Source organism: Schistocerca americana, chromosome 9 (genome assembly GCF_021461395.2).
Source record: "Schistocerca americana isolate TAMUIC-IGC-003095 chromosome 9, iqSchAmer2.1, whole genome shotgun sequence".
NCBI lineage: Eukaryota > Metazoa > Arthropoda > Insecta > Orthoptera > Acrididae > Schistocerca > Schistocerca americana.
In genome coordinates this window covers 70133149-70277327 of record NC_060127.1, presented here as the reverse complement: position 1 = coordinate 70277327, position 144179 = coordinate 70133149, and the positions used below count along the sequence as shown (strand labels likewise).

Here is a 144179-nt window from a genome sequence, read left to right as displayed (position 1 = left end):
GCCGTGCTAGGAGGTTCAGTTCCTCCACATGTGCCTGGAATCCATTCATGTTCCACTGTATAATGGGAGCCATTTATCAGGGTGGGAGTACCTTCATCCTCACTTTCTGTCGGGGAGGAGAGCCCACAACAGGTGGAGGCTCAGTTTTGGGGCGAGATGATTGCCCCATTCTGACATCAACCTCCATCGCCTGTGAAGAGGAGGCGAGGGAGACGTCAGAGAGAATGACATCAACATCAGCAGACTGTATAACTTCAGTCTCCTTCAGCGGGCGAGTCTTTACCTTTGGCTTTGGTTTAGATTTGTTGGCCTGAGGCGGCATTGGAGCCAAAACCTCAGAAGCAGTAGGGGGTGTAGCAGTGCTGGGCAGTGCACAAGACTGGATCCGGGAAGGTGCAGGAAGGTCCGTGATGTTAGCTACCATGGCCTGGTCACAAGGCCGGGGGGGGGGGCAGCAGGCTTCACAGGAACAGCAGCAGCACACGTACATCGACAAACGCAGGTGCTAGTGCTGACAGTAGCAACCTCCGTTTGTGTAGCGGCATCAGTTTTCAAGACTGGCTGTTTCAGAGCGGAAGAAAATGAGGCAGCGAACGTGGGTGGCTGCATGGACTTGTATATTCACCATACGGGATGCGTTTTGTGGTTTTAAGTTCCTGGATCTTCCGTTCCTCAAGGAAAACTCTGCATTTCCTACTCCACACAGGGTGATCCCCAGAGCAGTTGACACACTTGGGAGGAGAGGAGCAACCAACTCCCTCATGGGCGGCTTTACCACATTTCCCGCAAGTGGCTTCCCCTCTACAGCCGAGAGTAGTGTGTCCAAAGTGTTGGCATTTAAAACACCGCATGAGGTTGGGGTAATAACCCCATACACTGAGACGTAGGAAACCTGCCTTCACATGCTCTGGCAATTTGGTGCTGTTAAACGTAAGGATAAATGAGTCAGACTTCATGAGAGCACCATCGACCCATTTCATAATGAGTTGCACGTCCACAATTCCTTCCCGGGACCATTCAGCCTTCAGTTCGTCTTGGGGAATGTCAACGAGATCTCTGCAAATTACAACACCCTTGGTGTAGTTCAAGGTCCCCTCAGTGTGTTACCAGTTTTGATTTTTGGTACTGACATATGGTCTTTTAACACGAAAACTTTTCAAAAACCGAGGGTTTTTGTGCGAGTAACTGATAGATGTACTCTGTAAATTATTGGGACAGCCAGGAAAGCACACGAATTTACCACCTGAGACCACATTGGAGTGGGAGATGTATTCATAGAAGTAACGGAAATACGACATGTACGGGTGATCGGGACACGACTATAACTGGGTGAACGGATGGCATCTGAGCCGAGCAAACTGTCAGATGTAATCCATCCACGATGAGGTCATTACAGATGGAGCTCGAGGTCTGATTGAGGAAGGATTAGGAACTACATCGGTTGTGCCTTTTCAAAGGAACCGTTCTGTGGTTTACAGAACCATGTGTTACAACTCTGACAGAAACTCTAGAATTGACTGCTCCCGTTTGTGTCTGTCAAGCTACTGGGGCAGTGAGTGCTCTCCTATGAATCGTTCATAATTTTCTGCGCCACACACCACTGCATACAGTTGGCACTGTACTCAGGATTCGCCCTGAAGTCGCATAGGAAATTGCCAGAGATATAAAAAGAGATCGTGTCTCTAGAAAACTGGAAAGGTCTAGCCAAGCGACGAGCGTTGACCTCTACAGCTTCTGTGTCGTGTAACGTTATTGGATAATGTTTCCTATCTCAATTTGTTCCTCATCAAATGTTTCTCTGCAGCCTTGCAAAATTAGTCGGTACCTTTTTGTTACACCTTGTACATTTTTCTGGTCTGTCCCTTGCAGCTGTTGGTGCGGATGGTCATGTATAGAAATACTCAAAAATCCTTGTGAAAATCCCAGCACCATTTTTCTTCTGGGTATTACTACTCTAACACTATCATATATACAATCTGACCAAAAATATCAGGACACCATATGTAATATGCAGTTGGCCGTTAGGTGTGACAAGAGGTGGGACTAGTTGGTATAAAAGAACGCCAGGAGTATTCTGTTCAAATGGCTCTGAGCACTATTAGACGCAACTGCTGAGGTCATTAGTCCCCTAGAACTTAGAACTAGTTAAACCTAACTAACCTAAGGACATCACACACATCCATGCCCGAGGCAGAATTCGAACCTGCGACCGTAGCGGTCGCAAGTATTCTGTTATCATCAAAGAAATAACAGTAGCAGGATGGGTTTGTCACTGACCTCACTGACTCATCATGGATATTTCAACCTTTCTAAAGCTGCTCATGTCAAGCTGTTGGTGATATGATTTTGACTGTGGAATGCAGAGGAACAGCCACAGCTAAACCGAGACCAAGCTGAGCTCATGTACTGATGCACAGGGACTGTCAAGCATTGGGGTGTGTGTGTGTATTGGGTATTAAACTGGGGACCTAGAAATGACAGAGAGGCTTCTTTCTGCCTTAGCCTTCAGTGGTTGACAACCCCACAACAGGCCACAGCAGTCCACCCACCCCACCGCCGCCCCACACCGAACCCAGGGTTACTGGGCTGTTCTGCCCGCAGTGGACCCTCCCTGGGAATGTCTCATACCAGATGAGCGTAAACCCAATTGTTTGCATTCTAGAGTAATTATGGTATATGCATATGTAGAGATAGTGTTTGTGCAGCAATCGCCGTGACAGTGTAACTGAGGCGGAATAAGGGGAACCATCCCGCATTCGCCGAGGTAGATGAAAACCGCTTTAAAAAACATCCACAGGCTGGCTGACACACCGGACGTCGACACTAATCTGCCTGGTGGATTCGTGCCGGTGACCAGTACGCCTTCCCACTCGGGACGCAGCGGCGCGTTACAACGTGTTGCGGGCCAGGCAGGCTATTGGGGGGGGGGGGGCTGCTGTAAAAAATTGCGTGAAAGAAGCCCAAGGGACCAGTCATGAATAGAAAAGCGTCATCAGCAGTCCAGCTGGAACAATGTTTGTGTGCAGTCAGCTAAAAGAAATGGGGTACAGATAAGGTGGTGTTATGCTAAGGGGCTATTTTCACGATTAGGGTATGATCCTCTTATTGTACTTACATAAATGTTAGATGCAGAAAAATTTGAACCCATTTTATAGCATATTGTATTGCATACAGTAGAGGAACGGTTTGGAGACGATAACTGATTGTATCAGCATGACTATGCACCTTTGGTAAAGTAGCATCTACAAGGAAATGATTTGTGGACAACAACATTTCTACAATGGACTGGCCTGAACCGAATGGAACACGTTTGGGATGAGTTAGAAGGTCTACTTCGCTATAGACCCCAGCATCTGGTATCAGTACTTACTCTGATTTTGGCATCCTCCACAGACATTCTGACACATCATTGAATAGGTCCCTAGCACCCATCATAAAGGTGATAGGTGGGGCACACCCCATATTAATGTTCACTGATAGGTGTGTGGATACTTTTGATCAGATAGTGTAGATTGAACAGTTATGGCAGATGTATGTACCTCAGAAACTTTTGATGTGTCTTGATGCAGCTACACAGCTCCTCATGAATGTCTGCAGACGTTTTGATCACTGGTTGTCGCTCACCAAAGGGAACCTCCCTGTTCTCGCTGCTGTGATGGATGCTGGTCAGGCGGGTACTTAGTATCTCAAACTGGGCAGAGATGTGGCTCATCACCCCTAAGAAGTACAGCTCGACGTTGATTGTGATGAGGCCAGCAGCTTCCGTCGTGTAGGTCTGGAGGAAGAACACAAACCAATAGTGAACGGCGTCTGGAGCCTTCATCCAAGGAAGCTGGACAAAGGGCAGTCGCCTGGTCTTAGAGTCCTCCAGTAGCGGCACCATCGGCCAGTAAACGCTCACCAACCCAAAGTAGAGGTTCACCAGTACTGTCATCACCAGTGTCCTCCTGTGGGCCTCCTTGAAGGCAGCCACGGACTTTATCTGAGCCCAAGACCCTCCCTGTTCCAGGATCAAAGCGTCGAGGCGACGCATGAGCCGGTTGAAGTCTGGCTGGTAGCACAGGAGGAGCAGCGCCTTCGTCAAGCCGGTGACCATCGGTAGGAATGCCGTCAGGGCCGAGGTGACTTCTTCCAAGCCCTCCAGGAGGCATGTGCCCACGACGCTCATGGTCAACGAGATCGCTATGGACATCAAGCTGAGAACGGTGTAGGCTCGGTACAGCCAGAAGCCGCTCAAGGGCCACTGTCCAAAGAAGCTCAGGATGCGGATGTTCAGCTTGAGAGGAGACTGACCACTGTCTCGCCACGACAGGTGATGAGATTGTGTCCACGTCTTCGGTTCCTCCACTTCACCACCACATCCTTCATCTTTCTTCATTCCGAAGCAAAGGGTTCCCCCCAATGTAGCCTCAACAAAGGCGACTTTCACGCCTGACCTTTTCCACAGTCCAGACTTCAGAGCCGGTTCTTATTCGATGTAAACTCGTCGATGGCGGTAAAGTATCGAATTATGCTTGTGATTCTCCGGTAGCTCTTACGAAACTTGCGCGGAATTAAACTTGGAGCTTTGATCTGTTGTTTCAAGTACTGCGAGGGGGCGTCTGCCTGATTGATTCGAGAACAACAAAGTAAATACTGGTGGAAGGAGTTTTAAACGCCTCTGCACAGTACCGTCACTGTCTTATTCTACGCGTTGTCTATTCTTCTTCAGAATCTACACGCCATCGTGGCAATCTAAGGAGCAGAAAACATTTGAGGTGTGTAACAGTGGAATGAAAATTTCAGAATCTCCCTAATGATAAAGTATCTGTCGAAACGAAAGAGCAATCTTCCTTTCTACCGCCGTAAATATTTTATTGTTTTTCTCTCTGACCTGGCGCAGAAAGAGCAGTCGTTAAGATGGCGTGACATTAAAGCGGCGCAGGAGCCTCTTACTTTTCTCAGCGGAAACACAAAAATCAGTAAAGTTTAATATCGATTTTGCGTCAGTCTGGTGGCTGATACAAATCAAATGGCATATACTATACACAAGGTCCGTACAAAATTTATTGTCTACGGTTGAATAAAGCAGATAAATATGGTTACGAACATTACATACTCGCTTCACGAAGCGTTACGAGAACTTTACTTCCCGCTCTCAGGAGTCTTTCTAAGCACACAATAAAGCTTTCACAGCTGAAATCCTCCAACCAAATATTTCTTTAAAACAGTTACGTCCCATATACACTTGAGCAGTTTTTTAAAATGCGCGGACTCTTCTGTAGAGAGATTGTAGTTCCCTGTATTTTCTCCGTCGTTGAAGTTCAAACTGCAACCAAGCGCTTCTACATTTACGGCGGGGACTGTGGCACTTTTGGAAGCTCTTAAGTTTGTCCCTTCCTCTTCCTTCCCCAAGATATTAACCGTCTCTGATTCTCAAACCGCCGAGCGGTTCTAGGCGCTTCAGTCTGGAACCACGCGACCGCTACGGTCGCAGGTTCGAATCCTGCCTCGGGCATGGATGTGTGTGACGTCCATAGGTTAGTTAGGTTTAAGTAGTTCTAAGTTCTAGGGGACTGATGACCTCGGAAGTTAAGTCCCATAGTTCTCAGAGCCATTCTCAAAGCATCTTTCAAAATATTCAACACCGGGGATGAAACGGAACATCTAACCGCTATTTCTTGTATGCAGTTTCGGAATATATTTACAGTACATGGATGAGGGTGGACAATCCATATGCTGTGGGTGGCTTCCCGCGCAAGTATCCTATATAATGAGCAAGCTGATGCATTGGCCAAGCAAGCGACATCTTTAGGCACTGTCCTGGAACTAGAATTACCTTACACAGCTTACCTACGTGAGGTCAAGCGTCACGCCAACCAACAATGGCAACAGCTGTGAAACGTTTCCCAGCAAACGAAAGGCGGTTATTACGCAGTGCTCCAACCTCGGAATCCTTCACAGACGTGATTCATGAGGACACATTTGCACAGATCCATGATCTCTAGTATCATACGACCTCGCTTCAAACGCGCATCTTTTCCTCAACGTCTACATCGGATCAACGTTTACGCTTCGCCGGCATGTGAGTGTGATTCTGAGTCGGAAGCTGATGTCAACCACATATTCTTTATGTGTCCCAAATTTGACTGCGAATGGTTGGACTATCTGAGGACATTTTTGAGTATGGTACCACCTTACGTAGTCAGCTGCTTCTCTTTTATCTACCAAAGCTATTTGCCTGTGTCAAGTGACTCTTAAGTTCCTTAAGAGAACTGGATCAACCGAAGATTGGAATACAACTCTTCGGCTTTGACCAATGACGTCATATTTTGGATCAATTATAGTGTCCGATACCACCCGTCGACTTTGATCAATGACGTAATGTGTGTTGTTATTTTGTTTGTGCCACAGATTGCTGTCGATTAACGTTAAATGATTTCTCTGGATTTCCTTGTTACGAGCGTACATAAAAAATTCGATGTAGATTGTTTTGATTTCATCTCGTAATTTGTTTTCGGCATCTTTTGTTGATGAAAGTAGTCGTGATTTATAAGGTCTTGATTTCTCACGCTGTTCATCTACATCTACATCTGCATTTATACTCCGCAAGCCACCCAACGGTGTGTGGCGGAGGGCACTTTACGTGCCACGGTCATTACCTCCCTTTTCTGTTCCAGTCGCGTATGGTTCGCGGGAAGAACGACTGTCTGAAAGCCTCCGTACGCGCTCTAATCTCTCTAATTTTGCATTCGTGATCTCCTCGGGAGGTATAAGTAGGGGGAAGCAATATATTCGATACCTCATCCAGAAACGCACTCTCTCGAAACCTGGCGAGCAAGCTACACCGCGATGCAGAGCGCCTCTCTTGCAGAGTCTGCCACTTGAGTTTGCTAAACATCTCCGTAACGCTATCACGGTTACCAAATAACCCTGTGACGAAACGCGCCGCTCTCCTTTGGATCTTCTCTGTCTCCTCCGTCAACCCGATCTGGTACGGATCCCACACTGATGAGCAATAGTCAAGTATAGGTCGAACGAGTGTTTTGTAAGCCACCTCCTTTGTTGATGGACTACATTTTCTAAGGACTCTCCCAATGAATCTCAACCTGGCACCCGCCTTACAAACAATTAATTTTATATGATCATTCCACTTCAAATCGTTCCGCACGCATACTCCCAGATATTTTACAGAAGTAACTGCTACCAGTGTTTGTTCCGCTATCATATAATCATACAATAAAGGATCCTCCTTTCTATGTATTCGCAATACATTACATTTGTCTATGTTAAGGGTTAGTTGCCACTCCCTGCACCAAGTGGCTATCCGCTGCAGATCTTCCTGCATTTCGCTACAATTTTCTAATGCTGCAACTTCTCTGTATACTACAGCATCATCCGCGAAAAGCTGCATGGAACTTCCGACACTATCTACTAGGTCATTTATATATATTGTGAAAAGTGATGGTCCCATAACACTCCCCTGTGACACACCAGAGGTTACTTTAACGTCTGTAGACGTCTCCCCATTGACAACAACATGCTGTGTTCTGTTTGCTAAAAACTCTTCAATCCAGCCACACAGCTGGTCTGATATTCCGTAGGCTCTTACTTTGTTTATCAGGCGACAGTGCGGAACTGTATCGAACGCCTTCCAGAAGTCAAGGAAAATAGCATCTACCTGGGAGCCTGTATCTAATATTTTCTGGGTCTCATGAACAAATAAAGCGAGTTGGGTCTCACACGATCGCTGTTTCCGGAGTCCATGTTGATTCTGTGTTTCCAAAAAAGACATGATACACGAGCAAAAAACATGTTCTAAAATTCTACAACAGATCGACGTCAGAGATATAGGTCTATAGTTTTGCGCATCTGCTCGACGACCCTTCTTGAAGACTGGGACTACCTGTGCTCTTTTCCAATCATTTGGAACCTTCCGTTCCTCTAGAGACTTGCGGTACATGGCTGTTAGAAGGGGGGCAAGTTCTTTCGCGTACTCTGTGTAGAATCAAGTTGGTATCCCGTCAGGTCCAGTGGACTTTCCTCTGTTGAGTGATTCCAGTTGCTTTTCTATTCCTTGGATACTTATTTCGATGTCAGCCATTTTTTCATATGTGCGAGGATTTAGATAAGGAACTGCAGTGCGGTCTTCCTCTCTGAAACAGCTTTGTAAAAAGGTGTTTAGTATTTCAGCTTTACGCGTGTCATCCTCTGTTTCAATGCCATCATCATCCCGGAGTGTCTGGATATGCTGTTTCGAGCCACTTACTGATTTAACGTAAGACCAGAACTTCCTAGGATTTTCTGCCAAGTCGGTACATAGAATTTTACTTTTGAATTCACTGAACGCTTCACGCATAGCCCTCCTTACGCTAACTTTGACATCGTTTAGCTTCTGTGTGTCTGAGAGGTTTTGGCTGCGTTTACACTTGGAGTGAAGCTCTCTTGGCTTTCGCAGTAGTTTCCTAACTTTGTTGTTGAACCACGGTGGGTTTTTCCCGTCCCTCACAGTTTTACTCGGCACGTACCTGTCTAAAACGCATTTTACGATTGCCTTGAACTTTTTCCATAAAAACTCAACATTGTCAGAGTCGGAACAGAAATTTTCGTTTTGATCTGTTAGGTAGTCTGAAATCTGCCTTCTATTACTCTTGCTAAACAGATAAACCTTCCTCCCTTTTTTATATTCCTATTAACTTCCATATTCAGGGATGCTGCAACGGCCTTGTGATCACTGATTCCCTGTTCTGCACTTACAGAGTCGAAAAGTTCGGGTCTGTTTGTTATCAGTAGGTCCAAGATGTTATCTCCACGAGTCAGTTCTCTGTTTACTTGCTCGAGGTAATTTTCGGATAGTACACTCAGTATAATGTCACTCGATGCTCTGTCCCTACCACCCGTCCTAAACATCTGAGTGTCCCAGTCTATATCTGGTAAATTGAAATCTCCACCTAAGACTATAACATGCTGAGAAAATTTATGTAAAATGTATTCCAAATTTTCTCTCAGTTGTTCTGCCACTAAAGCTGCTGAGTCGGGAGGTCGGTAAAAGGAGCCAACTATTAACCTAGCTCGGTTGTTGAGTGTGATCTCCACCCATAATAATTCACAGGAACTATCCACTTCTACTTCACTACAGGATAAACTATTACTAACAGCGACAAACACGCCACCACCGGTTGCATGCAATCTATCCTTTCTAAACACCGTCTGTGCCTTTGTAAAAATTTCGGCAGAATTTATCTCTGGCTTCAGCCAGCTTTCTGTACCGATAACGATTTCAGCTTCGGTGCTTTCTATCAGCGCTTGAAGTTCCGGTACTTTACCAACGCAGCTTCGACAGTTTACAATTACAATACCGATTGCTGCTTGGTCCCCGCATGTCCTGACTTTGCCCCGCACCCTTTGAGGCTGCTGCCCTTTCTGTACTTGCCCAAGGCCATCTAACCTAGAAAACCGCCCAGTCCACGCCACACAACCCCTGCTACCCGTGTAGCCGCTTGCTGCGTGTAGTGGACTCCTGACCTATCCAGCGGAACCCGAAACCCCACCACCCTATGGCGCAAGTCGAATAATCTGCAGCCCACACCGTCGCAGAACCGTCTCAGCCTCTGATTCAGACCTGTCATTTACGAATCAGGAGTTCCGTGTGGCACTGTAGTCAACTGGTTCTCGTTTTATAGCGAAGTCTGCGGGGAATTTATGAAGCATATGGGGTCATTTGTCGGGGGGGGGGGGGGGGTTATAGTTGAAGTAGATGAGTCACATTTTGGAAAGAGAAAGTACGAAAGGGGGCACAAGGTTGTTGGGCTTTGGGTTTTTGGAGTAGTAGTTTTTGGAGGAGATTGTGCTGATATTTCGGGTTGTACCAAATCGGACAAAGGTAGTCTTGATATCTTTGATAGAAGAATATGTGGAAGACGGTTCTGTAGTCATGTCGGATGGGTTTGCTTCGTACGAGGGGTTGGGTGAAAGGGGTTATAATAATTTGGTAGCGAATCACAATATTCAGTTCAAAGATTATAAGAAGGGGGGGGGGGGGGCAGCATTCCAGAAGGATTCCAGTGTTGCAAGACCATTTAGATGAATACCGTTGAAGGAAGAGTATTCCTAAAAGATATTGTTTATTTCTAGCCTTTATGAAAGTAGTCAGCAAAATGTACAACCTTTGTTTTCTTAGTTAGGTGTTGGTGGGTCTGATACTTTTTTCTTGTTTTACGTTGCGCTTTTTTATGGTACTGTATTGTGCGAGCGCTACTTGTTTGGTTTCTCTGGAGGAAGGTTTTTCTGTCGTTTTCATATTTTCTGGTCACAATGGTCGGCCGAAGGAGTATTGCTGTGTCTCTACCGGAGGGTTTATATGATAGACTCGTGGTTTCATTTCTTTTATTGTTTTAAAATTTTGCGTCTGATTGATGGCTGGTGGTTGGGAAGAACTGATTTGGGTGGTACCTCATTCGTGCCTGGCAGTATGTATTTCTTGTTATTTTTTCATTAGTTATTCTGGATTTTGCTTCTTTCGTTAGTTTGACCTTCGAACATTATTATTTCTTGTTATGTCCTTATTTCGTTCTTGTTAGCGTCGATCTTTGACTCCTTTGGAAGTTCATATGCGGTAAGTTTATTTTTATGTGGCCACTTTCATGTTTACCTTTTCGATGTTTTTGCTATACTGCTCTTAATTTACTTTCATTCGTGATATATCAGTTTTACTGAGTGTTGTTCTGGAGTCACTGTACCTGGTGTGACTTTCGTGTAATATAGTTATCGGTTCTAGGGTTTGGTCATTTATACGTTTCATTTCTTTGCGTGTGCAGTAATGTGTGTAAAGATTTTAATTTTTTGAAACTCTAGTCGTATTCTGTAGTTTACTAAGAGGATCATTTTTTAAGCACGTTTCTGATATGTTATAAGATTTTTGCCTGACAAACAGTAATATTAGAATCGGTAACTAGAAATGATCTCCAGCATAGGTTGCTTCTAGTTAACGATTCCATCTATTCGACGGTTCATTATTTAAATCGTTTTTGGAGTACATGTGGAAAATATAATATAATATATGCACTCGTAGTTGCTCTCGTGTTCTTATTTATTTCAGTCATTTTCAACTCGTTTAAATGAAATTCGCGAGTAAATAATAGTCGCATTAAATGTATTATTTTATGGCATGCTACTTTCATTTGTTTACGAGTATGATCACTTCCATTCATAGATTGTCTATTGCAGCATCTTTGCCTTACGTATGACGTCATTGGTCAAAGGCGACGGGTGGTATCGGACAATAGAATTTATCCGGAAGTTGATGTCAACCACATCTTGTTTATGTGTCCCAAATTTGACTGCGGATGGTTGGACTTCCTGAAGACATTGTTGAGTATCGTATACCACCTTACGTAATCAGCTGCTTCTCTTGTATTTACCAAAGGTATTTGCCTGTGTCAAGTGACTGTTAAGTTCCTTAAGAGTATTGGGTCAACCGAAGAATGGAATACAACTCTCGGCTTTGACCCATGACGTCATATTTTGGTCACAGATATTTATTTGTTTATTTTCGAATCATAGATAACATATCAGTCATCTTCTATGGCGAAGTATGATTATCGCAAATGGAAATAAATGAATGAGCTATTAAGAGACAGATATTGAGTATGTTTTCTGTTGCTTGTGGTAATTTTAAATAATTTGTGCACATGTTCTGAATTATACCTTTGTCTGACAGTGACTTGTTCCAGTTGTTGTTTGCTCTGCCTTTAATTGGTATTCTGTTCTATGTAGGTCAACTAAACAATCAGGTCGTGGTACTAGCAAAAGCAGAAGAAGCGACGTACATAACACTGGCATCCTGACCCCAGCTGAACTACGAACGATGTATCCTATACTTCAGTTGGCTTATATTGGTCATCTTAAGTACATGATACAAATTTTATATTTGTCGCTTTTTTACCTTCGCTAATACTAGTATCCAATTCTTCAGATGATCTATATAGGCCATCTGAAGAACAGGATACAAATTTTATGTCAACTGAAGTACAAGATACAAATTTTACGTATGTCGCTTTTTTCGACTTCATCAGTACTAGCATTCTATTCTTTACTTGATCTGTATAGGTCAACTGGAGTACTGGATATAAATTTTACATTTGTCACTTTTTTTGCTTTCGCTTTTACTAGTATCCTATCCTTCAGTTGACCTATATAGGTAAACTGAAGGATAGGATACTAGGCTTTCTACTGTGAAAAAAGTGAGACACCTACCATTACATTCGAAATACGGCTGTGCGTGATGTATATCCACTATCTGTTTTCTCTGTGCTACAACCGTTTGTTTCTCAACACTCGTCTATGCTTTTAAATCTTTGCAATGCATCATCTGTGGTAAATTGTGACATCATTGGTCGGGAGGGGTTGTATCGCCTTCTTCAGTAGTCCCAGAGTACTAGGCACAATCTGTAGGTTTTGATGGTGTACATGTTCTATTTTTCTGTCTTGTTTCTGAAGATATTTCAGGGATGGTGTGAACTGGCGCTCAACACAATTTAAACTACCTTTTCATCTGATTGTTGCAAAAATATAGGGGACACAGCTGTGACGGTTTGAGCTTTCGATACTTGCAGATATGCATTTCTGTAAATTGTTTGTATATTGTAAATATGTGTTGCTGATGGCTAAATCAAGTTGCTACTCGGAAGGCCAAATAAATAGAAAAAAAAACCCTCAGCACACTCAACGACTATCTGTCGCAAGCAGTGCGACTGCACAACGAATTATGACGTCTCTTGCGCGTCGGTTACCTCGTTGTAGGCGCCAACGAGAATGACACTAGGATTTCCCGGAAAATCCCGTATTTTAATTTTTTTTTTTGTCAGAGCAAGTTTCCCGTGTTGTTGCGAATTTACCCTGTAGTTTTCTAACTTTTGAAATGACAGTGAAAATAATTTATTTCGAATGAATCTTTAAGGCTTTACCTACATTCTCTTTTCCTATGGTGAAGAAGGAAACCGGCAACAGCGCTTGCATTACGAGTGTGACTGTCGACCCAGAAATTGGAGGAAGGATCACATAACGCTACGACAGAGGACGAGAGCATTGTTCTGATCAGATTCAGAGTTTTTGACTACTTAATTTAATACGAGTAGCCATGAAGATAGGGTGAAATTACCCCCCAAGGAAAAAAAACTAAAAACCTGTGTTTACCGTTCATGTTGGGAGGAAACATACTTCTAGATTCGTCTTGTGAAAGATAATTGTTTCAACATCTTCTGTTCTATCTGCAAACGAGAATTTAATGTGGCAGAAAATACCGACTGTAGTCAGCATTCAATTTTGAAGATCAGTCGCCAGTGCCCATTAGAGGCCTGGATGCCTCTTTGTTCAGAGCTAAAACTGAAGTATCTTCAAAAAACAATTGATTCAGTTCAGATAGATGACGTAGATGAAGACTGTTGACACCAACCACTACTAGCGAGAGGGGAAGGTGCAGCTCATCTAAAGAAACACCGAAAGTAGCCTGCAGACGAACTTTATAAAGAAAACACTGTTTTTAACCTAAAACAATTAAAAAATGTACGAACGTGTGTATCAAATATACAGAATATCCACAGAAGATGCTTTACGTATAAATAAATCCGAAACGCGTCTGGTGTAATTATTTTTAATCAGGTTGCAGTCAGCTCAAAACAGATAACCTATAGTAACAGATTGATTAAGACTGTTTCTATGATGAATTTTGCGACGCAAAGGATATTTTGAAGCAAGGCATATCCACAGAGGCAATGCAAACAGGATGTAGGTTAATGTTTTCTGTACCTTGAGAGCCAAAAATGCTCAAATTACCAATTTGCTGAAAGTGGCTGTTGTTGTACTAAGAATTGCTGGTTCACACGTTCAGGCAGTAAGAATTTTTTCGCTAATGAACCATAAATGGACAAAGGTGCGCAAAAAAATGTGCCACCGAATTTATACAGGCAGAGATGCAAGTAACAGTGAATTTTAATTTTAATTGTAAAATGTGTAAAACAGAATCGATCTGTGCAAAAAGAAGCAAAGTCTGTAAATAAATACGATCAATAATGTAAAATAATAATAATATCCTTGCTGTTCTTTCTGGCAAATAGTATTTGAAATGTTAATTTTACAGGCTTCCTCCTCTATCGGTTCTTTTCTTTTCAAAATGTTGGCAATCCTAAATGACAAAGTCAGGTACTCTAAAGCAAGCTTTTTGCCAATCACCGCACTAAATTAGTAATCTTCCAAGTTATTATGCACCATACATGCTACGTCGGATTTTCGTTTCTTTTCAGCTGAGGCAGTTAACTAAACTTGTTCTAGCTTACACTTACCACAACACTCCTTCTGTTCATCACGTCTGTTTAATTTCTGCAAGCTTCGAGTAAGTATTTTCTCCTTGTTTTTGGTAATTTTCAACTACAATGAAGAGCTAAAGAGACTGAGACATTCCTAATATCACGTAGGATCCCCACAAGCACGCAGAAGTGCCGCAACACAATGGGGCATGGACTCGTCTAATGTCTGAGGTAGTGCTTGAGGCAACTGACACCATGAATCCTGCAGGGCTGTCCACAGATCCGTATGAAAGGGCGTGGTGGAATCTCTTCTGAACAGCACGTTGCAAGGCATCGCAGATATGCTCAATAATGTTCATGTCTGGCGGGTTTGGCAGCCAGCGGAAGTGTTTAAAGTCAGGAGAGTGTTCCTGGAGCCACTCTGTAGCAATTCCGGACTCGTGGGGTGTCGCACTGTCCTGCTGGAGTTTCCCAGGTCCGTCGGAATTCACAATGGACATGAATGGCTGCAGGTGGTCAGACAGGATGTTTACGTGAGTGTCACCTATCAGAGTCCTAACTAGACGTAACAGGGGTCCCATATCATTCCAACTGCACACGCCCCACACCATTACAGAGCCTCCACCAGTTTGAACAGTCCCCTGCCGACAAAAGCAGGTTCCATGGATTCACGAGGTTGTCTCCATACCCGTACTCGTCCATCCGCTCGATACAATTTGAAACGAGACTCGTATGACCAGGCAACATGTTTCCAGTCGTCAACAGTCCAATGTCGGTGTTGACGGGCCCTGGCGAGGCGTAAAGCTTTGTGTCGTGCAGTCATCAAGGCTATACGAGTGGGCCTTCGGCTCCCAAAGCCCATATCGACGATGTTTCGTTGAATGGTTCGCACGCAGACACTTGTTGATGGCTCAACAGTGAAATCTGCAGCAATTTGCGGAAGGGTTGCCCTTCTGTCACGTTGAACGATTGTCTTCAGTCGTCGATGGTCCCATTCTTGCAGGGATCTTTCTCCGGCCGCAGCGATGTCTAAGACTTCATGTTTTAACACATTGCTGATATGCGCCATACATTCGTGGAAGCAGGCCTCGGACAACGATTCTCCTTTACTACGTTTCATTGAGACGTGTAATATTATTCGGATTTCCGTCATATGAGAGCTGTGAGTACCCTTGGAAAGGCATTCACCTAACTGTATATTAAATGATTAAGTTATGAGATGAGACCTATTCTTTGAAAGACATTTGTTTTATATAATTTACGTAACTGTAAAGATGCGCATCTAGCGCGGACGCTAATACATCGATTGCGCAGTGGCCGGCCGCAGTGGCCGAGCGGTTCTAGGCGCTACAGTCTGGAACCGCGCGATCGCTACGGTCGCAGGTTCGAATCCTGCCTCTGGCATGGATGTGTGTGATGTCCTTAGGTTAGTTAGGTTTAAGTAGTTCTAAGTTCTAGCGGACTGATGACCTCCGAAGTTAAGTCCCATAGTGCTCAGAGCCATTTGAACCATTTGAACCACTCGTGAAAGTGTCACACGGGAAAATCCCCATTTCATCGCTATCTCGGAGATGCTGCGTCCCATAACTCGTGCGCCGACTATAACACCATGTTCAAATTCACTTAAATTTTGACAATCTGCCTTTGTATCAGCAGCAACAAATCCAACAACCGCGCCAGACACTTGTTGTCTTATATAGGTGCTGCCGGCCGCAGCGTCGTATTCTGCCTGTTTACATGCCTCTGTATTTGAATACGCATGCCTGTACCAGTCTCCTTGGCGCTTCATTGTAGAATATGTTTACAATATGTTGTAATATGCTATATTGTTATTTTAAATGTTTAGTCTTCACAACAGTAAGCTGATACATTTTTTTCCACTGTCTACAATCGACGGTGGCCTATACTTTCACATTCAGAAGAGGGAATGCAAGAGGAAGAAGAGAACGGGAAAGAAGAGGAACGCGATGACAGAAATGACTGAGGAACGGCAAAGTATGCGCTACGACCAACAACAATCATGTACCATGCCATGCATGTACCTGAGATGACGGATAAAACCTAGAAAAGTCGTTTCACAGGTGGGTTGCCTGTATGTAACTGTTTTAGATTTGTGCATTCCTCTGAATGCAAAATGTTTGTCACTTTCACAGAAGAAAGCAACCTATTTTTTTGCTATTTAATAAGAAATAGCAGAATTATGGAACATTTTCTGAGTTTACTTTAAGATATAATAAAAGAACAGCATATTGTAGTACTTACATACAGAGTGGTTCAAAAGTCATGTTACACTCTTCTAGAGGTTGCAGAGGCGACTTAGTAGATCAAGCTTTACACAGAAACCGATCTCTGGAAAAGTCATTCAGAGCGTTAAAGTTACAGCCGGCGTATACAGGGTGTTACAAAAAGGTACGGCCAAACTTTCAGGAAACATTCCTCACACACAAAGGAAGAAAATATGTTATGTCGACATGTGTCCGGAAACGCTTACTTTCCATGTTAGAGGAGGAGGAGATTAGTGTTTAACGTCCCGTCGACAACGAGGTCATTAGAGACGGTGCGCAAGCTCGGGTGAGGGAAGGATGGGGAAGGAAATCGGCCGTGCCCTTTCAAAGGAACCATCCCGGCATTTGCCTGAAGCGATTTAGGGAAATCACGGAAAACCTAAATCAGGATGGCCGGAGACGGGATTGAACCGTCGTCCTCCCGAATGCGATTTCCATGTTAGAGCTCATTTTATTACTTCTCTTCAAATCACATTAATCATGGAATGGAAACGCACAGCAACCGAACGTACCAGCGTAGACTTCAAACACTTTGTTACAGGAAATGTTCAAAATGTCCTCCGTTAGCGAGGATACATGCGTCCACCCTCCGTCGCATGGAATCCCTGATGCGTTGATGCAGCCCTGGAGAATGGCGTATTGTATCACAGCCGTCCACAATACGAGCACGAAGAGTCTCTACATTTGGTACTGGGGTTGCGTAGACAAGAGCTTTCAAATGCCCCACTAAATGAAAGTCAAGAGGGTTGAGGTCAGGAGAGCGTGGAGGCCATGGAATTGATCCGCCTTTACCAATCCATCGGTCACCGAATCTGTTGTTGAGAAGCGTAGGAACACTTCGACTGAAATGTGCAGGGGCTCCATCATGCATGATCCACATGTTGTGTAGTACTTGTAAAGGCACATGTTCTAGCAGCACAGGTAGAGTATCCCGTATGAAATCATGATAACGTGCTCCATTGAGCGTAGGTGGAAGAACATGGGGCCCAATCAAGACATCACCAACAATGGCTGCCCAAGCGTTCACAGAAAATCTGTGTTGATGACGTGATTGCACAATTGCGTGCGGATTCTCGTCAGCCCACACATGTTTATTGTGAAAGTTTACAATTTGATCACGTTGGAATGAAGCCTCATCCGTAAAGAGAACATTTGCACTGAAATGAGGATTGACACATTGTTGGATGAACCATTCGCAGATGTGTACCCGTGGAGGCCAATCAGCTGCTGATAGTGCCGGCACACGCTGTACATGGTACGGAAACAACTGGTTCTCCCGTAGCACTCTCCATACAGTGACGTGGTCAACGTTACCTTGTACAGTAGCAACTTCTCTGACGCTGACATTAGGGTTATCGTCAACTGCACGAAGAATTGCCTCGTCCATTGCAGGTTTCCTCGTCGTTCTAGGTCTTCCCCAGTCGCGAGTCATAGGCTGGAATGTTCCGTGCTCCCTAAGACGCCGATCAATTGCTTCGAACGTCTTCCTGTCGGGACACCTTCGTTCTGGAAATCTGTCTCGATACAAACGTACCGCGCCACGGCTATTGCCCCGTACTAATCCATACATCAAATGGGCATCTGCCAACTCCGAATTTGTAAACATTGCACTGACTGCAAAACCACGTTCGTGATGAACACTAACCTGTTGATGCTACGTACTGATGTGCTTGATGCTAGTACTGTAGAGCAATGAGTCGCATGTCAACACAAGCACCGAAGTCAACATTACCTTCCTTCAATTGGGCCAACTGGCGGTGAATCGAGGAAGTGCAGTACATACTGACGAAACTAAAATGAGCTCTAACATGAAAATTATGCGTTTCCGGACACATGTCCACATAACATCTTTTCTTTATTTGTGTGTGAGGAATGTTTCCTGAAAGTTTGGCCGTACCTTTTTGTAACACCCTGTCTGCAGGGTGATATCGTAATGATATTACAAGCTTTCTAGGTTGATGTAGAAGGATAAATGCCTCCGTCTGAGGTAAGGGTTCCTGTACCGGAAACGAACGGGTCGAAAGCCGTTCTGATACTTCTGACAGTGGGATACATGTAGGGTGTGCGACTTTCAGAGGTGATAGCATGGACTAAGATAAGAAAAAATGTCCAGTAAACATGGACTTTAAAATGCTTATCTTAAGAGCTATGAGCACTGGTTCAATAGGGGAGATGTGTTTCACAGTAGCGAAGATGGACAAGTGCCCATAGCTATTAAGGTAAGTATTTTAGAGTCCATGTTTACTGGACATTTTTTCTTGTCTTAGTCCATACTATCACCTCTGAAAGTCGCACACCCTGCAATCTTACCAACAACAGCACCAATAGTAATCCTTCGTCCCTTCTTTGTGTTGTTTACCATTGGACGTTTCTATTTGTTGGTCTTGTAACTTTGGTTCGTTGTACGGTAGATGTTTAAATACTTGAAAGTCTGCATATTTTTCGTAAGGTATTGGCAGAAGCTCTGATAATATAACGCCAGAACCAGCAACAGTGATTCACCTTTCAAAAAGTTTCGTATTTGAGAACATCATCACAGGCTCGATAAGAATTTGCCAGGTCCTTGCGGTTCATGCTCAGGCTCAACGTCTACTTGAAGACCAAAAGAATGTTCCAAACGTACTCGTGTTCAGGCTCAATTGTGAGTAAAGCCGCATTTTATCAGCTTATCTTCCTTCACAAACAAAGTTGCCCTGAGCAGTTGTCTCTTCAAAAAAAAAATTGTTTTTTACGGTACTTCAGTCTCGTCTACTTTCCTCTCGAACAGGAATGCCTGTGTAAGGCCTTGTGTTCATTCTTGTGGTTTCAAAATCGTTTTGGTAAGTCTGCAGTAACTTCCTTTTTTATCATACCAAAATTTCTATCACATTCCATGTTCGATTGTCCTTTTATTCGAACTGCTGTTTTGACAGTATGTAATCTCTTAATTGTCTGAACGAGATACTGACGGTATGTGAACACTGCACAATTTTTATTCTATCCTGAACACAGGTCACAGAATATTACAAGAACTCTTACTTTTGAATCAACGATTTCTCTCACATAATAGTGCAAAAAATAATAACTTCATTCGCTGCTTCATTCCTTAAATCTTCGTTGTAAGTATAAAATATTGCACCACTGTTGGACATTTGATGAAACATGAAACATCAAGACGATAGTTCCATGCAAAGTAATGAAGACCCCTTGACAAACAGGAATTTCACTCATGCTATCAGTTCCTCTGGCTCTTGCAATGTATCATAAAGAACAATTTCTGGCACTGGGATCGTCATGCCTCATCCTTCTACGAGCTGGTTAACTAGGAAGATTTGTCATTCCAGTCACCTAATAAATTGGAACCTGTCCTCTTTCGTGGGGTTTATTTCTTTCAGACATGCAAACATTGAGAATTTGCAGTCAGTGCCTAACTCACGAGACATTGCCCTAAGGTCCCTACAAAGATTACTCAGTCTGTCGTACCATCTACTCTTTTTAACTGATTAACAGATGGCATCTCGCCTTCAGCTTGTGATGATCCGAACAAGGTCATGTGTTTACGAGCTGTACATGTTCTTGTGTTTGCTAAGTAATATTTTTGGTAGTAAAAAACACCTTTCTCTTTCCTGCCTTTCCTAATGAGATAACTGTGTTGTGTGTGTGTTTTTGTCATGGTGTGACTGGTTACTGGTTTTTATCGTCGCACAGACTGAATACTCACTTAACGAATTTACTTACGGCATTTTTTTTAGAATATTGTGAGCAATAGTATCGGCATATACAAAGCTTTTATGGAGCCTTCTGATCAGAAAACTATTCTTATTTACGAAGCCTTCGGTAGGTCTGTCATTTGTAGTAATTGCATTAACTGGCAATTAATAGTTTCATTTCTAATGTTTCCAGTGAATAACACGATCCTTTACTTTTGTCCCTCGTAAACAGGTATCGACATTGCAAAGGAAATCTTGATTGGGAACTGAAGTCACTTAACATAAAACGAGAAATCCGGTTTGGATCTCTGGTATATGGGGTATGAGAGAGATCACTCCATCAGATGGATCTTTGAGGATAGTATCTTCGATGACAGTATTTGACATAGTTTTAATCTGGAAACAGGGAGGATTGCAGAGTTTCGGAAGATTAAGACTCCATAGCAGTACGTTAATCATAAGTTGATAAGCCATAGATACAACTTCCCTTTTTTCTGTTAAAAACCGACGGAGCTGAATAAACATAAGCAGTATATTGTGCTGTATACACATTTTGTTTGAAATTGTATATAATGAGGAAAAATATATGTAGAAGAAACAATTTGTCTAACGGTTCAATTGTCCTAATGTTGTAATATTTTGAGGAAAAATGATGGCTCACGCGTCAAGGGATAAGTGCATTATAGCTCTCGAATAATACTAGTCAAACCTGAAACTAAACCAAAGGACACTGTGATAACACAAGTATACATGCCAACATCCAAAGACGAAGATCCAGTCTTTGACGAAATATACGAAGAAATAAGTAATGGGATGAGAAATGAGAGACGAAAACCTGATTGTCATGGGGACTGGAATGTGATTGTGGATGAATACGCGAAGGAAGAAATTATTGACAAATATGGATTTGGAAGAAGAAATGAGAAATGAAAGAGGAGATCGACTAAACGAGTTCCGCTCGAGGCATCAGTCAGTTGTTGCAAACACACTTTTCCAACATCACAAACGAAGAAGATACACATGGAAGGCCCCTGGAGATCTGAGGAGACAGCAGATTGATTACATTCTGGTGAAAGATTGCAGGAGCTATCCGTCTGCACAAATAGGCAGTGACCATAACCTGGTTCTGATGAACACTCAGATTCAAGTGTCTGATGAAGAAGACAGTAAAACGTAAAAAAATTGGAACTAGAAAAACTGAAAACCAAGGGACTGGCAAAGCGCTGTGCTTGCGAAACAAGCAACATAGCTAAAAATTTTCAGTGTGACTGAGTAAGTGATGACTGGGATCAAATTAAATATGGTATATACAAATCAGTAGAAAAGATAGTTGGAAAAACTAAACCCAAAAACATGAGGAAATGGATTACAGCAGATGTTATTGAGCTTATAGAAAACAGGAGATTATATAAAAACGCGACTGATGAAGAAGGAAAAGCTGAATACAGATGACTGAGGAATTTAGTCAATAGAGAAGCTAGGAAAGCAAAAGAAAATTTTCTCGAGGAAATGCGCGGGGAAGTGGAAGAAAATATCCCAAACGGAAGAACTGCTGTAGAGTACAGAACAGCAAATAAATTTTTTAACAAACGTAAAACAACAGTCTCAGGTACAATAGAAAATAAAGAGAGGAAAATGCTGTTTGGTGAAGACATGGTGAAGAGATGGAAAGAATACATTGAGGAGTTGTATGCCGGAATACCTCTTTCAGGGGAAATAACGGGATGAGAACAGCAACTAGACGAAGATGATGAGGGAGATTATATTCTGCAAGAAGAATTTGACAAAACTCTAAAAGAACCGCAGGACAACAAAGCAACGGGTATTGATGACGTCCAGGCAGAACTAATAAAGAATGCTGGTGACAGCATGAAAATGATACTGCTTGAAGTTATTAGGTCCTTCTACAACACAAGAGAGATATCAACAAACTTCCAGAAATGCATTATTGTTCCTATACCAAAGAAGGCAGCACCTACAAAATGTGAGCAGTACCGAACTTTAAGCCTAATGTCACATGTGTCAAAAATTCTCATAAAAATAATTCTGATGAGGATTGAAGAGAAGGTGGAGGATATGCTGAGTTAAGATCAGTTTGGTTTCAGAAAGGGATTGGGAATAAGAGAAGCGATTCTGTCACTGAGACTCTTTATCGAAAAGAAATTACAGAAAAATAAATCAACTTATATGGCCTTTGTAGACCTGGAAAAGGCATATGATAACGTTACCTGGCAAGAGATGTTCAGAGTGCTGAGAAAAAGTGGAATAAAGTACAAAGACATCCGTGTGATACTCAGTTTCTATAAGAATGAGGTGGCAGTGACTAGGAACTGCCACCAGCAACAAGACGCAAATATCAGGAAAGGGGTAAGACAAGGATGTGCTCTCTCTCCTATTCAGTGCTTACATCCAGGAAGCTATGGACCAAGTTCGAGAAACTACTGAGGTGGAGATAAAAATTAATGGGCAAAAGATAGACATGCTACGTTATGCAGATGATATTGCTATAGTCACAGAGACAAAAGGAGATCTAGAGAAAGTCCTCAGAACGACGGAAAGGATTCTAAGCAATCAGTATGGAATGAGAATACACAAGAAAAAGACTAAAGTGATGGTATGCAGTACAGAAGCAGAAAAGGAACTTCCGACAATGAGAATTGGAAGAGAGGTGCTGGAAGTGATAGACGAATTTATCTATCTGGGAAGGAAAATCACAAGGAATGGTAGATGCCGGAAAGAAATTGTGATCAGAGTACAACAGGCCAAAATTGCATTTAATCTGAGAAGGAATTTACTCACCAGCAACAACATCAGTCTGAAAATAAGGAAACGTATGAAAGCTTTCGGAATTTACCTACCTGGGAAGCAAAATCACAAGGCATGGTAGATGCCGGGAAGAAATTCTGAGTAGAGTACAACAGGCCAAAACTGCGTTTCATCTGAGGAGGCACCTACTCACCAGCAACAACGTCAGTCTTAAAATAAGGAAACGTATCCTGAAAGCTTTCGTTTGGAGTGTGACGCTATACGGATGTGAAACTTGGACAATGAGAAGAGAAGAGAGAAGACGGCTAGAGGCCCTGCAGATATGGTGCGATTGAAGGGTGATAAACATCAGCTGGAGAGACAAGGTAACAAATAGGGAGGTGCTTAGAAGAGTAAAGGAAACCAGATCTCTGTGGAGGCACATCCACACAAGGAATCTTCAAAGGCACATCCTAAGACACAGCAGCATCACTGTGGCAATTGGGGGGGGGGGGGGGGGGGCCGGCAATGGATATCACACATGCAGCGGATCATGAATGATGTACGTAGAAACGTAGAGGAAGGCGGACTGAATGGAGGAATGGCGATCTGCTGCAATCACATTTGAGATTTTTTTTTTTTTTTTGTTTTTTTTTTTGAGTTGAACACTAAATCAAGAAGATGTTGTAGTTAAAACTGACTGCGAGAAGGAAACTAAACCACACCTTTTCACAGCATGCCAGAGCACTACATTTTTTTACTGTCAGCTTTACGGAAGAAACCTGTTCAATGGTGTTTAAAAATTGTATAGCCATGTCTGCCTGAATGTTCATTAGAATGTTGCGCAAAAATTTGAAGTAAATCAATAATGGACTTTTTGACTTTTTGTTAATGACATTTACCCTCTTACATAGCTGTACATAATCTATGGCTGTCCAAATATTATTAGAGTATGGTCTGAAAATTTGAAATAATTCGGTAAAGAACTTTTCGAAAATTTTTCTAACACTGTTGTGTATGTGTGTGTGTGTGTGTGTGTGTGTGTGTGTGTGTGTGTGTGTGTGTGAATATTCGTCTGAGCGTTTACTAGAGTATCGTGGAAAAATTTTAAGTAAACGGGTCAAGAACGTTTCGAGAATTTTTCTAACAGCGTGTCTCTGTTATATGATACATGCACTTATTTAGGACATATATTGACAAGGACAAGTGTTATAAGAATTGGAAGTTTTGTCAGAGTATTGTGGAAAAATTAGAAGCAAATGCGTGAAGAACTTTTCCAGATTTTTGCTAACAACCTTTCCCATGTGTGTAGTATAAATATACTTATTTACCATATGTATGAAAAATGTGTAGCCTATGTCTGTCTCGACCTTTACTAGAGAATTATGTGAAAATCTGAAGTAAATCGGTCAACAACTGTTCGAGATTTTTGCCAAAAGCCTTTCCCTTTCATATATTATATATATATTTATATACCAAGTATTACTTTAAACATATATAACTGACGTCCATGCAAACGTTTATTAGAATATTTAGCAAAAATTTGAATTAAATCAGTCAAGAACTGTGACTTATCTGTAATAAGTAATCTATGGTTTAGTGAGGAAACTGTAGCACAAGTTACTTTTACAGTAAGTCACTAACTCTCCACTTCCAAAATTTTAAATGACCATTATATAATAGTAAAAATCAGATACAACGGAGACAATGAAACGTATACGAAATTTTTGATAACCCACAGCAAATGAATGAATTTACAGTTGGAAAAAGCTACGTTCGTTTATCAGAACAGCAATTATTACGTAAGTTATCTCAAAGAAAGGTGCAATATAATCACTTTACTAATTAAAAAAGACAAATACTATCTGTGGTTTTAAATTACCAAAGTAAATGCATTACTATAATTTAAAAAAATTATCAAATACTCGTCAGTTCGTTATGAAAATGCCTAAATAGTGAGCTCTCTCTATTACAGTAGAATTGTGTTATCTCGCAATAATGCTTACCTACACAGGCAATACCTATCAGCTTCGCAAATAAACATTATCGAATTTCACAAATTTTAATAATTTATAAATAGTGGTATACGTATGAAAGTCAGTGCAGCTGCAACTCCGAAATGCGATACACCAAGCAGACAACAGAGACACTTGCAGAAAATCAGTCATGAAATGAAAAGTTTGAAACAATATGGTTTTCCTGGGCCAGTGTTACAGCATTTAAATTACCTTTCTGTTACTGTGACAATTTCCTCCTTCCATTCTCCTTGTCTGTCTCGTCTTCTTCCTCTCCTATCCATTTCCCTCTCCCCCCTCTCTCTTCGTCTCCTACCCCCCTCCTATCTGTGTGCATCTCATCCTTCCCCTCTTCATTTGCTCCTTCCCCGTTCCCTCTCTACGTTATCACCACTAACTCAATAGGAGGTTGCTGGTTCTCACCCACACAGTATTTCTTTCCATATGCAGCATGTATGCCGAATTTGCTAAATCGATCCAACGGTTTAAGAGAAGCTTTTTACCTATAGCTTTGCCCGTGTGCACACATGTCGCATGTTGTTGTGGTCTTCAGCCTGTAACCTAGTTTGATGCAGGCCTTCATGCTTCTCTAACGTGTGAGTTCGTCTTCGAATAACTTCTGCAACCTACAACTTCCTGGGTCCGCTTACTACAATCATCTCTTCGCCTCCCACTACAATTCTACCGGCCAAACTTCCCTCCAGTATAAAAATGGTGAGCTATTGATGTCTCAGTATGTGTCCTGCCGAACAATGCCTTCTTTTAGTCAACGTGTGCCACTCTTTTTTTCTCCATTTCTATTCAGTACCTAATCACTACTTACATGAAATACCCATCTAATCTACAGCATTCTTCTGTAGCAGAAAATTCCAAAAGTTTCTATTGTCTAAACTGTTTAGCGTCCATGTTTCACTTCCGTGCATAGCTACACTCAAACAAATACCTTCAGAAAAGACTTCCGAACACTTAAATCTATATATGACGTTAATAGATATCTCTTCTTCAGAAACGCTTTTCTTGCCATTGCCAGCCTACATTTTATATCCTCTCTACTTCAGTCATCAATAGTTAATTTGATACCCAAATAGGAAAACTCACCTACTACTTTAAGCATCTCGTTTCCTAACCTAATTTCCTGACCATCATCTGATTTAATTCGACTAAACTCTGGTATCCTTGTTTTGTTTTTTTAGATGTTTATCTTATATCCACCTTTCAAGATACTGTCAGTTCCGTTCATCTCCTCGTTCAAGTCCTTTGCTATCTTTGACAGAACTACAATGTCGTCGGCAAACCTCAAAGATTTTATTTCTTCTCCCTGGACTTCAATTCCTGCTCCAAATTTTTCTTTGGTTTCCCTTACTGCTTGCTCAATGTACAGAATGAATAACAACTTGTCTCACTATCTTCTCTACCACTGCTTCCCTTCCATGCCCTTCAACTCTTGTGACTGCCATCTGGTGGTTATACAACTTGTAAACAGCCTTTCGATTCCTGTATTTTATCCCCGCAACTCCCAGAATTTCAAGGGGAGCCACATGTATTCCACATATGTTTAAAATATTTCACACATATCTGCAAAGATAATTCACATGTATCTCTAGCGAATTTTGCCCTGCGTTTTTGTTTTCAAACATCTAAATGTTTGTAATGCTACATCCCCTGAACTATGTGTCGTACAATGATATAATTTTGTGGGTAGATTCATTAGTGTCTGCAAGACGTGTCACGAATACAGTTAGTAGTGGAGAACTAATAAATTAAAACGTTATGCCTGTTGCGGCAGTTTTACGACACGAACGGCGAAAATTTTGGAAGCCATAAGCTTTTTTGCTGTCATCATCTTGTGTGGGGGCTGGCAGTGAGAAAAAGTTTCATAAACGTTTGAAATTCTGCGTGAAGTTTGTTGCAAGACACTAAGTGCTCTGATTCTCCAATACTGCAAGAATTTATCAAGTAGGCGGTTCCCACTCCCAGAGCGATTCTTTCCAGAACGTAAGTGATATCTGTATGAAGTTTCGCTGAAATCCGTTTAGGAGGAGATGTGGAACATTACATACATATATTTTTATAACGCGTATGGACTACACGTCACATAGATTACATTCAGGCGTGAATAGCTGATCGTGGCTTTCTTTTCTTTGTTTTTTTTTGTGCCATTTATCACTTGGCTCAGCTTTGGCAAAGTGTGCTAATGTGAACAATTTCAAATAATTCGAAGTCCACGTCAAACTGCAGGGCCGCCGACAAAGCCCTCCTCTCATGAGAGCCTCAGTGGCTCGCTCAGAGAAAATCAGTTCTTACTCGTATAGTGGCTGTTTGCATTGTTTATTTGTTAATAAAATGCCTGTATACTGACTATGTTCATTTAAAAAAAAACAAGTGTTTCAAATGCCAAAGGTTCTTACAACTGGAAACAATGGAAAAAATTAAGGTTTTTGGAACTCTTTCGCAAAGATGGATACCAAAAAAGCTCTAGAAACACCCTGTCAAGTAGGACGGCCTACATCACATCATGGTTTTAAGGAGATGTCCAAGATCTGCGATTTTGACGCAGGTTTAAGGAAGATTTAGCAGAAATAAATTTGAACTATGCTACTACATCCCACGTTCTTGGAGTGGGTGATAATGGAGATAGAAAAACAAAACAAACTGGCATACCTTGTCTGTTTACGTCATACAGTGTCACATCTCGGAAAACGTCCACAAAGGCAGAGCAGGCTTTTAGCATACATTTCATGAGACTCATTTGTGGTATTGTGTTGTATTGTATGTTAATCGGGGACCTAGAAACGACGGAGAGGCTCTGTCCCCGCCGCAGCCGCAGTGGTCCGCAACCGATGACGACTACCGCAGTCCACTTCACCCGTCCGCCACCCCACACTAAATCACTCTTTTAGGATTATTGTGCGGTTCGGCCCCCGGTAGACCCCCTCCCCCCCCCCCTCTCCCCTCCAGGGAACGTCTCACACCAGACGAGTGTGACCCCCAATGTTTGCGTGGTAGAGTAATGGTGGTATACGCGTACGTAGACCTTGGTTGTGCAGTGTAGCAGTGTAGCTGAGGCGGAATAAGGGGAACCAGCCCGCATTCGCCAAGGTAGATGGAAAACTGCCTAAAAACCATCCACAGACTGGCCGGCTCACCACACTTCGACACAAGTCCGCCGGGCGGATTCGTGCCGGGGACCAGGCGCTCCTTCCCAATCCGGAAAGCCGTGCGTTAGACCGCACGGGTAACTGGGCGGGCCATTTGTGGTATAAATTAAGGAAGATCATGCTTCTTGCTTCGTGGAGTTTTTATATCTTCATTTTCATTGCGAGAGGAAATTATGAAGATAGATTCACTTTAGAAACAAAAGAAGACACACGCGAATCCTGAACAGTATAGTAGGTACGACTACGACACGAAGATTATACAGATCGGAACATTTCGTGTTGACTGTACTCTATTTTCGAGTGCTGCCAACTTAAGCGATGAGTTAGTACTGGCCCTTTCAAAGCGTTGCGAAATGTTACGTCATGTGAGTGGACTGAGAAATAAACAATATAACGTGTGTCTTTAAATATGGACGTGTCTGTAACCAGCTTTCGCCAGACCTTGATATTTCCGTGTGTTTTTTATACCATAGCTCCTAATCGTTGCGAGGCGAGCGCACCCGCGGCTTACCGGTACTGATCGAGATGCAAGTAAACATTCCCCCTCCAGGAATGGGATAAACTGACTTGTTGAAACCGATATCGGTATTTTAGTTCTGAATAACAGGTATTTTTCGGTATTTATTTGGTCTCGGTTATAACAGGTGTTTTTTCACTAATAGCTGGTTATAAACACCGAAATATCGATTATGCATTGCAACACTGCTAATTTTTTTCATCTTTAAATAAGCCATTTTCATTCATAAAAATTACATTCCTTTGAAATATTGCTTTTTTATAGAAATAACAATACCGACAGAGACTAACAACAAACTCATGGGCTGAGAGTTGGCACACCATTGCTGAGACAATGATGCACGTGTTAAAAAGTGGCGTAGACTATTACATGGTACGCAGGTACCTGCACTGTGGAGGACTTACCCGTTCTAGTCTAGACAGTAATTTCCCACTTTCATCACACGACATCCGTTGTATATCAGTTTGGCACGACGTGTAATAATATTTTACGAAGGAAGTGAAGCACTATGCTTCATTTCCTTTAAAGGATTAAATGCTTATCTGCCATTTCTATGATATAATAAAAGAATGGCTCTGAGCACGATGGGACTTAACAGCTGTGGTCATCAGTCCCCTAGAACTTAGAACTACTTAAACCTAACTAACCTAAGGACATCACACACATCCATGCCCGAGGCAGGATCCGAACCTGCGACCGTAGCAGTCGCACGGTTCCGGACTGCGCGCCTAGAACCGCGAGACCATCGCGGCCGGCGCATATAATAAAAGAGGAAGCAATTTATGGTAACAGTAACAAATCGAAAGCTTAAAAACAGTTTACACAATAAAAGTAGGTGATCTGTTGCCTGTGTCTACATAATGTGTCTTTTTATCTCCTTGTTGCCATTGGAAACGGAAAAATGAACACGAAAAATTGAGTTCTCCAAAGTCAATTTTCACACTCCAGCAACCTAACTCTCAAGCAGTTGTATGATGCTCTATCACAGCATGATTCTTGAGTAGAGTTTCAAAAACTTAGAATCAATAGGTAAATATAGGTGATTTTTTTGTAGTATTTAAACACTTATTACCTTTCGGGAAAAGCAGTGAACGGTGGAGGGACAAATTTTTCTTTTATTTGGGTATTTACTATAACATTTTCCTTCTGTTTATGTTGAAACTGTGGGATTTGAAGCTTTTCCATTTTTTGTTTCGATTTCTACGTTTATTGCAGGAAGTAATAGGGATAAAAAGACCTAAAAACGATTATTACAGAAACTGGTTATTTTTAACTATTTAAACAGTCAGAATAAAATGTCGTGGGAAAAATAGATATAACCGGAAATCTGTTTTTTCTGCGATAACCGCCATTAGTATCCCTCCATCATGATCACCGCTATACGCCTCCACCCCTCGTATTCCTTTGAGAAAATTGGTTTTCTTTGCGTAGAAGCACTAACTATATACACTGAAGCACTAAAGAAACTGGTGTGGGCTTGCGTATTGAAATACAGAGATATGTAAACAGAAGAGAATACGGTGCTGCGGTCGGCAACGCCTATACAAGACAAGTGTCTGGCGCAGTTGTCACATTGGTTATGCTGCTAATGGGAGGTTATCAAGATTTAAGTGAGTTTGAACTTAGTGTTAGTCGGCGCACGAGCAATGGTACAGAACATCGCCGAGGTAGCGATGAAGTGAGGAATTTTCCGTATGGCCAGGAAACCGGTAAAGCATCAAATCTCCGATACCGCTCCTACCGGAAAAAGATCCTGCAAGAATGGGACCAACGACAACTGAAGAGAATCGTCCAACGTGACAAAAGTGCAACTCTTCCGCAAGTTGCTGCAGATGTAAATGCCAGGCCATCAACAAGTGTCAGCTTGCGAACCATTCAACGAAACATCATTGATATGCGCTTTCGGAGCCGAAGGCCCACTCGTTTACGCTTGATGACTGCACGACACACAAAGCTTTACGCCTCGCCAGGCCCCGGCAACGCCGACATTCGATTAGAAACATGTTGCCGTGTCGGACGAGTCTCGTTTGAAATTGTATGGAGCGGATGGACATTTACAGGTATGGAGACAACCTGTTGAATCCATGGACTCTGCATGTCAGCAGGGGACTGTTCAAGCTGGTGGAGGCTCTGTAATGGTGTGAGGCGTGTGCAGGTGGAGTGATATGGAATTCCCGATACGTCGAGATACGACTCTGACAGGTGACACGTACGTAAGCGTCTTATCACCTGCATCGATTCATGTCCATTATGCATTCCGACGGACGTGGACGATTCCAGCATGACAATGCGACACCCCACACGTCCAGAATGGCTGCAGGAACACTCTTCTACCGATGGCCACCAAATTCCCCAGACATGAACATTACTGAGCATATCTGGGATGCTGTGCAACGTGCTGTTCAGAGAGATCTCCACACGCAGGTACTCTTACATATTTATGGACAGCGCTGCATGATTCATGGTGTCAATTCGATCCAGTAGCATTCCAGACATTAGTCGAGTCCAAGCCACATCGTGTTGCGGCACTTCTGCGTGCTCGCGGGGGCCCTACACGATATTAGGCAGGTGTACCACTTTCTTTGGCTCTTCAGTGTTAACAATTTGGCTCTTATGTATTAACAATAGTATCGATTTTTATACGAAAACTCTTCGAGCTCTGTCGGTCAGCTAATGTGAACTATCGAGAGCACCTCGCGGAATTAATATTCGTGACATGATCAGCGACGAAATATACGAGACGAACAGGCGGTCAGTAATGCAGCGGCGTGGATTTTTCTTTTTTTTTCTTTCTTTCTTTTTATTTTTTTTAAACTGCTGTAGTGCTGAATACCTAGGACAATACGCGAGTGTCCGCCACGTTATAACGCGTTCTGCACCTAGCTGAGCGTCCTTCTACGCGAGACGGTGGCGTGCGTGTCATGAGGTCTGCGCCAGTGCTTGTTACGAGCTGCGCCCACCGACTGCACAGTGCGTAATATGAATAAAACAAAGCGGGGGAGCGGCTTCTAATTACCTCCTAGGGGGTCAGCTTCCGCGTACCGTGACGTGACGCGCTGACTTTGAAGCGAAGGTCCGCAAAGAAAATGATTAATGGCGGCGCGTCTTACTTCGTCTGCGACACAGCTGTTTGCACCTCCCCTTCCTCTTACACTTTGCCAGCGTCATTACATTACGCAACGTTGAGTAGACAGAGGTGGCAAGGACTTAAGTGCTCTACAGAAAGCGAAAACTTCCGAACAAACGTTTCTCTGCATTATGACTCGGCAAGAGTTCTCTTTGTGTGCACGAAGAACTGCTGTTTAGTCGCCGATGAAAAGGATCAACTCTTTAGTAGTTTACGGAACAGAGAGAACGGACAAGTATACCCACATTATATAGATATTATTTCACAAAAGAGAAAAGAGCAGGCCGTGCCGTTGCTAGTTGTTTCGACGCCCTAGGAGAGAAACAAATGGCAAAATGACCCCACCTCTTTTTTACTACCATCGGTTTTTCCGTCCCCCCCCCCCCTCCCCCAACAATGTCGGACGGCACAACGGTGCAAATCTCCTGTTACACTTTTAATCTTCGTACTTAAATGACCAGGCGTCGTTATTTACTGGGGCAGTCCTAAATTTTCGTGCTTTTCCCTCAAGTAAAAAAAAAAAAAAAAAGGTTCAAATGGCTCTGAGCACTATGGGACTTAACTTCTGAGGTCATCAGTCCCCTAGAACTTAGAACTACTTAAGCCTAACTAACCTAAGGACATCACACACATCCATGCCCGAGGCAGGATTCGAGCCTGCGACCGCAGCGGTCGCGTGGTTCCAGGCTGTAGCGCCTACAACCGCTCGGCCACCCCGGCCGGCTCCTTAAGTCATTTAAAACTGATTGTTGTTGTTGTGATCTTCAGTCCTGAGACTTTTTTGATGCAGTTCTCCATGATACTCTATCCTGTGCAAGCTTCTTCATCTCCCGGTACTTACTGCAACCTACATCCTTCTGAATCTGCTTAGTGTATTCATCTCTTGGTCTCCCTCTACGATTTTTACCCTCCACGCTGCCCTCCAATACTAAGTTGGTGATCCCTTGATGCCTCAGAACATGTCCTACCAACCGATCCCTTCTTCTAGTCAAGTTGTGCCACAAACTCCTCTTCTCTCCGATTCTATTCAATAGCTCCTCATTAGATACGTGATCTACCCATCTAATCTTCAGCATTCTTCTGTAGCACCACAATTCGAAAGCTTTTATTCTCTTCTTGTCCAAACTATTTATCGTCCATGTTTCACTTCCATAAATGGCTACACTCCATACAAATAGTTTCAGAAACGACTTCCTAACACTTAAATCTATACTCGATGGTAACAAATTTCTCTTCATCAGAAACGCTTTCCTTGCCATTGGCAGTCTACATTTTGTATCCTGTCTACTTCGACCATCATCAGTTATTTTACACCCCAAATAGCAAAACTCCTGATTGAGGCCAACAAATGTCTTCAGTTTTTAAAATTTTCCACAACAATTGAAATAGGAAGAATGTGCTGGACATTTTAAACTAGGATTGAACTGAATATACTAGTGCAACCAAATTTGGCGTCAGTTACTTACTTTATTTAATTGCAAGAAAGCTGACTAACCAAGGTGTGGAACTATTTCCTGGTGCGAACGAATTTTTGCTTGAATTTAGAAATTATGCTGCAATGATAGCAAAGTACCGCACTTGGCCGCTCCAGCGCTTACGGAGATTCCGTTTCGTATTCATTATCGGCTGCTTTAGTTTTGAGGTAGCTGGAGGCTATGTGTTTACCTTCGGCAGAGTAAGGAAAGACCTATTACGGAACTGTTCCATACACTTCTGAAAACAATTCGGTATTATTTTAATTTTTCCTCTTTTTCATTTTTTCTACCAATTAGCTCAATTTTTTCGCTGTTTGATTTGAGATTAGTTTATTCCTCCCTTTGCCACCCCTAAAATCTTGCGGCCCTAAGCGGCTGCTTGGTCTCACCTAATCGTAGCAATGGCCCGGCCAAAGAGTAAACTGTCTGTAATCTCAATCCCGACCTGTTGCTCATGATCAGATATTTCTGTATCCACATATTTTTACCTACATGTTTTTAAATTTTATTGGGACTTTCTTGTACGTACGTTGGACATCTCCTTCTAAACCAATTGGTCAGTTTCAATTAAAGGTGGTTCACATTAGGACCGATGATGTTTTTAAAAACATCGACAATCCGCGATATCTTTATTTAAGGAAATATCAGTATCGGCCCTCGATACATCGCCAAATTTATAGGTGTATCGAAATATCGATCGAAAAAGTATGGATGTACCGGTTTATCAAAATATCAGCTGCACATTGCAAACATAATGACGGTTTTTACCTGTATGTTTAAGTATTGATTTATTATTAGACATTCTGTACATCAACAAGCTACTAGGCTGCCTATCCCCCTAAGAATAAGAATTGGAAGGAAAACGATACACGTTCACGCTTGGCGATTACCACATTGCTCACTTCCATGACTTTTCATTTCTGTAAACGCCAGCGAGCTAGCAGCTGTAGTGTTGGAACTGCTTGGTGAAGCTAAACTTTGCAGTTACTGTTGCTAGCGCCGAGCGCCGATTACGTCAGCATTTCCCCTCACAAGTCCCCGCCCGCCGTAAAGACCACTTTTATCATTTAGATTTTTGTCAATTATTTCCAGTAACTGTTATTGAAGAATGCCGATGTGAAGAAATAGAACACTTGTTGTTTTAAAAATTGTTTTTTTAACGCAACTAATGTGCAATTTCTTCACTTCAAAAAATGGTTCAAATAGCTCTGAGCACTATGAGACTTAACATCTGTGGCCATCAGTCCCCTAGAACTTAAAAATACTTGAATCTAACTAACCTAAGGACATCACACACATCCATGCCCGAGGCAGGATTCGAACCTGCGACCGTAGCAGTCGCGCGGTTCCGGACTGAGCGCCTAGAACCGCTAGACCACCGCGGCCGGCTTCTTCACTTCGGAAATCTTGTTATTCCACTCACACTGCGACGCCCCCACTGCGTTCGGACTTGTTCTTTTGTAACACCTGTACTTGCTTCACACTGTCAAAGAGAAAGACAGGACGTGATGGAAGCTCAAAAAGTGTTAAGACTCCTTCAGACAGTTGAAGTAAAATTATGTTCTATTACAATTGCAAAACAACAATTTCACATATTTATCGAAAATTGTGCAAAAAATATAATATAAAATAAAAATATTGGCCCTCGATATTGTCATTTGGATATCGATATATCGTGGAAGTAATGAACCCAATATATCGGAATTTGTTACAAATATATCGATATATTATTATTTTTTAATCAACAGCTCTAGTTCACATATTACTTACTATCTGGAAAGAAGTACTGCAGGGGAAGAACCACCTACCTCCCACAAGGGTGAGGGTGGGGAGAGGGTGGAAAGCAGTTACATAAAGGCACATATCAGTAACATTTGGAGGAGTTTCCGTCAATTTTGGCTGCACTTCACTCATTATTTCATAGAAACAATTGTTTTTTACAGAAAATGCTATGGTGTTAATATGCCCCTACCACATCTAATGGTGGATGTGTAGATAACCGGTACATTTAAAAATATTCGATAACAACCGATATTAGTATGGAATCCACAGTTTTCAGGATTGGTATACTCATTGTTGACAGTCTTGATGACGATTTGTCCGTATGGCTGTGCGTGAGGGTGAAAAGGGTTACATACGAGGGTGAGTCAGATGAAAACCTTAAATTTGTAATAACAAATCGAAATTTCGCGCCGTTATCGTGTAAGTTGGTAAGCATGCTACAAACAGTGTGCAGAATGGCCTATAGGTGGCAGCATACGGCAGATGCCACCCACCGTCGCAGTTTCAGTATAAAGATAGCCGCCCCACTTGCGATTTGCACCAGGGCAGAACAGCGTTCTGTTATTCGGTTTCAGGGTAGTGGAGGTGTGAAACCTATTGTAATTCATCGACGAATGAAGATTCAGTACGGTGATGCATGTTTGTCACAGCTGTAAGTCTACGAATGGAGTAGGAAGTTCGCAAATGGTGTGACTTCAGTGGAAGATGCTCCTCATCCAGGTCAGGTACAATGAGTTATGACTCCACAGTTGAAGCCATAGTGAAGGAAAACCGCCGAGTGACGCTGAATGACATTGCAGCATGTTTACAGATTAGTCATGGGTCAGCACACCACATTGTGCATGATGTGCTCCAGTTACACAAAGTGTCTGCGAGATGGGTACTACGGCAGCTGACTCCTGAAATGAGAGAACGACGTGTTGATGCTTGTGAAGAACTTCTTCGGCGCTTTGAACGAGAGGGTGATGGCTTCCTTGCAAGAATCGTTAGTGGGGACGAAACCTGGGTTGACTTGCACCAACCGGAAACGAAGAGAACGAGCATGGAATGGCGCCATTCCTCATCACCAAAACCAAAGAAGTTCCAAACAGAACCATCAGCAGGGAAGGTTAAGCTGACTCTCCTTTTGGGACGAAAAAGTCATTTCGGAGCATTAAATGCCTAGAGGGACCACAGTCACCAGTGCATCATACACAGACGTTCTAAAAAGTCATCTGCCGCCTGCGACGTGGATTGCTGTCAGCAGGTGTCCTTTTGCAACATGACAATGCAAGGCCCCACACTGCCCGTACAACAGTTGCAACAATCACAGACCTGCATTTTGAGTGTCTTCCTCATCCACCATACTCACCAGACCTTGCCCCAAGTCATTTCCATATGTTTGGACCACTCAAAGACGCAATGGGAGGAAAGAATTTCCGTTCTGATGAATAGGTACGCCACGCGGTGCATGAGTGGTTGCGCGGACTACCAAAAAAAATTTTTTTTTCTACAGGGATTATTGCACTTTGTAAGCGCTGGAGGACTTGCATTAAGCGTGGGGGAGTTTATGTTGAAAAGTGATACAGCTTTGTACCACTTCTGCACAATAAATAATATTTAAAAAATGTTTAAAGTTTTCATCTACTCACCCTCGTAAAAGCATAGCTCAGGAGTACCTAGAGCAATTTCAACAAAATTTGATATATATGTGCGTTGTTATTTACTTATAAATTCTGTGGAATAATGATAGTCCTATTGCCTAAAGGGGTGAGGGTGGGGGGAATGACAAGGGGTAACTCATAAAAATGTTCGAAGACGATCTGTTGGTATTTTTTTCCTGTATTTAATTGACCAGGTGTAGTTTGAAAGTATGAAGCGCAGTCTCTCTCCTATTCGTGTTGATCACCAGTGCATCATACACAGATGTTCTAAAAAGTCATCTGCCGCCTGCGACGTGGATTGCTGTCGCGAGATTGAACACAATTTTGCCAGCGTGTTGCGGAAACTGAGATCTTCTCGATACAGTGCTGAGCACCACAGATAGATTGAACTTCCTCTCTCTAGTCGCGCCGTGTACAACAGCCGAAAATTGGACTGTTGACAGCGACAGTCCTTTTTTTTTCGAAACTAAAATCAGTTACTTTCGCCAATATGCCTCAAACGAACCTGAAGTTTATCTTTCAGGTTCAACAGAAAGAAAAAGAAACCGTAACTACTGTGACGAAATCAAACAGATCAACAACGGCAGCACTGACTACTGGCTATGTGGAAACACGCAGTCTGCTGAATACAAAGAGTATTGTGAATGTAGCTCCACGGAACAAGCCACTACTTCACGGTCTGCTGAATCTGGGGCATATGTGAAACATTTGTCACATGCGCATCTGTAGGATCGATTTCATTGTAATTTCCATATTTTCCTGAAAAACAAATCACTCTATAAAACTCAAGATGAAAGTTAACACAGGATTAAGGACTTTGCGTAATCCGATGTGAATTAAACTGAGCAAAGTGTTTCACTGAACGCACGAAAAGTGTTAGACAAAAGGAGGGAACTCATCTTTTGCTTGGAAATGGACAGGAAAATTTTGATGGGAAGAGTAGACTAATCTACGACACTGCAGCTGTATTTAACGCTTTTTAGTTCTGTATCCAGGGAAGCTAACAGCCAAATCAAATGACAGTAGTGCATTCTGCAAAGAGTAGCAATTTCTCGAGTGTGCAAAACTGTTGATGTTAGCGATGCCACTTTTCAAGGGACCCTGGGATGGACAACTCATTCATATGGAATGAAGAAAATGCTCGCATTTTATTACCAGTATCATTAGTGATATAGTTGTACCTATAATTTTTAAACATATCAAAAGTAGTTTTAATTTTGTTTTACATTTCTTCTTCGGAACAGAAGAACTTGAGGAACTGTCTTCATTAGAGGAAGGACGAAACATCTTTTCCAAACGCAGATTGTATCTAATTCGTAAATGATCAAATTCGACGTGAAACGCTCTGGCTACTTAACTACCCGAACAGCCCCTAATTTGGCAGGAAAATGTGGATTTTGAATTATGTATAGTGACTGTAGGAAGATCTTCACACATCGTTCTTCGTTCGCATGATTCACAAATTCGGCACATGGAGGAATAAAAGTGTGTCCGAGTCCCTTTTCACGGGATCCTGGACAGTGCTTTAAATTCTGGGACAATCCCGCCGAAAACTGGACAGTTGCCAACGTTGACGTACAGAATGTCTGCGTAAAGCCAACTCCCACAAAGCGCAACAAGGCTGCAACTGTTTAATGCCACAAGAAAGGAGGAAGACATAAAAATACCATAGACCTGTCGGACTTATGTTCCCAGAGTGCAAGATGTTTGGTGAAATTTTCACAAGGAGAAACGTTAGCATGAAAAAGAGAAATGTGTTCTTTTTAAGTAGGAGAACTGCTACCGATAGTTTAACTAGTGAACTGATATTGGATATGGAAGTTTTCCAGACTGTTGCAACACGATTTTGAACACTTCGTTAAACCAATTTGTCAGATAATTCGTACTATCGGTAGCCGTATGTCATTAACACTGAATACCAGTTTACAACCACATAGGTGGTCAACCTTCGCTTTTTGACTGCAGGTGATTCATAAAAAAGCTTGATATAGCTCTTTAAAGTTCAATTCTCACGGCTATGCATGTCGATACCAGATGTTTGCAAACTCCTTGGTGCAAGGAATTCATTAAGGTAGCTTGAAGCAAAACTCAAATTTTTATGTTAATATCTTATTGTGGTTCACCAGTACAGAAAAAAGATCCATGAACTTTCAAAACAGAGTTATGGAACGTGGGAAGACCGTAACTGAAATGTCCTCGCTTAGGGCTCTTTCACAGTAAGGCAATTGGTTACATTCAAAAATCAATGTATTGACACAATCAGTTTGTGTTCACAAACAAAAGTTCTGCGCTGTGTTAGCAGTTCACAATAAATAAGAAAATACTCTGTTGAAAATAAAGGAATGACTTCCTTGGCAACTTAAAGTTATTTGAAAACAACACAAGTAAATCTCTGCGTGAGAATATCCTTTACAAAGTTCCCCTGCAAACGAAACAGACTGTCTTCTTAGACAACAACAGTAGGGAGAAAATTAAAGTCCCATCTCACAGACAGTACAAGGAGTTCCAGCATAAGCGTCCGCGGCTGGAGCAGCGGGCTGCGATGCGTGGTGGTCCCGGGTGGCAACAGCGACGCTCAGTGCAGGCGGCGGGGTGGTGCCGGGGTTCTTCTTTTACTGCTGGCGGAGGCGGAGCACCATTTATACCAGCATGGCCCATGACTACCAGATAGATATTGGTCTAGCGATGTCGACTCGGATTGGCTGAGTAAAATGCCGCTGCGGATGCAGAAAAAGGTCTGTATTTGTGCCGGCCTCTACTGCGCCTGTGCGCGCCCTCTGAACTAGCCTGTTGCCCGCAGGTCGGGTGACTTTCGGCTGACTTCAGCCGGTGCGCCTGCGGAGCGGGAACGACGACTCGCATAGCGCTGCTGCCTTGCGGGTTGCTTGCAATGCAGGCGACCCCGGAAAACCACCAGTAACAAAAAAAGGACAATCCAAGAGTTGCTGCTCGTGCACAAGGAAACGCTCTTGGTGAAGATTAAAAACCGCTTAGAAGTCTAAAGAACCTATGCAGACATAAAATTGTTGTCTCTGACTGGTGGAGACCTTTTAGTACGAAATTAGCTCCGATAAAGACCGAGCGAGGTGGCGCAGTGGTTAGCACACTGGACTCGCCTTCGGAAGGACGACGGTTCAATCCCGCGTCCGGCCATCCTGATTTAGGTTTTCCGTGATTTCCCTATATCACTTCAGGCAAGTTCCGGGATGGTTTCTTTGAAAGGGCACGGCCGATTTCCTTCCTCATCCTTCACTAACCCGAGCTTGTGCTCCGTCTCTAATGGCCTCGTTGTCGATGGGACGTTAAACACTAATCTCCTCCTCCTCCTCCGATAAAGTCCTTTTTCCGGATTTCGGTCTTTGTGTGATTACTGTTTGTGCTACGTGGCTCTGAACGTATACGTTGTAAGCTTTTTGTAAATATTTGTTTAGTACGTATGAATACAGAATATTTTGTTTTTCAAATTTTCTCCTTATGTAATATGTGCTTCACATATCGTGTCCAACTGCTGAGCAATACTGACTGTTGGTTGGCCCAGTGTCACGGAAGTGAACTGTGTCATGAAACGTAACTTTAAGCTTAATGAAATTCAGAATCTGAAATACTGGAAACGAATCTAATTAGCTGGCAAAAGGAACTGCTTGTGCGCTCAATGAAAACTATGTTACAGAACTCCAACACCGAATACATTATGAAAGTTGCGTGACATGAAGTACAGTCTTCGACTTTACAAAAATAAGATACTGCTCTACTTAGGAAAAATAACTGTATAAAATTACCAACACTGTTCACTGCAAATTAATCTGCTTTGTTAGCATAACACCTGATAACTCTGCTATGTACTGTTTCCCCATTAGAGTGCAAGGTGAAGTCTGCTCTGAAATAAAAGTCTCTTACCTCTTGTGCAGCATGCTGTTTTAGTGTCTGGACTACTGACGTTCTCGAAAGCAAATGCATATCAACAGATGCTGCAGCTAAAGAAAAATAATCTACTCTAATTTTTTTGTGCTTGTCACTATCAATTTGTTGCTGTGCGTGTCATGAGGTGCAATGAACACACGACAGATATATTCAAATCTGCACTAAGAATGATGGCTATAGGCTTTACTTCGAAGAAAATCGTTCTTGAAAAATTAAATCCTGATTATTGAAAAAAAAGGACTACACAACATAAGAAGGCTCTAAAAACTGCGAAATTCTCTCATTACAAAAACTGCAGACATCTCAATCAATTGTGTAATTTGTGACATAATTATAACAAAAAACATGAAATTAACACTAACGATAAATATTATGATGTAGCTGAGGGGCAAAGATTACTTTCAATTAATAGATCTGACAGGAAAACAACTTATTCTTGGGCATGCTTGGGGTACCTTTAAAAATTCCTCCAAAAATATTCTCCATTAATACGAAGAATGAAATAGCTATATAGACAAGTTTTCAGCTCCATAATAGAATATTCCAGACAGTTTCTCCCAGATTCACAAATAAGAGATCTTATTCTCTGAAAGACTCAACTGCTCGCTACCATACCTCAAATAAGAATGGCTCAGCCCTGCGCACCTGACTGACAAGCCAGTGAACCACAGATAGAACTAAACACAGAGTCAAGGATCTTATTCACTAGTCGTGCAGTGCGCTCATTCAACTTTGTGTCAGTACAGTAAAGGTTAATTACGAGGGCTTTTCGGAAAGTAAGGAACGATAGGTCGCGAAATGGAAACCCACAGGGACAATCAAAACTGTTTTATTTGCAACATTTAGCCACACCTTCCAGCTACTTCTCTACACAGTCGCCGTTCACACTTAGACATCCGTCGCAGCGTTGTACCAACATTTCAGCTCCCTCGTTATAGTGCTTATCGACAATTTTCTACTTTGGACTGCAGCTCGTTATCAGTGTCAAAATATTATCTTCATAGCCAGCGGTTCATTTGAGCAGAGATGAACCTCAGGGGTCGCCAATTACGGGCTGTATTGTGGGTGATCAAACACTTCCCATCGAAAACCCTGCAGGAGCATCTCCATTTCCCCTGCACAGTGCGGCCGAGAATTGTCGTGTAGAACGAACCGCATGACAGTTATGTGGATTGCATAGCTTCAGGCGACTAGCCACGCCCTCATACTTGGCGGGAGACTCTAATATCTAGACATCTTAATGTTCTCACTTTGAGCTCAGAACTGAAAAGAGCGGCATGATGCGATCGACGAGCGTGTTAGACACAGTGTCCAACGTATCTGTGGAGAGCTTCATCAGATGTTTACTGTATTTTCCAATTCGCTTCCAATCGTTCCTTACTTTCCTAATAACCATCGTATTTACAACAGCAGAGAACAAATGGAAACCTTACAATGTGTGTATTACATTTATGAAATTCATGGCTCTCTCGTTTGCCCACTTCGACTTTCTTGTAGACAAGGAAGAGAATAAAATCGATTGGTCCTATGTACGCTCATTACCTTTCGAGCGGAAGCGTAATAATATTGTTTCGGCCCTCAGATTACGTGGCTTGCCACTGCAGCCCTATAGGAGAGAGAAAAGGAAGCGAAGCTAAGAGGTATAGAGAAGCATCTCCTGACAGGGACAGAGGTAGGGGTGCCCCGACCACTCAAAGTACTCTCCACCTTTGATGAACGATACCAGCGACTGCCTGCAACATCCTGCTCTATCATCAGTCCAATAGGGCAGTGCCTCAATATTGCCGTGTATTGCATCCACATCGCAGAAATGTTGACGCAACAAAAAATGGTTCAAATGGCTCTGAACGCTATGGGACTTAACTTCTGAGGTCATCAGTTCCCTAGAACGTAAAACTACTTAAACCTAACTAACCTAAGGACATCACACACATCCATGCCCGAGCCAGGATTCGAACTTGCGACCGTAGCGGTCGCGCGGTTCCAGACTGTAGCGCCTAGAACCGCTCGGCCACTCCGGTCGGCTGTTGACGCAACACTATTACTGCTACACGTTGCCGTAATATATATTCCTTTGAACCTTCTCAATAAGATTTTACTTAAACTGCTGAATGCTTACTCAATGTTCTTAAACGGCTGAGTGAAACTGAACGTATTGTCTCTTTGCTTGTCTTATCATTTCATATCTGACCTACAGAATTATGTCTGACAAATACAACTCAAACGCAATCTGACTGCTCAAATAATTAACACAATAGAATGGCCCTGAATCAGAAGTCCTAACAATAAGCTGCACATTTCATACGACACTTACATCACAAAAAATCTTCATTACACGAACTACAGCGATACAGCAAGCACCAATACAGCCAGCTAAATAAAATATTCTAATTACTGTAGGCTCCAACTACTAATAGGCATGTGGTTAGCTAAGGAAAGATTTTGTTGCAGACCGCCGCGAGGAGTGGCCGCCCGCTTACAGGCGTCTTGTCGCTGATTGCGCAGTCCCTCCTGCCGGAGGTTCGAGTCCTTCCTCGGGCATGTGTGTGTGTGTTGTTCTTTACGTAATTTAATTTAAGTTAGTTTAAGTAGTGGCTAAGTCTAGGGACCGATGACCTAAGCTGTTTGGTCCCTTAGAAATTCACAGACATGTCCATTTGTTGCAGAGCAAACAATGTATTTAGCAAATTTTATCTTAATAATGTGACATCCAGTTCAAAAAATTATATAACCGTCCGTGACATCCAGTTCCAAAAAAATTATATAATCCAGTTATAGACCATTCTTTGATTTAAACTCTGAGGAAGACACTCCTAGCGGTGTTGAAACCCGGTTAATTCGTTAAAAATAGTGACCGAGGGCTGTTTTCTTTCAATTGTAATTATTCACGGTCTCTGAACGTCCAGCCATGTACAAAAAATTTTGTTTTAGAAGAGTGTTTAAGGCAGTGTAACATTCACAAGTGATGGACGAAATAAACCGCCCAGAGAAGCAGTAAGTGCAAATTCATAGATTATGAGAAAAACTTTTGAATCAGCTTCAACAGCTATTCAGAAAGAAAGGTGCGATATCAAGAATGTCTCTCGCTCCCTTGACGTTTCCAGCGCACGATAAATGACTGTCTATATCCGTATGTGCAACTTTGGTTCATACACTGAGGTGGCAAAAGTCATGGGAAAAGCGATATGCACATATACACATGGCGGTAGCATCGCTTAGACAAGGTATAAAAGGGCAGTGCATTGGCGGAACTGTCATTCGTACTTAGATGACTGATGTGAAAAGGTTTCGACGAGAATTAACAAATTTTGAACCCGGAATGGTACTTGGAGCTAGACGCTTGGGTTATTCCATTTCGTAAATCGTTATGGAATTCGATATTTGGAGGTCCACAGTGTGAAGAGCGTGCCGAGGATACCACATTTCAGGCATTACCTCTCACCACGGGGAGCGCAGCCGCCGACGAGCTTCACTTAACGACCGAGAGCAGCGGCGTTTGTGTAGATTTGTCAGGGCTAAAAGACTGCGAGAAATAACCACAGAAACTAATGTGTGACGTACGGTGAACATATCTGCTTGGACAGTGCGGCGATATTTAACGGTAACGGGCTATGGCAGCAGACGACCGTCGCAAGTGCCTTTGGTAACAGCACGATATCGTCTGCAGCGCCTCTCGCGGACTCGTGATGTTGACAGGTGGAACCTAGATGACTGGAAAATCGTTTTCTGGTCAGATGAGTCCCGATTTCAGTTGGTAAGAGCTGATAGTACGGTTTGAGTGGTTTGATTGTGGAGCAGACCCCACGAAGCCATGAAGCCGAGGCGGAAATGGTTCAAATGGCTCTGAGCACTATGGGACTTAACATCTGAGGTCATCAGTCCCCTAGAACTTAGAACTACTTAAACCTAATTAACCTTAGGACATCACACACATCCAAGCCCGAGGCAGGATTCGAACCTGCGACCGTAGCGGTCGCGCGGTTCCGGGCTAAAGCGCCTAGAACCGCTCGGCCACAGTGGCTGGACCCGAGACATCAACATGGCACTGTAGAAGCTGCTGGTGGCTCCAAGACAGCTGTGCTTACATGGAATGGGCTGCGTATTTTGGTCCAACTGGACCGATCATTTACTGCGTTCAGCTACTTTTAGACCATTTGAAGCCGTTCATGAACTCCACAAACAATGATGGAACTTTTATGGATGACGGTGTACCGTGTCACCGGGCTAAAGAACATTCCGGGCAATTCAAGTTCATGATGCGGCCACCCATATCACATAAGCGAGAGGTCAGGTCGCGCACAAAACCCTGTACCGGCAACACTTTCGCAGTTGTGGACGGGTATAGAGACAGCATGGTTCATTATTTCTACAGGAGACCTCCAACGATTTGTTGAGGCCGTGCCACGTCCAGTTTCTGCACAACGCTAGGCAAAAGTAAGTCCACCACAATATTAGGAGGTGTACCACGACTTATTTTGATCTCAGTGTATAGTTATCCATATTATGCCTTGTAAGAGGGTACACAGCCGCTGGCTTGTTTCGAGGTAGGGCAGCTGGTCTTCGTTAGGAGAGCAACCGCCTGCCGAAGAGTTAAAGGAATGAGACGGACGCAACTGAAGGAGGCTAGCCCATGTTTCCACCACGACGTGTTTTACACAGAACACACTCCTATCTCCTACCACTGTATGGGATCTAGTACTGCCAGCCGTAGTCGTTGCGCTGTGGCCGGCCGCTGTGACCGAGCAGTTATAGGCGCTTCAGTCCGGAACCGCGCTGCTGCTATCGTCGCAGGTTCGAATCCTGCCTCGGGCATGGATGTGTGTGATGTCCTTAGGTTAGTTAGATTTAAGTAGTTCTAAGTCTAGGGGACTGATGACCTCAATGTTAAGTCCCATAGCGCTTAGAGTCATTTGAACCTTGAGCAGCCGCATGGAGTACTAGGCAGTCGCGTGATGCCAAGTGCTCACTTATTCCCTCTCCTCGGCAGGAAGCAGTATCTTTGTCACGGCTGTTAAGGCTCGTCACACCTACCGTAGGCAGACACCCAGTGTTGTGAAATATTGTTAATGTATATGGTCCCATTTCTGGTCACCAATGTTAACGTATAACGGCAGGGAAATGGGGGGGGGGGGGAAGAGAAGGTTGTTACATATGCCTCATGACGACAGGGCGCAGGAGGTCGAGCGGTAAGGATTAGAGAGTGGGCATCCAGGGCTGCCGTTAAATGACAAAACAGGAAATTAGGTACAATAAAGAGGATATATTTCAATGTACGGTGTGCTAGGGGCGCGCCTAGGGTTGGAAGTTACCAGGTTAGGCCAGTGTAGGAGGTCGAACAATTAACTGAAATGAGCAACGGAAGGGGAAGCGGTTGATGTCAACTTACGTAGGTGAGCGGTCGTCAAAAGCAGAGCCATAGCGTTCCGAAAAGACGTCTGTTCTGTTCCAATGGTTCAAATGGTTCAAATGGCTCGCCTAGAACTTAGAACTAATTAAACCTAACTAACCTAAGGACATCACACACATTCATGCCTGAGGCAGTATTCGAACCTGCGACCGTAGTGGTCGCGCGGTTCCAGACTGAAGAGCCTAGAACCGCTCGGCCACACAGGTTGGCTGTTCTGCTCGATGTCTGGATTACAAGAGAGAGAGGCAACTGTGTTCCGGACCGCAGAATACTCCAGCGTCCACACACGTGACCTGTGTCCAACGCATGCTGTTGTTGTTGTTGTGGACTTCAGTCCTGAGACTGGTTTGATGCAGCTCTCCATGCTACTCTATCCTGTGCAAGCTTCTTCATCTCCCAGTACCTACTGCAACCTAGTGTATTCATCTCTTGGTCTCCCTCTACGATTTTTACCCTCCACGCTGCCCTCCAATGCTAAATTTGTGATCCCTTGATGCCTCAAAACATGTCCCACCAACCGATCCCTTCTTCTAGTCAAGTTGTGCCACAAACTTCTCTTCTCCCCAATTCTATTCAATACCTTCTCGTTAGTTACGTGATCTACCCACCTTATCTTCAGCATTCTTCTGTAGCACCACATTTCGAAAGCTTCTATTCTCTTCTTGTCCAAACTAGTTATCGTCCATGTTTCACTTCCATACATGGCTACAATCCATACAAATACTTTCAGAAACGACTTCCTGACACTTAAATCTATACTCGATGTTAACAAATTTCTCTTCTTCAGAAACGATTTCCTTGCCATTGCCAGTCTACATTTTATATCCTCTCTACTTCGACCATCATCAGTTATTTTACTCCCTAAATAGCAAAACTCCTTTACTGCTTTAAGTGTCTCATTTCCTACTCTAATTCCCTCAGCATCACCAGATTTAATTTGACTGCATTCCATTATCCTCGTTTTGCTTTTGTTGATGTTCATCTTATATCCTCCTTTCAAGACACTGTCCATTCCGTTCAACTGCTCTTCCAAGTCCTTTGCTGTCTCTGATAGAATTACAATGTCATCGGCAAACCTCAAAGTTTTTACTTCTTCTCCATGAATTTCAATACCTACTCCGAATTTTTCTTTTGTTTCCTTTACTGCTTGCTCAATATACAGATTGAATAACATCGGGGAGAGGCTACAACCCTGTCTCACTCCTTTCCCAACTACTGCTTCCCTTTCATGCCCCTCGACTCTTATAACTGCCATCTGGTTTCCGTACAAATTGTAAATAGCCTTCCGCTCCCTGTATTTTACCCCTGCCACCTTCAGAATTTGAAAGAGAGTATTCCAGTTAACATTGTCAAAAGCTTTCTCTAAGTCTACAAATGCTAGAAACGTAGGTTTGCCTTTTCGTAATCTTTCTTCTAAGATAAGTCGTAAGGTTAGTATTGCCTCACGTGTTCCAACATTTCTACGGAATCCAAACTGATCTTCCCCGAGGTACGCTTCTACCAGTTTTTCCATTCGTCTGTAAAGAATTCGCGTTAGTATTTTGCAGCTGTGACTTATTAAACTGATAGTTCGGTAATTTTCACATCTGTCAACACCTGCTTTCTTTGGGATTGGAATTATTATATTCTTTTTGAAGTCTGAGGGTATTTCGCCTGTCTCATACATCTTGCTCACCAGATGGTAGAGTTTTGTCATGACTGGCTCTCCCAAGGCCATCAGTAGTTCTAATGGAATGTTGTCTACTCCCGGGGCCTTGTTTCGACTCAGGTCTTTCAGTGCTCTGTCAAACTCTTCATGCAGTATCTTATCTCCCATTTCGTCTTCGTCTACATCCTCTTCCATTTCCATAATATTGTCCTCAAGTACATCGCCCTTGTATAGACCCTCTATATACTCCTTCCACCTTTCTGCTTTCCCTTCTTTGCTTAGAACTGGGTTTCCATCTGAGCTCTTGATGTTCATACAAGTGGTTCTCTTCTCTCCAAAGGTCTCTTTAATTTTCCTGTAGGCAGTAACTATCTTACCCCTAGTGAGACAGGCCTCTACATCCTTACATTTGTCCTCTAGCCATCCCTGCTTAGCCATTTTGCACTTCCTGTCGATCTCATTTTTGAGACGTTTGTATTCCTTTTTGCCTGCTTCATTTACTGCATTTTTATATTTTCTCCTTTCATCAATTAAATTCTATATTTCTTCTGTTACCCAAGGATTTCCATTAGCCCTCGTCTTTTTACCTACTTGATCCTCTGCTGCCTTCACTACTTCATTCCTGAGAGCTACCCTTTCTTCTTCTACTGTATTTCTTTCCCCCATTCCTGTCAATTGTTCCCTTATGCTCTCCCTGAAACTCTGTACAACCTCTGGTTCTTTCAGTTTATCCAGGTCCCATCTCCTTAAATTCCCGCCTTTTTGCAGTTTCTTCAGTTTCAATCTGCAGTACATAACCAATAGATTGTGGTCAGAATCCACATCTGCCCCTGGAAATGTCTTACAGTTTAAAACCTGGTTCCTAAATCTCTGTCTTACCATTATGTAATCTATCTGATACCTTTTAGTATCTCCAGGATTCTTCCAGGTATACAACCTTCTTTCATGATTCTTGAACCAAGTGTTAGCTATGATTAAGTTATGCTCTGTGCAAAATTCTACAAGGCGGCTTCCTCTTTCATTTCTTCCCCCCAATCCATATTCTCCTACTATGTTTCCTTCTCTCCCTTTTCCTACTGATGAATTCCAGTCACCCACGACTATTAAATTTTCGTCTTCCTTCACTACCTGAATAATTTCTTTTATCTCGTCATACATTTCATCAATTTCTTCATCATCTGCAGAGCTAGTTGGCATATAAACTTGTACTACTGTAGTAGGCATGGGCTTTGTGTCTATCATGGCCACAATAATGCGTTCACTATGCTGTTTGTAGTAGCTAACCCGCACTCCTATTTTTTTATTCATTATTAAACCTACTCCTGCATTACCCCTATTTGATTTGGTATTTATAACCCTGTAATCACCTGACCAAAAGTCTTGTTCCTCCTGCCACCGAACTCCACTAATTCCCACTATATCTAACTTTAACCTATCCATTTCCCTTTTTAAATTTTCTAACCTACCTGCCCGTTTAAGGGATCTGACATTCCACGCTCCGATCCGTAGAATGCCGGTTTTCTTTCTCCTGATAACGACGTGCTCTTGAGTAGTCCCCGCCCGGAGATCCGAATGGGGGACTATTTTACCTCCGGAATATTTTACCCAAGAGGACGCCATAATCATTTAATCATACAGTAAAGCTGCATGTCCTCGGGAGAAATTACGGCTGTAGTTTCCCCTTGCTTTCAGCCGTTCAACGCATGCTATTGGGTAAAAATTAAGGCGTGAATTTGCTAGCAGTTTCAGCTGAGGGCTCAGGGCGTCTCTTGTCAGCAGCTTTAACTGCACAGAACTGCCTCGGTTTAGCGAGACAGGCAACTTGTGTCACGTAGGCACAGAGTAAGTTACTCTGGGAGTAAACCTGTAAAGATTTCACTGGCCTTTTGAAATAAATTTTTTAAATCAATTCCCTAAAATATTCCTTGACTGGCTGCCACCATGTACAGTATGGTGTAGACTTCATGTCTGCTCACGTTTAATCTCTTGAGACCAAGGCCGCAAGTTCAGTCTTTAGTACGGTTCATTTGAAAATGTCGTGTTCACATCCATGGCAGTAAAAGCATCAGCTACTGATGACTCACCACGTGCATCAGGAGCCGTCCGGAATGTGCCAAGATTACTCTCCTATGGGATCAATGTGTTACACTTCACAAACTGACAGTGTCGATATTATATAAAAGTTCAAAATAAATCATTAACTTGCACCATGAACACCGAATAATAAATGGGGCGCCAAGTGATAAAGGTTTGACCACAAAGATCGAAGGCGAACTCTTGGGAGTCACAAAACGTGCAGGACGTTCAGTCTGATACTGTAATCGAACTGAGCAATAGAGCGTGTTTGCTTACATATAGCTGTAGTACACAAGTACTCGAATTAGTGTTCTTCGTGATACTCGGAGTATATAGGACTTCACGATACAGGCGACATTTTCCTGGAAATATACCACTTCCTTCTTTTGCAACCACAGTTAAACCCCGACGAACTATCTAGTAAGCGTACAAATATTGAAACACATTTAGTTAAAATCGTAACTAAAATTTTAGTTCACTTAAATCTTATTTTTAAATGTCAACTATATCAATGACCACTGTCAATAATGTTATTTATTTCACTTTTAAATTTTAAGAAGTGACATAAAAATAGAGTATAAAATATGATTCGGAAAGTGTTGTAAATGTTATCTTCGGGAATCGATGTATCGCATTATCATCTTTGGTCTTGCGTGTACCGCAGCACTTTGTGTATCGGGGCAGAGAGTCACATGCCCCATTCTGCTGCTTGATAGGATATGAGGTGGACGTATAGAGATCTTTTTCATAGGTGTTGTTGTTAATAAACGTGCATATACCGATTAGCTGACAGTAACAGAAGAAAAAAATTAAATTTAAAAAGGCAACTCACATCTGAAACTATTTTTTGTGGGGTTAGCATCGTACAAGAACGCAAGCCCACACCTTTTTGCAGTCAAACAAGCATTAACATATTCATCATTTTGATTTGCAGCTCCTTGTGTTGGCCGTGTTTGCAGTTAAAATTGTTGGATGTGAGGTCCGCCAGTTATGCAAATCACCGTTTTTCTCAGTACCCAAACATGTTTCAGCACCACTGTGCCATCATCAGTGGGTTTTCGTTTTTATTTATTCTGTAATGTGAGCATTTTTGATAAATGATTATAAAATTATGTACATCCTTAGTTCAAAAAATATATCGTTAACATGCTCTTAGACAAAACAAAGCCAGTATACCACATGGAGATGATTTACAAGATCTGACCATAAACAACTTAGGTAAACTGTTTCTTTACAGTGGTCAGCATTGGTGTACTACATGGTTTTGCATGAATGTATTTAATCAACAAACTCGCTATAATGGCGAATGCTGAAGTATCGTGAGTGTGACTATATTTTACCCATTAGTAACAAACGAAGTATTCACTAATAGAGAAGGACCCGGTAAGAATATCCACTTACAAAGAATCCATATAGAATCATATGGGTATAATGGGGTGATGAGATCTGATGTAACGTGATGGCACGCAACCGAATGCGAAACAGTGTGTCGTGGAGCTTACCGTAACTCTGACTGTCCATTAAGGCGTAGCTGCAGATAATACGTTTTACAGTCACGGAAGAAACAAACATCCAGAGGCTGAATTTGTTCTTTGGTTCCAGGTGGTACGAATTGCAATGTCACACACTTCTTAGGAGGGATACTTTGTTCTAAAGTAGTATGATTTTTATATGTAGACCAGGAATGAAGCAAAAGCTAGTTATTTTGACCAGCTATTGGGCAAAAATAGGGTTCATATTATAACTGTATTTCCCTTACGTCAATTTTCCGAATCTTGCTTGCTCTGCAGTAAATATTTCCTACTGTTCTTGCACACGAGAAGGAATCGTAGGGGACAGAGTGCTCCAACCTCTCGCAGCACAATAAGTGACTTTCCAGCCAATTTACCATCCAGATTAACAGTCACCGTAATTGTATACGAACGAGTTAAGCCATTGACGATAGTTGATGTTCATACAATTCTTTTCATACTTCTAATTTCCAGGTTTCCTTTCATAAGCATTTCTTCCCGATTGGTCGGAGTTGAAAACAAATGCCTTACTGAACGAGGGGATAAATTCATTTACCTCATCTAAAATTTTCGGGCCGGTTCTGTAGCGTGCTGCGTATCGTCAAGTTGACGCTTTGTTTGAAATTTCATTATCTTAGGTCTTCAAATTCTGTAGCACTGTTTGCAGTTATGCAACCATCCACTGCTTCCCTTGAAATCACTGTAATCTGTTTTGGCCGCAGTTTGGTGTGCCTACTGCAGCTCACTATCGTGCGCATTCTGCAACTTTTATTGAGCAACTGCGTCAAGGGCGAAAACCAGTCTTTGTAACAAGTGCGCCTTGTTCTCCCGTGAATGTCCATAGTTTTTCTTATGCTCTACACGGTCATATTGCTGCGGACATATTCGAACTCTGTTCAGAACAGGTTTTTTTTTTTTTTTTTTTTTTTTTTTTTTTTTAATATCCTGCGGATGTTCTTCCACGTACGTGATTACGTTCAGTATTCGCTCCTGGACAACGACTGTCCTTCACTAGGTTTCACTGGAGACGGGATTTGTGGCTCCCTGTCCGACAAGGATGATGAACTACATGACTCGACACCTGTTTCATTATCACTTTCACTTGTTAAGCACATGTTGTCATCATTGTACTCCTTATGCACATACCCGCACAATCGAGTATATACAAAACCACACATTCCGTGACTCATCTTGCGGAATCGCTAATATTTCATCTGCCACGTCTTCCTCACTCTGCAAAGTGGACGGTTTTCTTTTCAACTACTGTCGAGTGGACTCCTGGATGATTGCCTGAAAAATCTATGAACACTTTTTCACCCCTCCTTCTCCCCCCCCCCCCCTCCCACTATCTCTTCATTTATCTTCTGGCCTCTAACAAGTCGAGCGCTAAGACAGATAAAATATTAGTGCATGTTGAGCAACTCATAAAATCAGATATACGCACAGACACTAAAGTTACATATTTCTGCGATTGTTTTTGCATCGAATAATAAATAGCTGCAGTCCTCTAGTTCCGAACTAGATTGCTGACTGGTTTTCCTTGATTTTAGAGTAAATGCCCGCACTGGAAATCCCCTTCGCACGTTTCCATTAGGAATGTTCATACCTTTCTCTGTGTTATTCAGATAGCGCTAGAGGTTGCCACAAACAAATACATGTACTATTTCTGGGAACTCTACAAAATTTTCATCACTCGCAAAGTAACACGTCTCATGAAATACTGATTTCCTTTTGTCACCCTCCACAGCTTCAAAAAATTCAGAGAATAATCATTTCATAAAAATTGGACGTTTTGTTACCATGCCATGTTAAATGTGTACTGCGAGTGATTTTTTACGTTAATTTATTACCAGCAAGTCTAAGTATGCGCCTGTAAATTAATCATATATGTACTTTCTTATACTTTTTAATAACGCCATAAGCAGACCGCTGTGGCCGAGCGGTTCTAGGCGACTCAGTCCCGAACTGCCCTGCTGCTACGTTCGCAGGTTCGAATCCTGGCTTGGGCATGGATCAGTGTGATGTCCTTAGGATAGTTATGTTTACATAGTTGTAAGTCTAGGGGACTGGTGACCTCAGATGTTAAGTCCCATAGTGCTTAGAGCCATTTGAACCAATCATAGCGCCATATCCTGTTCGTTTGTGTACATTTTCTTGTTTTTGACTTAGCTTGTGTTTAACTTTAGTTATAATATTATACGTGTGCCTAAGGTTAAAACCAGTTGTAAGTGCTGGATAAAGTACTTACAATGATGTGATAAAAGTCGTGGGGTACATGTTAATACGAGGTACGTCCAGAAAATAAGTTCCGATCGGTCGCGAAATGGAAATCACAGTGAAAACCAGAAACGTTTTATTTGCAACAGTTAGGTACACCTTCCATCTACTTCTCTACATAGACGCCGCTCCAATTTGGAGTGTTGTCTCAGTGTTGTATCAACTTTCCAATATCCCCGTCATAGAAAGCAGCCGCCTGTGCTTTCGGCCAGTTATCTGCACTGGTCTGCAGCTCGATGCCTTTGTCTTCATAGCCAGCGGTTCTTGTGAGCAGAGATGAGACTCAGGGGGGAGCCAATTACGGACTGTATTGTGAGTGGTCGAACACTTCTCATCGGAAACGGTGCACGAGCGTCTTCATTGCCCTGCAGTGTGGAGCCGAAAATTGGCATGAAGGAGGAACTGCTCGACAGTTGTGTTATGTGGGCTGCGTGACACAGGCGAAATCTCTAACCAGGCCCTCATACTTGGCGGGAGTCGCTATCCCCTACGCATCTTTATGTGTTCACTGTTCACGCAAAACTGAAAAGAGCGACGCGACACGATCGACTGGCATACTAGAGACACTGCCCAACACATCTGTGCAAAGCTCTACCGGATTGTTCCAGTGGTTTCCATTTCTCGACTGATCGGAACTTACTTTCTGGACTACCCTCGTATTGTGCCGGATTTTCTTTTGCTCGGCGTACTGCACCAGCTCGACCTAGCATAGACTCAACAAATCGTTGGCAGACCCCTGCAGAAATACTGAGCATTGCTTCGTGTATAGACAGCCATAATTGCGGAAGTGTTGCTAGGGCAATATTTTCTGCAAGAATAGACGACTCGATTATGTTCGCTAAATGTCCGATGGGATTAACGTTGGGCGATCTGGATGGCCAAATCATTCGCTTGAACTGCCAGAATGTTCTTCAAACGAACCGCGAACAATTGTGGAACAGTTGCATGGCGCATTGTCATCCATAAATATTCCATTATTGTTTCGGAACATGAGGTTCATGAATGGCTGAAAATGGTTATCAGGTAGATGAACACAACCGAGGACCCAGTCCATTGCACTGAAACACGGCACACGAGTTTATCGACCCACCATCAGCTTGCAAAGTGCCTTGTTCACAACCTGGGTCCTTGGCTGCGTGGGGTGTGCGCCAGTATCGAACCTTACTGTTCGTCTAGGGTCAAAACGAAATTGTCACGAGACCAGGTGAGGCGCTGCAGGCGGTGTCGTGCTGTCAGCAAAGACACTCTCGAATGAAATTTTCTCTCTGCAGCTGATTGTGCGGTGACATGAAACTTCCTGGCAGATTAAAACTGTGTGCCGGACCGAGACTCGAACTCGGGACCTTTGCCTTTAGCGGGCAAGTGCTCTACCAACCGAGCTTCCCAAGCACGACTCACGGTCCGTCCTCACAGCTTTACTTCTGCCAGTACCTCGCCCCCTACCTTCCAGAGCACTTGCCCGCGAAAGGCAAAGGTCCCGAGGTCGAGTCTCGGTCCGGCACACAGTTTTAATCTGCCAGGAAGTTTCAAAGACACTCTCGTCGGTCGTCTGTTGTCATTGCTCATTAACGCGAAATTCGCTGCACACGTTCGTCGTACGTCCCACATCGAGTTTTGCTATTATTTCACGTAGTGTTGCTTGTCTGTCAGCACTGACAACTCTATGCAAACGCCGCTGTTCTCGGTCGTTCAGTGAAGGCCTTCGCACACAGTGTTGTACCTGATGAGAGATAATGCCTCAAAAGTGGTATTGTTGGCACATTCTTGACAGTATGGCTCTCGGACTACTGAATTGACTTACGATTTGCGAAATGGAAAGTCCCATGCATCTAGCTCCAGTTACCATTCTACGTTCAAAGTGTGTTAATTACCGTTGCGCGGTCACATTCGCGTCGAAGGCCTGAGTACAAATGACAGCTCCGCTGTTTTACATCTTGTGTACACGATACTACCGCCATCTGTATATGTGCATATCGCTGCCGTATGATTTCTGTCACCTCACTGTATCGTTATATATCTATCATCAAACATTAATATTGTGTACGTCTGAAAAAAATACTACCAAATATTTCAATGAAGTGATTTACGTGACAATTTGTGCGTCACTTACAACCCGCACTTGTATCTTACAGTTCGGAATCGTTCAAATGGCTCTGAGCACTATGGGACTTAACATCTGAGGTCATCAGTCCCCTAGAACTTAGAACTACTTAAACCTAACTAACCTAAGGACATCACACACATCCATGCCTGAGGCAGGATTCGAACCTGCGACCGTCGCGGTTGCGCGGTTCCAGACGGAAGTGCCTAGAATCGCTCGGCCACAGCGGGCGACTCGTACAGTTCGAAGACGTTTTACATTGTAGAGGGAGACACCACTAATTTCGCTGTAAGAACATACTTAAATAAAACAACAGTATCGCGATGTCAGGAGAAGATGAAAGGAATTCAGTCAGCAACATTGTTTACTAGAGTGGATTGTATGTATTAATTCTTACAGTGACAGATTATTATGTTACACAAAACTTCAGTGTTAGATGCGAGCAGCTCTATTCTGGACTCTTCAGTAATTTAATTTGTTAAAATGAAACCTATTTTTTTTTAAACAGTCACATAATTCGTCATGGAAACAGTATTTAGAACTGATGTATCGATGAAAAAAAGTGCAGCGATAGTTTATAAAAAAAAAAATTCCTCCGGCTAACGATACGTTTTTTTTTGAGAGACGTAAGTTACGTGATATATTTGTGATGAAAATACAGAATAGTTCAGGACTAAGGGAGAAACTCAGAAGAGTGACAGACCTCACAACATGGGAATTCTTTTGTTTAGAACAGAGCAGACAGACGGCCTCACCCTGTCACTACACTGAGTATTTATTCACCATGAGGCATTTTCGTGTTTTAGCTCCCTCTTCACAGAACTATCTTTAAGCTTTTATTTGGAAATCTACATCGTTGCTGCCGGCCGTAGTGCCCGAGCGGTTCTAGGCGCTTCAGTCTGGAGCCGTGCGACCGCTACGGTCGCAGGTTCGATTCCTGCCTCGGGCATGGATGTGTGTGATGTCCTTCGGTTAGCTAGGTTTAAGTAGTTCTGAGTTCTAGGGGACAGATGACCTCAGCTGTTAAGTCATATAGTGCTCAGAGCCATTTGAACCATTTTTATCATCGCTGCTGAAGGGTGGGCTGTGCTGAAAAATAATTGCAAAGAAAAAAATTCGATTCGTAGCACCGTTTTACAATTGAATAACATTTAAGTTTGGCCATCAAGCAGTTGTGCACTAATTCATGTGGCCCGCCATATTGAATTAGTGTCTCTTGTCCTGATAGCGTAGATGATAGCGCACTAGACTACTCAGCCTTTGGATCGGGTTCGACCTTCGTTGTATGTGTTGTATGGTAACTGGGGACCTAGAAACGACGGAGAGGCTCCGTCCCCACCGCAGCCGCAGTGGTCCACAACCCACGACGACTACCACAGTCCACTTCACCCCGCCGCCGCTCCACACCGAACCCAAGGTTAATGAGCAGGCGGTTCGGAATCCGATACCCCCTTCCTTCCCCCCCCCCCCCCTCCCCCTCCTCCCTCCAGGTAACGTCTCACACCAGACGAGTGTAACCCCTATGTTTGCGTGGTAGAGTAATGGTGGTGTACGCGTACGTGGAGAACTTGTTTGCGCAGCAATCGCCGACATAGTGTAGATGAGGCGGAATAAAGGGAACCAGCCTGCATTCACAGAGGCATATGGAAAACCGCCTAAAAACCATCCACAGACTGGCCGGGTCACCGGACCTCGACACAAGTCCTCCAGGCGGATTCGTAACCGAGACCAGGCGCTCCTTCCCGCTCCGGAAAGCCGTGCGTTAGGTCGCTCGGCTAACCCGACAGTCTGGGTTCGACTCTCACTACTGTCCCATGACCAACTTTTGTATCGCTCTCTTGTTCGGTTTTAGGAAACAAACAAAGCACGCGTTTGATGATACGGACTTAGGCGGGCCGCTTGAATTTGCGTGAGCAGCGCTTGATTGGTTAATTCGACTTGAAGAATTAGATCTAGCGACCCTTCAGTTCTTGGCACGTACTTCACCGCTAGACCGTCAGACCTGAAACAGAATCTAGCCGTGCTCTTTGGGCGGCTACTGCATTTCCCGCCATTGACCGCCTCGTCTGTAACTGCCCACCTCGTAGCACTCACCATTGCCATGAGGTGTCACACCAGACGCCAGTTACATATGGAACACGTGACATCACGTGTGTACACGGAAGCGCCAAAGAAACCGGTATAGGCATGCATATTCAAATGCAGAGATACGTAAGTAGGCAGAATACGGCGATGCGGTCGGCAATGGATATTTAAGATAACAAGTGTTTGGCGCAGTTGTTAGATCGGTTACTGCCGCTACAATGGCAGGTTATCAAGATTTGAGTCAGTCTGAACGTGGTGTTATGGTCGGCACACGAGCGATGGAAGACAGCATCTCCCAGACAGCGATGGTGTTGTTAACAAGGCGTCTGGCTGCGGAGTAGGCTATTTGTGTTCCATTCCCAGTTCACTCTGCAGGTTTTTTTATTTTCTGTTTTTTTTTCGTTTCGAAATTGGAAGGCTTAGGAGGCTTAATAAAGTAAGTAAAGCAGCAGGGAATATTAACAAGGTAGCCAAATAGATTTCTCCAATTATTTTAGACTATAACACTAAGAAAGGAGCTGTGGAAACACTTGACAAGATGGTGGTGAATTATACAGCAAAAAGAAAGACAGATGGCCTATTGATAAGTTCTCAAATAATTTCGACATATCTGCCTAATACCTCTTATGTGCTGTACATGGCAACTTATCGCCAATGGAAAGCAAACACCCTACAGAGAAGAAGACTATTCCTAGAATCCCTTGGCGACCAGCTAATTGGTGGGCATATGAAGGGATGAGGACATCTTCCACGAAGAAATGCTGCAAGAGAAGCTGTAGAGAGAAGAATGTCATTTCAGTGCGCCCTCCACATAAGAAGAAAATGATCCTAGGAATAAGAAGAGAGACAAATGTTACAACTTTACAGGGCCGTATGACATTACAGGTCGGCAATATCTTATTTGTATCTGTCAGCTGGTATGGAGAAATTAGATTTGGGGCATTTCTTTATATAGTTTTGCGTGATTAACTCCCGACGCTATGCAAAGCTTTCATTTAGTTACGTGCGATTTGCGATCTGTTATGTGCTAGTTTCCGATAATAAACTATATTTTTTTCTGATTACCGTTAAAATATAATGACGATAAATGTTTGTAATCATTTGGAATAATATTTTAATAACTATGAAGATGATGTGATGGCATTCATTTACTCTTGAAAAAAAAAGTGTGTTAATTGTGCGTTTATGGACGGTCAGTGCCGGGATCTGTGATTACGATTCCAGAAATAATTGACTGGACGAAGTTCAATTGCGCACAATCGTGTAGGGCGAATTATGACCTTGAAATTGGTTGTAGATGTACGCAGGTCAATTTCGTGACCGGCTAGTAAGCGTCGCGACTGTGTCGTTGTATCAAGACTGCTTTCGTGCCGCCAATGGTTTGCTTTAAACTCACGAAAATACAATTTACGCTAACTCTTAACTATCGCGAAAGGGTAGAATATCTGATGAGCCATTGTGGAGGACGTAAGTTTGGATAGAATGATCATTTTCAAAATCCAATATAAATCCTGTTGATCGAAGTAGCCTAGCAACCGAAAAGCTCATACGTAGTTATCAGCAGAAACAGTGTACTATTTTCCATGCACACGTTTACACTCTACATCGAGGTGTGGACGATTTGTGGGCGCGAAATAAACATTTGAAAGCATTAGATTAAATAAAAAGGAAAAATATAAAGAAGTTTATTCGTATATTTTGTTATTTCATGAACAATGATATTTTCTTATAGTGATGTAGAGCCTTACGTATTATTAATACTGTGACAGACTGATCGCAAGTGCTCTCGTTAGAAGTCGAGTTTTGGGCCTGATTTAGAGTAGCTGGTTCTTAAAGTCTCAAAGGTTAAGTGAAGAATAATATCACACTTAAATAACGCAGCATCGGAACCCACTATGTTTATACTATTACTTATTACTTATTACTCTTTATACTATTACTATTCTGGAATATGGTGTCCGTGTAGTTGTGTGTTGTCACAACAAAAATAGGTAACACAAACATAAACATTTCTCATGCTCTGACATCGACGAGGCAAAGAAGAGACGACAACGACGACATACACGTATACATATACAAACGGTATAAGTGGCGCCTTACAATACAACAACACAACTGACGTCACGCTATGTCAGGAATGTGGAAAAACTGATAAAAGTTCAGTGTCCTGTGTAAAGTGTAAAAAATCTACTTGCAAGAACATCTTGCACACATGCGTAAAACCTCTTAGTAAGAGTGAGGCATAATGTAATAAAATTAACACACACACAATTACAGTTTTCGATTATTGTATTCTTGTATTATTCAATTATACAGCTTGAATGATTACTACATTAAACTATCTAAATTACAACTTATTGATGATTTCCATACAGAAATGTGTAAAAGCATACCTACAGGAAACAGAAAAGACCGAGTCTTTTTTGACCCGAACATGTTTAGTGTATGTGTAATACAACGGCGTAACAGGGTTAAATAACGCGTAACTGTACTTGTACTGACTGAGAAAAATGGTTAATGGTTCGGCATTACAGGTAGAAATGTCAATAAACAGGACGAGAGTGAACCATCTCTGCTTGTCTCTACTCTAACCTGCACGATGGACTTTCAAACTATGGCTGAGAAGATACCGAGCGGCCTCGTGAGGTTTATCATCTCCACTAGCTGTCCACTCAAGCCATGAGGCACCATGCGTAAGCTCAGATTCATTCGAACGATTTACAGCCTCATAAGGAAGCATTGTGGTAGATCTTATAAAGTGAGACATAAACAATACAAATGTGAGTTTCTTCCTCCGGCGTTCGCAGTGCTCCTTTACTTGTTCTGCATCTGGCTGAGCAGGGCGTAGTACGAATAGGCTGCGTTCACGAGCTGCAAAATAAAGACGTAATTCTGAGCATTCCCAAAGAGTAACAGCGTACATTGATAAAAGATTTAGAACTTTTAATGTTGTGAAAGGTAAATAGGTTTTTAATGATTCCATGCTACCTGCAGCTGTTCATTTTTAGTTTCCAAAGTATTCTTCAAGTACTGCCTCAGGTCATCATGAAGTACTATGGGGAAAGATTTCTTATGAAACAATACTAGATCCCCAGTATATCATATTGTAATCAACGGTAAAAAGCAGTGACTAAACAGACCAATTTTCGTTAGCTGCAGAAATTTACTAGACACTTTTGCTAGCTGTTGAGTGGCAGTGCTTATATGTCCATACTATAATGTTACATATTCATTACTATTAAACTGTTCGTAGATGTACAGGAAGCAAATATCCTACTTTGAACTTATTATTAAACAACATTTGTCAACGTTTATACGATTTCATAAGGACAGGAACATTATCTTAGCAAATAAATGTTACTTATCTTGCTATGGTTGTCTCGTTGTGTTGGATGCTGGTTCCTGTTTATGCTTTCCAATTAATAAGTTCAAGGATTTGTTACAGTAAATGTTGCTGGAATATTCTTGCTTTCTGACATCATCAGTATTTATGCATAATTTATTGACATTTTCTCCAACACCACTTGCCAAGTAAATGCAATGAGCAACATTTCAACACAACACAAATAACTTCATAGTTACTCTGACCAACCTCGTCAAGAACTGAAACTATTAAGGCGTGTTTGGAACCTAAAATTTCTATAAATATTACATGCATAGCTTCCAGAACGGGATGTAGTTCAAATGAATTTTATTGTAGGTATCTTAGTTGAAATTACTTTCCAGGAATAATTTACTTAAGGTTTCTGGAAGTAATTATTTATATTAACTTTCATGTACCTACTAATAATAATGAAGGTTGCAACTTTTGACAATACAAAAGCTATCAGCTTCCCATCTTTGTACAATTGTCGATTGAATCATCGACAGTAAAATTAGAAAAATTAAAAATGAAAGCAGGAATTTTGTTTACATGAAAATTGAAGCATGATAATATTAATGTCATTGTAAATTGGTTTTTGACTCATTTAAGTTAACAATTGCGGTTTCTAATTTTCGTGATACAAGATCGATGTTGCCAACTGAATTGATATAAAGAAAATTATAATATCATAAAAATAGTATTTTGGTGATCAGATATGTAGAAAATTATCTTTAGATGTGGAATCTATAAGTACAAAAATGATTTCAAGTCAGGTGGAAACTTATACGGAATCTATCATTTGAATTGAAATATTAAAGTTCTTAGGAGGCAAGATTCATTACAATAGATAAGACTGCATGTTTTGTTGTTTATTTTTATTTGGAGGGGGGGGGGCGGTATCGGCCTACCTGCCCATCATTAGCAGTCGTATAATGTATTACTGTGCTTTCACAGAATGAAAATGGAAAAAACACTATCTCACCTGTAGCACGACGAGAACGCACAGAAAACAAAAAAATGGCTCTGAGCACTATGGGACTCAACTGTTGAGGTCATAACTCCCCTAGAACTTAGAACTACTTAAACCTAACTAACCTAAGGACAACACAAACATCCACGCCGGAGGCAGGATTCGAACCTGTGACCGTAGCGGTCGCACAGAAAACAAATTAGACATCAAAGTAAAATTTCGAAAAAACTTCTACGGAAATTTTATTAAGATACAACAATAACTTATACTACCACTCAAGATGGAGCCTGAATGCAGTCCGCCTGAAATGAAAATACAGAACAAAACAAGCACCTTTCTCTGTGTGTTGTTGTGGTCTTCAGTCCTGAGAATGGTTTGATGCAGCTCTCCATGCTACTCTATCCTGTGCAAGCTCCTTCATCTCCCAGTACCTACTGCAACCTACATCCTTCTGAATCTGCTTAGTGTATTCATCTCTTGGTCTCCCTCTACGATTTTTACCCTCCACGCTGCCCTCCAATGCTAAATTTGTGATCCCTTGATGTCTCAAAACATGTCCTACCAACCGATCCCTTCTTCTAGTCAAGTTGTGCCACAAACTTCTCTTCTCCCCAATCCTATTCAATACCTCCTCATTAGTTACGTGATCTACCCACCTTATCTTCAGCATTCTTCTGTAGCACCACATTTCGAAAGCTTCTATTCTCTTCTTGTCCAAACTGGTTATCGTCCATGTTTCACTTCCATACATGGCTACACTCCATACAAATACTTTCAGAAACGACTTCCTGACACTTAAATCTATACTCGATGTTAACAAATTTCTCTTCTTCAGAAACGATTTCCTTCCCATAGCCAGTCTACATTTTATATCCTCTCTACTTCGACCATCATCAGTTATTTTACTCCCTAAATAGCAAAACTCCTTTACTACTTTAAGTGTCTCATTTCCTAATCTAATCCCCGCAGCATCACTCGATTTAATTTGACTACATTCCATTATCCTCGTTTTGCTTTTGTTGATGTTCATCTTATATCCTCCTTTCAAGACACTGTCCATTCCGTTCAACTGCTCTTCCAAGTCCTTTGCTTTCTCTGACAGAATTACAATGTCATCGGCGAATCTCAACGTTTTTACTTCTTCTCCATGAATTTTAATACCTACTCCGAATTTTTCTTTTGTTTCCTTTACTGCTTGCTCAATATACAGATTGAATAACATCGGGGAGAGGCTACAACCCTGTCTCACTCCTTTCCCAACCACTGCTTCCCTTTCATGCCCCTCGACTCTCATAACTGCCATCTGGTTTCTGTATAAATTGTAAATAGCCTTTCGCTCCCTGTATTTTACCCCTGCCACCTTCAGAATTTGAAAGAGAGTATTCCAGTTAACGTTGTCAAAAGCTTTCTCTAAGTCTACAAATGCTAGAAACGCAGGTTTGCCTTTTCTTAATCTTTCTTCTAAGATAAGTCGTAAGGTTAATATTGCCTCACGTGTTCCAACATTTCTACGGAATCCAAACTGATCTTCCCCGAGGTCCGCTTCTACCAGTTTTTCCATTCGTCTGTAAAGAATTCGCGTTAGTATTTTGCAGCTGTGACTTATTAAACTGATAGTTCGGTAATTTTCACATCTGTCAACACCTGCTTTCTTTGGGATTGGAATTATTATATTCTTCTTGAAGTCTGAGGGTATTTCGCCTGTCTCATACATCTTGCTCACCAAATGGTAGAGTTTTGTCATGACTGGCTCTCCCAAGGCCATCAGTAGTTCTAATGGAATGTTGTCTACTCCCGGGGCCTTGTTTCGACTCAGGTCTTTCAGTGCTCTGTCAAACTCTTCACGCAGTATCTTATCTCCCATTTCTTCTTCATCTACATCCTCTTCCATTTCCATAATATTGTCCTCAAGTACTTCGCCCTTGTATAAACCCTCTATATACTCCTTCCACCTTTCTGCCTTCCCTTCTTTGCTTAGAACTGGGTTGCCATCTGAGCTCTTGATATTCATACAAGTGGTTCTCTTCTCTCCAAAGGTCTCTTTAATTTTCCTGTAGGCAGTAACTATCTTACCCTTAGTGAGACAAGCCTCTACATCCTTACATTTGTCCTCTAGCCATCCCTGCTTAGCCATTTTGCACTTCCTGTCGATCTCATTTTTGAGACGTTTGTATTCCTTTTTGCCTGCTTCATTTACTGCGTTTTTATATTTTCTCCTTTCGTCAATTAAATTCAATATATCTTCTGTTACCCAAGGATTTCTATTAGCCCTCGTCTTTTTACCTACTTGATCCTCTGCTGCCTTCACTACTTCATCCCTCAAAGCTACCCATTCTTCTTCTACTGTATTTCTTTCCCCCATTCCTGTCAATTGTTCCCTTATGCTCTCCCTGAAACTCTCTACAACCTCAGGTTCTTTCAGTTTATCCAGGCCCCATCTCCTTAAATTCCCGCCTTTTTGCAGTTTCTTCAGTTTCAATCTGCAGTTTATAACCAATAGATTGTGGTCAGAATTCACATCTGCCCCTGGAAATGTCTTACAATTTAAAACCTGGTTCCTAAATCTCTGTCTTACCATTATGTAATCTATCTGATACCTTTTAGTATCTCCAGGATTCTTCCAGGATTACAACCTTCTTTCATGATTCTTGATCCAAGTGTTAGCTATGATTAAGTTATGCTCTGTGCAAAATTCTACAAGGCGGCTTCCTCTTTCATTTCTTCTCCACAATCCATATTCACCTACTATGTTTCCTTCTCTCCCTTTTCCTACTGACGAATTCCAGTCACCCATGACTATTAAATTTTCGTCTCCCTTCACTACCTGAATAATTTCTTTTATCTCGTCATACATTTCATCAATTTCTTCATCATCTGCAGAGCTAGTTGGCATATAAACTTGTACTACTGTAGTAGGCATGGGCTTTGTGTCTATCTTGGTCACAATAATGCGTTCACTATGCTGTTTGTAGTAGCTAACCCGCACTCCTATTTTTTTATTCATTATTAAACCTACTCCTGCATTACCCCTATTTGATTTGGTATTTATAACCCTGTAATCACCTGACCAAAAGTCTTGTTCCTCCTGCCACCGAACTTCACTAATTCCCACTATATCTAACTTTAACCTATCCATTTCCCTTTTTAAATTTTGTAACCTACCTGCCCGATTAAGGGATCTGTCATTCCACGCTCCGATTCGTAGAATGCCAATTTTCTTTCTCCTGATAACGACGTCCTCTTGAGTAGTCCCCGCCCGGAGATCCGAATGGGGGACTATTTTACCTCCGGAATATTTTACCCAAGAGGACGCCATCATCATTTAATCATACAGTAAAGCTGCATGTCCTCGGGAAAAATTACGGCTGTAGTTTCCCCTTGCTTTCAGCCGTTCGCAGTACCAGCACAGCAAGGCCGTTTTGGTTAATGTTACAAGGCCAGATCAGTCAATTATCCAGACTGTTGCCCCTGCAACTACTGAAAAGGCTGCTGCCCCTCTTCAGGAACCACATGTTTGTCTGGCCTCTCAACAGATACCCCTCCGTTGTGGTTGCACCTACGCTACGGCCATCTGTATCGCTGAGGCACGCAAGCCTCCCCACCAACGGCAAGGTCCATGGTTCATGGCGGGGTTTCTCTGTGTACGTACAAATAATTTCATTCATCAACTTTTATACAGGGTGCACGACACCGGAAATACAGAACATGTGTCAGCTTATCGATCGTCAAGTATATCTGCGGTGGCAAATATATTCTGAATTCAGCATAAGGTAAGAAATTAACCGATAATTTTGCAACAGTTCCATCACTTTAGAACTCGTCAGTGTTGTCACGATGACACACACAAGACAAACACAGGAGCAGAGGCTTATGGAGGTATCTTAATCCTAAGATGATGTAAAATAGTACCATATGTTTTATTACTTTACTGTCATAGATAGCACTACAGCTGTAATGTAATGGATATACAGGGCGGTAAAAAAAATGTGTTGAAAATTTTGAGAGGCGGTAGTAACCACCAATACAAGAAAAACTCCAGCAAAAAAACGCATATGTTAAGAGCTACGACCACTTCTTCATCTTTGCTTCTGCGAAACACTTCTCTTCTTTTCGAAGCTCCTTGCTTTCCGTCTTTAGGAGGAAATGCTATGGATCAACATAAGAGAAAAATATCATGTAGATACGAGCTCTAAACCGCATACGTCAAGAGCTATGACCACTTGTTCAGTGGAACGGACGCGTTACACAGTAAAACGTTTCAATATATTCCCCACATTTTTTTACGCCCTGCATGTGGGACACACAAGACATGTAACACATGTGTATTATATGCAGTAACCGTTGCCGTAAGTTCTTTATAACATCACTTTACCTTAAGCCGTCAATAATTGCCATCGTAAATACAAATTTTTATTTATATTATGAAACAGTTACGTAAATGTTTGTAGCAAGGTATTACAATTAGCGTAATTCATATTGTGTTTGAACACTGCTTAACCCTAAAAACTAACCTACTGACCATCTGATAGTATTTTATAAAAATTCTTTAAAAAATACCAGTAAATGCTCTAAGGCCAAAACTGTAGAACAGCACAAAAATAAATGAAAATTAACGGTACTGCCAGTATGGAAGCATTAAAAATACTTAGAAACTATGGAGCTGGTTTCAAACGAAAAGGTAATCAGATATCTGACGATTTTTTTTTCTCAAACTTAAACGGCAAAAGTACTCGTAACATGTGATTTATAACATCTACTGTTTTGCATGTTACTGCACTTTGTTTTATTTTGACTTACTCTAATAATTTAATTACGTGAACAAGGGTAGCAAACCGTTCTTTTCCATCTTATACACTTCATGAGACGTATGATGAATGTATACAAACGAATGAAGATTTGTATAAAGTGATAAAGTTGTAAGATACTGGTGAACGGTAACCCATTAAACTTATAAGTAAAAGTACGTTAAAAAACCTGTCATGTTATCCTCAGGGAACACATTTATTACATTATAAGGTTTGTTCTGAATTGTACATTTTAACGGTATAAATATCTCACTAGACTAATAAGTGTAAGTGGGGAAAACAACAGCAATATTTTAGGATTGTATACTCCTCTATATTCTTCGTGAAGGTGAAATTTGAAGTGAGTAACGTTGTCCACTATATTCACTAACTTTAAATAAATTTTCTCCTAACAGCCAGTACTAATTCATAAATTTAAGACATTGCTAGTTTCGAGAATTGAACTCTCACTTTCAAGATACGTACCGGTAATCAGTTCATTCAGGACCGTTTCAGAATTCAGTTGGCTCACCAGATATCCTGGAAACTTTCGCAGCCATTACTGCCGATCCGTCTAGAACGTTCACAAAAAATCTGGAGTCTTAAGTCGACTGACGCTGACTTAAAAACCCACCCTTGATAATTATGCGTTCTTTTCGAAATACGGTGTACGTGACTTTAGAACTGGGTTTCAGAAATGCCAACAAACATTGAGAATGGCATGTGGGCTCAACGCAGAGCGTCTAAAAGCACAAAAGTTTTAGTTTCTCGATTCGAGTACGATTAACCTGAGCCGGTTTATACCTCTGCGGCGGGGGCGAAGTGTTTTCTTGTCAAGATGAGAAATTTTCTTTTTGTATTATGCAGTGTACTGGTTTCGTGAGGATCATTCTTCACACTTTGTGGCATTATTTTGGTCTCTGGAGAAGGGATGGCGGTTATCGCTGAAACATCCGGTTTTCGGTTATAAAAGTGGTTCAAATGGCTCTGAGCACTATGGGACTCAACTGCTGAGGTCATTAGTCTCCTAGAACTTAGAACTAGTTAAACCTAACTAACCTAAGGACATAACACACATCCATACCCGAGGCGGGATTCGAACCTGCGACTGTAGTGATCTCGCGGTTCCATTTCGGTTATATCTTTTTTGTTTTCCACGGCAGTTTACCCTGACTGTTCAAGCCGCTCAGTATATCCGGTTTCTGAAATAACCGATTTTCAGTTTCTATCCTTAATCTCCTCTAATAAAAGTAGAAATCTAGCAAAATTGAAAAATATTTACTCTTTCAGTTTCAAGATATACAGAATGAAAATATTAAATTAAGCAAGCAAATTAAAGAAAAATTGGTCCGTCCACAGTTCCCTGCTTTTCTTGGGAAGTGATTGTGAATGCTAGAAAAAAATCAACAGTACTGGTCTGCTACAAAAAGGTGATGTACTGGTCTGCTCCAAAAAGGTGATGTAATCAAATGTCATGCTATTATTTGGGCATAATGAATAGTCAGTGGTAAAGTATGAAAACTTAAGTTGAAGAACTCTATTTTTCGTGTTAATTTGACCGTTTTCAAGGGCTACAAGGAGATGAAGACGTATTATGTAGACACACCCAAAATATCAATTACTTTTTATTTTTATTGTATATCATGAATGAGTTTTTAAGTTTTTAATTTGTTATTGTTAGTATCATTTCCTTCTTCTTCTATTATTTCATAGAAATGGCAGACAGATCTTCAACCTTTTAAAGTAAATGAAGTATTGTACTTCACTGCTACGTCACTTCATGAAGATACACACATCAAGAAAAGTTTTGCATCACCTCGGTTCCCAGAACTTCTGAAGATAGACATTGACTTTGGATATTGTATCACAGACACAGTCACTTTGACTGTTCAGAGACGTCACTAAACCCGCCCAAAGATGTAAACAACCATGCATGAGCAGCGCCCATTAGACGGAGGGCGTCAGACAGCCGATCAGTTCCAGTCATTCCACCAGGAAGGAGGTACACGGCTCGTGTTGTCTGTAGTTCAACCATGCCTAGACGGTCAATACCGCGGTTCCATCACGCCCGCATCGTTACTTTGTGCCATGAAGGGCTCTCAACAAGGGAAGTGTCCAGGCGTCTCGGAGTCAACCAAAGCTATGTTGTTCGGTTCACACGGTTCAAATGGCTCTGAGAACTATGGGACTTAACTTCTGAGGTCATCAGTCGCCTAGAACTTAGAACTACCTAAACCTAACTAACATAAGGATATCACACACATCCATGTCCGAAGCAGGATTAGAACCTGCGATCCTAGCACCAGCGCGGTTCCGGACTCAAGGGCCTAGAACCTCTCGGTCACAGAGTCCGGGCTGTGCACAGTGTAAATAATGTTTATTTGAGAACATATTTTAAATGTGTTTCAGTATTTCTTCACTTTTATTAGTAGTTAGAAGATATTTGAGTGATAATGTGGAAGTGTCCTAATGGATCTGATGATTAAGCGTCAATTCAACTTTCATTTAATGTTAGAAATATTACTAAAAGTATGTAGGTGGATTATTTATACTGTGGAAGTGTTGGAATCTCGTCGACCTTGAACTTTACATTTTATGTAGGACTGAATTTTATTCAACAACACAATCAAAGTGCTGAAAATAGACAGTTTCAATTAAATATTTACTGTGGATATTTGGGAATTTGAATATTAGTCACCTGTAATTGGACATTACGTCTGAGTCAGAACTGATACACAGAGGGGCCAAAAAAAATGTGTCCACTGTTTAAAAATCCATAACTTGCAAACTAATTTACGGGGTTGTCTCATTTTTGGTGAAAGTCTAGCTTAAAATCCAACTTAAAGATATCACTGTAGGTGTTCGAAATGGTCACCATTAACATCCACACACAAACGATGCCGTCGAACTGCAGCACGAACTGCTGACTGCAACGTGTTCAGTTGGATATTTGCGCATGAATGTACGATGGATTCGCGAAGTTCATCCAATGTGCGTGGCTTTTGTCGATAAACGACGTCCTATAGTGCTCCCCACAGGTAAAAGTCCAGAGGAGTTAGATCTGGGGAACGTGGTGGATACTCCACAGTACCTCTACGTCCTATCCATCTTCCTGGTAGATTTTCGTCGAGATACGGCGTAACACGATTTTGGTAGTGGGCTGGGGCACCATCTTGTTGAAAGTAAACTCTTCCGTCTCCATACAAGTCTCGGATGGCAGGTATAATGAATGTCTGAAGCTTCTGAAAGTACACCTCACCGGTAACTGTGCCGTAAAAGAAGAATGGCCCAATCGAGCCCCGGTAAGACAACCCACAGTACACATTTACTCCTGGCAAATTCAAGGCTTTGTCTACATGGACGTTCGGATTTTGGACGGCCCAGTAGATGCAAGTGTGGCGATTTACTGTACCATTGAGTTTGAACTGTGCTTCATCAGACCACACAATCATGTCTGCAAACTCTTCATCGTTGCGCACCATGTTAGTAAACCACTCGCAGTACTCCATTCTACGATCTGGGTCGTCCTCGTTCATTGCGTGTAGTAATCTTGCGTGGAATGTAGCACTTCCACTTTGCTGTCTTCAAAATTCGCCGAACACTTGAGCGACTCACTCCAGTTTCACGGGCACACTGTCTCACATACTTCTGTAGTGAGCGAGTAAATTGTTGTAACAAACGACGGGAGTTAGCTGGACCTGTTACTGTTACAGGTCCTCCAGATCGTTGTTTGTGTACGTCTTTAACACAGCCTTCGGCTTCAACTTTGTCTCGAATGCGACGAATCGTTAAACGTGTAAGTGGCTCTGTCTCATATTCATTTCGCCATTCCCGTTGAACCTCATTAATGTTTTCGTACTTAAAATACCACTTCAAAACTGACTTCCTTGTATCGAATGTAAGCCTTGCGCCAGCCATGTTTACTCGAGTAACTAGATGCAACTAAGAACAAAACACTGAGAAAACAAAACAACGCAATACAACGCTTGTGTGGCGATTGCAGGAACTACAAACTATTCCACTACCAAAGATGAGACAACTCCGTCAATTAGTTTGCCAGTTATGGACTTTTAAACAGTGGATACATTTTTTTGGACCCCGCTGTATTTCTTGAGCACTCGAAGCGGCAGTGAGAAAACCGATAAAATGGTTGCTTAATCCTAAACCCCCAAATAGCAGGAACTCCGCAGCACTAATCGTGTAACTCGCAGCGTTACACTTTGACGGCCGCGTTGGCACCGGCGGCCACGGCAGAACTTCACGTGTAACGCCGAGTGCCCAGTCTGGCAGCGAAGCATCCATCACTGATCATCCAGCACTCAGTGTGTTAAACAGCACATATGGACAAGAATAGTTGGGTAATTGCACAGCGTTAGGTGCCACGTCGTCTGGCGCACTTGTTAGATCGGTTACTGCAGCCACAATGGGAGGTTATCAAGATTTAAGTGAGTTTGAACGTGGTGTTACAGTCGTCGCACGAGCGATGGGACACAGCATCTCCGGCTAGCGATGAAGTGGGGATTCTCCCGTACGATCATTTCACGAGTGCACCGTGAATATCAGGAAGCAGGTAAAACATCAAGTCTCAGACATCGCTGCGGCAGGAGAAAGATCCTGCAAGAACGGGACCAACGACGACTGAAGTGAATCGTTCAACGTGACAGATGTGCAACTCTTCCACAATTTGCTGCAGAACATACCACTGGTTGATTGCTGGTGGCGTCACGTTACCAAGGTGTGGCAAGAGTCTCCTGCCACACCTTGGTTGACGTGACACCACTAAAGTGCGCGTCATTTATGTTGGCGGCCGAGTTTAGGTTTGTTCTGCGCATCTGACGTCACAAATCACAGTCAGCCAGTGAACAGAGAACGACGTTGCCAGAGCTCGACTGCAGTGCAGAGCACGGACGAGTGTCTTCAGTTTTAGAAACGTTCAGTCATAAATAAAGTAATTGAACAAAAGCAGTGTCTTGATAGCAGACTTTCTTTTATAGAAAGTTTGGAAAAAGCATTCTTTATACCAATTGCTTCATATTCTATTAATTAATTAAGCCAAGCAAGCAATAAGACTCCTAATTCAGGCGATAGCAAGGAAAGGTGTTTGTATCACTCTCACGAACTGCTTTTTCGCAATAAAGAACAGCGGTAATTATTTCCTATTGTACTTCGACGAAGTGTGAGTAATTCGTAGTCATACCAACAGTGTTTGCCGGCCGATGTGGCCGTGCGGTTCTAAGCGCGTCAGTTTGGAACCGCGTGACCGCTACGGTCGCAGGTTCGAATCCTGCCTCGGGCATGGATGTGTGTGATGTCCTTAGGTTAGTTAGGTTTAACTAGTTCTAAGTTCTAGGGGACTGATGACCTCAGTAGTTAAGTCCCATAGTGCTCAGAGCAAAAAAATGGTTCAAATGGCTCTGAGCACTATGGGACTTAACTACTGTGGTCATCAGTCCCCTAGAACTTAGAACTACTTAAACCTAACTAACCTAAGGACATCACACACATCCATGCCCGAGGCAGGATTCGAACCTGCGACCGTAGCAGTCGCGCGGTTCCGGACTGCGCGTCTAGAACCGCTAGACCACCGCGGCCGACAATGCTAAGAGCCATTTGAACCATTTGAACCAACAGTGTTTGTCAGTATTTGGCGTGACGTGTTAGACTCCTCATTGACCTACGTTATAGGACGAGCTGCGGTAGCGTAACGGTTAAGGCGTTGAATTAGTAAGCGAAAGGTGAATAGTTCAAACCTTGTGCGGTTTTTAATATTTTCTTTATTTAAAAAGAGTATCGAAGTGTCTTATCTTACCTCACGAATTTTATTCGTTTGAATGCAATTTTTTTGAAATTTCTGGTGCTTTGTCTCTTCATTAACCCTTTCGCTGCTGCAGACACGTGCTCCCTGCATTCCGCGATGTGCGCCACTTTGTCATCACTGCACTGCTCGCCTGTGCAGACACGTGGAAAGTATACTCTATGGACTTTTACCTCTGCAAGCTCTTCAAAATTTCGTGCAATGGTTTACTATATTTAATGCTGCATAATAACTGCGTCGAACATCGAAACAAAATTAAGTCATTTATGGGGGGAAGGTATCAGTCAAGAAAATGTGTAAAAATCTAATTTTTGGGCCAAATAGTTTTTTTGGAATCCAATGATAAGTGTGTCAAAGCAGTCGGAACACGATGTGTCAGCACAGGTGAGCAGTGCAGTGACAAAATCGCGCACAGCGAGGAATGCGGGGAGCACGTGTCTGTAGCAGCGAAAGGGTTAATGCGGCCGTGGTGGCTTTACTTCATGAACTGCGCGCTCCCCCCTAAATGTTAAGTTTGCGAACTATGCTATACTATGGTGCTGCTTCTCTTGGCGCGTGCGTCGTGTGCAACTGGTAACGCAGCAATCTCCCGCGTCTGAGCGGGCATGCGCGAGCCGCCAAGATAAAAGAATTGAACTATAGTTAGGGTGACCAGTGGTATGTTCGCCCTGAAGATGGCCCCTGCGATGCGCTGAAACTGGTCGGCACTAAATAAATAAAAAACGCAATTATGACTGTTTTCTTAGTACTGAGATCTGTTCAGCTGTGAGAGATGTCGGTGCCTGAACCTACATGGTTACCAGCCAGACAGCTCATACTCCACTATGCCCCACAGCTTAGCCCATAAGCGTGAACTCACCGACACGAAGGTGGGCCTGGTGATGGGGTAGAGGTGTCCAGCGGTGAGGACCGGCGGCACCTGCGCTCGTGTTACCACCAGCCGGATGGCCCGTCCAATGCGGGGGGCCACGGTGTACCACAGGCTGTCATACGCTGCCATTACCAATGCCTCTCCCTGCAAGACAAAATAGTCAGGCAAATTAGTGTGGTTGCACATTATAAGGAAAATACTGAGAAAGAGTGATATAGGTGATGATTATGGCATTTTTGCATACTAAATGTATCTGAATTTGCGTACAAAAATCAGGCACCTGTAAGGTAACAGCATACAGAGGAAGTTTGTGATACAGATTGGCGGTATCAGTTTCAAATTTGTTTATGGCATGCAGTAACTGTTTCTTTCTTTTTCTGGTGCCTTGTCCCACGGTTTCGCAGTGTCGTCACGGTTAGGAACCGATTTGGCAAGGTTAGTTATAAGGGGTGGCCAGATGCCCTTCTTGCCACCACCCTCAACCCTCCAGGACGGAATTAGTGGACCCCAGCTGTCTGCGTCTAGTGTAATCCGTGGAATAGTGCGAACGTGTTCAGATGTCTGCTAGTCGTGTAACTGAGGCGGAACGTGGGGACCAGCCCGGTATTCAACTAGTGGGATGTGGAAAACCGCCTAAAAACCACATCCAGGCTGGCCGACACATCAGCCGACGTCGGTAATCCGCGGGCCGATTCGATCAGGGGCCAGCGCGCCTACCCGAGTCCAGGAAGCAGCGCATTAGCGCTCTCGGCTAACCTGGCGGGTCATGCAGTAACTGTTTAGTGATTATGAAAAACAGAAAATTGTGACTACACTGCATACCGAAGAAAAGGGATGCATCGAGAAGACATGGTGAAACATCAGTGTAGCTTCGAACATGTACACATCATCAGCACGTATGGAAGTGATTATAGCGAAATTGTTTGTGGCATGTAGAGCTACCACGACAGTGCGTCAGTGTTGTTGGTGTTTAGTATTGTTACCAGGCCTGGTAAGATTGATCCTCTTCAGTCCTTATGTCCAGCCTGCTGGACGTTACATCTCTGTTTTTCCTTAACTGCAAGTACAGTTTCTTCGACACTGCAACCATGTGTCCTGTACGTTGGACAAGTTAGCTAACTCCAGAATTTTTTTCTTTGTGATATTTGGTTTCTGCTATTGGCTGCACTGAGATGATCCGCTCACTGCGTCATGGCGGCATGAGGAAGACGCCTGCAAAAATTTTCTTCCATTTCGTTGACTCGGCGACTGCGAACTCGTGGACTTGTTACGGAAAGGATCAGCAGGCACTAGGTGCTAGCAAGAAATAGTGTTGCAACTATTGAATTTTAAGATTTATGTTGGCGAATCTCTGATTTCAGCTGCGACTGCAGCACGAGAGGACGTTTACTCCGTAAACTCTGAATCTGAACCTCATGAAGTAGCTCTCATGAAATGCGCAGAAATAATCAAGTACCAAAAAGAGATGTTAGGAAAAGTGAGACTAGACATCTGCCTCTCTGCCAAATTATAGCCAAAAATAAATAGATGAGATGCCGAAAGAAGGGCTGCAAAGCTGAAACCAAGCCCATATGCTATGAAAGCCAAGTATATCAGAGTATGATTAATGAGAGAAAATGTTTCTGTCACTCCCACAACTGAAAAGTTATTGCGATGTACTGCCAGAAGTGTAGAAGTATTGATGGCAGAAACTGCTTTTCTTGTATCATACTTTTGTAATATTCTGTAAGTAATGTTTAATAAATATTAAAAGAAACATAAATTTTATCTTGTTAGTAACGCGGCCATATAAATGATTAGTCGCTTTGTGTTCCAGTGTTCAGTCGGCTGGGCACAGAAAAATCTCTATCCGGATGAGCAGTAACAAACAAATACCATTACAATGGTCATTATGACGTGCATATGCCACACCCTAATCAAAAGATAATTGAAATAATGGAAAAAAATTCATGGGTCTGAGGAGGCTATGAGGGACATGGACAGAATCAGATGTTCAGTGATCACTGTGAAGGAAACAGAGATGCAGCGTACTCATATGAGACAGCTTTATCAGCACTTGACAGCGTTTGAAAGATGCCTCACTGCGCTATAATGATGCAATACCCAGATTTGTGCCGCATGCGAATGTGACAATGGAAACATGAGGGCAGGCAGATTCCTGACGACCACATCTGACCACCACCACTAAGAAGACAGACTCGAGTGTGCCCCAAGCAGATGACAACCCTTTCACATTTTTGCATTCCATCTGCAAGCAAGTAATGGACTCCCTGCATCATTCTGCATCATCCCATATCATTGATCGAAGACTAGCAGCAGCTGCTGGCCCACGCGTGAGCTGGTGTCAACAGCACGGCATAAGTGGCTTCGTTTGGAGTGGCGCCATTCCTGGGAAGCATGGATTGCTGACGAATGCCCTCGAATTGTATTCAGTGACGAATCGCGGTTCTGCACTCTCCTTCATGACCACCATTTCCAAAGTCTAAGATAACAATCGCCGCACTCCGTCTCGTTTTTGTTGCCTCTGGCGATAGTAGCGCCCCAAATGGCCAAAAAGCGACACTTCTGAATACGATATCGGATGAGTGCAAATACTAACGTTTATGATGATTTCTAACGTAATTTTTACAATAGAGAATGTATATAGTGCCATAAAAAATGACAATAACTAAAAAATTACACCACATTTGTGTTTATACAGGGTGCTCCATTGATCGTGACCAGGCCAAATATCTCACGAAATAAGCATCAAACGAAAAAACTACAAACAACGAAACTCGTCTAGCTTGAAGGGGGAAACCAGATGGCGCTGTGGTTGGCCCACGAGATGGTGCTGCCATAGGTCAAACGGATATCAACTGCGGTTTTTTTAAATAGGAACCCCCATTTTTATTACATATTCTTGTAGTACGTAAAGAAATATGAATATTTTAGTTGGACCACTTTTTTAGTTTTGTGATAGATGGCGCTGTAATAGTCACAAACGTATGGCTCACAATTTTAGACGATAAGTTGGTAACAGGTAGGTTTTTTAAATTAAAATACAGAATGTAGATACGTTTGAACATTTTATTTCGGTTGTCCCAATGTGATACATGTGAAACGTCCCCTTTTTAACAAATTATACACGACTGTGCTTAACCTGACACACAATATTTTTAGCGCAACGCAATCTGACTTTCAAGAATCCCTACAAAAGAATGGCCCTGACTAACATTAAACTATACCTTCCAGAAATCACTTACCTCACAAAAATCTTCATTACTCGAACCACTGCAATACAGCGAGCGCCACTACTGCCAGCTAAATAAAAGATTCAAACTACTGAAGGCACTAACTACTGATAGGGATAGTTAGCAAATGAAAGATGTTAATAGAGAACAAACAATGTATTTACCTTGATATCATCATATATAAATATAGCAGTTCATGACAAATTTCAAAACTCCGCCATCTCTCTCCCCACATCCACCACTGCTGGCGGCTCACCTCCAACTGCGCAACGCTACGCGCTGTTCGCATCCAGCTGCCGCTGCCCAACACTACAATGGCAGACAACCATGCAAACCAGCTACAGACTGCACACAGCACAGCCAGTGATTTTCAGAGCGCTACGTGGCGTTACCAATATAAGAACCTAAACAGCCTACTTACATAGCCCTCATGCTCCCCACAAAAAATTTTACAAATTGTATGTAAGTAGGCTGTTTAGGTTCTTATACATGTACCTTTGTGAACTTATCATTTCTGAGAACGCCTGCTGTTAGAGCGTGATTACCTGTAAATACCACATTAATGCAATAAATGCTCAAAATGATGTCCGTCAACCTCAATGCATTTGGCAATACGTGTAACGACAGTCCTCTCAACAGCGAGTAGTTCGCCCTCCGTAATGTTCGCACATACATTGACAATGCGCTGACGCATGTTGTCAGGCGTTGTCGGTGGATCACGATGGCAAATATCCTTCAACTTGCCCCACAGAAAGAAATGCGTGGACGTCAGACCCGGTGTGGTGCTTCGACGACCAATCCACCTGTCATTAAATATGCTATTTAATACCGCTTCAACCGCACGCGAGCTATGTGCCCCATCATGTTGGAAGTACATCGCCATTCTGTCATGCAGTGATACATCTTGTAGTAACATCGGTAGAACATTACCTAGGAAATTAGCATACACTGAACCTTTTAGATTGCCATCGATGAAATGGGGGCCAATTATCCTTCCTCCCATAATGCCGCACCACACATTAACACGCCAAGGTCGCTGATGTTCCACTTGTCGCAGCCATCGTGGATTTTACGTTGCCCAATAGTGCATATTATGCTCGTTTACGTTACCGCTGTTGGCGAATGACGCTTCGTCGCTAAGTAGAACGCGTGCAAAAAATCTGTTAGTCCGGTAATTTCTCTTGTGCCCAGTGGCAGAACTGTACATGACGTTCAAAGTCGTCGCCATGCAATTCCTGGTGCGTAGAAATATGGTACGGGTGCAATCGATGTTGATGTAGCATTCTCAACACCGACGTTTTTGAGATTCCCGATTCTCACGCAATTTGTCTGCTACTGATGTGCGGATTAGCCGCGACAGCAGCTAAAACACCTACTTGGGCATCATCATTTGTTGCACGTCGTGGTAGACGTTTCACATGTGGCGGAACACTTCCTGTTTCTTTAAATAACGTAACTATCCGGGGAACGGTCCGGACACTTGGATGAGGTCGTCCAGGATATCGAGCAGCATACATAGCTCACGCACGTTTGGCATTTTGATCACAATAGCCATACATCAACACGATATCAACCTTTTCCGCAATTGGTAAACGGTCCATTTTAACACGGGTAATGTATCACGAAGCAAATACAGTCCGGACTGGCGGAATGTTGCGTGATACCAGGTACTTATACGTTTGTGACTATTACAGCGCCATCTGTCACAAAGCGAAAAAAGTGGTCCAACTAAAACATTCATATTTCTTTACGTACTACACGAATATGTAATAAAAATGGAGGTTCCTATTTAAAAAAACGCATATGATATACGTTTGACCTATAACAGCGCCATCTAGCGGGCCAACCATAGCGCCATCTGGTTTCCCCCTTCAAGCTAGATGAGTTTCGTTCTTTGTAGTTTTTTCGTTTGATGCTTATTTCGTGAGATATTTGGCCCGGTCACTATCAATGGACGACCCTGTAGACGGATTCTAAAGTATTACTTCATGAATGAGTTGTAAGTTATGTCACTGAATCAGTGTGGTTCGGCTGTTTTTACATACATTTAACGGTAATTTATGTCTCTTGGTAAATTCTAACGCATGAGGCGCAAAAATAAAAAAAAATAGAAACTATTCGGTTAGTTAAGTAGAAAATCATTAATAACGCTTCGAGCGCTAGCTGTCACAAGTTTCGCACCAGACACCCTTGTGACTCTATTTGTTGGAGTGTGCCATGGAGGCGACCTAGGTACATGTCCCATTATTCCATGTTTCGGAGAGGCACAGCGGTGAACCATCGGATATGACTTCAGGTCACGTTTGGTAGTGATTGAGTGAACTGTGGCGTCACATTGGTACATCACGGACATCCTGCGTCCTCAAGTGTCACCTCTCATGTGACAGTATCGTGGTGCCTTTTATCAACAGGACAATGCACGTCCATGCATGGCACGTTTCTCTGTAAACTACCTGCATGATGTGGCTTCGTAAAATTTCCCAGTGTAGTAACTGACGATTAGCTTTGCAAGTGAAAGGATAATTAGAGCAAGAGCGAATTCGGGAAAGAATAGTTTTACTATACTCCAAGTGTACGCACCTCAGCAAGGGAGCAGTGAGGAAGAAAAAACGAAATTCCTTGAAGAACTGGAAGGCCAAGTACGAGAAATTGTGATAACTGGGGATTTGAACGCTCAGATCGGCACGGATAGAAATGGATATGAGGAGGTGATGGTCCCTTTTGGATACGGAAGATGAAATGTTGAGGGTGAAGAAATTCTAAAACTGTGCATAAGGAATCATCTTTTAGTGAAGAATACTTTCTTCAAGAAACAAGATAGCCATAAGATTACTCGATACGGCTGGGATGGCGAATCTAAGACAGTTATAGATTATATATTAACGGAAAAATTAATTGGAGGAAAAGTAAGGGGCACTAAAGTCATACCAAATGAGCACTTGGATAGCGACTGCAGGTTACTAATAGCTGATTTAAATTATAAAGTGAAAAGTCTGAATGCTGTACAAAGAATGCCAAAGATTAAGGAGTAGAAGTTGAAAGAAGAAGAAAATAAGAAAAGTTTCCAAAATCTAGTAGCACAAAAATTGCCAAAAACTGAAAGGAGTAGTGTAGAAGAAGAGTGGAACCTATTTAAAACTTCTCTAGTTAACTGTGCTGTGCAGATATGTGGCAAAACAAAGGGTAAAGTGAAAGACAAAGAAACCAGTTGGTGGAACAATAGAGTAAAATATGCAATTAAAGAACGTAATATGACAAAGAAAAACATGGAATTTGAAAAAAAGAAATCAGAACCAGGGGCTGATACCACAAGATGAACACAAGGTGACAACACTGGAGGAGGAATACCGACAAAAGAAACTCCAATCAAAGAGGATTTTGAAAGAAGAAAAGGAGAAGAGTTGGGAAATATTCACCCACAAACTAGAGCAGGATAGCAAAGGGAACCAAAAACTGCTATATGGGTTATTGAAAAGTAAAATATCTGATAGAGCAGACATCATTATACATCAAAGCCATTGAAACAGAGGATGGAGATATTATCAGGGACATGGAAGGTATCAGAAGAGATGAAGAATTATTTTGAAATCTTACTGAATGGGGAAAGTGCACAAGAAAGTGACACCGAAGTCATTGAATTAGTGGAAGAGCCGGATCCAATCTCTTGGTTAGAAACTGAGAATTCCCTGAAAGATGAAAAGGGGGAAGGCGGCTGGAGTAGATGAGCTGACGGCGAATATGATTAAAGCCGCAGGAATCCATGGAATACAATGGTTACCTAGCGTGCTGGGGGTGATATGGAAAGAAAACAAAGTGCCAGATGAATGGAAAAAAGGAATTATAATACCATTGTTCAAGAAAAGTAGTAGAAAGAAATGCTCCAACTACCGAGGAATCACACTGTTATCACACTGCCTTAAGATAACGGATATGGTCATAGAAAAAAGATTGCAGAAAATTGTAGAACACGAATTAGAGGAACAACAGCATGGGTTCAGAAGTAATAGGGGAACAATAGATCTCATTTTCTCCCTCCGTCAGATAATGGAGAAATATTGGGAAAAAGGAAAGGACTTGATAGTAGTATTCGTGGAATTGGGAAAAGCGTATGACAGTGTAGCAAGGCATAAAATATGGGAGTGCTTGAGAAAACATAATGTTCCTGATTTACTAATTAAAAAAGTCCAGATGCTGTACGATGGTTGTGAGAAAAGTGTACAAGTAGGAGGTGGAAGATCAAAATGGTTTAAGACAAAGAGAGGTGTTCAGCAAGGCAGTTCGCTGTCCCCTTTACTCTTCATTACACTTATAGACACAATCATGAAATAAATCAAGGAAGAAGAAAATGAAGATGTCAACGCTTTTGTTTTTGCTAATGACATCGCGATTTGGAGAGAGACGGAAATGGAGGTTCAGAGGAGACTAGATTACTGGAACACAAAATTTTAAAAAAATCAAGTTAACTATGAGTAGGAACAAAACAGTGGCAATGAAGATGAGCAGGACGCCCACACCTTGTCACAGCATACTGGAGGGGGAGAAGGTTGAATGTGTGAAAAGCTTCAATTACCTGGGTAGCAACATATCACGTGATGGACGTTCCAAACTAGAAGTCTTAAACAGAATAACAAAAGGATCTAGCTTCTTCCACAAAGTACGAAATCTCATCTGGGAGAAGGAGGTCCCTCAAAGAGCCAAACAGACCATGTATAAATCTTATCTCCTGCCAGTCATGATGTATAGTCTAGAGGCCTGTGTCATTAATAAGAGAAAAGGGAGTCAAATACAAGCATATGAAATGAAGTTCCTTAGGTTAGCTCTACAAAAAACTAGGAGAGAGAGTCAGCAATGATTATGTAAGGAGGACCTGCAGGTGTCGTTAACTACAGAGTGCTTTGAGACTGAAGTGGTTCGGTCATGTGAAGCGAATGCACCCACCTCGAACTGCACGCCAGTATTTGGAGATGGAGGTACCAGGAAGAAGACCAGTTGGGCGGCCCAGAAAGAGGTGGACAGACCAGATTAAGGAAGATCTGAAGAGGGGAGGAGAAACATGGGATGTAGTGGAGAGGGAAAAACTATACCAGAACAGAAACCAACGGAGGCATATCGTTCACAAAGTCCCTACCCGGCTCGCTGGAAGGAAATCCTGATGATGATGATGAGTAATTGACGATAATCATATCAGGTCTCCAGCCGGAACGTAACGTCATCTTCACACACTATTTCGGCTGTCCACCTGGCCGCCATCTTCAGGTGAGCATGCCGTTGGGGGAACTTGCCGTAACTGAAATCAAACACACCGTGGCGACTTCTTCATACAACGCCTGTAGGTCCGCCGCACGCGCGCGAATATAACTGCCCTCTAGAGCATAGGACAAACTCGCGGAAACGATACAGCGATACCAAATACTATTGATAGCTTTTGATGACCGAAACAAATACCGTTGATTTTTAATGTCCATGGGAAATCCCTCTCTCTCATAGTCGTCAAATTATTTATGGAAAATTTTGAGGACACTCCACTGGAGATGGCGTCCTTAAAAACAACTTGTCTTTAAAGATACGTCGACGATACGTTTATGGTGTGGTCACATGGGAAGGATGCTCTGGAACGCTTCCTAGACCATTTTAATTGTCTACATCCCAATATTAAGTTGTCGATGGAAGTTGAAAAGGATGGAAAACTTTCGTTTTTAGATGTTTTGGTCTACAGTAGGGATGATTGGACGTTAGGACACAGTGTTTATCGTAATCCCACGCGTAAGGATCGATATCTACAAGCACCAATTTCTCATCCATCGTAGCAACGTAATGGTGTCCTACGTACACTGGTAAAAAGAGCTTGTGCCATCTCAGGTGCAGATAATTTGATACAACAACTGGATCTCCTCAAAGCAACGTTCGAGCAGAGTGGCTATACTGACAATCAGATACGTCGTGCAGCCGGCCGGAGTGGCCGAGCGGCTCTAGGCGCTTCAGTCTGGAACCGCGCGACCGCTAAGGTCGCAGGCTCGAATCCTGCCTCGGGCATGGATGTGTCTGATGTCCTTAGGTTAGGTAGGTTTAAGTAGTTCTAAGTTCTAGGGGACTGATGACCTCAGATGTTAAGTCCCATAGTGCTCAGAGCCATTTGAACCATTTTGAAGATACGTCGTGCCCTACAGATTGGACATTCGCGGGAACGAGCAGAAGCTACAAGTAAATTGGTGGCGTTCCTACCTTTCATGAGAAGCATATCTTCAAAAACAGGAAGAATGTTAGAGAGATTTCATATTAAAAGTGTATTTTTTTCCCGTCCGCTAGCTAAGACTAGAGCGCTGCTGGGCTCAGTGAAAAATGATTTGCATTTGAGGAAGCCCGATGCCTACAAAATTCCCTGTCATTGAGCAAAAGCCTCACTCGTTTATTTCAGTCAGAAAAATCTGCGGTTGCGGAACATCAGCTCACTAAAAGATATAAAATGTTTGTGGTTGCTCCTGCGTCGCGTTATTGGGACTATGTAGTCAAAGAAGCTATTGAAATCCCGCTGTCTGACAACATTATTAACAGAGATGTGGGGTAACGTTTAGATAAGATTTGGAACCCTGTTTTGTTTGAAAATAAAGAAATAACGGTCTTTGTTTGGGTCATCGAAAGCTATCAATAACGTTTGAAACGGATTCATCGTTTCCACCGGTGCGCTGTTACGCTTTACGCTAGAGGGCAGTTACACTGAAGAGGCAAAGAAACTGGTACACCTGCCTAATATCGTGTAAGACCCCCCAAAGCACGCAGAAGTGCCACAACACGGCGTGGCATGGAGTCGACTAATGTCTCAAGGAGTGCTGGAGGGAAATGACACCATGAATCCTGAAGGGCTGTCCATAAATGCGTAGGAGCACGACGGGATGGTGATCTCTTCTGAACAGCGCGTTGCAAGGCATCCCAGATAAGCTCAATAATATTCACGTCTGGCGAGTTTGGTGGCCAGTCAAAGTGTTTAAACTCAGAAGAGTGTTCCTCGAGCCACTCTGTAGCAATTCTGTGCGTGTGGGTTAATTCCCCAGTACAATGGACATGAGTCGTTGCAGGTGATCAGATAGGATACTTACGTACGTGTCACGTCGTATCTAGACGTATCAGGGGTCCCATATCACTTCAACTGCACACGCCCCACACCATTACAGAGCCTCCACCAGCTTAATCAGTCCCCTGCTGACATGCGGGGTCCATGGAGTCATGAGGTTATCGCTGTACCCGTACACGTTCATCCGCTTGATACAGTTTGACATTCGTCCGACCAGGCAACATGTTTCCAGTCATCAACAGTCGGCGAGGCTTAAAGCCTTGTGTCGTGCAGTCATCAAGGGTACACGAGTGGGCCTTTGGCTCCAAAAACCCATATCAATGATATTTCGTTGAATGATTCGCACGCTGACACTTGTTGATGACGCAGCACTAAAATCTGAAGCAATCTGCGTAAGGGTTGCACTTCTGTCTCGTTGAACGTTTCTCTTCAGTCGTCATTGGTCCCGTTCTCGTAGGATCTTTTTTCGGCCGCAGCGATGTCTGAAATTCGATGTTTTATGGGATTCCTGATATTCACGGTACACTCGTTACCTCGGAGATGCTGTGTCCCATCGCTCGTGCGCCGACTGTAACACCACATTCAGACTCGCTTAAATCTTGATGACCTGCCATTGTAGCAGCAGTAACCGATCAAACAACTGCGCTATGCACTTGTTGTCATATGTAGGCGTTGCCAGTCGCATCGCCATATTGTGGTTGTTCACATATGTCTGTATTTGAATACGCACGCCTCTATGCCAGTTTCTTTGGCGCTTCAGTGTGTGTTCGCACACGTTCGGTAGACGTATAGGTGGTGTATGAAGGAACCGCAGTGGCATGTTTGTTTTCAGTTCCGGCGAGTTAGCGTGGCGACTATCTCATCTGGAGATGGCGGCCAGATGGACAGCGGAAATATTGTGTCAAGATGACGTTTTGTTACGGCTGGAGACTCGATATAAATATCATTATCTGTGTGATGCTGAGGTACTCCTATGGCCACCAAGAATTCCAGATCTCCCATGAACAGACCATGTGTGGCACTATTTCCGATGTCAATTGTGTCCCACTGCCTGTATCCCGGATATCACAAACTACTTAAAGCAATGGTGGACCACTCGCCTCAGTAGATGGTACAATGGTTTCGTGACTCCCTTCCCATCCAAATCCGAACACATCCAGGCCGGAGGCGGTGCAACGTCGTACTGATAAGTAGGCACATACTGGCAGATTCTTTGCAAATCTGATTCTAGTTTGTAACCACACCATTAATACAGCATATACTCTCAACCCGCCAAGTTTCATTTCGTTTCCTCCTCCCTTTGTGAATGCTACACTTTTATTGTCAAGCAGTGCACTTGTACCGACGTTGGGAAATTTGCATCCTGAACTTGCTGACAGTATGATTTATTTATTTATTTATAGACGTGTAATCTGATGTTCTAAAACAGGTGGCAAATCTTACAATTTTCGTTTTTTTAAAATTATTTTTACAGTTTTCTTTTCTTTTCTTTTATCCAAAACATCTGCAAAGAGTGGTACTTTTCAAAATAACACTAATTTAAGGTTGAAATAGAAATAAAATTTTGTTGTTTCTTTAGGCGAATATAAAAAGATGGTAGGATAGAGAAGAGATTTGACAATGTGATGCTATATTTCGTCAGATTTGCAGCAAGTGTTCAAAAACATTCTTCTTGTTTTCTACACTCAGTAGCTCGTTACGGGCTTTTGTTAAGGTTTCGAGAACATACCTTCACCGAAGAGTCAAGCAGTATATTGCTCCCTCCTACGTATATCTCGCGAAGAGACCATGAGGATAAAATCAGAGGGATTAGAGCCCACACAGAAGCATACCGACAATCCTTCTTTCAAAAAGATGCCTCTGAGCACTATGGGACTTAACATCTTAGGTCATCAGTCCCCTAGAACTTAGAACTACTTAAACCTAACTAACCTAAGGACATCACACACATCCATGCCCGAGGCAGGATTCGAACCTGCGACAGTAGCAGTAGCGCGGCCCCGGACTGAAGCGCCTAGAGCCGCTCGGCCACCGCGGTCGGTTCGGGTCCGTTCTTTATTATCTACATCTACATCTACATCTACAGCCATACTCCGCAAGCCACCTGACGGTGTGTGTCGGAGGGTACCTTGAGTACCTCTATCGGTTCTCCCTTCTATTCCAGTCTCGTGTTGTTCGTGGAAAGAAGGATTGCCGGCCGCGGTGGCCGTGCGGTTCTAGGCGCTTCAGTCCGGAACCGCGGGACTACTACGGTCGCAGGTTCGAATCCTGCCTCGGCCGTGGATGTGTGTGGTGTCCTTAGGTTAGTTAGGTTTAAGTAGTTCTAAGTTCTAGGGGACTGATGACCTAAGATGTTAAGTCCCATAGTGCTCAGAGCCATTTCTTTTTTGAAAGAAGGATTGTCGGTATGCTTCTGTGTGGGTTCTAATCCCTCTGATTTTGTCCTCATGGTCTCCTCGTGAGATATACGTAGGAGGGAGCAATATACTGCTTGACTCTTCGGAGAAGGTATGTTCTCGAAACTTTAACAAAAGCCCGTACCGAGCTACTGAGCGTCTCTCCTGCAGAGTCTTCCACTGGAGTTTATCTACCATCACCGTAACGCTGTCGCGATTACTAAATGATCCTGTAACGAAGGGCGCTGCTCTCCGCTGGATCTTCTCTATCTCTTCTATCAACCCTATCTGCTACGGATCCCACACTGCTGAGCAGTAGTCAAGCAATGGGCGAACAAGCGTACTGTAACCTACTTCCTTTGTTTTCGGATTGCATTTCCTTAGGATTCTTCCAATGAATCTCAGTCTGGGATCTGCTTTACCAACGGTTAACTTTGTATGATCATTCCATTTTAAATCACTCCTAATGGCCGGCCGAAGTGGCCGTGCGGTTAAAGGCGCTGCAGTCTGGAACCGCAAGACCGCTACGGTCGCAGGTTCGAATCCTGCCTCGGGCATGGATGTTTGTGATGTCCTTAGGTTAGTTAGGTTTAACTAGTTCTAAGTTCTAGGGGACTAATGACCTCAGCAGTTGAGTCCCATAGTGCGCAGAGCCATTTGAACCATTTTTTCACTCCTAATGCGTACTCCCAGATAATTTATGGAATTAACTGCTTCCAGTTGCTGACCTGCTATTTTGTAGCTAAATGATAAGGGATTTATCTTTTTATGCATTCGCAGCACATTACACTTGTCTACATTAAGATTCAATTGCCATTCCCTGCACCATGCGTCAATTCGCTGCAGATCCTCCTGCATTTCAGTACAATTTTCCATTGTTACAACCTCTCGATATACCACAGCATCATCCGCAAAAAGCCTCAGTGAACTTCCGATGTCATCCACAAGGTCATTTACGTATATTGTGAATAGCAACGCTCCTACGACACTCCCCTGCGGCACACCTGAAATCACTCTTACTTCGGAAGACTTCTCTCCATTGAGAATGACATGCTGCGTTCTGTTATTGTGTATTCAGTAAATTACTATAACGAGGGACGGCTGCAACGTTCTGCAAATACCGTGGCTGTTAATAATTGAAGCTTGACATAAATCAAAATCCAAAGAACTTCTCGTGATATGTAAGATATACCATCACCAAGACACAACAATACCTTCGCTGTATGGTACAAATAGTAACTTTAATGACGACAGCGTCACTTTAACGGGTTACTAAATAATGTTCCCCATAGGTCTTTCACATGAATATGTGCATAAATATGTCAGAACTCTAAGTACAGCTGTTACCAGGGATAACATGAAAGTAGGTACCCTCGATGTAGCAAAGCGACTTAAGTCACTTAGAAAAATAAGTGCTCCAGTCTGGATTATATAGCAGTTACATTTCTTTCAGAGTTTACTGATGAAATTTATCCATTTTTAGCACTCACATATAACCGTTTGTTCAACGAAAGATCTGTACAAAGAAGACTGGGAACTTCCAAAGTCCACACAATACACAAGAAAGGAAATGGAAGTTATCCAGTGAATTGTGGACCCACGCTTTTATATTTTCGAAATTGATTTAGGCAAGTATCTGCGTGTTCCACAATGTGGCAATTGACCGTCAACATTAAAAAAGAGTGAGGTCCTCCAGATGAGTACTAAAAAATGTGATAAATTTCGCCAAATTGGGGAGAGAGTGTGTAAGGTGGTAGTTTAGTTTTTACCGCCTAACATGTTAATTTCCTCATTAGATCGATTCCGCTAGTTAAGCCAATTCGTTTGATACGACACAAGCGATGGTTCAAAATGGCTCTGAGCTCTATGGGACTCAACTGCTGAGGTCATTAGTCCCCTAGAACTTAGAACTAGTTAAACCTAACTAACCTAAGGACAGCACAAACATCCATGCCCGAGGCAGGATTCGAACCTGCGACCGTAGCGGTCCTGCGGTTCCAGACTGCAGCGCCTTTAACCGCACGGCCACTTCGGCCGGCCACACAAGCGATGCTTCGAACGCAATTAGTGAATTTGCGTAGTACAAAGTGTAATAAGAACGTACGTGGCATGCACGCACACGGTACTTAATTTAATGCCTCATTAGCATGTAGATAAATACGTAATATTTTGGCAGTAAACTGAAAGAGGTTTGCCAGTTGACAACGCAGAAGTAGGACAGGGAAAGACACTTAGCGAGTCACAACGGAGCGGCTGTCGCAGCATTGAGTCCAGTTAGTGGACAATGGGCGTGACCTTTGGATTTGCGTGAGAGGCAAGCACAAAACGTTTCGTCGTTGGCCTTCCGTAAACAGAAAAATCACATGGATACTACCGTCTAGCCTTTAACGCAACGAGAGAATCTCGAACTCTGGTTGATCAGGAAGAAAAAAGCATACGCAGAAGTTTCTTTCGACCATTCTTATCAGTCGAGTAAGCGTCAATGGACAGTAACAAGCACAACCATTGGCTCATACCAGTCGTGGAAAGAAGCGAAGCTGTGGTGCAAATGGAGGAAGTTAGCGACAATAGAGTCAATTATGTATGGGTAACTGAGGCCACTCTCTCTCTCCCTCTCTCTCTCTCTCTCTCTCTCTCTCTCTGTAGGTGTTGTGTGTTGCACTGAGCGCTTAATTCGCTGTGGTAACACTCTGAGATATATTTTTCTTTGAACACTTTGTTGATTCATTAAGCTTTGTGTCAGCCGAGTTTGTGCTGGATTTCTCCTACATGTCTGTAACGGAGGGCGTGAGTGTTTCAGACTGGTAAATTCAGTCAGAGGCCTGAAGAGATTTGTCAGGTGAACAGATACGAGAGGAGGCTCATGCAATAGTCGACCACTACCGAGGTTATCGCTGCATTCTGCGAAAGGTAAGTAACACATTGCTCAGGCGTTAAATGTTGAAGTCACCAGCTTCCTTTAACTTCAGGTCTGCATTAGACTGGAGTAATTATTCGCATTCCCTCACATCAGTTTCAGCCATGTAATTCACATGTGATCTTGAGGCTTAAATTTGGAAAAGTGATCTGGCAGATAGGAATTACTGCCCAGCTACAGTAGTTCAGTTTACATGCTAACGGTATACAGTTTTGGTTTTTATATCAATATCAGTTAAAACACTTTTCGTAGATTTTCGGTATTAAATTGTTGATGACTGTAATTAGTATTTTGTTTGTGTTTATTTATCTACAGAATCTTCCTAGTTCATGCAGGATTTATCTAGGATTACCATTTACACATTCTGAAACCAAATATGTGTTGGTAATTTATGTAATAAATTCTTTTGTACAGGGAATAGACTGTTGTTGGTCCTAAAATAAAGTCTCCCCCCTTACTAACTGAAATAATTTAGGTATACTGACATCAGCTATTCTTATGATGTCTAACAAATGATGTTACTAAGATCTCCACACCTGGCAAGGCTTGAGTTCACAAGCCTTTCATTTTCAGAACATCCTTGCATGCTATGTGACTGGGTAGATCCCACCAGCACTGGCTTATTAGATAATGGCGACCCTGCCAGGATGTGTCAACGGGTGTTATTCTCATCGTTAGTAGGTCAGGGGCAATGTCCTGTTGGGAGTCTGAATTTCAAAACTTTTGCCTGCATATTTAAGTATAATAAAATCAGTAGTATTGTATGCTAGGATTCTCATTTGATTAATATTGTGTGAGTTAGCAACACTCAGAAATTTAAAGTAAATTTATGACTTAACTGCTGACATAGTTTAAGTTTTTGGATCTATAGCAACATTCAGAAATTTAAAGTAAATTTATAACTTAGCTGCTGACATAGTTTAAGTTTTTGGATATATATATGTATATATACCCAAAAACTTAAACTGTGTCAGCAGTTAAGTCATAAATTTACTTTAAATTTCTGAGTGTCACAATAAATATATATATATATATATTTGTGTTTGAAAAGTCCGTGCAAAGTCCGAGAGATGGCACCACTGGCGCGTATCGAGGTAATGTTTAGTCAGTAGCATCTTTGCAAAGAACGGACACCGAGTTTCAGCCATATTGGTCCATTTCTCTGTGTTTGGCATTCGTGTGAATCAAGGAAGTCGAGTGATCGTCAAAAAATGGACGAAGAAGAATTCCGTGTGGTACTTAAACATTACTTTAAGAAAGGCAAAACACCTCACAAGTCTAGAGAGAAGCTTGATAAACATTACGGTGACTCTACATCCTCGATTAGAACAGTTTACAAGTGGTTTAAAAATTTTCGGAGTGACCATATGGGCAGAAATGATGCTGAACGTTCTGGCCGCCCTGTGGAGGTTACGACTCCAGAAATCATTGATAAAATCCATGATATGGTCTTGGATGACAGAAAAGTTAAGGTGCGTGAGATTGCTAGTGCTGTGATAATCTCGAGTAAACGGGTACATAATATTTTGCATAAACATTTGGACATGAGAAAGCTATCCGCAAGATGGGTTCCGCGATTGTTCACGCTTGACCAAAAACGGAATCGTGTGAAGTGCTGCAGCGATGGTTTGCAGCTGTTCAGGAAGAATCCGCAGGACTTTAAGCGTCGTTTCGTCACTGTGGATGAAACATGGATACATTACTATACTCCTGAGACCAAACAACAATCTAAACAATGGGTTACCAAGGGAGAATCTGCACCAAAATAGGCGGAGACCATTCCTTCGGCCGGAAAGGTTATTGCGACTGTCTTTTAGGATTCGCAAGGGATAATCCTTATCGACTACCTGGAAAAGGGTAAAACTATTACAGGTGAATATTATTCATCGTTATTGGACCGTTTGAAAACCGAACTGCAAGAAAAACGCCGGCGATTGGACAGCAAAAAAGTCCTTTACCATCACGACAATGCATCAGCACACACCTCAGCAGTTGTGGTCGCAAAATTAATGGAAATAGGATTCCAACTCGTTTCACATCCCCCCTATTGTCCAGACTTGGCTCCCTCAGACTACTGTTTGTTCCCCAATTTGAAGAAATGGCTGGCAGGACAAAGATTTTATTCAAACGAGGAGGTGATTGCAGCACCCAATAGCTTTTTTGCACACTTGGAAAAATTCCTATTATTCGGAAGGGATCAACAAATTAGAACAGCGTTGGACGAAGTGTATAAATCTAAAAGGAGACTACGTCGAAAAATATAAAGAAGGCTTACCACAAGGACGTAAGTAAGTTTTCATTTTTGCACAGACTTTTCAAACGCCCCTCGTATGTATATAAAGTTCAAAATTAGACTCAATGTTTAGAGTAGAGTAATTGTGAAATTTATTTGTGTTGTGCTGGTGCACAGGTGACTGCCTCGTCATTGTTGAGCTGCATTGGATTCTGTTCCAACAGTATTTAAAAGTACTTCATTGCTTCGTGAGGTAATAGAATTCATACAGAACTATGTATGTTGTTTTGGAATAAAGCTAAGTCATATGATGGAATGTTAAGGCAGAGTCAAGCTCATAAACGGCGTAAAGCTCAGAGATCTTTAGAAAGATTTGAAATTGCGGACAAGCGTAGATCAGAGCAAAGACAGACAGTAGACAAGCAGGACAGGATCGAGCGCGAATCACAGCAAGATAATTTGCGTGCATAGTGCGATTTACAACAGAGAATGTCACATGATGAGAGAGAAACAGTTTCAAGGCAGTTGCACAAGGGGGTTGATAACGAACATGGAGAAGAGGTAGTGTGTAAAGGAGACGTGGATTCAAATGATGCTATGATAAAGTATGTAGAACCGAACGTAATCATACTGGTAAGACTGAAAGAATGAATGGCAGTGCACCAGCACTCTGCTGTGGACTTAATGAATCGACACAGGAAAGACAGAGTAGAGGAAAATTGCATCAAATAGCTTCTGGGGAAGATAGAAACGTACACGATAAAATGTTTGCAGTGTTTCAATATTTGAACCAGATCATGCAAAACGTGCTAGAGAACTCGCTGCAACAAAGACAACAAAGGGGAAAGGTCATACAGAACACCGAAAAGGGCACACAGAACAACGAAAAGGGCAGACAGAACACCGAAAGGGGCAGACAGAACCTAGGTAAACAATTTGATCGAATTCGAAACGACGCAAAAGAATCACGAGACGTAATTAGAGCGCTAAAGGCTGGTCACAAGCAAATGCGAACAGACATAGATGAGGTTCAAAAACACTTGATCAAGTTGTGTGACGACGCTCGACAGTGTGTGAAAGAAGTTAGCCAATGGTTCGACACATTTGTAACAAGAATAACTCAGAGAGTTCGACAAGTCATCGAGGAGACAACTCTACAGAGTAGAGCGGCGAAAGCGGCCTTAAAGGTACTTGAGAGCCGAATTCTAAAAATTGAATCGAAAAACAAGGAACAATTTCAACGGCTCAGTTCAGAATTGTTGTTGTATATCGAAGGTCGAAATAATAATGACAGTGTGTTCGGGGTCTATTGATATGTCCAGATCAACAGTAAATCTAAACAATGGCACTGTCAGGATCTCAGTGAAATCATCCACCGCGAAATAGTTAACAGATGCGAATGTGGCTGTGTGTCAGAGCACAAACGTGCACGGTCACGAAACGTGCAAAAAGTCTAGTATTCTGATCCACACAATGAGTACCGGCAGTCAGCATACGAATTCATCAGTTGCACAGAGACAGATGATGTTTCACGTGGAAAAAGAATTACATGGAGCGCAACAGAGTCCAAACGTCAAGCGCGAAGTGCGACTTAAGCTGACCAGGGTGTAGGAGGTCAATATGCAGCATCACAACGGTAGAATGAAGTAGCAGCAAGTTGCTGTTCAGAACAGTACACGCCGCACTGTAGTGCAGTGCCACTGGCGAGACTGGTTGCACATCCTGTAGTCAGCAGTACATGCCAAGTTCGCCAACCATTACCAATGGCAGGCAATTTGGTACGTACGGCACAATTTGAAGCAAATAACGATGTACCGTTGCGACGTAGTAACACACGCTTGGACAGCAGTGGAAGTCAGCAATACCCGATGGCAGTTAATCAGACAATTACAAATAATGTAGATACGATTGTAAGTGGGACTGATGTATTAGAACAAACACCACATGATGTCACAACGAAATTTGACAATGACCACTTCCTCACTGTGGGAAAGTTTCCTTGCATCCAAGAACATTTGTATATCAATTTAAAGTTTGTTTACCAGAACACTGGCCCTTATAACATACGCTAGATTTCGTATGGACGGCGCTATCGCGGAAACAATGCAAAGAATAGCACCAACCTGCAAGGCCTATGATGAGTTTAAATCTACATTTCTCTCACGATATTGGTCACCTGCAGTGCAGAATAGGATCAAATATGAGCTGCTTCAGAAGATGTTATGCGAACTGACAAAGCTTATAGGTGACAGTGTAGTGGGTGGTGGTGGAATCACTTATGGAAAAATTCCTCTAGTAGCAGGTGTTAGAGGTGCACCTTTTTTAGATTGAAGTCACTTGATAGGGTATACCCGCTGAAAGAAAGTCCCCCTAACTAAAGACTCATCTTCAGAGGATGTCATGTCTCAAGGAGAGAAGGAATGAGCATATTTCATCAAAATATAAGAGGTATTGCAGATAAAGTTAGTGAACTGCTTATAGATGTTGACTCGGAAATTAATGGTATGCCGGAGCACCACTTGAATAATTTGACAAGTCAGAGGCTTCCTTTACCAGGATACAGATTAGCTGGCTGTTTTTCAAGGAGTTCCTTGTGGGGTGGGGGAGTGGCTATGTACGTGAAAACAGTACTCCATTTGAGTCCATAGGCGTATCACGGCACTACAGTGAACAAATATGTTAATGTTGTGCAGGGGCACTTGAATTTAGTGAAACTGTACTTCTAATTGTTGTTGTTTATAGGTCCTCTATCGCTGACTTCAGAGCATTTCTGCTCAAGCTAGAGAGCCCTCTTGATTCACTTTGTAGGAAGTGCCAGAAATTAGTTATATGTGGTGACTTCAGTGTAAATTTTGAGTATGATGGTTCAAGAAAAAGGATGTTGATAGATCTCCTAAATTCATATGATGTGATGCAGACTGTGTTTCTTCCAACCAGGGTGCAGAGGAACAATAGCACAGACAATATTTTTATTCGTTCCTCATTGCTAGATGGGCATTCTGTTAATAAAAGGGTGAATGGTATTTCAAACCATGATGCACAAATTTTAACCCTAAAAGGCTTTTGTACTCAAACAAATCTCATATGTAATTACAAACTATGTAGGGAAGTTAATCCAACAGCAATAGAGAGCTTTTTAAGCCTCATCAAGGAACAAGAGTGGTAGGACGTTTATAGTGCCAGTAACATAGATGATAAATATGATGCTTTCCTTAACACACTTTCATGCTCTTTGAGAGTTGCTTTTAATGAGAGCGTTCTAAACGGGGTACTAACAGTTGCAGGCAGTAGGGCTGGCTGACTAGTGGGATAAGTATATCATGTAGAACATAGTGGGAATTATATCAAAATGCTAGAAGTAGTCACAATCAAGTTGCAGTAGCCCATTACAAACAGTATTGTAAGGTACTTAAAAATGTTACTAGGAAGGCAAAGATTATGTGGTATGCAAATAGAACAGCTAATTCACAGGATAAAACTAAAACCATATGGTCAGTTGTGAAGGAAGTGTCGAGGATGTAAAGTCAGTTCATAGTAAAAATATTGATGTTCCTGATAAATCAGATATATGTACAGTATTTAATTATCATTTTCTGAGCATTGCTGGTGAATTAACTAAAAATTTAGTTTATACCTGGAATCAAACAACTTTCTTGGCAAATGCCTTTCCGAAATTGATGTCTGAAATCCTCCTCTGTGATACAGACAAGGGGCAGATTGAGTTAATAATTAAATCATTGAAGTCTAAGGACTCTCATGGTTATGATGGAGTCCCTAGCAAAATATTAAAGTACTGTGCTGCACTTGTTAGGCCTGTATTTAGCAATATTTGTAATTTTCCTTTAGGAATTGTCCGTTTCCTGAACGATTAAAGTACTCAGTAGTAAAGCAGCTTTATAAAAAGCGAGAAACGGATAATATAGACAATTTTAGACTTGCTTCTATGCCATGAGTGTTTGGTAAAGTTATTGAAAAGGCTGTGTATGTAAGGATAATTGATCTTTTCATATCACACGATTTGCTTCCGCTTTAGAAGTCGCTCAACAACTGAAAATGCTATATTCTCTTTTCTCTGTGAGGTACTGGATGAGTTAAACAAAAGGTTTCGAACACTAGGCATATTTTTTGATTTAACTAAGGCATTTGATTGTGTTGATCACAAAATATTGCTACAGAAGTTGGACCATTACAGAATACAGGGAGTAGCTCACAACTGGTTCACCTCTTACTTTAGCAACTGACAGCAAAAGGTCATTATTCGCAATGTTGAGAATGGCTGTGATGTGAGGTCTGAGGAGGTATGGTCAAGTGAGGGTACCCCAGGGATCAGTGTTGGGGCCACTCCTGTTCCTTATTTATATAAATGATATGCCCTCTAGTATTATGGGTAACTCTAAAATACTTCTGTTTGTTAATGACACTAGCTTGGTAGTTGTGTGCAACATTGGCTCGGTTTCAAATAGTGCAGTTCATGACCTATGTTTATGGCTTATAGAAAATAAACTAATGCTAAATCACAGTAAGACTCAGTTTTTACAGTTTCTAACTCACAATTCAACAAAACCTGACGTTTTATTGTCACAGAATAGACATATAATTAGTGAAATTGAAGAGTTCCAATTTCTAGGTGTTAAGATAGATAGTAAACTGGCGTGGAAAGCCCACGTTCAGGTTATTGTTCAAAGACTTAATGCTGGCATTTTTACTATTCGAACAGTATCTGAAATGAGTGATCGGTCGACACAAACATTAGTCTACTTTGCTTATTTTCATCCGCTTATGTTTTTATGGTATTGTATTTTGGGTAACTCTTCCCATTCTAAAAGGATATTTTTGGCTCAGAAACTGTCGGTTCGGGCAAGAAGTGGTGTATGTTCACGACCCTCTTGTCGTCCCCTGTTCAAAAGTCTGGGTATTTTGACATTGGCCTCTCAATATATATATTCCTTACTATTATTTCTTGTTAACAATATTGGCTTATTCCCAAGAATAAGCAGCTTTAACTCAGTTAATACTCGGCAGAAATCAAACCTGCATTTGGATCGGCCCTCCTTAACTCTTGTGCAGAAAGGTGTGCAATATACTGCTGCATCCATTTTCAATAAGCTACCACGCGAATTCAAAAATATTAGCAGTAATCAACGCGCTTTCAAATCGAAACTGAGGAGTTTCCTCATGGGTCACTCCTTCTATTCTGTCGAGGAGTTCCTTGAAAAAGTAAGTTGATTCTCGTTGTATTTTTGATTGCATTTACTGAAACTTATGGACTGACCTTTTTCGGGTTCATAAACATTTTATTTTTATCTGTTATTATTTTTATGTTGTAATTTCATCTACCGACATATTCCATGACCTTGGAGATTTGCTCCTCAATTTGGTCCTACGGTACTTTACGTGTAAATAAATAAATAAATAAATCAGTGCCTAGACAATCCGTGTAGTGATGGAGAACTGATCTGTGTATGATCTATGAAACTCCCGTTATAGTATCAGCAGTCGTTAGTAGCAAGAGGAGGATATAACGTGCTGGCCTTTAAGCGAATGCTCCATGAATTATATTTCATATTCAGTAAGGATGATGTATGAAAGCATAGAAACCAACAAAGAAGCCAACAAGGGAATAACATCGATAGGCTGACACTTGCAAGCAGGAACAATGAAAACAATAGTAGAAATGGAAGACCTAATGCAGGACTGAATAATGGGTACAATATTCGGTACTACCGACATAATAATAATAATAATAAGAAGAGGAAGAAGAAGAAGAAGAAGAAGAGAAACGGTAACTGTCGGAATAATGATGATAGACCAAATTGGTTTCAGCCACTTAATCCAAACCATTCCAACTCGAGCAGCCCTCTGGATGTGGCAAGAAAATAACAGAATCCAGGAATATCAAGTGATCAAAGGAGAAGGGAACCATAACCAGAGGCTGAGATTAAGCCACCTAACCCAGTTAAACATCAAAACTCACTGACTGTTGAAGTGAGGAACCAAGAGGGTAACGTGCGACCCAGTGAAATTAGCGAAGTTGCCAGTATCCAGATTAACATACTCACATATGACTTACGGAAGGAGGAAACAGTAGCAGAGGCAAAACACATTGGCCAACAGTCATGATTAACATGTTGGGATACTAGTGATTGGAATTTAACGAATGATGGGATTGAAGTCCCACCACCGAGGTAATGAGCAGTGAGGATAACAATGAGTTAAATTGTTTATTGCAAATATTTGATACAGGGCCAATGAAAGCAGAGTTCTTGAGGTAGTCCGAAGTAAAGCCAATATATATATATATATATATATATATATATATATATATATATATATATATATATATGTGTGTGTGTGTGTGTGTGTGTGTGTGTGCGTGTGCGTGTTTTTGAGGATTATGACACATAGTGTAAGGGAACATGTGTGATTATGGCGAAATTTTTTCAGTGAAGAATGTGGAGATGAAGTCGTCGATGTATCTCCACCACAAAGCTCGGTTTCTGACATTAAGAAGGTTAAACGATTTGTTTATGATTCTTTTGAGTATAATAACACAGGTAGAAGTAATGAGGAGGAATGGTTTGGGATTTATTACATAACAATGTTTGAAAATTATATCACCACCGCATTCAAAAAATAGCAAAGAAACAAAAAAAAAGATCTGTTGAGGGACGGGGTCTTGTTTTATGGAGGTAATGTAGATACAGGTTAATGGGTTTCGTGTATTCCAGATGAGCTCCTTGGTAATGGCCACTATGGGCCGAAAAAATGATTTTTAAAGCTGAAACAGTCATGTCACTTTCCAAATATGCAGAGGGGAATTAGGCAAGTATCAGGAAAGTATGAAGATTGTCAGCAAGTTAAACACGTGACGTTTCAAACAGACTTCCTATGTTTCCCATAATTCCAGAAAAAACTAAGACATATTGCAGCAACAGACTTGACTGGCGCTTTGCTGCGAACAAGGAAGGGACACACATTCATTTTTGTGGTAATACAATTAACATCTAAGTATGTCACCCTCATTCCTCTTAATAAGCCGACAGGATTCGGTGCTAGTAAGGCTCTCAAGCAAGATTTCTCGAAGCAATTTGGCAAAGTTGACAAGATACTGTCACGTAACGGACCACAGTATATATCCAGATATTGGCAGGTCACACTTAATAAACATAGGATGAGGCATACATATATTTCTAATTATAATCTAAATGCAAATGCAGCAGAATGCACAATGAAACAGGCGGGGACACTGTATCATTTATAATGTTGTAAAAGGCATTACTCATGGGATACATACTCAGATGAATTTCAAATGGCGATCAATGAAATGCCCCACAGAACCAATTTACTTCCTCCGATTACAGTGCTAAATAATAAACCGGTCCCAGATAGGATCAGGGAGGTGTTAAAATTTGCCCTGATTCCAAGAGAACAACGCCATCATACAGTGGCGATTATGATAAACAACATTCATTGTGTAGCCAGAAAGAGGTAGAACCAGGTAGACAAAACTGCCACTAATCGGATATTCACTATAGGACAGAAGGTCCTTGTGAAAACACATTATTTGCCCAATAAACAACGACGACAATGCCACAAATTATCCACAGCATATAAAGGACCAGTAGAAATCAATAGTGTTCTCCACACAAGTGCCGTGGAACTGATTAACCCAAAGGCAGTGAAATGACTGGGTATGCACAACGTAAGCTATGTGAAGACTTACGAGATCTCAATAAATAATTTGACTAAGGAGGAGTATATTAATGATGTTTGGACTTTTCACATGATATTAATAGATCTTTTATCTGCAGGTCAGAGGTAACTGGCATCACAGTAGTATACGTAATTAAGAATTTGCGTAAGTGGAGTGGAGTAACTGCCTATGTATGGACACAGGTATTATTTGGAAAGGTGATAATGAGATAGATAAAGAGGCAAGGATGATTTATCAGAGGTACTGCATAGCAATCACAGGTACTCGAATAATCTCAACTATAATTTTGAAAAATTTTGGAAATTTGTGGTAAGGTCTTATGGGACCAAACTATTGAGGTCATCGGTCCCTAAGCTTAAGCACTACTTAATCTAACTTAAACTAATTTACGCTAAGGACAACACACACACCCATACTCGAGGGAGGACTCGAACCTTCAATAGAGGGAGCCATGCGGACCGTCACAAGGTGCTTTAGACCGCGCTGCTACCCCGCGCAGCCTATAATTTTGAAATATCTCTTGAGGAGTGTAAAAATCTAATCGATAGGGAAGCATCTTTGTTTCGAAGTTTTATATGTCACAATCTATAAGAAAAAAGTGAGTACTGACGCAGAACTGCAACGATGTCATAGAGTCAAAGCAACATCAGTAAAGTGATTACGTTACTAAGCATAATGTATTAACCTTTTGTGGTTTAGAATCAGAAGCAAAGGAGAAAAAAAAAAGAGTTGGGGAACTACCTGTGCCGGCCGCGGTGGACGTGCGGTTCTAGGCACTTCAGTTCGGAACCGCGTGACTGCTACGGTCGCAGGTTCGAATCCTGCCTCGGGCATGGATGTGTGTGATGTCCTTAGGTTACTTAGGTTTAAGTGGTTCTAAGTTCTAGGGGACTGATGACCTCAGATGTTGAGTCCCTTAGTGCTCAGAGCCATTTGAACCATTTTTGGACTACCTGCATAGCATGACTAACCTTTGACAACATATGTCACCATTATACTGCACTTTTACTCTACCTACAAAGTTGATGAAATTTGGATACTGTGTACAGTACCAAACTAAACTCCTCCCTAACAGGCCATGAAAGCCTAACGGAACCGACCGGCCGCCGTATCATCCTCAGCCCACAGGCGTCACTGGATATGGATACGGAGGGGCATGTGGTCAGCATACCGCTCTCCCGACCGTATGTCAGTATACGAGAACGGAGCCGGTACTTCTCAGCCAAGCAGCTCCTCAGTTTGCCTCACAAGTGCTGAGTGCACCCCGCTTGCCAACAGCGCTCGACAGACCAGATGGTCACCCATCCAAGTGCTAGCCCAGCCTCACAGCACCTAACTCAGTGAGCTGATGGGAACCGCTGTTACCACTGAGGCAAGGCCGTTGGCTACTATGTACAGAGAAGAGATTTATAACAATGAGTCCTTTTATTGAAATATAAAAAAAATCTTTTAAAGTTATACGCCCATTGTAAAATTTTAGGGGCGAAATGTAAAAGTAGGATTAATTTGTAATAGAACTGGAAAATTTTTGTAAACTCGAGCAGACGAAAATCATCACAATACAAAGTCAAAATTCGATAACGATCCAGGGGCAGCTTGAATTTCTAACAATGGAAGAAAAAAAAATAGTTCAAATGGCTCGGAGCACTATGGAACTTAACTGCTGAGATCATCAGTCCCCTAGAACGTAGAACTACGTAAATCTAACTAACCTAAGGACACCACACACATCCATGCCCGAGGCAGGATTCGAACCTGGGACCGTAGCGGTCGCGCGGTTCCAGACTGTAGCGCCTAGAACCGCTCGGTCACTCCGGCCGGCACAGCGGAAGAGATGGCAGCATATGAGGTGATGGGGAGTGGCGCAAAGAGTGACAGGAAAGACGTCTGTAACCTCTGCACCTGTTACTGTAGGAGACACTCTCAGGAATGGAAAAGTGCAGATAGCAGAGGTATTCAGCTTCAGAGACGGAACCAGGTGTCAGGTAGACGATGAAGTGACAAAAAGAAAAAAAAAGAAGAAACATTAGAAGGTCAATTTAGCGACATTTTCCCGTTCAAGCATGGATTTCTGTTTCAGTAGTATGCAGGAGAAGTGTGAAACGGGCTGCTGGGAAATGCATTCGGAGCGAATGTGCTAAAACAAATCCTATGACATGCCTTGAAGTCATATAACATATATCCTCTTAAACTAAACACACAAAACCAATTTTCCATATCTCAGCTCAAGGAAGAAGTTATAAGTAAGAAGGATGGAAGAAGCGGCGAGAGCCGGCCGCGGTGGTCTCGCGGTTCTAGGCGCGCAGTCCGGAACCGTGCGACTGCTACGGTCGCGGGTTCGAATCCTGCCTCGGGCATGGATGTTTGTGATGTCCTTAGGTTAGTTAGGTTTAACTAGTTCTAAGTTCTAGGGGACTAATGACCTCAGCAGTTGAGTCCCATAGTGCTCAGAGCCATTTGAGCCATTTTTTAGAAGCGGCGAGTTCAGAAGAGATAACGTAGAAGAAGGGGAAATAGAGAAGATGGGCTAAAAGCATCAAAAATTTACTTTCCCATATCTCATCACTATGGTTTTGATCATTTTGATGATATGCAACCACGATTAGTAGACTGCCCTCGAACAATCTCGTTGGAAGCTACATCCGCACTGACAGCACATTATCCTCTTGGAAGTTAATACAGCAAGGTCCGATGTAAGCAACGCTTACCATCATCACAGTTAATTTACATATCTGATAAGGAGGATTATTACAGCTACTACAGGTCGAAAGTGCCCTACATCTATGAGACATGTACAGAGCACATCAATTTTCTGCTAACCTAGTCTGCTAATAAACCTTATCAGTCGTGGGACTGTATAAAGACGCCAGACATCACACTCTCATGATACTCACTCTAAGCCGTCAGCATCGCTCAATCATTCATCCACATGTCATTGTACACCGTGTTCTGAAGACTGCAGCATCGCCATTGATGCAGAAATATATAAAGAATATTTAGAACATTGTGTACCACTGTAGAACATGATATTAAATCATTTTTGAAATCTGCTATTTAAAATCATTGTGAAATATAATTTTACGCGGTATTTATGAATACCTCAACCATTTAATTCACCCCAGCACAAAATTAACTCGGAAGGGGGGAGGATACGTAAGGTGGCAGGGTAATTTTTACAACATGTAGATTTAGATGCCTTAATAAGTGACATAATGTTTTTCATATATATTTGACGTCAACAAGAATATCACGTATACATGATAACTTAATATTTTACTTGTTTAAAGATGTCTAAAATTGGTTAACTACGCGTTGTATATGTAACATTGAACGTAGGGTAGATTTACAGTAATAATTAGGATAGACCTGGCTGAAGACATGTCAGTAAACAGGTTAAGAGAAAGTTTCCTCATCTTCACTCACCATCATCACAATTAATTTACATATCTGATAAGGAGGATTTAATGATGGTATTGCACTCCAGTTCTTCACAATGATTTTAAATAGCAGATTTCAAAGATGATTTAATATCATGTTCTACGGTGGTACAAGTGGTAAAAGGGGCTTGAATTTGTAATTTAGTGATATATAACTCTTTATACAATTTCAGTTCAAGAATATTTGAAAGTAGCACCTGAGAGAAAATTTATAAATTATGGTTAAAAAAGAAAAATTGCATTTTGGGATTATATTAAGTATATTTTTAAGGTAACTGGACAATACAGGTGATACCTCTTGCAGGGACTGAATTTTCACATTGAGAACTTTTATATAATTTTGCGTGGTGTTTACGAATACCTCAACCATTAATAGACCCCAGCTCAAAATTAACTCGGAAGGGGAAGTATACGTAAGGTGGCAGGGTAATTTTTACCACCCAACATGTTAATTTCCTTGTTAGGTCGATTCTACTCGTTAAACCTATTCGTTTCATTTGTCACAAGCCATACTTTGAATGCAATTAGGGAATTTGTGCAGTAGAAAAGGTAATAAGAACATAAGTGGCTTGCATGTACAGGGCACTAACAATTCCGACCTCATTAGCATGCAGATACATACGTAATATTTGGGTAGTAAAGTTTAACTGAAATGAAATAGGTTTTCCAGTTGACACTGCAGAAGCGCGACAGGGAAATATCCTTAGCGAACCACGATAGAGTGACCCTCGCAGCACGGCTGCCAATTAGTGGACAATAGACGCTGCCCTTGGATTTGCTCGAGATGAAAGCACGAAGTGCTGTGTCGCGGCCCTACCGTGAACAGTAAAACCATGTGATCACTACCGTGAACAGTGCAGTGCTTCACATGCTGAGCAGTTCCCTTTGTGTTCCGCTATGTGGCTGTAGACACTTCTTCTCGTAGTTCCAGTATACACTTGTCCGCAATTGCACGGGATTTTATATACCCCACGTGTCGCTAGGGGGTGTCGTCCATATTTAGCCTTTATAAAATATTAATTTATCTTCTTGGTGGGTCTAAAGCTTCGACCCCATACTTGGCCATGATATCGTGATATCTCTTGAGGGATTGAATTTTCACATTGAGAACTTTTCTAAAATTTTGCGCTGCGTTTACGAATACCTCAACCATTGATTGACCCCAGCACAAAATTTTATTAACGAACGGGAGAGAAACTTCTCTAGATGACAGCTGTTGTTGCTCAGTACTACCGCTTCTACTTTTCTTTGGCGAATTGCTCGATCAATCTCGTCTCCTTCATTTTTCTTGAAGCCCGACTGAAAGTGACTTAATTGATCCTAAAAGTAAACTGGCTCGCGGGCTTCTGTCGAGTCGTAAGATTGCACGCTTTACGAGTTGGATCTCCTTACTGTAAATTTGGCTTCGTTCAGCCTTTGTGATATATACAGGGTGGTCCATTGGTAGTGACCGGGACAAATATCTTACGAAATAAGCATCAAACGAAAAAACTACCAAGAACGAAACTCGTCTAGCTTGAAGGGGGAAACCAGATGGCGCTATGGTTGGCCCGCTAGATGGCGCTGCCATAGGTCAAACGGATATCAACTGCGTTTTTTAAAAAATAGGAACCCACTTTTTTATTACACATTCGTGTAGTACGTAAAAAAATATTAATGTTTTAGTTGGACCGCTTTCTTCACTTTGTGGCAGATGGTGCTGTAACAGTCACAAAAGTGTTAGTACGTGGTATCACGTAACATTCCGCCAGTGCGGACGGTATTTGCTTCGTGATACGTTACCCGTGTTAAAATGGACCGTTTACCAATTGCGAAAAAGTTCGATATCGTGTTTACGTGTCGCTATTGTGATGAAAATGCCCAACGGGCGTGTGCTATATATGCTGCTCGGTGTCCTGGACGACACCATCCAAGTGTCCGGACCGTTCGCCGGATAATTACGTTATTTAAGGAAACAGGAAATGTTCAGCCACATGTGAAACGTCAGCCGCGACCTGCAACAAATGATGACGCCAAAGTAGGTGTTTTAGCTGCTGTCGCGGCTAATCCGCACATCAGTAGCATACAAATTGCGCGAGAATCGGGAATCACAAAAACGCCGGTGTTGAGAATGCTACATCAACATCGATTGTATCCGTACCATATTTCTATGCACCAGGAATTGCATGGCGACGACTTTGAACGTCATGTACAGTTCTGCCACTGAGCACAAGAGAAATTACTTGAGGATGACAGATTTTTTGCACGCGTTCTACTTAGTGACGAAGCGTCATTCGCCAACAGCGGTAACGTAAACCGGCATAATATGCACTATTGGGCAACGGAAAATCCACGATGGCTGCGACAAGTGGAACATCAGCGACCTTGGCGTGTTAATGTATGGTGCGGCATTATGGAAGGGAGGCTATTTGGCCCCCATTTTATCGATGGCAATCCAAATGGTACAAGGTATGATGATTTCCTACGTAATGTTCTACCGATGTTACTACAGGATTTTTCACTGCATGACAGAATGGCGATGTACTTCCAACATGATGGATGTCCGGCACGTAGCTCGCGTGTGGTTGAATCGATATTGAATAGCATATTTCATGACAGGTGGATTGGTCGTCAAAGCACCATGCCATGGCCCGCACGTTCACGGATCTGCCGTCCCCGGATTTCTTCCTGTGGGGAAAGTTGAAGGATATTTGCCATCGTGATCCACCGACAACGCCTGACAACATGCGTCAGCGCACTGTCAATGTATGTGCGACCATTAAGGAAGGCGAACTACTCGCTGTTGAGAGGAATGTCGTTACACGTATTGCCAAATGCATTGAGGTTGACGGACATCATTTTGAGTATTTATTGCATTAATGTGATATTTACAGGTAATCAGGCTGTAACAACATGCGTTCTCAGAAATGATAAGTTCACAAAGGTACGTGTATCACATTGGAACAACCGAAATAAAATGTTCAAACGTACCTACGTTCCCTATTTTAATTTAAAAAACCTACCTGTTACCAAATGTTCGTCTAAAATTGTGAGCCATATGTTTGTGACTATTACAGCGCCATCTGTCACAAAACTAAAAAAGTGGTCCAACTAAAATATTCATATTTCTCTAAGTACTACCCGAATATATAATAAAATGGGTGTTCGTATTTTAAAATAACGCAGTTGATATCTGTATGACCTATGGCAGCGCCTTCTAGCTGGCCAACCATGGCGCCATCTGGTTCCCCACTTCAAGCTAGACAAGTGTCGTTCCGTGTAGTTTTTTTCGTTTGATGCTTATTTCATGAGGTATTTGGCCCGGTGACTATCAATGGACCACCCTGTATACCGCCTCTACCACGTGATGTAGCAGAGCTCCAGGAGAGAATACGGGAAGCGACTGCCACAGTCGACGATGCCATGCTGTAACGGATATGACAAGAATTCGATTACCATATTGACGTCTGTCGGGTCACTCATGGTTCGCATATTGAAAGTTTGTAAAAAAAAAACTTTCACAGTTTCTCTTCAAATGCAATATGTATGACATCTGTACAATGTTTAGTTCTTGTGCAATAAATAACTGAAAGTGTTCCTGGAGTTTATGTACACCATGTATGTATTAGAGACGACCTAATGATGGTTTGCATTGGGAATATGCCTGCACTAGTCGAAAAAGGGTGAGGCTGCAGAGAAAAACTTTCGTGCAGTAACTAAATAAACCCGAAAACCGCTGAAAAGAAAAGGATCAATGAAATCCACAATTTCCTGGGCTATGACTCAAAATGAATATATATAACAACATATTGGGCCTCGACCTGCGATACTCGGGTACGAAACGTCCGATCCCAATCTCCTAACACTACTGTGAAAGCGTACAGAATAGATTGCTACTTAGCGTAGCACAGCAGGAAGACGGGCGAGCAAGCAAGAGTCCTGTACAACCTGCTTGGGGTGGGCGCAACTCGGCTTGGACGAGAGTACAGCAGCCTGCCCGCTCTGTTGTTAACGTGAGTCGACCTGCCTGCCTGGCTAACAGGAAAGCAAGCGCCAATGCGTCCACCTCAGGAAGTAATGTCTTTCGACTTTCCCCGGAATGTACCCTCTGGAAACTGAAATAGTAAACCTCTCTTGCCTTGTAGCGCCTTCCGCTGGAGCTTGTTGACCATCTGTGTAACGGTCTCGCCCTGGTTAAACCATCCTGTGACGAAACGCGTGACCCTTCGTTGGATCTTCTCTATCTCTTCTGTCAGTCCCACTTGGTAAGGGTCCCAGACTGACGAACAATACTGAAGAATTGGTCAACCTGTGTCCTGTAAGCCGCTTCTTTCGTGAATAAGTTATACTTCTTTAAGACTCTCCCTACGAATCTCAGTCTGGCGTCTGCTTTTCCTACTACTTGTTTTATGTGCTCATTCCACTTCAGGCCTCTCTGGATAGTTACTCCACGATATTTTACTCTAGATACTGTTTTCAGCAACTTTTCATCAATAGTGTAATCATACAGTAGTAATTTTCACACATCACCAAAACATTTTGCATAACCCCAGTTCCCAGATCTCCTGAAGATAGACGTTGACTGTCGATATTTTATCACAGATATAGTCCCTTTGACTGTTCAGAGATGTCACCAAACCTGCTCAAAGATGTAAACAACTATGCACGAGCAGCGCCTATTAGACGGAGGGGGTCCAATAGCCGATCAGTTGCAGTCATTCCACCAGGAAGGAGGTATACGGTTCGTGTTGTCTGTGGTTCAACCATGCCTAGACGGTGAATACCGCGGTTCTATTGCGTCCGCATTGTTACTTTGTGCCAGGAAGAGCTCTCAACAAGGGAAGCGTGCAGGCGTCTCGCACTCAACTAAAGCGCTGATACAGAGAGACCGGAACTGTCAATGACATTCCTCGCTGAGACCGCCTAAGGGTTGCTACTGAAGGGGACGACCGCTAACTGCGGATTATGGCTCGCAGGAACCCTGACGGCAACGCCACCATGTTGAATAATGCTTTTCGTGCAGCCACAGGACATCGTGTTACGACTCAAACTGTGAGCAGTAGGCTGCATGGTGCGCAACTTCACTCCCGACGTCCATGACGAGGTCCATCTTCGAAACCACGACACCATACAGCGCGGTACAGATGGTCCCAACAACATGTCGAATGGACAGCTCAGGACTGGCATCAAGTTCTCTTCACCGATGAGTGTCGCATACGCGTTCAACAAGATAATCCTCGGATACATGTTTGGAGGCAACCCAGTCAGGCTGAGCGCCTTAGGCACACTAGGTGGAGGTTCCCTGATGTTTTGGGGTGGCATTATGTGGGACCGACGTACGCCGCTGGTGGTCATGGAAGGCGCCGTAATGGCTGTACGATACGTGAATGCCATCCTCCGACCGATAGTTCAACCATATCGGCAGCGTACTGGCAAGGCATTCGTCATCATGGACGACAGTTCGCATCCCATCGTGCACATCCTGTGAATGACTTCCTTCAGGATAACGGCATCGCTCGACTAGAGTGGCCAGTATGTTATCCAGACATAAACTTTATCGAATATGCCTGGGATATATTGAAAAGAGCTGTTTATGTATGACGTGACCCACCAACCACTCTGACGGATCTACGCCGAATCGCCGTTGAGGAGTGGGACAATCTGGACCAATAGTGCCTTGATAAACTTGTGGATAGTACGCCACGATGAATACAGGCATGCTTCAATGTAGGAGGATTTGCTACTGGGTATTAGAAATACCGGTGTGTACAGCAATCTAGACCACCGACTCTGAAGGTGTCACTGTATGGTGGTAAAACATGCAATGTGTGGTTTTCATGAGCAGTAAAAAGGGTGGAAATGATGTTTATGTTGATCTCTATTCCAATTTTCTGTGCAGGTTCTGGAACTGTCGGAACCGAGGTGATGCAAAACTTTTTTGATGTGTGTATAATGTGAAAAATTAAGTTCAGTAACTGCACCATTCATCAACTCTCTATAGGTCACTTTGCAAGTCGTTACTGTCTTCTGGCATTACTACCTTCTTATAGACAATCACATCGTTTGCGAACAGTCTTAAAGAGCTTCTGACTCTTTCTACTAGGTCAGTTTATATACACTGTAAACAGTAATGGTCGAACCACACTTCCTTGTGGTACTCGGGAAATCACCTTTACATCTGCCGATTTTGTACCATCAAGAGTAACATGGGGCGTCCTACCTGCAAGTAAGTCTTGAATTCAGTCTCAAATGTGGTCAGATACTCGGTAACTTACATTTTTTCGCCATACGGCAGTGCGGGAGGTATCAACTGTCTTCAAGTCATGGAACACGGCATCAACCTGAGCGCCGTTTTTTACAGCGCTGTGGATCTCACGGAGGAACAGAGCGAGCTGGGTTTCGCAACATCTCTGTTTGGGGAATCCATGTTGATGTTTATAGAGGAGCTTTTCGCTCTTCAAATACGTCGTAGAGCGTGGATCTCACGGAGGAACAGAGCGAGCTGGGTTTCGCAACATCTCTGTTTGGGGAATCCATGTTGATGTTTATAGAGGAGCTTTTCGCTCTTCAAATACGTCGTAGAGCGTAAAACATATTTAATAATTATACAACAGATTGACGTTAATGATATAGGCATACAATTACGTGCATCTGTCCTACGACTCTTCCTGAAAGTGGGAAGGACCCGCGCTTTCTCCAGACGATATAGTACCCTTCGTTGCTCCAGCGAACTGCAGTAAACTGAAGCGCAGCAAGTTCCTTCGAATAATCGATGTAGAATCTGACAGATCTCTCATATGATGTCTTCCCACTACTAAGTGATTGTAGTTGATCTTCTATTCCATGATCGGTTATCTCAATATTTGCCATTTCGACGTTCGCATGATGATTTTACGCGGTGAAACAATTTCGGAAGAGTATTTCAGCCTTTTCTTTGTTACCTTCCGTTTCGGTGTCCGTGTGGCCACTGTGTAACAGAACAGACTATTTCGAATAACTTGGTGATTTTATTTAAGACCTAAACCTTTTAGAGTTCAGATCTACTGATAAAATTTTATTTTCAAAGTTATTGAACGCTTCTCTCATTTATCCCCTTACGCTGATTCTCGCTTCGTTCAGCTTTTGTTTGTCTTTTTTTCCAACATTGAATAAATCCCCGGCTGGCAAGAACGCTGAAATCATTTATTTATACAGATGACCCGTTTCGGCAATTCTCTGTTGCCAACTTCGGATCTGTGTTTACATCATTACAACACTGTAAAGTGGTGAATTGTGAGCATTTGTTATCGACGCATTAGAATGTGTGTTCATAGCTGTTATTTTAAAACTGACTTGCTGACTTCTACAGTAGCTCACCGAACTAACATGGACATACATTCTATAGCTCCATTTACTGTACTGATGGAGGAGATTTTGTAATAGTGTAAACACAAATCCGAAGACTGCAACAGCGAACTGCCAACACAGGTCATCTATATGAATAAATAACTTTAGCGATCTTGGCAGCTGAGAATTTATTCAGTGTTCATAATACTACATATCGTCCCCAAGCTGTCGTTCTCAGAAGTGTATATATAGACTTCTGACTTTTCTTGACTCTCTGAAGCCCAGGGAATTGCGAGCAGAGGCCGCTTCACTGTGCGCTGTTAGTCCCAACTATGAGAGGAATTTCATTAAATACGAGCTGCCGTCCTTGCATTATCTGCGGCGATAGTTGTGCACGAGCGTCGGATAATGTATAAAAACACGTGCATTTTTAATTAATGATCGATTGTTATATAGAGTTTCGCCACTAACTCCATGTAAAGATCGATAACTAATTAAAGTTTGCGCTTGTTTTTATACATTAAAGCAAAGACAACAGAACGATGCATCACCTCACACATGGAAAACATCACGAGCAAATGGCATAGCACACAGAAAACGCACTGGAAAACACGAAGGAATTTCCCGAAAAGGGTCGTGCAAAATGTTAATAAAAGGAAAACGCGCAGGCTTTCACCAAGCATCTGTAATGGATCAAATGAAATATTACAGGTATCCAGGGAATTTGAATTAGATGTGTTCTCTACGTCTTGAGTTCGTGTTCAGCGTTATTCGAGACACGTGCATGATTGTATGATACAGTAAGGCTAAAAGGAAAGGGGGGAGACACCATCATGAGCTTCACGCCACTGTGGTTACATGTCTAGTAAACAAGCGAGGTCATACAGTAATAATGTAAATATGTATTACTTTAACTCAGAATTATTTTGTAATTTGCGTTGGTTGTACGACAGGTATCAACTACTGTTACTCGGGCGTTAAAGCAGTGTCTGTTTATTTGTAGAGTATTTTGAAGCATGCCAAAACACAAAGAATACTTGGCTGACGTGAGACGAGCTGTTTTGCATGCTTTGAAGAAGGGAAAATCGCTGTCTGGCGTCGCCAGAAACTATGGCGTGTCACAACAGATAGTACGGTGTGTGGAGTGGACGGCAGAAACGGGAAGAAACAGCATCAGGGACAGGTCGTCCTCGGAACACAACAAGGATGGAGGAAAGAATTATTTGTAAGCAGTCGGCTGCTGATCCAGGAAAATCGGCTGGACAAATTAGGATTGACCTGGAGCTGCGTCGTGCACTGAACCTACATGTCTCTACTGTAAAAACGTCACCTAGTAGCACGTGATTTAACCAGTAGACGACATTCGCGTAAACAACTCATAAATTCAAAAAACAGGAGCGCCAGGATAGAGTTTGCAAAGGAACATCAAACTTGGAATGCTACAGATTTGTTTAAGATTCTATAGAGCGATGAAATTAAATTTAATGTGTATTCTTCTGATAGTGTGCAGCACACACGTCGACCGAAAAACCTGAGGGACGACAAGAAGCACCATATACCGACCATTATGCACGGTGCTGCCAGCGCCATGGAGTGGACACGTTTTTTAGACGTTGGTTTGGTCCTCTAGTCCAAATAGACGAGAAGAATGGGTCGTTTCCAGTGCAGCGACATTTTAAAAAAGAATAAGTTGATACAGAAGAAAGAATTTCCCATGTAATTGGATATTTTAGAAGGACAATGGTTGAAAACACTCTTCCAGCAGTTAAAAAAAAATTCTTTTCAGATAAAAAAATCGAAATTTTGGAGCGGCCAAACCCGATTCCGGATCTAATCTAACTGAACACCTCTGAGACGCACTGGATCGACGTGTTCTTCGTAAAAGCTACTCAAAGAAGGATCAGTTTGCTGCTACCTTACTGGATGAATAGCCAAAACTCCCACTTGACCTATTAAAAAAGGTACTGGATTCAATGCAAAACAGATATGCAACTGTGATCAAACCCCACGTGTATGCATCGAATTACAGATTTGTTCCTCAAATTCCAAAACGGTTTTGTTTAGCTCTTGCATACATAGTCCAACAAATTACTTTGGAGCCACAAGAACTGTTATTTCTGTTTTGAAGTAACATTTAAACTGAATGTAGTTTTGTAGTAAATGGATTATAATTACATACTTTCCAATTATCCGCTGGTAGTTTTTTTTCTGTTACATACTTATCTTCATGTAATTGAAACTAATGCTTTCTACAAAATATCTTTGAGCTCTAGCGTAGACGCTGAAAGAGGAATTTTTGAAAGCACCGAACACAATAGAGTGGAAGAATATCAGCGACCAGCATGAGAAGCAGCAGCAAACTTCCCTCACTTGACGTACCCACAGTTGCAAAACACGTAAGAATTGTTAAACCGTGCGGATCAAGTAGAGAATATTATAACCACAGAAAGTACTTTCCTATTGTTCTAAAGAGAATAGCAGACAGCCATCCTTGTTTCAGACTCGAAGACATGGTCATCAAGGAGAATCTAATGAATTGAAAGCAGCTGAATTAGGTAAAAAATATTATAATAAGTCTTCGAATTTGTCAGATGCAGCATCACTTCCAAATGATGGTTTTGGACTTAAAAACCCTTACGTGTTTATGGCTGACGAGGCTTTTGCAATGAGTGAAAACTTAATAAAACTATATCCCCAAAGAAACCTGGCTAATTAGCAAAAAGTCTTTAACTACATGCAATCACGAGCAAGGTGTTATGTAAAAGGCGCATTTGGCATTTTATATAATAAATGGAAAATTTTCCATCGTCCAGTCAGATGCTTCAAATGGCTCTGAGCACAATGGGGCTTAACAGCTAAGGTCATCAGTCCCCTAGAACTTAGAACTACTTAAACCTAACTAACCTAAGGACATCACACACATCCGTGCCCGACGCAGGATTCGAATCTGCGACCGTAGCGGTCGCGCGGTTCCAGACTTGTAATGCCACTTCCTCGAACGAAAATTGAAAAAAGAAAAAATAGCAACCAATACCCCAAAAAATTCCCCAAAACTAGTTCCAAAGTCCATGAAAAGTGAGCAAGTAAGCAAAATTCCATTTAAAACTATTATTTGGATAATAACCAGTAATTGAAATAAGAACCTTATACTTAGTAATTTATCAACTTAAAAAAGAAAGATAGAATCTCATTAAACTCAAATCAAAATCATAGTAAATCGCAAAATCATTATAATTAAAATTAGCAAAGTAGAACCAACGATCACAAAGAATACTTCGTGTGAGTACTCTTTGAGAATCCTGAGTAATGGATAAGGAAAATTTTTGATCCATTGTCACTATGTTACGAGAGAGCCGCACGTGGTCAGACTTGTTTGAATACTCGTATATGTAGGCGCGATTGGATTGTTATTCGAGGATTGATAATTGCGATCTACTATGACGCAGTGGAAACGAAACATTGACTTCAACTATAACATCGTTTAGAATTCAGATAGAAGACTACCTTATATTAGACTGAAGTGAACTTTTAATTAGATAACTCGAACTCAGCTCTAGTTAGGCATTGAACAGTGATTGACAATTAACTTCATTCGTAATTGCAACTGGACTCTGGAACTTGGTAATAGTTTTAAAGCAGACAATGTATAAATCCTCCCCCCCCCCCCCTCCAACCACCTGGGAAAGCTTCTTCCTCACGGCCCTGTTAGGAAGTGGTTGTTATTGTGAAATAAACCATTCTTTCGTGCAAAATTACACATTTGTGATTCCAAATTACAAAATTGTTTAGAGACATAACTGATTTTTTAGGTGCTGCGATAATATTTGACTGAAGCGCTCGGCGCATATATAGAAACTCTTTGACGTTAGGCAGCAATCACAATGTTACGCCTTATTAGATATTTGAAATTACAACCAGTCGATGGGGAAGTTCGTGTCGGTGGAACTGAATTGAATTTATCATTAATATTTTAATAGCAACTGTTAAACCATCGAATATAAACGAGTTAATTACGACGAGTAGGGTAATATTGGTCACAATTGGTGAAGTAAATGACACGCAAACGTCGAGAGTTCAGTTCAGCACTGCTTTTTGAAACGTTGTCTTTACCTAATAACAGTATCATCGCTCTACCGACTATCGCCGAGTTTTAGCCAGGGCCGATCAATACTAATCTATTAATTACCAACTAGAAAAATCGGTGACGTTACATAGAGAAGGCGAATGGTCGACTTCGGTTTATTGGGAGAATTTTGGGAAAGAGTGGTTCACCTGTAAAGGAGATCGCATGTAGGACGCTGGTGCGACCTATTCTTGAGTACGTCTCGAGTGTTTGGGATCCGTACCAGGTCGGACTGAAGGAAGACATCGCAGATTTGTTGTGGCTAAGTTCGAACAACACGTAAGCGTTACAGAGATGCTTCGGGAACTCAAATGGGAATCCCTGGAGGAAACGCGACGTTCTTTTTGAGAAACACTGTTGGGAAAATTTAGAGAACCGGTATTTGAAGCTGACTGTCGAAAGAGTCTACTGCCACCAACATACATTTGACATAGTGCCCCACGAGGACGAGACAAGAGAAATCAGGGCTCATACGGATGGATAAAGACAATCATTTTTCCCTCGCTCTATTTTCGAGTGGAACAGGAAAAGAAATGACTAGGAGGGTACCCTCCGTCACGCACCGAACGGTGGCTTGCGGAGTGTCTGTGTAGATGTAGACTCCACGCACCAGCACAGGTACACGTGCAAGCGTGGGGTACAGAGTATCGTCAGTTCTAAAATCTTCCGCGGTGTCTGCGCGGCGAGTACGTTAGCTGCATCCGTGTTCTGATCGAAGACGTATCATTATCGGTACTAAAGGAGTAGGTGTTGGATCTATGAGCTTTAACATGAACAGAAATCAAAGAACAAAACGTGTTAGTTGGGTTAAGACTCCTTACCATCATGGTTATACTTCTTTCATTAAAAAACTGCAAGAGAATTTTCCAGGTATCGAAACAATTTTTGTATGATATCTCGCAGGACACTGTGATGGACAAAATCAGTTGAAATGACACAATTATGAGGAAGAGCGTTCCTGTATAAGAACTTGTTACAGTTGCTCTCAGATTTTTAGCACTGCCTCAAAGATTTAAAATTTGTCACAGCCCTTTACACATCGTCGCTATCTAATGTAATTCCCAGGACGTGCAAAGTACTTTATGATGCTTGCGGCCAAAGGTCATGAAGGTAAGCAATGAAAAGGAATGGTTGTTGTATTAATTTTTTTAGTGACGTCACTGCTTAAAATCAGGTAAAACGCCTCTCCATTGTTACTACTCTGTACTCCTGTAATAACGATATCGGTTGTAAAATGTGTTAAGTGAAAAAACAGTGTCTTGACGTGGAACTGAAATGATAGTCCCTGCAGATGTAGAAGCAGACGAAGGAGAAAGAGGCGTTGAAGCAGGGAACGGTGCTGGTAGCAGCATGGCGTTACACATTTTGCCAACGAAAATCGCCAGACAGCCGTATATTTTGAGAAGTTACTTTATTTCGATAACCAGTTTCGGCATCTCAATAATGCGCTCTTCAGGCCCCTATGCACCCCATGTATAAGTTCTCAAGTCTTCGAAGTCAACACTCCAAAGATGAATTCACGGAATGCAGATACTGATGGCTCCAGTACGCAAGTATCAATATATCTGATTCTCTACACATGGATTACTGAGATGCTGAAACTGGTTATCTACACTCCTGGAAATTGAAATAAGAACACCGTGAATTCATTGTCCCAGGAAGGGGAAACTTTATTGACACATTCCTGGGGTCAGATACATCACATGATCACACTGACAGAACCACAGGCACATAGACACAGGCAACAGAGCATGCACAATGTCGGCACTAGTACAGTGTATATCCACCTTTCGCAGCAATGCAGGCTGCTAGTCTCCCATGGAGACGATCGTAGAGATGCTGGATGTAGTCCTGTGGAACGGCTTGCCATGCCATTTCCACCTGGCGCCTCAGTTGGACCAGCGTTCGTGCTGGACGTGCAGACCGCGTGAGACGACGCTTCATCCAGTCCCAAACATGCTCAATGGGGGACAGATCTGGAGATCTTGCTGGCCAGAGTAGTTGACTTACACCTTCTAGAGCACGTTGGGTGGCACGGGATACATGCGGACGTGCATTGTCCTGTTGGAACAGCAAGTTCCCTTGCCGGTCTAGGAATGGTAGAACGATGGGTTCGATGACGGTTTGGATGTACCGTGCACTATTCAGTGTCCCCTCGACGATCACCAGTGGTGTACGGCCAGTGTAGGAGATCGCTCCCCACACCATGATGCCGGGTGTTGGCCCTGTGTGCCTCGGTCGTATGCAGTCCTGATTGTGGCGCTCACCTGCACGGCGCCAAACACGCATACGACCATCATTGGCACCAAGGCAGAAGCGACTCTCATCGCTGAAGACGACACGTCTCCATTCGTCCCTCCATTCACGCCTGTCGCGACACCACTGGAGGCGGGCTGCACGATGTTGGGGCGTGAGTGGAAGACGGCCTAACGGTGTGCGGGACCGTAGCCCAGCTTCATGGAGACGGTTGCGAATGGTCCTCGCCGATACCCCAGGAGCAACAGTGTCCCTAATTTGCTGGGAAGTGGCGGTGCGGTCCCCTACGGCACTGCGTAGGATCCTACGGTCTTGGCGTGCATCCGTGCGTCGCTGCGGTCCGGTCCCAGGTCGACGGGCACGTGCACCTTCCGCCGACCACTGGCGACAACATCAATGTACTGTGGAGACCTCACGCCCCACGTGTTGAGCAATTCGGCGGTACGTCCACCCGGCCTCCCGCATGCCCACTATACGCCCTCGCTCAAAGTCCGTCAACTGCACATTCGGTTAACGTCCACGCTGTCGCGGCATGCTACCAGTGTTAAAGACTGCGATGGAGCTCCGTATGCCACGGCAAACTGGCTGACACTGACGACGGCGGTGCACAAACGCTGCGCAGCTAGCGCCATTCGACGGCCAACACCACGGTTCCTGGTGTGTCCGCTGTGCCGTGCGTGTGATCATTGCTTGTACAGCCCTCTCGCAGTGTCCGGAGCAAGTATGGTGGGTCTGACACACCGGTGTCAATGTGTTCTTTTTTCCATTTCCAGGAGTGTAAATAAAATAACTTCTCGACACATACTGCTGTTCGGTGATTTTCCTTTGTAAATATTTGCCCGGCCGCTGTCCCGATTCCAGAATGGATCGACAGAGATTTACTTTATACATGTCATTGTCAAACAATTCAGTATATTTAGCCAAAGTTTTCATCATCCCTTGGCAGCTTTTGATGCACAGTAGATACAAGCAAGTCGTAGTACCACAAAGTTGGTACATAAATGTAATAGAGGGACCTACCACTACACTTATGGTCACAAACTTTCTTTAGTTACTTTCTAAATGAAAATTATTTTATTAGTAGCAACAAGATCATGGTTCGCTTAGAGGACAACTCGTTCCCAAAATGCAATCAGTTTATCGTAAAGCTTCAGTTTTTAGTTCTTATTTACGAGGGTTGAAACTTAAATAGTGGCAACTATTTATTCACAACCCATACAAAAGAGTTCCATGTTTGCACCTATTACTGTCCTTCAAAGTAGTCACCAGCGTTGTGTAGAACCCGTTGCCAGCGATGTGGAAGGCGTAGTATACCGTTAGCAGAGCCTGTTCTGTTGATGGTGCGAATGGAGCGCTCTGAAGTTATGGTGATTCCCGTGTAGGACTGTGATGTGCTATGCTAACGTAAACAGAAGAAATACCCGGCGTTCTCCAAGGAAGTGTTATAGGCCCTCTATTGTTCCTGATCTATGTTAACGACATAGGAGACAATCTGAGTAGCCGTGTTAGATTGATTGCAGATGATGCTGTCATTTACCATCTTGTAAAGTCTTCAGATGATCAAAACGACCTGCAAAATGATTTAGATAAGATATCTGTGTGGTGCGAAAAGTGCCAATTGACCCTGAATAAAGGAAAGTGTGAAGTTATTAAAATGAGTACTAAAAGAAATCAGCGATAAGTCACACAAATCTGAAGGCTGTAAATTCAGCTAAATACTTAGGGATTAAAATTAGAAATAACCTAAACTGGAACGATCACATAGATAATATTGTGGGTAGAGCAAACGAAAGACTGCGATTCATTGGCAGGACACTTAGAAGGTGCAACAGGTCTACTTGTCCGCCATATTCTGGAGTATTGCTGTGCGGCGTGGGATCCGCATCAGGTGGGACTGACAGATGACATCGAAAAAGTACAAAGAAGGGCAGCTCGTTTTGTAGTAGCGCGCAATAGGGGAGATGTTGCCACTGACATGATACGTGAATTGGAGTGGCAATCATTAAAACAAAGGCGTTTCTCATTGCGACGGGATCTTCTCATGAAATTTTAATCACCAGTTTCCTCCTCCGATTGCGAAAACATTCTGTTGGCACCCACCTACATAGGGAGAAATGATCATCACGTTAAACTAACAGAAATCAGGGCTCGCACAGAAAAATTTAATTGCTGGTTTTTCCCGCGCGCCGTTCGAGAGTCGAACGGTAGAGAGACAGCTTGAAGGTGGTTCGTTGAACCCTCTGCCAGGCACTTTATTGTGAATAGCAGAGTAATTCTGTCAGAGACAGCAAAGGACTTGGAAGAGCAGTTGAACGGAATGGACAGTGTCTTGAAAGGAGGATATAAGATTGAACATCAACAAAAGCAAAACGAGGATAATGGAATGTAGTCAAACTAAATCAGGTGATGCTGAGGGAATTAGATTCGGAAATGAGACGCTTAAAGTAGTAAAGGAGTTTTGCTATTTATGGAGCAATATAACTGATGATGGTCGAAGTAGAGAGGATATAAAATGTAGACTGGCAATGGGAAGGAAAGCGTTTCTGAAGAAGAGAAATTTGTTAACATCGAGTATAGATTTAAGCGTCAGGAAGTCGTTTCTGAAAGTATTTGTGTGGAGTGTAGCCATGTATGGAAGTGAAACATGGACGATAACTAGTTTGGACAAGAAGAGAATAGAAGCTTTCGAAATGTGGTGCTACAGAAGAATGCTGAAGATAAGGTGGGTAGATCACGTAACTAATGAGGAGGTATTGAATAGAATTGGGGAGAAGAGAAGTTTGTGGCACAACTTGACTAGAAGAAGGGATCGGTTGGTAGGACATGTTTTGAGGCATCAAGGGATCACAAATTTAGCATTGGAGGGCACCGTGGAGGGTAAAAATCGTAGAGGGAGACCAAGAGATGAATACACTAATCAGATTCAGAAGGATGTAGGTTGCAGTAGGCACTGGGAGATGAAGGAGCTTGCACAGGATAGAGTAGCATGGAGAGCTGCATCAAACCAGTCTCAGGACTGAAGACCACAACAACAACAACAGCAGAGTAATCACCTAGATGTAGATGTAGATGTACGTTCCTGCACGGCAGACCGTCAATGCAAAGTATTACTGTTCGTTTTTGGAGCATCACCTGGGACCAGCTTTGCGAAAGAAGCGGTGACACTTTCTGCGCAACCCACCCATCAGATTGCACGACAATGCGCGGGCGCATACAGCGCAAGCTGTGGCTGCTCTGTTCGGTCGATGCGACTAGAAAGTACTGTACCATCCACCATACTCCCAGAACTTCAGTTCTTGTAGCTTTGATTTGATTCCGAAGATGAAGGAACCACTTCGTGGCATTCGCTTCAGAACTGTTCCAGAGATTCGACAGGCAGTAGACGGCTCCATTCGCACCATCAACAGAACAGGCTCTGCTAACGGTATACTACGACTTCCACATCGCCGGCAACGTGTTCTACACAACGCTGGTGACTAATTTGAAGGACAAATGGCTCTGAGCACTATGGGACTTAACTTCTGAGCTGACCAGTACCCTAGAACGTAGAACTACTTGAACCTAACTAACCTAGGGACATCACACACACCCATGCCCGAGGCAAGATTCGAACCTGCGACCGTAGTGGTCGCGCGGCTCCAGACTGTAGCGCCTAGAACCGCCCGGCCACACCGGCCGGCTTTGAAGGAGAGTAACAGGTGCAAACATGTAACTCTTTTGTATCGGTTGTGAATAAATAGTTGCCACTATTTAAGTTCGAACCCTCGTTTATAGTGTTTTAATCTCTCTTTCCACAAGCACTGTTGCTCTTCGCCCATATCTGTAAATTCCGTCAAAAAGGCGTTGGTCCAGTAACGGAAGCGTGACATGATCGTATCGCGTACTGTAGGTTGCTGGTAAGAATCTGCGGAAGAGGACGCAACTACCTCGTCACGTGCTGTAGGAAACTGAGAGAAGAATGAGTGAGACAGCTCATACACGGCAGCACGCGTGACAACGCCACGCTCCCCGCGTGTTCGTCTCAGCGCGCTAGCGGTCAGAGCTGCGGTGCGCTTGTGACCGCCGGCTGAAACCGCGCTCCCGCGTGCTTACTGAGATTGCATTCACACGGGCAGTCTTGCGCGCGGATTTGTGTGGCCCGTCTTAAATCACGCGGTTGGGAGTGGCCTTGTTAGGGCCTCTATTGTCCCGCCGTCGCCCCGAGAAAAAAAAAAAAACTGTAACTAAAGGTGCACAATCTCCCCAAGGATAGATACCCACTTGTGTTGATCCATTGTGGCTTCCAGAATGGAGATCACCCATGGAACGCTACGGAAACATTTTCCAGACCATAACGCACCATCGTGTAGCATGTACACTCCTGACGATCGTGGCTGGGTGACGGCTTTCAGCGTTTCACGCCGGATACACTAGTGGCCATCTGTCCGATGGAGGATAAAACATGACTCATCTGAGAAGGCCACCTGTCGGAATTCAGGGAACGTCCAGTTGCAGTAGTGGCGTAGCGCGAATTCCATACTTCGTCTCCGATGAACAGCAGTCAGCTAGGATGCATGAACCACTTTCCGAGAATAGTGGCGAACGTTCGACGGATAGAGTTCCCTTTCACCTGCCTATCTAATTTGATATTTTGAGTCCATGTATCCTCAAACTGAGACAGTAATGGGGGAAAGAAATACAGTAGAAGAAGAATGGGTAGCTTTGAGGAATGAAATAATAATTCCAATCCCAAAGAAAGCAGGTCTTGACAGATAGGAAAATTACCGAACTATCAGTTTAATAAGTCACAGCTGCAAAATACTAACGCGAATTCTTTACAAACGAATGGAAAAACGGGTAGAAGCCGACCCTATGACTTATCTTAAACGAAAGATTAAGGAAACGCAAACCTACGTTTGTAGCATTTGTAGACTTAGAGAAAGCTTTTCACAATGTTGACTGGAATACTCTCTTTCAAATTCTGAAGGCGGCAGGGATAAAATGCAGGGAGCGAAAGGCTATTAACAATTTGTACAGGAACCAAATGGCAGTTATAAGAGTCGAGGAACATGAAAGGCAAGCAGTGGTTGGGAAGGGAGTGAGACAGGGTTGTAGCCTCTCCCCGATGCTATTCAATCTGTATGTTGAGCAAGCAGTAAAGGAAACGAAAGAAAAGTTCGGAGTAGGTATTAAAATCCATGGAGAAGAAATAAAAACTTTGAGGTTCGCCGATGACATTCTAATTCTGTCAGAGAAATCAAAGCACTAGGAAGAACAGTTGAACGAAATGGACAGTGTCTTGAAAGGAGGATATAAGATGAACATCAACAAAAGCAAAACGAGAATAATGGAATGTAGTCGAATTAAGTCGGGTGATGCTGCGGGAATTAGATTAGGAAATGGGACACTTAAAGTAGTAAAGGAGTTTGGGGAGCAAAATAACTGATGATGGTCGAAGTAGAGAGGATATAAAATGTAGAGTGGCAATGGCAAGGAAAGCGTTTCTGAAGAAGAGAAATTTGTTAGCATCGAGTATTGATTTAATTGTCAGGAAGTCGTTTCTGAAATTATTTGTATGGAAGTGAAACATGGACGATAAATAGTTTAGACGAGATGAGAATAGAAGCTTTCGAAATGTGGTGCTACAGAAGAATGCTGAAGATTAGATGGGTAGATCACATAAGTAATGAGGAGGTATTGAATAGAACTAGGGAGTAGAGGAATTTGTGGCACAACTTGACTAGAAGAAGGGATCGGTTGGTAGGACATGTTCTGAGGCATCAAGGGATCACCAATTTAGTACTGGAGGGCAGCTTGGAGGGTAAAAATCGTAGAGGGAGACCAAGAGATGAATACACGAAGCAGATTCAGAAGGATGTAGGCTGCAGTAGGTACTGGGAGATGAAGAGGTTTGCACAGGATAGAGTAGCATGGAGAGCTGCATCAAACCAGTCTCAGGACTGAAGACCACAACAACAACAACAACAATCCTCAAACTGAAAGAGTCATCATTTTAAACTTTTGTTCGAATTCTAGGTTTATTACAGGAAATAATAGGAGCAAAAAGCTGGAAATGGACTATATCAGAAACAGGTTAATTTGAACGGTTTTGACAGTCAGATTAAACTGTAGTGGAAAAAAACGATATAACCGAAAACCTGTTGTTATAGAGGTAACCGCCAGTGCTACAGTAGTCATTACAATTTGAGCAGTACGATTTCTTAGCCAACAAGTAAATTAAATACGTTTTCTGACAAAAAGGTGAAACATCCAGAGTGGGAGAAGCAAACGAAATGTAAGTTTACTGTCTGAGAGGATATGTGACGTTATTTCAGTGATTACAAAATGGAGTCACATTTACAAAGAACTTGGTGGCAGTGTGGTACCTCTTAACACTATTACGTTACACTGCCTTTGGCTTGAATGCATGCACTCATTAGGAGGGAAGACTCTCATAAAACACTTGTACCTTCTCCTAAGGCAGGCCAGGCCACAACTGATATTTCTTCTTGTTGTTATTTCACACCTCATATGGGCTGGGGCGGGGAGGGTCGAGGGGAGAGGTGCTGTCAGCGTTACAATGCTTCGCTCTTAAGCGAAGAGCATTCATAAAGATACCTCCGGGGTTTCATTAAAGACCGTACTAACAATCCTCCTCTACCAAACAATATCGCCGACCTGAAAACTCTGCCGTTGGACAAGATACGGCGATTTCTGTAACGAGTGTGGGAAGAAATTAGTTACCGGTGTTATGTTTGCCGGGCCACAAATAGTAATCACATCGAAACAAAATAACACTTGACACTTTTATGTGAAGCTTGAGGTAGTCTGCTACAAAATGACACATCTACCCAGTCTGCAAGTTATCTAAATAAATTTCTATATCTTTCCAGAGCTGTAAAGTCCTTCTTGACTCACTCCGTATTATAAACATACACCCACGAACAAATAGGACAGCTGTTCTGTTCATAGTTACAACAACTTCATTTATCGGATGCGTTTCAAATGGTTCAAATGGTTCTGAGCACTATGGGACTTAACATTTGTGGTCATCAGTCTCCTAGAACTTAGAACTACTTAAACCTAACCAACCTAAGGACATCACACACATCCATACCCGAGGCAGGATTCGAACCTGCGACCGTAGTAGTCGCGCGGTTCCGGACTGAGCGCCTGAACCGCTAGACCACCGCGGCCGGCGGATACGTTTCACCTTGAGGTCAACTACACTACTGGCCATTAAAATTGCTACACCAAGAATAAATGCAGATGATAAACGGGTATTCATTGGACAAATACATTATACTAGAACTGACATGTGACTACATTTTCAGCCAATTTGGGTGCATAGATCCTGAGAAGTCAGTACCGAGAACAACCACCTCTGGCCGTCATAACGGCCTTGATACGCCTGGGCATTGAGTCAAACAGAGCTTGGATGGCATACACAGGTACAGCTGCCCATGAAGCTTCAACACGATACCACAGTTCATCAAGAGTAGTGACTGGCGTATTGTGACGAGCCAGTTGCTCGGCCACCATTGACCAGGCGTTTTCAATTGGTGAGAGATCTGGAGAATGTGCTGGCCAGGGCAGCAGTCGAACATTTTCTGTATCCAGAAAGGCCTGTACAGGAGCTGCAACATGCTGTCGTGCATTATCCTGCTGAAATGTAGGGTTTCGCAAGGGATCGAATGAAGGGTAGAGCCACGGGTCGTAACATATCTGAAATGTAACGTCCACTGTTCAAAGTGCCGTCATTGCGAACAAGAGGTGACCGAGACGTGTAACCAATGGCACCCCATACCATCACGCCGGGACATACGTCAGTATGGCGATGACGAATACGAGTCTGTAGCACGTCGTCTTCGTGGTGTAGCAATTCTAATGGTCAGTAGTGTATAAAGACGATGATAGAAAGAATATGAGGAGTGCTTACATTTCAAGTGAAAAAGATTAATGACAGACAGCTAAAAGGACGAAAAATATATACATTTTAAAAAACACAATTGCGATGAGGTGATATTCATCTGTGAAAAAAGCACTGGAGAATGGCATTTAACATCTGAAGGACTTACACAGGGTGAGAAGTATTGTGTAGGAGACATTGTTCTATAGAGATTGAGGCATGTGGATAAAGAGATATGGGTCTGTTAGGAGGGGAAAATATGGAGATGATAGGTAGGAGGGTAAGTGGATAGTGGGAATATAGACAGTGGAAAGAACATGGGATGAGGAAGTGTAATGGTTTATGGGGAGTGTACTGACACAAGAAAGAAGGGATAGGGGAGGATGGAGAGAGAAAAGGAGAGGAGCTCTGATGTGGAGTGGGATAGGTGGGAAAAGGTTAAAGCTGGTAGCAGAGATAAATATCAGGGTAGATCTCATTCTCTAGGAGACGGTGTTGGTTGAAGTTTTGTTGAGATAGGATATGGACTGTGTGTAGATGTAGGGCTGGAGTAATGTTTTTATGATGGTGCAGCAGTAAGCCAGAGTTGGTGATCAGAGGCAAGACAGTGAGGTTAAACACTGGGGCTAATGGATTATTTAGTGATAGTGTAGGAAATGTTGAGTTGTTTGATGTGGGTGAGGAAGGGTGGGAATTTGATAAGATGGTACGGTATCTGCGTGAGGAAACGTAAACGGATGCAGAAAGTGAAACAGAATGCATGGCACTCAAGGATCTGGAGGGACATTGGTGGGGCAGATATCCAGGCAACATTTGCCTAGCAGAGGATGAGTCAGATCAGGATTTCATAGGTGCGGTGAATATTGAGGGGTGTCATCTCCAAGTTGGCCCAATTGGTAGTTTTAGCAGTTTTGGCCTCTTGTAGGCTTTCTGTTGATTGGTTAGTAGGTGAGGTTTGTGCCCACATTTTTTGCGACTGGTCATTTATGTCCTGCATACTGGTACTGGGACAGGGTTGACGACAGAGCTAGTGCCACCCATACCTACAGGGTGACACAGACTACTGCAAGCAATCCACTACATTTTCTCAGACGGCAGTCACACATGTGAAGGGTTTACTATTTGTATGGTGCATAATAAACTGGCCCTACATTGTAGTGGTCAGACTTTCTCAGTCAGAAAGTCTTCCCTCAGATTCCCATGCAGTCCGACAGTGGTCACCTTTCACACCTTAAAACTACAAAAATCTGAATATTGCACGATCCGATCAGCCAGCCAAATGGGGACCCACAATAAAGCACGTTTCAGATTCCATCAGGTGCTGATGATGGTGGTTCAAACTAATATGCAACATCTCTGTGTCCTTCACAGTAATCATTCCAAACTTCACACCGTTCAAGTCCCTTACACGCTGAAGAGCCAAAGAAACTGGTACACCTGACTAATACCGTTTAGGGCCCCTGCGATCATCGAGGTGGTGCGTACACGTACGAATTTACAGCGATAGTCAATCATGCCTCCTACGTGCTTCGCTCTTTTTACTGGGCAGTGTAGGCGCTGTGTGGAGAGGTAGCTGTTATGCGTGGATGTGTGAGTGGCCCACGGATATATGTTATCGATGTTCAGCTTACCTCATACACGACCTCGTGAGCTCCCCCACAGTAGATGAAGAGCTCGAGCGATGGCCCCGGCAACCATCCGGCGCACTTCAGGTTGGTGCTCAGGTCCTGATTCTGTCAACAGAGGAGAACTGGTGTAAGCTACACAGGACGGCGCTATAGGTATTTGCCCCTTACTGTCTACCATACACTAAAATCCGTTCATCATAAGAATAAACCTGATGTAAACAACCTCAAACGCGATGGTTGGTCAGAAGCTGTAGAACATGTACACTGGTGTCGTTACGCTCTTGGAAGTAGGTCCTACTTATTGTGCAGTTGTGGTCTTCAGTACAGAGACTGGTTTGATGCAGCTCTCCGTGCTACTCTATCCTGTGCAAGCTTCTTCAGCTCCCAGTACCTACTGCAACCTACATCCTTCTGAATCTGTTTAGAGTATTCATCTCTTGGTCTCCCTCTACGATTTTAACCCTCCACGCTGCCCTCCAATACTACATTGGTAATCCCTTGATGCCTCAGAATGTGCCCTACCAACCGATCCCTTCTTCTAGTCAAGTTGTGCCACAAATTTCTCTTCTCTCCAGTTCTGTTCGATACCTCCTCATTAGTTATGTGATCTACCCATCTAATCTTCAGCATTCTTCTGTAGCACCACATTTCAAAAGATTCTATTCTCTTCTTGTCTAAACTATTAATCGTCCACGTTTCACTTCCATACATGGCTACACTCCATACAAATATTTTCCACTCCATACAAATACTTTCAGAAACGACTTCCTGACACTTAAATCTATACTCGGTGTTAACAAATTTCTCTTCTTCAGGAACACTTTCCTTGCCATTGCCAGTCTACATTTTATATCCTCACTACCTCGACCATCATCAGTTACCTTGCTCACCAAATAGCAAAACTCATTTACTACTTTAAGCGTCTCATTTCCGAATCTAATTCCCGCAGCATTACCCGATTTAATTCGACTTCATTCCATTATCCTCGTTTTGCTTTTGTTGATGTTCATCTTATATCCTCCTTTCAAGACACTGTCCATTCCGTTCCACTGCTCTTCCAGGTCCTTTGCTGTCTTTGACAGAATTACAATGTCATCGGCGAACGTCAAAGTTTTTATTTCTTCAGGTACTACTTATGTATTAGATATCTTGTCACTAATTTGTGTTAAACTACTACTTATGTATCAGATATCTTGTCACTAAGTTTTGCTAAATGATACTTTAAGATATTCAAATGTATTAACAGCCATCAACGTTTTCCTTAATCACGCTTTAGCTACGTAGTTTTTATTTCAAAAATCGTGTACAGTCACAGCCTCTGCAGCGTTGTGCTCTGATTGTCGCGCAAATAATGAGTAGTATAAAAATGCCTGAGGCTGCTTTCTGTTCCGCAGTGAAACACGCACGCGGAACAGGATTAAAAAGTGGCTGTTCTTAATGTTTTTCACAAATTTATGGGGCTAATCGGCTTTGAAGTTTTTCCATTATTGTACATGATACAGTTGAAAAACAAACTTACATTGAACGTGTAGCACAGTCGGTTGGTTCAAATCTCTCCTGTATCTATTTTTTCGTCCAATTTGAACATCTCGTAATTATAAAACTCATCATCATTTTTTATGAATAATGCATGTCTGCTTGTTTATAATTACATATTGCACGCGACATTCCTGTTTCCATCTCAAATAAAAGCTCTTAATCATCGATGTTTTATGAAAGTTTGTTCATAAAAGTTGTTTATATTAAGAAAACATAACAATTTAATTTTTAAGGCAAAAATGAAAAATCAAATCCCCTTTACGTGGACTATGTCCATCGTTTTATATCACAATTTAGATAAGTATAGTAGAAACATGAAAAACAATCATTTCGCTGCATCCAGCACATCATACAAATGTTGTATTTTTACATTTGCTACTGTACCATTGCAATATGAACCCAACAGAACTGATCTGGAGCCAGGCTGCGGGATTTGGCCCGAGAAGTAACAAGACTGTTAAGCTGCCAGACGTACTGGAAATAACGCACGCAGCTTTCTCACACGTCACTGCCGAACACTGGCGGGATACAGAAGGGCTCGTATAGAAAAAGAGAAAAGGCTGTGCCTGGTTGGCTTCGTGGATTCTGTTGTTGATAGGATCTTTATCAACGCAGCAGGTGACACTTCCAGAACTGAAATGTATTTCTCGGATTCGGATAAGGAAGGAACTAAGAGATTACCAGACGACTTACGGTTAGTAATACCTTCAGTGGCTTCAATATATAAACTATACGGTGGAATCCTTCAATACTCTATTACGCTACACACAGATTATGCAAAAAGATTATCCTGTGGTTAAGTCAGGAATTTTCATCACTCCTGCTTTTAATTACAATACTGTGGTGTCACCGCCAGACACCACACTTGCTAGGTGGTAGCCTTTAAATCGGCCGCGGTCCGTTAGTATACGTCGGACCCGCGTGTCGCCACTATCGGTGATTGCAGACCGAGCGCCGCCACACGGCAGGTCTAGAGAGACTTCCTAGCACTCGCCCCAGTTGTACAGCCGACTTTGCTAGCGATGGTTCACTGACAAAATACACTCTCATTTGCCGAGACGATAGTTAGCATAGCCTTCAGCTACGTCATTTGCTACGACCTAGCAAAGCGCCATTACCAGTTACTATTGATGCTGTAAAACATGTACCGTCAAGAGCGATGTTCACCATTTACGGATTAAAGTTAAGTATTCCAGCAGCTACGTACGTTTTTTGTTAGTCTCATTTCCTTGACCTGTTCCAGACCTCACGCCAGCCTGCGTGAGCTAAAACGCGTGCCTTTCGGCTTCCTCTCATGGTGGGTTGGCTGTCTTGCCAATCCACAACAAATAGAACGTTAGATAAAAACGATAACGTGTCGCGGTTTTCATCTATTCCTCTAAGGAGCGTATTGTGGGAGATTTGCAGTTTACTATTTCACTCTGCTTAAAAATTAAATGACATTCGAAGCTGTATTGCCCCTCTGCTCGTCTCTTTTTACATGTAATCTGCAGCTGGCCACGTCACTGCAGGCTAGCTGTACCAGCTGACCGGCCAGTGTTGTCCAAGTTAAATGGGCCGGTAAAGTTATTGTCCCGTATTATTGCAAAGTCGATGTGCGCATAACGCACAGCACAAAACGTACTCTAATTATCGTACTTGACAGTACTCGAGACAGCTTGGCTGAAGTCGCACGTGAAGCGGAAATCCAAAGAGGTGCCAGTAAACGAGGAAGGATACATAGTGAAATGTTTACATCAGGTTTATTCTTATGATGAACGGATTGGTTCAAATGGCTGTGAGCACTATGCGACTTAACTTCTGAGGTCATCAGTCCCCTAGAACTTAGAACTACTTAAACCTAACTAACCGAAGGACATCACACACATCCATGCCCGAGGCAGGATTCGAACCTGCGACCGTAGCAGTCCCGCGGTTCCGGACTGCAGCGCCTAGAACCGCAAGACCACCGCGGTCGGCTCCAAATTTGTTCATTTAATACATTGCGCATTAAAGCTATTAATCTGTGATGTAAAACATGCGGGACTGTGTAATTTAGTAGTAACATCGGAGTGACTACTATTTGTATCACCCAACCAGATGCCAGATGCCGATACCTTCTTCATCATGTCGGTGGGAGGGCGCGAATCCGTCGTCTTCCAGGGGAACAGCTACTTAACGCGCGTACTGCGAGACGAAGACAAGGCTAGCGGCGGCTCCTTTAGGCTCTGGGAACATTCATGTTGGCGTCCATGGGTCCAGTAGAGCTCATCCAAGGCACGATGACGGCCAAGGAGCATCGTACACTGTTTGCAGACTACGTACACTCGTTCATGAGGATGATGTTTCCTGAAGCAGCGACATTTTTCAGCTGGGTAATGGGTCGCGTCAGATGGCTGGAGTGTGATGGTTCGTCGAACACAGTGGGGAGTTTCAGTTGATGCGCTGCTCCCCCATCTCGACAGATCTGCATCCAATCAAACACATCTGCGATGTGATTGAACGTGGCGACAGTCCTCATCCCCTACCCCCGGAATTTCCGGTAATTAAGTGGCTTCTGTGTGCAGATGTGGTTCCAACTCCCTCCAGCGAACTACCAAAGCCTCATTGCTTCCTGTCAAGAAGCGTCGCCGCTGTTATCCGTGCCATAGGTTGACATACCAGCTATTGGATTGGTGGGCATAACACTCTGGCTGATAAGTGTGAATACAAATGTGTATACCTATTAGCTCCGTAGATGATGAAGAAACTCAAACAATGTTAGACGAGAAGAAATTATCCAGACATTTAAGGGAAACGGTTCAAATGGCTCTGAGCAGTATGGGAGTTAAGATCTGAGGTCATAAGTCCCCTAAAACTTAGAACTACTTAAACCCAACTCACCTAAGGACATCACACACATCCATGCCCGAGGCAGGATTCGAACCTGCGACCGTAGCAGTGGCGCGGTTCCGGACTGAAGCACCTAGAACCGCTAGGCCACAGCAGCCGGCCATTTAAGGAAGATGAGAATTTAATTATTACAGGATGCTGTAGCTCGACATTATGAAAGGAAACAGAAAGAAAAATAGTAGGAGAACAGTGATTGGGGGAAACGAATGAAAGGCGAAGCCGCCTTGTAGAGTTTGCCACAGAGCATAATTTAATCACGTCTAACATTGTGTTTAAAAAACATGATCGAAAGTTAGATACGTGGAAGAAACCTGGAGAACGCAAGGTTTCACATAGATTATTTCATGGAAAGAGAGAGATTTGAAAGTCATGCATTTCGCAGGTACTGATATGAAGTCTTACCCTATTTTACTCGTTGTGAGCTGCAGATTAAAACTGAAGAAATTGCGGAAAAGTAGAAAATCAGGGATATGAGGCCTGTAAAAAATAAAGGAAGACCATCTGCGCCATCAGTTCGTGGACTCCGTGCGCACTGAAGTTGGTTGTTCAAACTATTCCACTCCCGTGCCAGTACTTCCTCATATCTTAAACATTCACTCACTAAAGGTTAATTGGAGAAAATCGCACCTATACAGCATTTTATTAACCAATGTACAGGAAAATTTGTACATTATTGCGATTCATTTAACAGGCTACTAACAAAATTTAATAATGCTGATGGCAACCTCAGACTTTCAAATCTATGTTGAGAAGTGGTAGGTACGGAACGCTTGAGATATATTTTCGTGTTTTGGTTTTTAATCAACTTTTATGAATAAAGTGCTTAGTGAATTGCTCCATAATTGAGAAGGTTCAATTCAAAATCTCTCAAAAACATGACTGCATTTCAAATCAACTTCATTTGAATATTGCTCAGGTTAACAGTATAAGGCTTTCGTTTTGTTCCAAACACTCAGTTGGTGTAGGAGAGTGATGTATTTAAATACAGCCGCAAAATAACTAGAAAACACTCCCTCCAAGGAGGAGTACGTTTGATGATATCTATTTGGAGCAAATGTAGTAATACATTTCTCAGAGATGTAAATTTTATGTATTGAAATCTGATTACAGAAGATGATTTAATTATGACATTGTACTAGATTATATAAAAACATCTGAAAGCCAATAGTTTTAGGGAGTTACTATAATTTCATCATAATATTCCGGAATAGCAGCAAAAGTGAAACAACAAGAAACAGTAATAATCTTAAGGCATTTTAAGAACGAAAACGTGGTCCAACCAGTCTGTAATCTGTTTGTTCTCCGTTCTACCAGCTAATTTCGATTTGCTTGGACCATGTCTCCGATGTTAAAATATATTGAAGTTGTGGAGCCGCACAAGAACAAAATTCTAAAAAAAAATGTATTTTAGGTTTGTTATGCTCACTACAAAAAAAAAAAAAAAAAAAAAAACCAGAAGCACGCTGATAACTGCATATGATTAACAATTGTATGCCAGATTAATTTAAGAAGTTTACAGAGGAGAGATCGGATGATCGTCTGAGGTGCGGGCCTGCTCACATTTGCGGCCTGGAACAACACGACACAAACTGCCAACGTCCCAGCGACGAACTGCATCATGGCGAACGGACTCATCACGTCGTCCAGGACCCTGACGAACCTGCAAAGTGAAGCTTTGTGTACACAACGAGTACAGAATAAAAGCTAGCTGAAGCATGCCACTACAACAGCAATGTGGACGCGTAAATAACTAACGACACCAGTCAGTGAATCAGTTTCCACCGGACTGGCATTTCTTCAGTACTAATTTCACATCACTCTTCTCTTACTCTGTTGTCTAAATCATCTCCTCCTTGTACAGATCCGCAAATTCTTTACGTGTGTCTGTATTCTGATATACACGGCTGAGCCAAAACGTTACGTTCACCTTATTGATACACTCCTGGAAATTGAAATAAGAACACCGTGAATTCATTGTCCCAGCAAGGGGAAACTTTATTGACACATTCCTGGGGTCAGATACATCACATGATCACACTGACAGAACCACAGGCACATAGACACAGGCAACAGAGCATGCACAATGTCGGCACTAGTACAGTGTATATCCACCTTTCGCAGCAATGCAGGCTGCTATTCTCCCATGGAGACGATCGTAGAGATGCTGGATGTAGTCCTGTGGAACGGCTTGCCATGCCATTTCCACCTGGCGCCTCAGTTGGACCAGCGTTCGTGCTGGACGTGCAGACCGCGTGAGACGACGCTTCATCCAGTCCCAAACATGCTCAATGGGGGACAGATCCGGAGATCTTGCTGGCCAGGGTAGTTGACTTACACCTTCTAGAGCACGTTGGGTGGCACGGGATACATGCGGACGTGCATTGTCCTGTTGGAACAGCAAGTTCCCTTGCCGGTCTAGGAATGGTAGAACGATGGGTTCGATGACGGTTTGGATGTACCGTGCACTATTCAGTGTCCCCTCGACGATCACCAGTGGTGTACGGCCAGTGTAGGAGATCGCTCCCCACACCATGATGCCGGGTGTTGGCCCTGTGTGCCTCGGTCGTATGCAGTCCTGATTGTGGCGCTCACCTGCACGGCGCCAAACACGCATACAACCATCATTGGCACCAAGGCAGAAGCGACTCTCATCGCTGAAGACGACACGTCTCCATTCGTCCCTCCATTCACGCCTGTCGCGACACCACTGGAGGCGGGCTGCACGATGTTGGGGCGTGAGCGGAAGACGGCCGAACGGTGTGCGGGACCGTAGCCCAGATTCATGGAGACGGTTGCGAATGGTCCTCGCCGATACCCCAGGAGCAACAGTGTCCCTAATTTGCTGGAAAGTGGCGGTGCGGTCCCCTACGGCACTGCGTAGGATCCTACGGTCTTGGCGTGCATCCGTGCGTCGCTGCGGTCCGGTCCCAGGTCGACGGGCACGTGCACCTTCCGCCGACCATTGGCGACAACATCGATGTACTGTGGAGACCTCACGCCCCACGTGTTGAGCAATTCGGTGGTACGTCCACCCGGCCTCCCGCATGCCCACTATACGCCCTCGCTCAAAGTCCGTCAACTGCACATACGGTTCACGTCCACGCTGTCGCGGCATGCTACCAGTGTTAAAGACTGCGATGGAGCTCCGTATGCCACGGCAAACTGGCTGACACTGACGACGGCGGTGCACAAATGCTGCGGAGCTAGCGCCATTCGACGGCCAACACCGCGGTTCCTGGTGTGTCCGCTGTGCCGTGCGTGTGATCATTGCTTGTACAGCCCTCTCGCAGTGTCCGGAGCAAGTATGGTGGGTCTGACACACCGGTGTCAATGTGTTCTTTTTTCCATTTCCAGGAGTGTAGCTTGTTTGTACCTCTTTGGAGTCCGCTCCCGGTAGCCGAGTGGCCGCCGCCGGCACGGTAGCTCAGTGTGTTAGGTCAGAGAGCCGGTTGACCTCTGTAGTAAAAAACTGAGTGGAAGTATCAACAAACGAACTTGAATGGAACTCATGTGACGTCCGCAACGACCAAACACACACAAAAAAAGTGGTCAGCGCGACAGAATGTCAATGCTAAGGGCCCGAGTTCGATTCCCGGCTGGGTCAGAGATTTTCCCCTTTCGGGGACTGGGTGTGGTGTTGTCCCTATCATCATCATTTCATCCCAATCGACGCGCAAGTCGCTGAAGTGGCGTCAAATCGAAAGACTTGCACCCGGCGGTCTACCGCACAGGAGGCCCTAGTCACACGACCTTTTTTTACCTCTTTAGAACGAAATACATCTCTGATTCTGCGTATCACGCATGTAACAATTTGTTTGTAGGTGGGCATTGGGGGAAATGGCAACAAAACGACTATTCACGTTGGTGTGTAGAATATATGAGTCTGGCGATATACCATCTGACTATCGGAAAAGCATCATCCACACAATTCCGAAGACGGCAAGAGCTGACAAGTGCGAGAATTATCGCACAATCAGCTTCAGCTCATGCATCGAAGCTGCTTACAAGAATGATATACAGAAGAATGGAAAAGAAAATTGAGAATGCGCTAGGTGACGATCAGTTTAGCTTTAGGAAAAGTAAAGGGACGAGAGAGGCAATTCTGACGTTACGGCTAATAATGGAAGCAAGGCTAATGAAAAATCAAGACACTTTCATAGGATTTGTCCACCTGGAAAAAGCGTTCGACAATATAAAATGGTGCAAGCTGTTCGAGATTCTGAAAAAAGTAGGGGTAAGCTACAGGGAGAGACGGGTCATATACAATATGTACAACAACCAAGAGGGAATAATGAGAGTGGACGATCAAGAACGAAGTGCTCGTATTAAGAAGGGTGTAAGACAAAGCTGTAGCCTTTCGCCCCTACTCTTTAATCTGTACAACGAGGAAGCAATGATGGAAATAAAAGAAAGGTTCAGGACTGGAATTAAAATACAAGGTGAAAGGATATCAATGATACGATTCGCTGATGACATTGCTATCCTGAGTGAAAGTGAAGAAGAATTAAATGATCTGCTGAACGGAATGAACAGTCTAATGGGTACACAGTATGGTTTGAGAGTAAATCGGGGAAAGACGAAGGTAATGAGGAGTAGTAGAAATGAGAACAGCGAGAAACTTAACATCAGGATTGATGGTCACGAAGTCAATGAAGTTAAGGAATTTTGCTACCTAGGCAGTAAAATAACCAATGACGGACGGAGCAAGGAGGACATCAAAAGCAGACTCGCTATGGCAAAAAAGGCATTTCTGGCCAAGAGAAGGCTACTAATATCAAATACCGGCCTTAATTTGAGGAAGAAATTTCTGAGGATGCACGTCTGGAGTACAGCATTGTATGGTAGTGAAATTGGACTGTGGGAAAACCGGAACAGAAGAGAATCGAAGCATTTGAGATGTGGTGCTATAGACGAATGTTGAAAATTAGGTGGACTGATAAGGTAAGGAATGAGGAGGTTCTACGCAGAATCGGAAAGGAATATGTGGAAAACACTGATAAGGAAAAGGAACAGGATGATAGGACATCTGCTAAGACGTGAGGGAATGACTTCCATGGTACTAGAGGGAGCTGTAGAGGGCAAAAACTGTAGAGGAAGATAGAGATTGGAATACGTCAAGCAAATAATTGAGGACGTAGGTTGCAAGTGCTACTCTGAGATGAAGAGGTTAGCACAGGAAAGGAATTCGTGGCGGGCCGCATCAAACCAGTCAGTAGACTGATGACCAAAAAATGGTTCAAATGGCTCTGAGCACTATGGGAGGTCATCAGTCCCCTAGAACTTAGAACTACCTAAACCTAACTAACCTAAGGACAGCAGCACACACATCCATGCCCAAGGCAGGATTCGAACCTGCGACTGTAGCAGTCGCGCGGTTCCAGACTGTAGCGCCTAGAACCGCTCGGCCACCCTGGCCGGCGATGACCAAAAAAAAGGGGGGGGGGTATAAGGCATTAGAAGTCTACGCACAGGTCATTCAGTTCTCCTAAATAACTAGCTGCTGAGCCGGCCGATGTGACCGAGCGGTTCTAGGCGCTTCAGTCTGGAACCGCGCGACTGCTACGGTCGCAGGTTCGAATCCTGCCTCGGGCATGGGCGTGTGTGATGTCCTTAGGTTAGTTAGGTTTAAGTAGTTCTAAGTTCTAGGGGACTGATGACCGCAGAAGTGAAGTCCCATAGTGATCAGAGCCATTTGAACCAACTAGCCGCTGATACGTGTACCCGGTGATGGCGCCCGATAGTTGCCCAGATGGGTTCCATGGCGTTTACATCCGAATCAACTTCACTATAATGCCCCTTAAACCACTGTAGGACGGTTCTAGCAGAGAGACTCGGGCAAGTGTAATGCTGAAAGATGACATCCCCGTCGAGGAAGACGTCGAGCATGAAAGGGTGCAGCTGTCAGCGTGTCTTTGATTACTTCCACAGGTCCCATGCAAGCGCAGGAGAATGTCTCCCATAGCATAATACTGCTGCCACCAACCTGCGTCCGTGGCGCGCTGCACGTTTCGAGTAACCGTTCACCTCAATGACGGCGTTTGTCGAGCCGACCATCGACCTAGTATATCAAAAATGTGATTCACCGGAAAAGCCGACACGTTTCCATTGGCAGGCGGTCGAACCCCGATGGTCCCGTGCCTACTGCAGTAGTAACTGACAATGTCATTGTGTCAACATGTGAACATGTAGGGAAAGGGGTGGGGTGTGCTGTGGTGCTCCGTGTTCAACAATGTACGATGAACGGTGTGCTCCGAAACACTTGTGCGTGCACCAGTATTGTGCTCTTTCGGCAAACATGCCACAGATCACCAACTCTCCTACTTTATAGAGCACACAAGTCCCGAACCCCAACTTCTGTGAAGAGTCGTGGACGTCCACCCATTTAGTGCATCGTGTTAATTGCACTGTCCTTTTACCTCTTTGCATAGATCCTCATCTACATCTGCATCTACATTTATACTCCGCAAGCCAACCAACGGGGTGTGGCAGAGGGCACTTTACGTGCCACTGTCATTACCTCCCTTTCCTGTTCCAGTCGCGTATGGTTCGCGGGAAGAACGACTGCCAGAAAGCCTCCGTGAGCGCTCGAATCTCTCTAATTTTACATTCGTGATCTCCTCGGGAGGTATAAGTAGGGGGAAGCAATATATTCGAAACCTCATCCTGAAACCCACCCTCTCGTAACCTGAACAGCAAGCTACACCGCGATGCAGAGCACCTCTCTTGCAGAGTCTGCCACTCGAGTTTGTTAAAAACCTCCGTAACGCTATCACCCTTACCAAATAACCCTGTGACGAAACGCGCCGCTCTTCTCTTCTCTATCTCCTGTGTCAACCAGACCTGGTACGGATCCCACACTGACGAGGAATACTCAAGTATAGGTCGAACGAGTAAGCCAACTCCTTTGTTGATCGACTACATTTTCTAAGGACTCTCCCAATGAATCTCAACCTGGCACCCGCCTTACCAACAATTAATTTTATATCATCATTCCACTTCGTTCCGCACGCATACTCCCAGATATTTTACAGAAGTAACTGCTACCAGTGTTTGTTCCGCTATATAGTAGCACATCAATATTTGATCAGCTTCGCAGTTTTCGAGACACTCTTTTATAGGCCCCGTGTAATAATAATCCGTACTTTGTCAGTGTCGCTTATCTCAATTGATCTCCCCATTTGAAGGACGTATATTTGCTGGGGCTCTCCCCCGTCCGTGTCTGCTCCGCTTACATACTTGTGACGCCGCGTCACGTGCTCGCAACGTCATCGGGTGGCATCCAACGTCGCGGAGCGCATTGGTCGTAATGTTTTGGCTCGTCAGTATAAGTAGGAGTAGCAGTTGCACACAGTTTTCGTTTCTGGTATTAACAAATTTCTTTCGGACTTCCCCCTTATTTAGTCAACCTGCATAATTTGTTACCACTATGATTCAGTAACTTTCAGGAAGAGAGAATGATATCTGGCTGGAATGAAGGTATGCGATGTACGTTAATGAACGAAAACTTTTGCCTGCAAAATCAAAACACTGGAGAGCACTGTCAGTTGTTAAGATTTGAAGGGAAATGCAGCAGATGTGCAATCAGGTGCCTGTACTGAGGAAAGAACAGAGCTTAATATCAGCTACTCTTCCAAATTTCCTGGTCACTCTCATTTCGTCTCTGGCGTGATGAAAAGTACGCAGACGCCTTTATGCGATGTGGGATTGATCAGTAGGTGTCACCAGAGGCGGTCCTTCTAGCGTAAAAAGAGGGAGGAAGCTAGTTGGTTGGTTGATTCGGTGGAGGATCATCGGCGCCATTGGATTAGGGAAGGATGGAGAAGGAAGTCGGCTGTGCCCTTTCACACGAACCGTACCGGCATTTACCTGAAGAGATTTGGGGAAATCACTGAAAACCTAAATCAGGATGGCCAAAGGCGTCCTTCTTTTTTTTTCTTTTTTTGTTAATTTTGGGACAGCGCGAACGCAATCCTGATTACCAAAAATTATGCGCCCAAGTTAGGCGCAATTTTTTTTGCATTTATTTATGAACGTAACAGCATTACAACAATATATGTACAGAAAAATGTAATTGTGAATGTCTGGTCAATATGTCACATAACCGAAATCCTTTAAGAGCAGACATAAGTACAACTGACATGTGTGACAAGTTATTTACATAAAGCTTTTAGTAACAATTCCAAAAGTGAGTATGTGTTGTGAAATGTAAACAAAATGTAAATAAGTGCATCAGGTAAGAAACTAATATAAAATGGAAAACACAAATGAGGAAACAGAAACAAAAGAGATACTTCTAGCGAAAGTATTCACTGTAAGTGAGGCGTCCCCTGATATCCGTACAATAACGCAACTGATAAAGTGTTGGTAAAATGATCGCGGTACTGCGATACTGTAATCCATACTATTGTTGATTTCTTCTTCCAGAAACACAAGAATATTTGTTTCGTGAGCCTTTTCGCAATCATATGGTAGAGGTGTCTAAAAATATTAATCTTGTTTTACCCATTGCATCTAATATTTTCTCTATATTTTCGCACATATCCTCATTTCTTCTCATTTTCCCGACATCCGTAGTTTGTATTGAACCCATTATTTTTCTAACTATCCGTCTTTCAAGAACCTCTATTCTGTCCAGCTTGTAGTTCATTCTTAGGCATACACATCCAATTAACTACTCTGGTTGTACCACTGTGGTATAATGTTTTAGTTTTGTTTTTCTAGTTATGCATTTCTTGTTGTAAATATTCTTCGTCGAACCACATGCTCTCTCCATTTTGTTAACTCTTACATCTACTGCAAATTTTTTTAGTCCACTCTGTTCTGCAGTTTCTCCAATATATTTGAATTTAGGTACTCGCTTTATTCTACCTAATATGTGTTTCTATAAATATGGGAGCATTTTTTATGTTTTTTATCAATTTTGTTTATTCATCTAAAATTTTGAGAACAATCCTATTTCCTATTATCTTCCAGAAGATTTATTTGAATAATTGTGTCTGTCAGATTTTCTGAAAATATTCCAAAATCGACTGCAGGCACTACACTAATTCCATTTGTATTGCTTCCTGTAATTATTGCTTCAGTTCTGTGATTCTTTAGCAGTTGTTAATATTACTAATATTAATCAAGGATGTATCTGTAAAATAACATAGTTACGTTAACAAATTAACATTAAAACTTGCTTTATTTACAGTTATTAAAAATTCTGTAGTTCATTCAGTAGTGCCCACAAATATTTGATTTTGACGGAATTCTGGGCGAGTTAAGAAAAAATGACTCTCAGTAAACATTTAAACGATCCGAATTGTTTCATTTTGTGGCATTAAGATTTGCGTTACCAATTTTTGACATAATGAAATACTACAACCTCAAAAATCAATCTACGATTCAGCACAATGTTTAGGATGGCCCTTAGGATTTCTGCCATCACAATGTCACCAAAATTCAGTCAAACCAGGATAAGGAACACAACATAACATCACTTATTTGCTTAAACAATTATTAACGTTCACCTGATTATTGTAAAAATAGTCTCTAGTACGCATTTATGTGTCATGAACACCGCAGCCTTACTGCTCATGGCAGCCATGTCTTTGGGACTTATCACAGTTAACATGCACACATCCATACTAACTTACCATTATTGAGAGTCTGCCAGTTCTTTATTAATCATGGAGCTGTCAACTAATGGCAGTCAAGCATATTGTCATGAACACCGCAGCCTTACTGCTAATGGCAGCCATATCTTTGGGAATTGTCACAGTTAACATGCACACATCCATACTAACTTACCATTATTGAGAGTCTGCCAGTTCTTTATTAATCATGGAGATGTCAACTAACGGCAATCAAGCATATTACATCATGACAGGTTTTACACACAGAAACAATGTTTCTCATCGACTGTCCCTTACCACTATTTACAATCCAGGTCTTCGTATGTCGAGATGTTAAGGACTGACTAAATTATTAGGATTTTACACTCAAATGGAAGATCTAGATTTTTTTATTTGTACATATTCGCATTTAGGCGAGAGGTTTGTTACGGTTCATACACAGAGTGAGCCAGAAAGAACTTTCTAACTTTGGAATAATAAAGAAAATTATTGAGATAGAGAATTCGTAGATTTGTAGCAAAGAACCTCAAGTTTGATTCACGTAGTGCATCAATATCCCATTCTGCCTCCAGGAGCGCCAGCATAGGGCACACTTGAAACGGCTACTTTCACTAGTGTGGAGCGTGCTCACTGTCTGTTTTGGTTATACGAAACGAACTCTGCAGACAGGTCAATGAAGATGACCGAGATTGGATGGTTTACTACCAGCAAGACGGTACATCACCTCATTTCCTCACGGATATTCGAGGTTTCCTCGATAATCGCTTCCCAGGTCGGTGGATTGGCCGTCAAAGGCCAATCGCATTCCCACCTCGCTCCCCAAACTTGATACCACTGGATTTCTTTCTCCGGGGTTTCATTAAAGACCGTACTAACGTTCCTCCCCTACCAAACAATATCGCCGACCTGAAAACTCTGCCGTTGGACAAGATACGGCGATTTGTGTAACGAGTGTGGGAAGAAATTAGTTACCGCTGTTATGTTTGCCGGGCCGCAAATGGTAATCACATCGAAACAAAATAACACTTGACACTTTTATGTGAAGCTTGAGGTTGTCTGCTACAAAATGACACATCTACCCAGACTGCAAGTTATCTAAATAAATTTCTATATCTTTCCAGAGCTGTAAAGTCCTTTTTGACTCACTCTGTATTATAAACATACACCCACGAACAAATAGGACAACTGTTCTGTTCATAGTTACAACAACTTCATTTATAACGTTTCACCTTGAGGTCAACTACACTACTGGCCATTAAAATTGCTACACCAAGAAGAAATGCAGATGATAAACGGGTATTCATTGGACAAATATATTACACTAGAACTGACATGTAATAACATTTTCAGGCAATTTGGGTGCATAGATCCTGAGAAGTCAGTGGCCAGAACAACCACCTCTGGCCGTAATAACGGCCTTGATACGCCTGGGCATTGAGTCAAACAGTGCTTGGATGGCGTGTACAGGTACAGCTGCCCATGCAGCTTCAGCACGTTACCACAGTTCATCAAGAGTACTGACTGGTGTAATGTGACGAGCCAGATGCTCGGACACCATTGACCAGACGTTTTCAGTTGGTGACAGATCTGGAGAATGTGCTGGCCAGGGCAGTAGTCGAACATTTTCTGTATCCAGAAAGGCCCGTACAGCACCTGCAACATCCGGTCGTGCATTATCCTACTGAAATGTAGGATTTCGCAGGTATCGAATGAAGGGTAGAGCGCACGGGTCGTAACACATCTGATATGTAACGTCCACTGTTCAAAGTGTCGTCAGTGCGAACAAGAGGTGACCGAGACCTGTACCAATGGCACCCCATACCATCACGCCGGGTGATACGCCAGTATGGCGATGGCGAAAAACACGGATGCGACCATCATGATGCTGTACACAGAACCTGGATTCATCCGAAAAAATTACGTCTTGCCATTCGTGCACCCAGGTTCGTCGTTGAGTACACCATCGCAGGCGCTCCTGTCTGTGATGCAGCGTCAAGGGTAACCGCAGCCATGGTCCCCGAGCTGATAGTCCGAGCTGCTGCAAACGTCGTCAAACTGTTCGTGCAGATGGTTGTTGTCTTGCAAACGTCTCCTTCTGTTGACTCAGGATCGAGACGTGGCTGTACGATCCGTTACAGCCATGCGGATAGGATGCCTGTCATCTCGACTGCTAGCGATACGAGGCCGTTGGGATCCAGCACGGCGTTTCGTATTACCCTCCTGAACCCACCGATTCCATATTCTGCTAACAGTCATTGGATCTCGACCAACGCGAGCAGCAATGTCGCGATACGATAAAACGCAATCGCGATAGACTACAATCCGACCTTTATCAAAGTCGGAAACGTACGCGTTTCTCCTGCTTACACGAGGCATGACAACAACGTTTCACCAGGCAACGCCGGTCAACTGCTGTTTGTGTATGAGAAATCGGTTGGAAACTCTCCTCATGTCAGCACGTTGTAGGTGTCGCCACCGGCACCAACCTTGTGTGAATGCTTTGAAAAGCTAATCATTTGGATATCACAGCGTCTTCCTGTCGGTTAAATTTCGAAACCTGTAGCACGTCATCTTCGTGGTGTAGCAATTTTAATAGCCAGTAGTGTACGTTCTTGTGCAATAACAGTAATTACAAACTTATTGTCAGGAATTCTTTCCTAGTTTATTAAGTCCGAGGGTGATCTTCTGTTGCTAATAGCACATTAGATCGTTTTCCTTGTATTCTACTTTGTGTCACTATTTATTACTGCAGGTTCGAGTGCAATTCATTTATTCTGTTTACCTGAGCAGTTCCTGATGCGTTTCGACACACAGACGCAGTTCGTCGTACACCGCATTGGAGTCCGCTGTCGCCAGATCCGACTCAGTCCCAGCCTTAGCTTTGGATGCTGGGGACCGTCCTAGGCTCGCAAAGCGGCTGCCGAGGACCTTGAACTGGGCGGAAAGGTGCAGCATGACTGCGAGGTAGAAGAACTCCACGAAGAGAGTGGTGTAGCTGCAGAAGGGAGCCGTGTAGAGCTGCAGGGCGAACGTGAACCAGAAGAGGCCGAGCCCCGAAGTGGCCATCCAGGGCAGCTGGACGAACGGCATGATCCTCTTGCTGGGGGGCTCGAGGAAGGCGATGAAGATCCAGTAGCCGGCGATCGCGAACAGGTAGCCCGAGACCGCCAGCGTCACCAGCAGGGTCTTCCTCTGGGCGCGACCCACGGCGGCCGCCATCCGCTCGTCGCGCTCGAAGTACCGGCGCTGCTGGTCCACCAGGCGGTCGATGGAGCGCACCATGCGGCAGATGGCGGGCCGCCGCCTTATGAGGAACAGCCCGTTGGCGAGTCCGCCGCTCATCGGCAGGATGGTGCTCAGCGCCCCCGTCACCTGGTCGATGTCGCTCAGGTTGTAACAGGCCCCGACGACCTTCATCACTATGGCGGCTGCGCTGAAGCTGAGGCTGAACGCCGTGTAAGCGCGGTAGGCCCGGGAACTCCCCAGCGGCCACAGACCCATGTAGTACAAGAGACGAATGTTGTTCCCGAGGACGGAGCAGTTCACCTCGTCCCAAGTGAGGTCCTGCGTAACTGCACTGCCCGTATCCTTCAGTTGCCGACTCCTCCCTTTCTGCTTTTCCATCGCTGAAACCCGGCTTCTTCCAGATGCAGTCGCTGCCGTTACTACCCCAGCTCTGCGCAAGTGGTGGGACGAACGCAGACTCAACTCAGGCACTCCGGACACCTTCAGTGGATCGACGTGGTCATAGCTCCAATTATATAGGACGCCGTAACAGGGGATGCGACTTCTACTTACTTTCGATATTACCGATGCCAACCGCCTTTCGTGACGTCAAGAGCATGCCGGTTGTAGCTCATCACAGGCGAGGGGACGATTAAATAATGTAACAGGCCCGTACCTTACAATGTCACTCAGATGGGGCACTCTATCTGTCCTCTGCCAAACCGCATAGCCCAGTGCGAGGCAGGGAAATTTAAACCAGAGCTACAGAAAGGCTTGTCGTAATCACAGGAAAGACACCGGTGGAAACTTAAGTATTTTCTTAATTACAAAACAGGCTCGTTACGGACTTCTGTGAGCTCTGTGTCTCATTGCAGCGTTGTGAATGTTTGTAATTTTCGCCTCGGCTTTGTTGTGGATACGCGCCGTAGCGGACCTTGCGTAATAATAGTAACAGCTCAAAAGTCCGCCTTTGTGGCGTCGTTGTTGACGCTAAGGCGGAAATTAAGTGCAATTTGTGTGCCTGAGTGATATCGAGAACAAGGAAAAGGTGTCGAGAAGAAGAAGAACAGAAGAAGAAAATTTTGAATGACAGAATAAGAGTCTCAGAACTTCAAACGCTAAACTTCGAAATGTCCCACACCGATAACTCCCGTTCTTTCCCAGCTTCACCCTAATTATT

General features: G+C 42.9%; 2 protein-coding genes across 2 annotated transcripts; both read right to left on the bottom strand.

Annotated features, from left to right (window-relative positions):
• Nucleotides 1-3520: 3520 nt before the first annotated feature.
• LOC124550658 lies at nucleotides 3521-4378 on the bottom strand. Its single transcript, XM_047125381.1, has one exon. It carries the CDS (start codon nucleotides 4376-4378, stop codon nucleotides 3521-3523), a length of 858 nt encoding a protein of 285 aa, XP_046981337.1.
• Nucleotides 4379-60156: 55778 nt separating this feature from the next.
• LOC124550656 (odorant receptor Or2-like) lies at nucleotides 60157-143398 on the bottom strand. Its single transcript, XM_047125380.1, has 5 exons — nucleotides 142557-143398; nucleotides 131718-131817; nucleotides 125751-125852; nucleotides 73537-73692; nucleotides 60157-60615 (listed from the first exon to the last, which is right to left on the bottom strand). The coding sequence occupies exons 1-5, from the start codon at nucleotides 143396-143398 to the stop codon at nucleotides 60559-60561; spliced, it is 1257 nt and encodes a 418-aa protein (XP_046981336.1). The 3' UTR covers nucleotides 60157-60558.
• Between the last annotated feature and the right edge of the window lie 781 nt (nucleotides 143399-144179).

Excerpts from the sequence above, each read along its gene's own strand:
- LOC124550658 (XM_047125381.1), bottom strand. The coding sequence starts at position 4,378 with ATGAAGAAAGATGAAGGATGTGGTGGTGAAGTGGAGGAACCGAAGACG.
- LOC124550656 (XM_047125380.1), bottom strand. The coding sequence starts at position 143,398 with ATGGAAAAGCAGAAAGGGAGGAGTCGGCAACTGAAGGATACGGGCAGT. Across the intron at positions 125,853-131,717 it reads TGTTGTTCCAGGCCGCAAAT|AATCAGGACCTGAGCACCAA; the intron begins GTGAGCAGGCCC and ends CTCTGTTGACAG. Across the intron at positions 60,616-73,536 it reads CCAGGCCCACCTTCGTGTCG|CTCGTGAACGCAGCCTATTC; the intron begins GTGAGTTCACGC and ends TTTATTTTGCAG.